Below are 139,684 nucleotides of genomic sequence, written 5' to 3' on the forward strand. Positions count from 1 at the left end.
CCCTGGCAGCTTTCGCTGAGTGAATGGTGCTGCTAGAATGTTTAAAACCCATCATTTGGGTGGAAAATATAGAAAACACATGTGTTTCCAGGCGAGCTCTGCTCAGCTCCCAGCCTGGTTTGTGGAAACGCAGTCGGTGCAGTGCTTTGGCATGGGGTGACCTGGGTGTGGGGTGGGCACAATGGGGCAGGGGCATGGAGGGGGCTGATGGCCGCATACAGCATCACCTGTGACTCCCACTCTGCCCATGGGTGGGATCTCTATAAGATGCTACACCTGGTTCTGCCTCCTTGATAGATCCTGACCTCTCTGCAGCTTTTCTCCAGGCTCTTTGTCCCACCATGGAGCTTGGTAGAAGCCCTTCAAGTAAGCTATGCTACATCCTGAGGCTTCAAGATTTACCTGGTAGGTCCTGGGGAAAGAGGTTTCTATGAGGACTCCAGGATTTCTCATGCTTCTTGTTTTCTTGTTTTATTATTATTATTTTTAGGGAGACTTATTATCCATACTCTGCTTATCCCATCCCTGCAGGTTTTCAAGGAAAAGATAAATGTGGCACTTGCCCACATGGTGGGCATAATGGGAGTGGGTTGGTGTTTGGGCTGCACAATCCTACTCATCTTTTCCAACCTTAATGATTCTATGACTTTTCAGGTTCTTGAAGGCATTGATTTAGAAAATACCCTTCCAAGTTAAAAAAAAAAACAAAAAACAAAAAAATGTAGTTCACTACTTACTTCTCCAAAACAAATACATATAATGATGAAGCTTCATAACTTAGTGAAGTCACTTTTAGGATTACTTTTATCAGAAGAAAATAAGAGATTTCCTGCCCTAAAGATGCCAGTAAGGTTTATAGGGAAACATATTGCGTGTCGTTGAAGTGTGAAGGATGATTCTGTGCTCTGCTTTTAGGCACAGGAAGGGATGAGCACATCCCCTGGGATGGGAGGAATTACAGGACCTGCACCAGCCCCAGGGATGGATGGATGGAGCTCCAGCCTGCCTGGTGCAACCAACTAGTCTTTAGCTCTCAAGGATAAAACGAGGACAAATAGCCAACGATAAACAAGGTCTTCTTTGCACGGACCCCACACTGGTGCCTTTTGCCAAACCCTTTAGCACAGGAGTTAGTGGAGCAATTGTCCACTCTGTGGGGTTGAGAGCTCTGTTCCAGCACAGGAGGGAGCAGTGAGCTGGCAGGGCCCCAGCAGGGACACAGCCCTGCCATGCATCGCCCCACAAAGACGGATGGCTGCCAGCCTCCCTAATCCAGCCACTTCGGAGAGATTGTTTGTTCTCATCCTGTTTGAAATGGCTTCAAAGTGGCTCCAGTCTAGACTGTGCCAAGATAAATTACAAACCCGAAGCGCTGATATAAACCATAGGGGAAGGAGTCATTTGCTCTAATGTAATTAAAACAAGATATCATAATGTATGTAAGTATGTATATGTGCAGGCATGCTCCCTCCTGGCAGGATGCAGCAGGACACTGCTCCAGTTCCTCTGTAGTGGGGGGGCTCCTGCCCACATTTAAGAGGTGCTGAGCAGAGAGGCCGTGCCTCCAACCTATCAGGTTGTGGTAGGAGTGGTGACATCAGCAGTGTGGGTATAAAAGGGGGGAGGCCACTGTCCCTGGGGGTGTTCCAGAACAGTGCTCCTGAACAGTGGAGATGTGGCACTGAGGGATGTGGGCATGGTGGGTTGGATTTGGGGATCTCAGTGGTGATCTTTTCTGACCTTATTTTTGATTCAATGATTCTAAGTGCTCTTGCACCTTATTTACTAGACAAACAAACAAACACAAAACTGAAAATGAGGATGGAGAAATGGAACAGACTTCTAATTCAATTAAATTCCCTCCCACCAAATCTAAATTAAAAATTCTAGTTTGGAGTAATCTCATTAACAAATGGAAGCAAGAGCCTCTGATGAACAGTGCTTATATATATTTACTTTTAAAGTTTAATGAAAAAGAAGCTCATGACCATTCATTTTTCAACATGTCCTGACATCCAAACACAGCTCAACAATGTGAAGTTCCATGAAGAGATGGAGGCAATTATCAGCTCAGGTGTGTGTGTGTGTTTGGTTTCAGTAGTGTTATGCTCAATAATTAGGTGTGTAAACAACTGACAGTTATGGTGCATAAACTGAGGCAATTATTCCTCCTGTTACTCCTGAAATGCTTTGTCATGGCTGATGCAGGCAGGGTGATGCTAATATGGGCCTTCAGAGGTGGATGGAGCACAGTTGTGTATGGGCTCTTATTTTCAGAGAAGTTGGGAGAGATCCTTAAAAGGCATCTGGTCCAACTTCTGTGCAATGAACAGGGACACCCACAGCTCCATCAGGTGATCAGAGCCCCTCCATCCGGATATCCATCCTCTCTTCAGGGATGGTGCATCCGCCACCTCACTGGGCAACCTGTGCCAGTATTTCACTACCTTTATTCTAAACTTTTTTCCCTTTTATCCAGTTTAAATATCTCCTCTTTTATTTATAAACTATTTCCCTTTGTTCTATCACAACATTCTTTTCTGTCCCATTCTTTTCTATAGCCACCCTTTAGATACTGAACAGTTGCTCTCAGGTCTTCGCTGAGCCAGCCCTCCTCCAGGCTGCACAGCCCCAGCTCTCAGCCTGTCCTCATATGGGAAGTGTTCTGTCCCTTGCATTTTTCTTGGGACCACCTGGTAGCTCATGAACAGGTTGCCAAAGCTCCTTGATGGGATGGTTGATTGCGGAAAGTAAATTGCTTTAATCATTGCTGGCAAAGTCATTTAGAAGAAACTTTCATGGGCAGTTTGTTAGCCTGAAGAGGTAGGCAGTCTGAGATGCTCTCATGCACAGCCACGGCATTTTTTTGTGCCTGGAGCAGGGCTGGTGCTTTTATTGGGTTGTGCCCACCACAGGGCAATGCGTTCAGTTCCTTGCCAACATAACAATTACACCCGCAGAGCTAATTGGAGCCATGCACACAAACTGCAGCATCGCATTCTGCCTGTGTCCTCCCCTGGGGCTGCCCCAATCTCCTGGTACCTGCCTGGGCTCAGCGGACACATAAATCCCAGCATGATACTTTGAAGCCCCTGTGAAGAGCAGTTGTTGTTTGTGTTGTGGCTTATCTCTCCACTCTTGCACCACGTGGCCCTGCTGCCAGGGACCGGCAGGGCTGATAAGGGTGATGGATGGAGATGATGCTGGCTCCACTGTGGCCCCACTGCTTCCTGGGAGCTGGGGTAGCCCAGTGCTCTTCAAGGAATGTGGGACTGAGGAACAGGGAGCTCCCAGTGCTGGGGAGAGTTTAAGTGGCTCCGTGCCCAGCTGAGCACCTTGATCATGGATCACTGCTCAAGAGTTGGCCTGTTCTATACCCCTGTGTGCACAGCGTAGGGGGGTGGTGCAGACCCAAACCTGCAGCCTGGTTGGTGGGTGGAGGTAATCCCCCAGCCTGCGTCAGTGGAGATCAGCAGCATCCTCTGGTCCCCACTGTAGGCTGAACAGATTGCTCTGAAAGGTAGTGGGTGCCCCATCCCTGAAGGCACCCAAGGTTGGGCTGGATGAGCACCTGACTGAGCTGTAGCTGTCCCTGTTCATTGTTTGGAAGTTGAACCAGATAGCCTGCAGGAGTCCTTTCCAACTCAAATGATTCTGATCCTATGAGGAAAGGGGCAATGGGGAGAACACCACAACAAACAGGTGGTGTGGAGAACGTGTTTGGTCCTCTCTGGGCACACCAGTACAGTGCTTTGGTTTAAGTGATGTTTCCTGGGGCTGCAGCAGGGCTCTGAACACCCAGCTCCATTCCATGTGCCATGGTGGCTCCAGCACTGAGATATCCCTGGGTTTAAGGCATCCTAGCAGGGAAATGAGGCTGCATCCCATCACTTTGTACCTGGCCTTCAGAGAAGCTCTTTGCAGCAATTTTCAGAGCTGAGCAGCTCTGAACTCTCTCCATGGGTCACCTTTGTGTTCCTGGTTCAGTGCAAGCCAAGAGAAACATTTTTGTGCAGCTACCGCAAGGATCGCAGAACAGTTTCTCAGTGGTGCCATTCTGGCTTTTCTCCCCCACTCTGATATATATATTTTTTTCCTTCCCTCCACTTGACCCAGCCCTCCCATCCTCCTGTATTTTCATCCCCATCTCCTCTCGCCCAGACTGTGCCATGGAGGACTCAGTGTCTCTGCTCTGACCACTCAAAGCAGCCATCCCCAACCCCTTCCCATGGCAGGTTTCTGGGCTTGGTCCCATCTAATGGGCAGGTTTGTGAGCTGCAGTGAGCCCATTTCCCATTGCATCACTCTTAGATTCATGCAAAAAATGAATGTGGGACAAAGCTCACTAATTGCAGCACCTCAGGCAGTCAATGGAAAAGTGGGGTGTCTCTCCACACCGGCCTCGTTACAAGGGCTTCTTAAATGAAGGCTGTGCTTGTAATTAAATAGCTGTACTTTGGCTTCCAAACACAGGAGGAAAAGGCAGTTTGGGAATGTATTAAAACGGGTTTTGGCAGGTCTCCTGGATTTAGAATAATGTGTGGATTTGGGTTGTTCCATTTCAAATATGTCAGGTTGCTTTTAATGGAATTAAATAAAGATGTGCGTGATGAGGATGGCAGCCCTTCCCTGGGATGCCTTTCCCTCTCTGGGTAACTCCAGGCTCTCAGCACATGTTTGGTAGCACTGTGTTTGCTGTGCTGCAATCTGTGGCTGACTCTGCTGATAAGTCCCATTAATGTCAAATTTCCCAAAGTTTTCCAGTCCAGCTCCTGGTTTTACACGCACCTCCTTCATTCCCCATTGTGCACGTGTTCCAGCTGTGCCTGCTTGGAATGGACACACAGCTCCTCTCCAGCTGCCTTTTCTGCACTGATGCCATGTTATAAATGGTCTAAAGGTTTTTCTTCCTTAAAAGCATAGAAAGGTTTCCCCGGGTGCTGTGTTGTCACTCCCACCCTCCTGCCTGGCATGCAACATGGGGGGTTGTATGACAGCTGTATTACTCATGTCCACATTTGAGGAAGATGGGGAAATCCGACGCTACTTTTACTCCATGAAAACAAACAAACAACAAAACTTAATTGCTTTGCAGACAGCAGCTCTCGTGCTGGGGATGTTTATCTCAGCAATAGCAATCAAGGCTCCTGCTTGGACGTGGGCAGCTGTTGGGGGGCAGCCAGCAGTGCTCCAAAATGTCTCCTGGTGTCAGTGGGCAGCTAAGAGTGGGCAGGAGATGTGCAAGCAGAAGGATTACAGGGGGTAGGGAGAAAGCAGCAGGGAATGCGGCCCAACTCCTGGGCTTGACATAAGCATTTAAGCCTTTGGTTGGGATCTGGTGATAGCAGGCGGCTGGAAAGCGCACTGCTTTTGTGGTTAAAGGTCCTTTTGTCGGTCCATAAATCCCGAGTGAGCTCTGTTTATTCTGTTTACTGCAGTTACCTAACCTGTGAGCTGCTGTGTAAATCATGGCACGCAGTGATTTAGAGTGGAGCTGCTCTGCCTGTGGCGTGCGCAGCGCGTCCCTGGCCAGACCCCCACGCAGGCATCCCACTCCTCCAGAAGCCAGCAGATAAGGGCAATAAAAGCCACAGCTCTCTTGCAGCACCACTACTGCTTAATTATTTTTGGCAGGATTGAGAGTTGCTACTAAGGGATGGAAAGAGGAACCTGAGCCTTACATATTTTATTTATTCATTTTTAAGGAAGCAGCTGTCATATCCCCAGGCTCCTCGTTGCAATGTCTCATTTCCATTCCATCACCCCCTGGGGATCTCAGGGTGCTGCTATCTGTTGGGGTTCTTCCACACTCCCCATGGGGCAGCAGCTGGATGAACCTCCTCACCTGAGAGCTGCTCCTGTTTTGATGCAGGGAGCAGGATAAGGGGGAGAGGTGCAGATCACAGCACCGGCTGCTCCCTGCCAGCCCCTGGGGATAGCAGCTGTCAGGGGGAAATGGGGAGGAAGAGGATTTGGGCAATTGACTGCAGGGGGTAAATCAGCTTTGATAGCACAATGCTGGCACTACAGGCTTGGATCTGTAGATTTGGTGATGAAGGAGGGAGGACCCTGAGCTGCCAACCCATGGGGGTGGGAAGCAGGGACCCCCATGTGCCAAGTCCCTTCAGCCTTCTCTCTTCCCACTGTGCTGAGGCAGCTTCAGGATCCCCTTGGCCTTCCCCGTTCTGGTGTTACTGCCAGGTTTGATGCAAACCATTGCACTTCCCTGAGCCCTCCCTTCAGGAGCTCCAGCCATCTGCCTGCGTGAGGCTCCGCTCCCCAGGGAGCAGGACAGGGGGCTTGGCCTGGGTCCTTGCTGTTTAGTCTACCCATCAGATTGGTGACGAGGAGTCTAGCAGCTGGCAGATAGTGCTTTTCTAAATGCCACGGTGGCGGCTTCGAGCTGTTCACCCAGTGGCTCTTTAAATCATAAAGAAGGAGGGAGAGTGATAGGCATGAGTTTGGGTGAACAAAATCACATCTCTGGTGCTGAAGTTTCAGCAGCTGGAGACAGTTCTCTTCTGACCTCAGAGGGATCTGGGGCACTGGGGAAAATAAAGTCAAGGTGCAGATGGGCAAGGGACAGCATCTTCTGGGTAAGGCAGGTTGCCTTGAGATTCAGTGTCCAAAAATCTGGATGTGCGGTGATGCCTCTGGGCATGCAGATGTGCATGTATCTGCTGGCTTTGGGAGTGGCTGTGGTCAAGCACAAAGGAGCTGGTGAGGAGCATTTGCTATAGGGTGAGGGTCCACATCCAAGGACCGTGCCATCCATTCAGCCACGGCCAAGGAAAAGCTAAACAGAGATGAGGCAGAGGTGCTCAGATGGATCCAAATTATCCCAAATGTATAAGCAAACCAAGAAATGTTCTTCAGGGTGTTGGGTTTCCTTCTTTTAATAGTGGCATCAACTCCACTGCAGGATCCCACAGTTCTCAGGGCTTGGAGGAGCCAGCAGGGGCTGATAAAGTGAATGACTTGATCTCACCAAAGGGATAGGTTTTATCTTCTCTAGCAGCGGAGGGGGAACATGATAAGAGCCTTCCCAAACCTTGGAGATGACAGTGATCAATTGCTCCCTGGGTCTGCTGGAGCGAAGCCAAGTTGTAATCAACTTAATTTGCAAAGAGAAAGCTCAAAGGTTAGATATTAAGACAGATGTTCAGTGTGCTGTGGGAGGATGGTGAAGCCTGGCCCTGGTTATGTGAAGGTTATTCCAAGCAAGCTGGGCAAAGCAACGTGGGGAGCAGTCAGGTGTGCTTGTGAGGTTTGGAAGGACTTGGGACACTGAGCAACATGATTTAGTGGACATTCTGGTGATGGGCTGATGCTTGGACTAGATGACCCTGGTGGTCTTTTCCAACTTTAGTGATTTTGTGATTCTGTGATTCTATCCTTGTCCTGTATCCCTATTCCCATAGCTCAGTCTCTCTCTGTATTGGCCATCCAGATTGACCCAAGCTGTCTATCTCGCTGCGAACCCCTGTTATGGTAAAGCCTGGATCCTACAGTGCAGCTTTTGCCCCATGGTGGGAAAGGAACCTACAGGACATCCCTCACCTCAGTGCACTGCTCTGAAGGTGGCAGTTCTGAGCCTGGAAGAGGGAAGCTGGGAGGTTTCAGAGACTTACAAGCTGTTTTATAGGAATTGTCAAAGCCTTGTTTTGGGCTGGTGCCTTTTGGCTTTTGAAGGAGAAAAATTACAAGGAGGCTGAGGTTTAGTAAAACCTCAAACCTGACCACTCCTGCAAAAACAAGCCTTCTTGTTCCAGGCTGGGTTTTATGGCTGTTGTCTGTATGTGGTAAAAACTTCTTGGGCAGCATTAGAGCAGTGAGGCTATTGCATATCCCAAACTGTATGTTCACGGGTGTGTTACTGATTTGCTGAAGCTCTGAATTTGGAAAGTTTTCACTCAAACAAAGGGGGGGGGGGTTCTCGTTTGATATTTTCACGGCTCTTTCCAAGTGAAGTTGGACCTCCAGTTAATCGGTAAAATGAACGAAGACAATCAAAAGAAAAGCACTTTTCACAGAATCACAGAATTGTAGGGGTTGGAAGGGACCTCCAGAGATCATTGAGTCCAACCCCTCTGCCAAAGCAGGTTCCCTACACCAGGTCGCACAGGTCGGCATCCAGGCAGCCTTGAACATCTCCAGAGAAGGAGGCTCCTTCTTTTCCTCCCTTTTTGGAGCTCCCACGAACAAACCGGTGGCTCCGATGTGCTGCGGTGGCCCAGCAGAACCCGGTGGGGTTTGCAATACGGCAGCTCGGGCCGGCTGTGCCCCCTCAACCCCGCTGCCCCGACCCGGGATCAGGTGCGGGGAGCGAGGGGATGCGGCGGGGCTGTAGCACCATCTGTTGGCAGCAAGGGAAGCAGCCGGCAGCAGCGGAGGTGGTCATTCAGTGCAACGCAATTTAATGCCTTGCAAATCACTGCGATTCGCTGCATGGTGCGCAATACGATGAGATGCATTTCACTGCGATACGCTGCACTGGAATATAGTTCAGTGGAAATTCAGTGCAATGCAGGCTCTTGTGGATTCAGAGGTCTTCCCGGGGTTTGACAGCTTTTAGGAGCCAGCTGGAGCAGAAGGCATGCTGGTGAGGAGCAAGGTGGGATGGCTGGGCTTGTCACAGGTGGTGTCAGGGCACTGCAAGGCTCAGGGCAGGAGGGATCTGGGGAAGATCTGGCACACACTCCTTGGATCCCAGGTGGGGGGTGAGAGATGATGTTATAATTCCTTCCCCTGTGACTGGGGTGGTTTGTGAGGCCGCCTCAGGACCTGCCCTCCAGCCTCTTCTGCCTCACTTAGTGACTCGGTACGTGGCTTCCCCTCCATATGGTTTCCATCCTGTTGGCTAGCACTTATCACTGCTGATCCTTTTGAAGTTTTTCCCAGCCACTAGGTTTTCTCATTTCTCTCAAGCTGTGATTTATGCCCTGTATCTATCCTCCTGTCCCAGGGCAGTGAGTAGAGCAGAAGATCTGCCAGCAGTGTTGGGTATTGTTGTTCATGCTGACTTCCCCATCATTGCGCTGGGGTGGACGGATCACTGCTGGGCACAGCCTGGCAGTGTCCTGCTCAGAGACACAGAGGATGAGCTGCAGGCTGATGGCATATTGCTGGTAACAGCCCTTTCCTGGTCAAGGGAGTTATAATGAGGAAAAGTCCTGTCTTTAGGACTATGTTTCTTAATAAGAGGAGGTTTCCATTTCTGCCCTATCCTGAGCCATTCTGGGAAGCAGATGGACATGGGTGCTCTGAACTGAGGTGAGAGCCCCCAAACTCAACCGCTGGACATGAGAGCTCCCTGGGCATGGACAGGACATCATCTCCTGGCACCAAAGTAAGCAGCAGAAGTGAAGGCAGAGATGAGGGCTGTGAGGAGAGGGAATGGCTGCAGGAGTGAGGCCCCATCCCTGAGGCCCACTGCCCTACACAGCGTGGTTTGGTGCCAGCTGGGGAGTGAGGAGCTGAGATTTGGGGAAACGGGGGGAAGGAATCAGTGTTCATCTGCTCTGAGAGGAGTGGATATGGAAATAAACCAACAAAAAAAAAAAAAGCAACCACTTCGTGGAAACCCACTGAAAATGGGATTTATACATATTTCTGGGCCGACAGGCTGGAATCTCTCTACAAGTCGTTGCTTCTCAAGAGAACCCTCAGTTCCCGCAGGTGAAACATTGGCATTTTAGAAAGGGAAGCGCCTTCTGTTAGGCGCTGTAGCTTAAGGGAACGATCCCAGCTGAGCAGATCTGCGCTCCGGGTGTCCGGGACGGGCGGCAGATGGCAGCAGAGCCGGGCTCAAGCTATGCCTGCCTTGCTCCAGGCTCCCAAATTCCCTCCTCGCTCGGCCAGGAGCCAACGGCGGCATTGCTGTCCCGCCAGAGCGTCCTTGCAGGGAGAGAGACCTTCACCGGCTTCTGCCCGCCCCAGCTGCTTTATCTGCAGCAACCCAGCGCTGGGCACTTAAACCTGCTTGGGGCTGCTCCCCGACCCACATCCTGAGTGATCCCAAATGCAGTGAGGCACAACCCGAGAACCCCCTTCCCTTCCCTATCCCTGGGTCTCTTCACTCTGTCGGAAGGATTAAACCATTCCCATCACACTCCTGGCACTTTTGCTGGTGGTATTTGGTCCTTCTCCATAGAGAGCCCTGGAGACCTGTTCCCTCAATCTGCTCTGTGGGGTATAAAGAAGAGTAAAGCACCAGGCCATGGTGATGTAAATGGGCTTAAAGTGCATTTTTTTTTCTGGGGTATCTGCCCCCAGCCAGAGCCACAAATCCTTCACATGGTACCCAGGGATGGGGCAATGGCAGGAGGGATGGGGGAATTGAAGAATTGCCCTTGGAGCTGCCTTTTTGTCGGGAAGGGAAATTTGTTGAGTCACGGTTTGTGGCTGGCAAAACTCCAGCACTTCACAACCAGCTGGGAGGAAGCCTGGGGTCGTGCCACCCTGAAGGAAAAAGCAGGAGAGCAAGCTGCAGCCCTGGAAGGAAGCTGGGAGCATCTTTGCCTGGCTCCTGCAGCCCCCTGCCAGATTAAAACAAAATGGGGAGGGGGCAAAGCCTCCTGTGTGAGCTGCCAGGAGGGTGAGCATGGGGCAGGATCAGACTGCCCAGAGACACGGGTGGCTGCAGAGCAGGGGACAGGCCCTGGCCATAGGAACACACAAAGGCCGTATCTGAGGCATCCTTTGCCTGCACCAGCATCTGCTTCTGTGGGAAATTCCCCTTGGTTAAATGCACTCCCCCTTTCTTGCTAGCTCTGCCTCCTGGGGCACAAGTTATCTCTGGTGCTTGGGTCCTGGGTGCCGGCATCACCCCACCCAGCCTGGCTGGCCCCAGATGCTGCTGAGAGCTGGGGCTGCCCTCTCCTGATTACAGCCACATGAAGCTGCTTTTATCATGGGCAAAACGCTCCTGGCTCATTCATTCCCTCCAGTTGTCCCTCTGCTGCCTGGAGCCCTGTGCTCAGACCTTACTGCATTATCTCCCCTCTTCATGTGAGCTGCTCTATTTGCAGCCTGCCTATCTGCAAAGCAACACTGAGCAGGACAGGGGCCCTGGCCTCTGCCCAAAGGAAGGTGACATTTGCCACTGTCTGGGAAAATGGCTCTTACAGGCAAGGACAGATTCTGATTGCTCCCGTGCTCCTGGGGTGGGAACCCCATGCCCCATCCAACCCCAGGGATTTAGATTAGATGTTAGAATGGAATTCATTATTCAGAGGGCATTGAGGCCCTGTGACTGCTGCCTGGAGCTATGGTGCCCCATCCCTGGAGGTGCCACAGATGGGACCATGGGCAGCCTGAGCTGGTGGGTGGCACCCAGCCCGTGGCAGGGGGTTGGAACTGGATGGGCTGGAAGGTCTCTTCCAATCCGACCATTATAATTCTATGAAATTTGAACATCTGACCTTACTTCAATTTCCAAAAGTTGGAAGCTCTGAGTGGGAGTGTTCATGTGGATGTGTCTTCAGATCAGTCAGAAGCTGTGCCCAGGTGCCCTGGGGTCAGCAGGAACAGCAGCAGCTCAATGTCCGGCCCCCACTAACATTATCGGCACTCACAGCACGTTGTCACCACGCACTGAAGCGCAGGAAGCACCTTAATGAGCCTCTCTAAAGTAAATTATTAAATGAGCCGATAAGGCAGTGCAGCTGCAGCAGTGGCACATGAGCTGCAGAACTGCATGGAGTTCAGTGCTCAGCATTGCTGGACTGGAGGACCAGGAGGACCCTACGACCTGCTCATCCTCACCAACCTCAGCTGCTCTCAGACTGCAACCCCAGTGCAGTTCTTGATGCAAATGTTGGCTTTGTTTTGTGTTGCACCAGCTGCAAGCAGCCCCTGCTGCTGCTGAGCTCTGGCTGCCATCCCACGCCAGGCTCAGATAAAACGCGGGGATGTTTTGGTTTGGCACAGGCACTGGGTTTGCATCCTTAGGGAAGGAATTACAAAATAAGGAGATAAGCCTGGCGATTGGGAACAAGCTCCAGAAAAGCTGTCTCGAGCGTAAAGAAGCCTGCACTGCCCTGCAGACGGCTGCGGTGATCCTGGTTTGGGGCCAGAAATTCCTACAGAGGGTTTCGGAAATTCTGGAGAGCACCCAGCATTGTCCCACAGAGGGACTGCTGAGCCCAGACTGGTTCTGCTGAAGCAGAGAGATGAATCTGCTGTGGAAACATGGAATCATAGCGTCAGAAAGGTTGGGAAAGACCTCTAAGGTCACCAAATCCAAACCCAGCCCACTCCCACTGTGCCCACTGACGACGTCCCTCAGTGCCATATCTATCCTTTCCTTGAACACCCTCAGAGATGGTAACCCCACCACCTCCCTGGGCAGCCTGTGCCAATGTGTCACTACTCTTTCTGAGAAATTTTTCTTAATATCCAACTTGAAAGCTGCAGCTTGCAGAGGTAGAGAGGGGAACTGTGGGCTTTCCCCCTGTGTTTCGTTTTGTTTGTTGGTTTTTGGTTTATTTTGGAGGAAGAAGAACAGAACAGTGTCCCCATGTGAAAGGGACATGTGCAGAAGCACTGCTCGCTGTGCCTCCACTCTGAAGTTCTGGTTGTGTGCTGGCAGGTGAAATGTGCAGGAGCCAAAGGGGTTAGCTGAGAAGAATGCAAATCAAACAAACCGACACAGAACAAGAACTCTTGGCTCAAGCTGCACGCAGCTTCACGTTGCATTCATTTTGCTCATGATTTAACATCAAAGCCTAACAAACACCCTGGCAGGAGGTAGGACTCTTAAGAGTCAGCACCTCTACTCATGCCAGATGGTGAAAAGCTTCGGATCACCACAAAACCTGGCAGCTAATGGATAACAAAACCCACCTGCCAATTCTGCTTTTCTGGACCTAAAAAGCAGGCAAAAATCTTGTGCTGGTGCAAGGCAGCAAGGTGGTACCCAAAGCTTCCATCACATGGAAGAGGAGAGATCATGGAGCCATAGAATCATTAAGGTTAGAAAAGACCTCCGAAATCATCCTAATAAACTAATATATCCTAATTCACAGCACCTTGTTCAGAGGCATTCCTCCAGCTGCATTTCAGAGCTTACACAGAGGTCAGCTGGATGGACCCACTTTACAGAACAGGAAAGTGAGGACAGCACCCATTCCATGCTGAACGTCAGCTCCCCAGTGCTATCTCTGGTCTCAGGGATGGAACATTGCTGCCAGGAACTTCCTAGGGAAGCACTGTGTTAGCAGAGGTGAGGGCAAGAGAGAAGTCATAAAGTGCAGCCTGGATTTCAACCAACCTGGATTTACAGTGCCTTCCCTGTGCCTATGCTGGCTTTCTGTGGGCAGTAGATTCAGAATCCTCCTGGATGACTTGCAGGAGCACATCCATGAACATGCAGTAGTCTTTCTGCCCCCTGGAGCTGTAAAGGAGCCATGCTCTTTTCTGAGGTTAATCAGAACTACTTCAGTTCACACCTTTGCAGCCATTGATCTTGACAAGCCAACAGCTTGGGGCTGACAGCAGTGACGTTCCTAAACCACTGAACAACTTCCTTTTCCCATCCTCAGGACCTGCTCTTCAGTCTTCCCAGGTTCTCCATGTGGCCAGGGGTTCCCTACCACTTCCCAGGCTGCAGCCCAATCCTACACCCGCACCACACACCCCATCACTGCCTCCCCAGCCCAGCCAACCCCAGGGCTGACACAGTGCTCATTCCCATCCCTGCTGACCTCCCTGGGGACAGAGAGCAAGCCCTGGTAGCCAACCTGTTTGTATACATTGGTCTGCTATGGACACAGATCCTTTAATCCCCCTCTCTGTCCCACGGACTATACTGGTACAATGGGAGCCAAGGCTGGGTGCTGGCACTGCACTTTGCTGAAGCCCTTTTCCTCCTGACTGGCTGATCAGCTGCTGACAGGGTGCTACCAGGGGGCTCAGCATCCTGGCAAAGGGGATTGTCCCCAGCTCAACTCAGTGGCACCAGCAGGAGCAGGCAGAGAAGGACCTTTCAAGTGTCACTGAATATCTGGAGCCCAAATTCTGAACACAGTGCACAAAATAACGGGGGAATTTTGACTTTGCACCTCAGCCCAGCAGCAGTGTCATTACATAGTGCTTCAGGGGAGATCTGAATGGCAAGGCCCAGGGCTTTGCTTTGACTGCAGAGGGGTAAAACAATATTTAAACAACTGCCAGGCTCTGCCAGCAGCAGGGCTCCCATGGGAAAAGAGAGACGTTGCGGACATGAACTGCTGATAGTTTTGTCATGAACATCCAACAAGGAAAAGGAGAGAACAAAGCTGCTGGGAACTGCCTCTGATTTTGTGTTTGCTAACACCGGTGGTTGACTCTGAGCTGTTAATTATCCTTAGATGCTTAGGGAAAAACAACCCAGAAATCCCATTCGCTAATCTTATTGATCCTCACCTTGAGACTCTGGGAGCTTTTAGGCACCCACACGAGCTGCCAACACTTGAATGAATTGAACTCCATGGATCAGCTGCTGGCTGGAACCTCCCTGCACAAAGGGCAGTGAGATGTGTATACCCCACCAGCTCCAGCACACAGAGCTGATGGCAGAGAAATGCAGAGCCCTGGGACTCACAGCCCATCTTCACCATGCTTCATTTCTCAATGGGAATGGCACACCCTGGGAGGGAGCAGAATGTCTCATCTGAAGCACAGACCTGAAAGCATTCTGGAAAGTGATGCATTTCTTCCTCATCTCCGGTTGGAAAAGTGTCTGAAATATTTTGGCTAACATTTCTGAATGCACAGTTGGCAAAGGGGAGGAGGAAACCATTTCTATGGGAGCTGAATATCCATCACAGGGAATAGCCTCAGTGGTTGACTTACACTATGTTTCCAAAAGTACATGGAAATAAAAACTAGGGGATGAGTTAGACAACCTCGGGTTGATGTATACACAGCAAAATATACAAGGTGAGAAACTTCTGTCCAGATGAGGTGTTGTTTTCTACAGCCAATGTCACCCATAACTGGGATGTGGGATTTATCTTAAGTAAATGAGGTTACTGATCACCTTGGGAAAACCCTGCAAGAGCTCCAACTTTTAGAAGAAACAGCTGTGATGATAAAAGTGGTTACAAGCCATCAGATGTAGCCATTCTTAAAACTTCCTATCAATTCTTAAAACTTTAAATTTTGGCCTATTGACTTATTTACACCTCACTCTGTAACACCAAGAAGAAACAAAGTGTTCTCAACTCAAGCACATTTGCTGCACACTTTTCAGTGCAGAGATGTGCATGAGCAGTGATGGAAGAGGGGCTCAGTGGAGCCCACACAGCCCAGCAGTGGGGTGCGTGGCCAGGCAGCACCATGCAGTGAGGCTGGGCTGCTGGGGCTCTGGGCTGTGTGGTCCTGCTAAGCATTTTCTAATGAGAATGTAATGGAACTCGTTAGTGTCTGCCATTTTATTATGTGGGTTGAAAATTACTTCTTAGTGCGGATGTGCTCAGTCTTCATGCTGATCGTTCATATGTTTTGCTGGAAGGATATTGAGCACATTTATCTCACAGCCAGGGAGTGCCTTCTACCTCTCTGAAGGCAAGGACTCGGTGTGCTCCGATTCCCTTGTCCTGGCAGCAGGATGGAGAGATTGCTGTCTCACTTCCTTGCGTGCTGTGTCTGCATGAGAGAGCTGAACTCCTGCTAACCTGCCCAGCGGGACTGCGCAGCGCAGCAGGAGGCTGCAGCCCCATCCCTTTGCCACACGCTGGCTCCTGCTCTCCTCGTGCCACCAGCACGGCTCTGTCTCCACAGTTTCTGAGCATCCTTAGGGCAGGTTCATTGGTTTTCAATGGGGAACCATCAGGTTTGCTGAAATAGAAAATTCCTAGCTGGATCTCAGCACCGCCACTGGTGGCACAGAGACTTGGGGATGGTCTCTGCACCGATGTGCCACAATGTCAGGTTTCTCTTTTACAGATAAGACCCGAGTGTCCTTTGAAAGATTTTCTTCTGTGGATGTCAGAGATAGTCCTGCGATTCAAGCAATTGTGCTGAATTTGCAAGTCACTGGGAAGCAGAGCAGATATGGCAAATATGTGGAACAACTGAATCAGCCCAAAAGCAGCAGTGGAAAGGAGTGCTGCAGAATTTGCATAACCTTGAGCGTGCTGTCCTGCACAGCGTCCCCACCCAGCAGAATTCACAGACCAGTAACAACAAGGTAAATAATTCAAAGCTTATGATTCAGGATGGGAAGTTTGGGTTTTTCTTGGCAAAATCCCCTTTCTCTTTTTGAAAGCATTACAGGTGCCTGATCCCTAACATTCTGCTGTTCATACTTAAAGCACAGGTTTGCATCTGACCTCCTCAGCAGACAGAGCAATCACTACTGATAGCAATCAAGTGGTGTGAAGGTGTCCAGGAATGACAATTTGGACCCAAAATGGTCCAAGCAAGCTGCAAGGCTGGCACACCTTTGGGATGTGAGACAAAATGATGTGATCCAGAGCATGCCCAGCACACTGCAGCTGCTTGTGGCAATGGAGATCAAGCTACAGCTAAAGAAAAACTCCACAAAACGCAAGTAATGTTGATCTTCCTTCTCCAGCACTGTCAAGCACTGTTACTTGCTGATGTAGCAGCAGTTGTTTCACACCCTGTGTTGTCTAGCAGGGCTCAGAGCTGTTTTTCTTTTTTTTTAATATTAGTACTTTACAAACACACTCCTGGTTTGGCCACAAGTAGCTCAGAGGTATTGATATCACCTTAAATCTCAGTCAGTCCAGAAACTGTTATCATAAAGGTATTTGTTGAAAGTACGTTAGCTAAAACGTTCAATGCATCAGTAGCTCGGTTTAAAACACTAGGCACCCTGTTGTCTTGTTAGCATCCTGCTCTGGGTTTTATGAGGGTTGGAGGAAAAATGCATGAGGTTGGAGAGGAGCAGCACTGAATTAAAGCTGTTCCCAAAGTGAAGGTCACTCCCCCAGGAGAGGCTGTCGACCTGGAAAGCATCTTTAAACCTACAGGCCAGAGTCAAAGCAGCCAGGCAGCAGCAATAAATATGCAAGCCATGCTTCATTCAGGGAGAAAGAAGTGAGTTGTTGTATGCAGGGTGAGGGAGGTTGGGAGCTCCTGTCCAAAGCCGGCTCCGCAGCTGCTGATGCCAGCAGAGGAATTTCCCCAGAGACTGCATGCTCAGAGGCTGCACCGCGGCTGGCGAAAAGCACAGGGATGGGAGAAAGCTGGAAGTCATGGGGACACAGCTGGGGTGAAGGGCCAACCTTAGAGGCAGGCTTGGGGAGATGGTGAGGTGCTTTTATTGCATTTGGGGAAAGCAGAGCTGGATTTGTTCCCAGTAAATTGTGCCGCAGAAACACTGCGATTTCTTGGCTGCTTCTCAGCATGTCCCCAGAGCTCGGGAACAGAATATTCCAGCTACCAACACAGCATGTGCTGCCTGCTGGGCAGACTGGGGGAGATGGGCTGGCAGAGGTGAGGACACCAGGAACACTGTGGTGCGTGGAGGCTGCCAGACACTGCCCATGTGCTTACACTCGAACCTGCATGCACCAAGCACAGCTCACCTGCAGAGTTTCCCTCCACAGAGAGCATCCATATTTGCGTGGTAGCCAGGCAATTTGTCCTCTTGGCTGACGCATAAAGGCCATGCATAAGCTCGACTGCTTGCGCGAACAATTCTCTTTCTTCCTCCTTGGCCATTAATTTATTTTTTTTAGCATTTAAAACTATGACACGGTTCAGTCTGGCTGCCCACAGAGTGAGCATGGAGCGAGAGCCTCACCCAGCTCGCTCCGCCCTGCAGCCACTTTGGCTCTCACCCATCGTGGGCTCTTCCTGCTCACGTGGCAGAGCTGGGCAGCCCAGGCTGGCGTCTGCCACCCAGCTGAGGCTGGCACTGCGTATCCCAGAGCCTCACAGAGCCCTGCTGGAGGGAAATCAACATGGGATGTGTAATCCCCAAAGTGTGCTTATGAGCGCATAGAGACCCCCTTGGAAATATGGGACTGGGCTGACAGTACAGGATACTGTTTTGTTGTTGCAACTCAGATAGGAGAGCATCTGCTCTGGATATTCAGCCAGGCAGCAAGGCCAGTGCTATCTCTTCTAGTGTCATAACCAAATCATACACATTTCCTTTCGTAATTGTACTGGGCAGATTCTTAAAAGTTTCTGGGACACATGGCACACTCTGCTGATCCCCGGGCTGTGGCACACAGTGACACTGCGTCACATGAATGTGCTCACTGCTTTGGGGGTAGCCAAGAGGATCCTGAGGGAGAAAAACATTTTCTAAAGCCTGGATAGGAATGGAAGTTCCTTTGGGCTTCATTCTGCTTTCAAGGCTGGAAACATGAACTCCACTGGCTGTAGTAAGAACTAGGCAATAAGTACACATATCTTGGGCTGGGTATCAAGGGACATATGGGGCCAAAATAGCCTCAGTGGAGAATCCCTGATAACCTAAGTCTCTGTCTAGGGGCCAGTCAGACCTCCGACTCTGTTAACCTTCTGAACAAGATGCTAAACTATGTCTGCCTCTCCTTCCCTTCTAACTGTTTAGCTGTGCAATCAGCTTTCCATTCTTCTCCATGCATTATCTGGGAGCTATGTTTTCAGTGCCTTGTCACTTTGTTAGTGTTTCTGCAGGGTCTGCATAGGTCTCTCCATATTAAACACTGGGTTTTTTAGGTGAACATTTCTGGGTACAAATGAGGCAATGTGCTCACTGAAGGGAAAAGGCCGGTGTGAAGCTTGTTATCAATGTTGGTTTAATTTATAAAGAGACACTGTGAATCAGAAAAGTCTTGTTAAACGATAACAATAGTGCAGGTTTAGCATTATGCATTGCTTTTCATATATGTATAAGTTGTGCATAACTACACACAGGATTTGGACTCTGGCTGGCCTGCTGCTTTAGGGGACAAGGACTGAGGGCATTAGAGACAGTCATGACCAAGCGACATTCCATTAGCTAGGGGTTAATCAAGTATTTTAACCTCCTCAAATGAAAGTGTGCAGGTTTTGCCGGGCTACAAAAGCTATTCCTTTAATCTCTTTCCATGAAACACACTGCATTCTCCAATCATCTTTGTAGTCCTTACACCATTTCATCATCCTTGAATGTGGATAACCACAATTACACACACTGCTCTGCAGGAAGGCTCATCAGTGCCTTCACTAATGGGATAAAGAGCTTCTGATGCATTTGAGGTTCACACTTGCCTTTTTCATGTTTTTTTGACGTCGTGGTGTAGTCACCCTGTGACAGCCACCAAGCCACCTCTCCTGGTTGCGGTCACTAATCAGCCTTCTGATGGCTCCTTATTTGCCCTTCTGGGCCGTGAGCCATCCTCCCAGCCCTCCTGCCTTTAACCTTCACCAAAGTCACTGAGCATCCCGAGTTGGAAGGGACCCACAGGAATCACTGAGTCCAACTCCGAGCTCCACACAGCACCATCCAATTCAGATCCCTACATCTGAGAGCCAAGGCTCCTTGAGCTCCGGCAGCTCAGAGCTGTGCCAGCTGCCCTGGGCAGCCCGTTCCATGCCCACCACCTTCTGCTGCAGAGCTTTTCCCTTACCGTCCCCCTTACCCTCACTAACACAGCTCCGTGCTGTGCCATAGACACAGTCTGTGATCATCAGCCACCTGATTTTGTGTCCCCCTGATGGAGAAGAGAATCTGCTATGGAACCACGGGTGTCCCTTGTCTCAGTTCAGTTAGAATCAGGAACACCCTGAGCTGGAAGGGACTCTGGATCACTGGGTACCATACAGAACCACCCAAAAATCAGACCGTATGACTGAGAGCGTTGTCCAGATGCTTCCTGAACTCTGGCAACCTCGGTTCCACAGCCACTGCCCTACAGACACCATTCTAACGCCCGGCCACCCGATGGCGAAGAACTGCGAAGCCTCCTGCCATCACAGCCCCCAGGATCAGTTCAGCAGCGACGCTCCTACAGCCGGGCAACGACCAGCGCCCCACAACACCCCTCCCGTTGCACTCCCACCCCTACACGCTGCCCAACCTTCCTCTGGAGCTTCCCTTCCTGCACTACCAGCCACCCGGCCGGGGGCTGCGAGGAGCAGATCGCAGCGGTCCCACCCCCCATCCCCTCCACGCGCCGCCTCAGCAGCCCCCGCGGCCCCTTTAAGCGCCCCCACTCGCGGCCGGGCGTTGCATCAGGCACGTGCGCGCCGCCGGCCGGCCGGGGGCGCGCCCCGCCCCTCCTTTCCCCTCTTCCCCTCCCCTTAGGCCGGGTGTGTGTGCGCGCGCGCGCGGCCGGGGCGGCGCTGCGCGGCGCGCGCCCCCGCGGCTAGTCGCGTGGTCCCCGCGCGTCTCCATATTGCTGCGGCGGCGGCCGCTGCGCGTGTGGGGGGGGGGCGGGGGGGAAACGCCGCGTGCGCGTGTGAGTGCGCTGAGGGGGCGCTTCCCCCCGTGCGGGGCGGGGGCGCGCAGATGGCGACGCAGGTGGAGGCGCTGCTGCCCGGCGCCCCGCTGCTGCCCGCCGAGGAGCGCGCCCTGGTGCTGAAACCGCCGCAGGACGGCGGCCGGGAGAAGGGCGAAGCGCCCATGGGCCCCGACGGCGGCCCCGCGGCTCAGCGGCCGCCCAGCGCCAAGCAGCAGAAAGAGGAGAGCAACAACCAGGAGAAGGAGAGCCTGCTGCGGGCGGGCGGCGAGGCGGAGGAGGGCGGCGAGGCGGGCGGCGGCGGCGGAGCGGGGAGAAGGGAGTTCATCGAGGCTCCGCCGCCCAAGGTGAACCCCTGGACGAAGAACGCGGCCGCGCTGGCGGTCAACGGGCAGTCGCCTCCAGGTGAGTGCGGGGGGCGAGGAGGGACACGGGGGTGCGGCGGCGGCGACCGCGCCCCGACCGGCAGCGCCATGCGGCACGGCGTGCGGCCTGAGGGAGCGCGGCGGGGGGGAGGGGGGAAACCGGCCGGGCCGCGAGCGGGGAGAGGGGGAGGGGAGCGGCCGGGCCGGGGCCATGCGGCTGGGGGAGGCCCGAGGCGGGCGGAGGGCGCGGTGCGGGCCGCGCTCGTTGGGCCGGGCGGGCGGGAGGAGGCCTCCCCTTCCCAGCATTCCGCCGCCGCCGCGCAGGCAACGTGGTGGCTTCCCCCGGCCCGGCATGTGATTTCCCACGCAGCTCGGCCTCCTCCTCCGCCGGCCCACGTGCGCGGCTCCGAGTTCGGCCCGATGGGGGAGGAAGGGAGGCCCTGGGGTGCCGTGCGGAGGCCTCGTGCGCGCTGTGCGGGCCCTGCGGGTTCCCGGGGCCGTGCGTGCTCTGCCGGAGGCCCCGGCGCCCGTCGTAAGGCTGAGCCGAAATGGCTGAGCGCCGCTTCTTCGCCTCTTCGCGTTTCTTTCTTTTTGTCGTTTTGCTTCTTTATTTGGTAGGAGGTGCGGTGGTATTAGGATCAGCTTCTTCTCAGGAAGAGCGGTGAGGCTCTGCAATGGGCTGCCCGGGGAGGTGTTGGAATCCCCGGCCCTGGAGGTGCTCGAGAAATGTGGATGTGATGCTGAGGGATGGGCTTAGCGGGGAGCATTGGTGGTACGAGTACAGATGGACTAGATGACCTCGGAGGCCTTTTCCAGCCTCTATGATTCTGTGCTTGGGAGCTGCTCAGCTGAAGTTTAATTCCTAATATTTTTATCTCTGCAAGCTCCGCAGTCACGCTGCCAGGTATGACATCAGGTTTCTTGTTACTGTGCTATGTTTTGCAAGAAATGTTGCAGGCTAGGTGGGATGATTCACCGGAGGTATTATTGATCTTTGAAAGATGGACACCTCTGCAGTTTCCACCTGGAAAGCTGTTGTCTTAGTGGTAGTGTAGAGGAGAAGGTTAGTGTGCCAGGTAGAAGTCTGTGCCCAGATGGTTTGGTGGTTTGTCATTGTGTGTGCAATGCACAACGAAATCCAGGACTGTGCTGCTGTCTGCGTTTTCCTCTTGCATGCAGCGTGACATCCAGCTGCTCACAGTGCTCCTTTGTGTGAGAGCTGGGCTCTGTTATGCTGCCTCCTTAGGCAACACTCCCTAGGAATCAAGCAAAAGGTGCAAAAATAGGAGATGTTTCCCCAGGGTTCCAGTTAGTGGCCTTGCAGCACATCTAAAACACACTAAAGTGGGGGCTCAGGAGCCTGAGCAGGCACCATGTGGCAGAGGAGGGGACTCTGCAATGCCTGATATGATTTTGAGGGAATAGCATAACAGTGGGCAATAAACATGCAACACCCAGCACGTTGTTGGGCCTGGCCCAGCTCTCCCAGTATTCCTGGAGGAGTTGAAATAATGGAATTGGTTTCGCAGTGCCCCAGACGCTGCCACTTGGCTCCCTTGCACTTGGGGCATTGTTTCTTTTGCTGCCTGGTTCGTTAGCAGAAGAGAAAACGTGTAAAACAAGCACGGCTGGCGAACTCCCACGAGAGGCAGGCTGGTGGCTGGCCTTGCATAGCGGCCCTTTGCCTGAGTGCCTTCTCGTAGACTTCACAGGCTCCTGCCAGATCTGTGCTGATTTGGAAGGAGTATTTCTTCCAGCAGATGTTTCTGAAAAGACATCTGGAGTGTGAGAATGTGCAAAAGTTGTGCTGTAGTGCAGAAGATGAGCTGTGGTGTTGCAGTGACCTCCAGGAGACCATAAAAAAAAAAAAGTGGCTTCTCTGTACACTTGAAACACATAGAGCACACGTAAACTCTGGAAAGGCATTACCGAATGTTTTTAGGTTTTTAGCATAGGAACTGTGGTTGGCAATTGAGCTGTGCTCCCAGCGTGGTGTTTGTGTGCTGATTTACTGAACGTTTCCCGCACTGATCCTGCTATTGAGAAGGTAGCGAGGAAGGCTAGGAGCTATTGAACATCAGGACAGCTCTCTAAAGATACGGGCATCCCTCTATGACTTGTTTTACAGGCTTTCAAAGCCCTAATTTTTTGTAATGATTGTATTAATTATAGGCCTGAAGAGCAGATTTAATGGACAAGACATGCTCCTTAAGGAGTTCACCCGTTCTGTAATGATCTGTGCTGGAATTAGTGCTTACTAAAGTAAAGGAATTGAGCTCAAGCTCAGAGAAAAACAGAGCTGTACTCAAGATCTCTGTGAGTTTTCACCGTCTGTGTCTGACTACGGATGTGGAAGAGCTTGGCAAATCCCTCTCTGCTCATTTTGAGCTTTACTTCCTGCAGCTAAACATCACCTGGGAAGGATGAATGCGTGGAGGCCTGATGCAGATTCGAAATAACAGGGTCTGGTTTGGGGGGAATTAGGATTTGTTTTCAGAAGCAGATGTTTTTGGGGCACTCTGAAGGTCGGGAGTGAGGTCAGTATTGGGAAATTTGAGTAAATGTTGCTGCTTTTCCAAGAAGGCACGCTGAAGTAAAGCGTCTCCTTGGTGCTTAACCCCTCCTCCAAAAGCATAACTGCGTGGCATTAAGGGTAGAAACCATTAGGTCAAGTTAGACAACAGCAGTGCTGCTGGTGCTGTAAGCAGAGCACCAGGCACTGGTGGAGAGATGCACCCAGCAATCTGTCGTGGTGCTTGTCACAACGTGCGCTGTATTTCTGTTTGTGTGCATTTCAAAGTTGGGGTGCAAGTGGGGAGGAAGGGGAGGTCCTTTAACCTGTGAAAAGACACGTAAGCATGTCAAATGTGGCAAGGGTTGTGTTAGTACTTACTGCTCATGAGGGACGCTGACAAGGCTGGTAATGACACCTCATTTTTGCTCTCTCATCAAATAGCAAAGTCTGTGTGACAGTCCCTCGTTACATGCAACTTGCTGTATGGTCTCTTCTTATCATGTAAATAAATGCAGCCAGCAGCCTGACTTGCAAAGACACAATTGCAGGGAATGTATGTGCAGAAGAGAAGGAAACATTTTCTGACAAAAACGGCTTTGCACTTCTGGCTGTAAACCAAATTTGAAATATTTTCTCCTAATTCTTCAATAAAGAAATGTGGCTTCGGTTGAGACAACTCGACCTTCTGGAACATTTTGTACTCCTCTGTTGTGCCCTGCACCAGTGCTAGCAGTGATGCAAGCGTTGGTGCGGACAGGTGTTAACAGCACCCCGTTTTGAAAACCTGCTGGATTTATTTCAAGAAATGTTGCATCAAGGCACTTGGCACTTCTTAATTTTTAAAGCCATTTACATCTTGGAAATAAGAACATGCAAATTTTAATGACTGGCAGTGCCATTGCTAAGCACTAACTTTTATGCCATCTCTCCTGGTTGCAAACTCAGTATGTCTTAGTGGAGATGCAGGAGGTGCTTTAGTTTCTCAGCAGAGTTTCTTGCTTGCCATTTGGCAGATGCACTGGGAGGATAAGCAGCACTTTCCAGAAGGCACACCTTAGTTCCTAGCAGCAAGCACTGGAGGTTGGCTGCCTATTGTTCAGACATGGCAGCACACAGGCTGGGCTGGCTGCTGGTGCTGAGGAGAAGGCAGGGAAGGATGGATTCATGAGCTTCTCACCCTTCAATGACTAACTCCCCAAAGGGCTTTCCTTGAAGCCAGCATCCAGTACAGGAGATAAGCTGTATGGAAAGCTCATTTTACCTTTGGCATTGCTTTGTATTTAGAATAGATGCACACATCTGCCTGCTGGGGTATCTAGCGTGGTAGAACTGAACTGCACACACCTATTTCCAAAGCGTTGGGCAATTCTTGCTTTGTCTTGGCATGTAATTGTGGAGCTCTTTTGGCTGTTGGTTGCAACAGAGCTGCTATCGCAGCACAGTCCTCTCCCCACCACCCCAAGTTTCCTCTCTGAAATGCTGTTCCGATCCCACAACTCATGTTTGAGTAACGCTTCCTATTTTACTGGCGAGCGTGAGGATAACTGGAACTGTTGCTCCCCAAACGTGCAGGGTGGTGTTATTCCTCCCCCACATACCTTTGCCCTTCAGCTTTGTGCTGGACCTTTGCCCTGCCGTGTGCTGTTTGTTTCGGGAAGGCGGGGGAGCGCAGCTCCATGGAGCTGACTCATGGGCCCCAGCTGCTGAGATTCGGTGCCTTCTTCCACCTCAACCTCCAGTTCCAGGCTGCCAGCCACGAGGTATTGCTGGATGAACTTCACCAACAGTCTCTTTCACTTCTGTAACTCTTCTAAGCATTTTATTGCCTGTAGTACCATGGGGAGGATTGCTCTGGGATCATGGGACGGAGGGAGGGCTTTGTTCTGCTGGTATTGCAAAATAGAGTGCAAAAACAGCTGGGAATTGAGGTGCTGGGTGCAGTGCTGTATGCTTGCTTTAAGTTATGACGCCTGATCCTTTTACTGTGCTCAAATAGTATGAAATTATTCACGGGGAATGCAAAATGCCAACCTGGATAGCATGAGGTTTCTCCTTGCACTCTTGAAGCTACTTTGTAAGGCATCTCAGATACCACCTCAGTGGTAGCACTTGTCTGGCTAAATAGGGAACGTGCGTTTTAGTAGAAAGCTGTGCTGCTGGACCAAGGTGAGTATTTTAATCCTTACAGTTACTAGCTAGAAACAGCAAGGGTTAAAAATGTCATCACCTTAATGAAAACTTAAATAAACTTGCATACTGCCAGAGTACTGCAAAGTCCTTTGTGACCACGCAGCTCTTGGAAGAGTTCTGCTCCTATCGCAGTAAATGGGCAGAACAAGGTGCAGTGCCTCACTATGGATCTCACAGGTAGCTGAGCTGGGCATGGTTTTTTCTTTCCTTTTACCAGGAGTCTGATGAGAGTGGTGAGCTTTGTTCCTTCCTGACTATGATGTGCATCTACGTTTTGGCCTTTAAAAGTGTTACCTACTGGTCATTTTGGCACTGGATCCTTTGCTAATATACTAACAGGGGCTGAAGACTGTGCGATGCATGGTTTCTGATGTGGCCAGCTCTGCTTTGCAGCTGTCTCAAGGCCATGCTTCAGTTCCAGACTCATTGTTGTAGGTCTAGGGTCTATTTAGTGATCTGTGAGTGGAGCTGGGAGACTTTACTCCTTGATCTGAAGTAACTGGCTAATCTGAAAATCTGTCAGCAAGCGGTACAAAATCTGTCAGCAAAATGTATGTGACTACAGCAGGTAGGAGGAGAAAGTAAAGAAGAACTTCTAAGAAATTAATACAGAGTTATAAGAACTTAAGGCAACTGTTTGTGTATTTAGGGAACAATAATTGGTAATCAGAACAAATAGGAACTGAATTTGGCCTCGAATAAATAAATTCTTAGAGTTCTCCATGGGAGGAGTCCCAGGTCAAGTTCAGGCTGGATTGCCTGGGAGGAGAAGTGGGTGCACATGAGGGTGCTGCCGCAGAGGAGTGAGAACTGGCACAAGGCACTGGAAAGATTAGGTGTGATGGTAGTTCTAAGGCTGCACAAGATGTACATTTTTGGAGGGGGGGAAAGGGTTGTAGAAACTGTGGTCAAATACAGTGTCAACATGTTTCCAAACATAGACACATCCTGTAATTGCAGGTTCCCAGAAAATTCTCCTAACTGAACTTTTCTCTACCAGAACATATATTTGTACAACAGCCTGGGGGCTCTGGGGCAGGGAGTATTGCCTTTTCTGGGCAGATCAGTGCGTGGCACGTGGCAGCTCTGACAGTTACAGGACAACAGCAGACTGCTGATGGGAATCGAACTGCAGAAGCCATCCTTAGCAAGTCAGCTGGCCCCACTTAGGTGTGTGAAGCTCACAGTGGATTTTGCTAGAGTCAACCATTAATGCCACATGTGGTTGAGGATATTGTGCTGTGACGTGCAAGGAGAAAGAGGAACTGTGACTGGGCTAATACCTGCATTATCAGTGGTTTACCTTCAATGTCCTTCTGGAGCAAAGCTGACTTACTAGCAGCAGCTTGCCTCAACATTTTCTTTTGTTGCAATGCTGTATGGGAACGCATGGCAGGCAGTACTCGGTGGTGGTTGTGATTTTTTGAGGGCTTGGAGTCATCTTATTTCTTTCCATGGTCACAAGTCAGAAGGGCCGATGGAGATCTGTGCTGCAGATAGCCCAGGACTGGAGTGTGTGGGAGATGACCAGGGCAGCCCTGCCTGGGAGCGAGAGCTTTGTGTCAGACAGAAGCCGGTGTTTATTTCAGAAATGGATAAGACCTAACGGAGCTGCCTGGGGCTGAGGTTTATCATTATGGCTCAGTCTGGTATTGGTGGTACTTGGAGGTGACACAGGCACCCTTTGTTCACATAATGGACAAAATGGCACTCTGGTTCCCTCTGAGCGTGCCCTGATGTGTGTTCCTGAGGAAGTGTGCTCGCTTCCTGCCCGACACCCCTGGAGGTGGCTGGATGCAGGCTGTAACCTGCTGCTTTTAGTAGGGCTGGCCTGGGACCAGCAGGCCTGCAGCTGCCTTTCTGCAATCCTGACTCGCTCCCCAAAGTGGCCCTGGCTTCTGAGAAGGCGCAGGGGTGGCATCGCTGCCCCAGGAGAATGGGCATGAAGGGAAAGCATCTCTGGTGCCTTTCATTGTTGGCTTTTTGGCTTCCGCCCCATAGCCTGGGAGGGCAGTGAGCACGTGCTCCATGCTGGCCCCACATCTCCTGCCCCAGTTTGTCCTCCAGTGTGGGACTGCGGCCCCAGGGGTCGAGGGGAAGGAAGGAAGCAGCGTTTGTCCCCGACGCACCACAGAGCGTCTCCAGCTGAGCAGCAGCATGCAGTGTGCCTGCAGTGACTCTGCAGTCTGCGAGGCATGGCCGTGCGCCGGGGGGGTCGGCCCATCTGCTGAGTGGGAGGGCACAGGGGGTGGCTCGCCCCTTCTCCTCCCTTCCCAACAGTCCTCTGAGTTTTCCGAGTCACATGTTGGATGATACGTGGAGAGAACAGGGCGGTTTCAGGGCTAGATTCGTTAGATACTGAGTCTGAAACGCTGAGAGAAGAGGTGAGTTTTTCCTGACTAAATATGTGGGGAAACAAGAATCTGATTGTAAAAGCCACAGAAAAAGGAAAGGATAGAGTTTTATTGGTGAGAAAGGTGTGTGGGGAGGAGTTTGGGTGGGGGTGTCATACCTGCTCGGTAACTCAGAGATGCTGCCGGATGGTGGGTGCGTTGTTAAATAGCTAGCACTGCCTCTAACCAGATAATTTGCAACACCTTTTCATCTTTCACACTGAATTCACCCTGCTTCCTCTCCCCCATCATAGCAGTGCTTTTGGAAGCATCTGGTCAGTGCTGCAAATGAGTAATTATTACTTTACCAAATGTGAGTTGCCAGGCTATCCGATTTGCACACTTACAGATGAAAGAAGCTAGTGAACAAGTGAAATAGAAATTGTAATTAAGTAAGATTTAAATCTTTGATAGGCCACCATTCACTTCAAACTGCAGGAAATTAGTTTCTTCAGATTCTTCAAGGTCAAATTGCCTTTTTTTTTTTTTCAATGTGTGTGGAATGTTGCAGAAGGAACACTGAATTTTTTCCTGCAAGACACTTAGGATTCTTGTTACGAAGCTTTTATACATTTACTATTGCCCTTCCAGATACTTACGTAGCTCGGGAACAATGTCTGTTCGTGCCAACCCCCCTGAACCCACAAAACAGGCCTCCTGAAAATAAGGACCATACTATCGAGTTTCCACATGCCTGTAGATAGCGATACTCTTCGTCCAGCACGAAAGAATGTAATGGAGTGACAGAAGCACTTTACCCTGTCTGTGTTCAGCCCACATTGGCAAGTCTGCTACAAAGCTGTGCAGGGATGGAGATAAAGGGTAAACAGAGCAAAGAATAAAGTGTAAAGAATGATACCAGCTCACATTAATGAAGAGGAATGTTGTCACTGAAGCAGCAGGTACTGAAATGTGGAGAAATGGGACTCAAAAATGTCATTAGGAGATTTCAGTCTGACTGGAAAAGAAGCAATGGGATATTTGTGCTTGAGATCCCACCCGACGAGACAGGAAGCAAATCACAGAGATGTCCCTGCCATGTGCTCAGATGACAAAGCATGAGATGTTCCTGACTGTAATCATATTAAATTTCTGTTTCCAACTCCCAGCTGAACCTTGAAAGCTCGGGGGAATACCTAACACCATCTAATGCATCTTCTGAGCATGCAGAAATCCACTGCACAGAGGGTGTTGTAGTGGACTGAGCAAAAAGGGGACTGGTTTCTTTTGGTTTCTCAGTCTTGGGAGTGAACTACTGTATCTCCCTTTTTTTTTTCTTTTTTCTTTTTTTTAACTTAAAACAGAGAATGCTGTATATGACATTTGCACTCTGTACAGGGAGGAATTTGATACAAGTGACCCTCATCTTTAAAACATAAAATGAAACCTGTAAGTACGGCCTTGAAGAAGATTTGGAGGAGACGTGCTAGATTACAGGCAGGCAGCTCTCTTGACTTGGGGTTGACGTCTGAGTTGATCTCATTAACAGTGGAGAAGTGGAACCACGCAAGGACAAAATTTGGAGGGTGATTGGACAAGCTGTGTGTTTGATTAAAGTCTGGTCCAGAGTGGGAAATGTCTCACACAGGCTGCGAGTCTGAGGATTTGTAATTCAGTTAAGAGATTTAATTATCTTGTATTCACTGTGCTGCCCCCTGTATCCTATAGACTCCCTGCTTGGCCCTTTATCCTCAGCACTAAGATGGAGAGAGCCTTGAATTTCAGACTGGGGGTTTTCACGGGGATTTGTGACATCCCTTCCTGGTGTGGCAAGCACATATGTGCCAATGTGCATGTAGCACGGCAGTGTGCAATAAGCCTGTCATAGGGAAACCCCCTCCTGCATCAGTTTCTGTAGGATGGGATCCAGTTGGCTTCCAGGCTGCTCCAGAATTGTTCCTGCGTTTCAACAGGATTCTCTTCAAGCACATCAATTTTGCCTGATGATGCCTGAAACTTTATTGCCTGTTCAATGCCCACTAGTTTCAAGAACAGTTTGAAGATGGTGGATGAGGTTGTGCTGGGCTCAGGCTGTTGTAGGGTCTGTCTGTGCTCACCTCTTGAAGGCTGGAGGCTTATTTGTGATTAAGAAGTATGAGACACCTGGGTCAGCTGCCATGCTTTGTGGCATCAGACATCAGACTTTTCTCTTGCTCCTTCCTTTAAGGTGCTGCGTGCTATCTCTGGCTTTTTGTTTGGTGTTATGGCTTGTGGTTTGAGAACAGCATTTTGGGGTGAGAGAAGGGGTTAATGTGAGAGAACATCCATTGTTTGTTCTCTCCAATACAAGCACTGATAAGTGGATGGGAGGAAAAACAGCCATGACCTTACAGTTATGCTTCATGTGTCTGTGCATATATGAGTGCAGGATTCATGGGATTGTTTGTTTGGAGCACTCTCTTTTTCTCTGGTCAAGCTGACCAGCTGCATTCCTCAGAACATCTCTGATGCCTGGAGAACAGACTTCTTCCAGCACCGTGCTGATCTCATTGGTGCCTGTGCACTCAGTTACATGCCATTCACAGCCTCGCTCAGGAAGCTCCTCTCCCTTGCATGAAGAGACTTGGTATCAGCATTAAGGTACTAATTCAGTGTAGTGCCTAGTGTGAGCTTAAAGCTAGGGAGCTCTTCCATCCAGGTAATAATGTTCTTTTGCAGTTGGTAATTTTTTTCAGGATGTGTTTCCCTTGCAGCTTGCTGAGGCCAGAGATCTTCATCCCTTTTCAAGTGCATGAAGTTAGCTGGGGCACAGATTTTTCTACAGCAGAAACTCATTGCAAGAATTGTTTCCACATGGTTTTGAAAAATCTATGCCAGAGCTCATGCTGGCTGCTGTTCTTTAGTCTCTTAGCACAGGTGAATGGGATGTCCCCGGATAATGGCTGCCTGTGTGGGAAGGAGCTGATCCTCTGCTCTGATGGACATCAGAAAACCACTTACAAAGATCTAATGGTCTGCTCCGACACTTCTGGGGAAACGGATCTGAAAGCTGATCAGTGCTTCTGCAGTTGTTTTCTTTAACCTTTTTCTTGAATGGTTTTTGTGGTGTCTTAATGCCTAAGCCAACATTGGTGACCAAGGTCGACTTATCTGGATTGGATCTTTCACCCATCTCAAGCCTCAGCTTCCCTTTGTGGGGGTGAGGAGACTTAGTACAGCAGCCAGGGCTGTCTGGAGCTGGTGGCTGAGGAGGGCTGGGAAGATCTGGGTGGCTGAGGGCTGGACCCTCCCTGAGCCTGCTTGGCAGGAAAGGAAGGAAGGGAGCAGGAAGCAAGCAAGATCCTCGGGAGGGACCTAATTGTCCATGCTAATCTCTGGGGTTTGGGTTTCTTGCTTTGCTACTTCTTTCTAGCAGACCTCGCCCCCTTCTCTGCTAAGTGCTGCTTTGAAGAGGCTACTGTCTGAGGAACCTGCGCAGGCACTATCTGGGCCTCTCTGGGGAAGGCAGGTTACAGATTTGAGCTGAGAAGTTGCCTGGGGATGGAGAAGAGATTCAGGTAACACTGGTCTCTTTGCAGCAGAAGATGGACTCTGTAAATGGGGACCTTTTCCCTACCTGTGCTGTTTGCATTGTGAGCACTGTTCCCATAGCTGGGAAGCAATGAATGTGGTGTGATCAGCTGTTCCTGTTGAGGCAGCAGGAGCGTGGGTAGGTTCAGACTTCCTGTGAAGGTGCTTGGATTTGGTACTGGGGAGATGTGGGCTCTTAAATTGAGGAGCCTGGTTGGTGCTGTCCCAGATATCTGATACATAGCAGTGGTGGGCAAATAGCTCCTGCAGAGGGGATTTTGTGTGTAGACGCAGCAGCTTTTCTTTGTAAATGCCCCAGTTAAACATACGGTCTCCTCTTCTGTTTAAAAATATCATCAAGCAAAAATTGTGATTCCATATCCCACTCCCCCATCCCCCTCTCACTCACACCTAAAATAGGAAGAACTGTCCTCAATTTAGCTGTTTCCTGGGCTGTTAGCACTACAGCTCTGGGTATTGGTGCTCACAGCCAGCACCCCTGTAACACATGCACGCTGTCATGTGACAGTCTTAAAAGGGATGCTTGGTGCCTCCCAAACATCCTGCTGCTACAGTGTGCATCCTTGACCTCTTCCTGCTCTCTCCTTTCCTCCACCCCTTGCACTGATAACAGGGAGATGGATGGAACTTGGTTCCCACTGAGCTGTGGGCTTCGTGGATAATGCACAGAGCTGAATAGATTGTTAACGTGCTTGAGAAATGCCTCCCTCTGCAGAGATTGCACTGCATGTTGTCATTGTGATCCTTCTGTTCAGATATCGGCTCTAAAGTTTCCTGGCGTTTGGGCCGGTGAAAAACAGAAGATCCCACGCGTGAGAAGGGGAAGGAAATGTGAGACCACAGGGCCCAAATTTCTTGGGGCTCTCTTGCTCACACTGGAACATTGGCACTATCTTGCCTTTTCCTTTTAGTTGCCCGAGGATGATGATGTGTCCAGCCAGCACTGCGTGGCTGGGTGTAGCAGGGAGATGTGGAGCAGACAGGGGTGAAGCTGCTGCTCTGCATGGGGAGCATAGCCAGCTGGTGCAGAGCTGCTCCGGATCATCGTCCCCTGCTGCATCTGGCCCATGTTAGGGTACCTGGCTTTGGGTGCCTGGAAGTGAGGCAGGTGGGAAACTGTTTGTGTGTGTCGTGGGATAAATCCTTGGGGCTGGTTTGCTTTCAATATTGAGGCTTTGTGTAAGCAAGATCTTAGCGTTATCTCTATGATTGGGACTTCAGTGTTTGATTTTGAACCTTAAGAGTATTGAGGACTGAAACATGTTAAATGGGCCCATTGGAGCGCAGCCCTAACACTTCTTTGCTGGCCATGCATGTTTCTACCTCCTTCTCCCTGTGACTTTCCTGAGAGAAGAGCTGTGCAATTTAGGCTGCTTTTGGGCACACAAAGTACTGTCCTTAATTGGCAAGCTGATATCTAATCTAGTCACTCTTGCTTGTAGAGTAGGAGGTATCCAGGAGGGGCATCGTGCCTCAGTCCCTCACTAGCCCTGTTTCATGCGCATCTTCTGTGTTTCAGAAGAGCATGTCCTGCAAGCTGCTTGCACTGTGCTCTTTCTCTGCATTGGAAGAAGTTGCCTGCTCACCCAACTCTCTGCATCTCTGTTTAAATTCTATTATGCTATGGTTATAGGTATGAGGAGTTGGACAGGCTGAGCCTCCCTAGGCAAGAGGGCTGAGGCTTAGAGGATGGACAGATGCCATTCCTCACTGGTAGTCAGGGTGGCAGCAGACTTCCTGGGTGTGAATGTGAGTTGTGTCTGCCTCTGGCCAGCACCACTGAGGAGTTTCCACTGCTTTTCTACAGCACATTTAGCAGCACATCTGCTCTAAAATTACAATGGCTCATCTCAAGAGAAGCCAAGTGAGCCTTGCAGTACGTCTCTGAGGCTCAGCAGGGCTCTGGGGGATTTGGCTGTGAGCTGAGCATAGAGGCCTCGAGGGAATGCCAGCTTTGCACTGCAGCAGCGGTGTGACCAGGAGGAAGCATCCCTGAGGGATCATCTGCAGCTTCTGCCTGACGTGGTGGTGGTTGTGGCTGCTGGAAGGGGCTGCCCTGGGCCTCTGTGGGTGGCTGGCCAGGTTGGGGCATTACATGGAGAGTTGGTTGGACAGGCTGGAGCAAGGAGAATTGTTGCCAAGGCCTGCAGGCCTTGGCTGGCACAGAGAAATTTCCCTTCTCAGCCATTGTTTTTTACTTTTTTTTTTTTTTTTTTTTTTCATCTGTTAATTTTGGTTTTGGTGGTACTTAGTACAGCTAGCTGATCCAAAAAAAATGGGGTATGCATTAACTTGTGCTTCCACCGTGTTCCTCTGCAAAGATGTTGGCTGGAAGTTGCCCAAGCAGGGAAATAAATGAACTGCCTCTTATTTGGGACCTGTTAGATCAAGTACAGTGTGTTCCTGTTCATTGTTGTCGGGAGCCTGACCTCATCAGTAGCCATCGCAGAAATGCAAGGTGTTCAGATGTGTCTGGTGATGTGCTGGTAGAGGACTGCAGTAGAACACAAAGTTTGCAAAGAATTGAGACTGGTGCTTGGAGGCTTTTCTGGGCATGCTGGCTTTTCCCTGAGATCATGCCTTGAGTGTGGCTCAAACCATGAGCACACATAATAGCAGAGGGAGTTCTGAGTGTTTTCTCACTGTGTCAGCTGCTTCCCTTCCTGAGGATGCCTTGTACACAGTGTGCTGTCAAAGGCAGAGAAATAGCAGCTTTTTAGTAGAGGCGTGTTTTTGCTGTTTCTGCATTGGTTGAGTGCTGTCTGAAAAGCATTGCCTTGGCCAAGGGTAGTTCGTGCTGCAACTTCTGTGACTCCAACTGAATGTGTGCTTTGGGCAGCCGATAAGGTGGTGCCAAGGGCCTGCCCCTGTCCTAGAAGGACCTTGGCTTGCTGGTAGCCTCCCTTCCCCCTATTCTTCCAAGTTCCTCGAAGAAAATGTAGCATATTACTCTCTAAAATACACTGTTTCCATAGCATCTTAGGAAGCATTTATCAACAGGGTTTTTCCATTCATAGTCTGCTATATATCCCATTCTCCAAAGAATGGAACCATCAGAAAAAGCTCATTTATTATTATTATTATTATTATTATTATTATTTTGGCTTGGCTTCCCCTGCTTTCCCCTGGCTGGACACTGCGTTAGATGCTCTGCACAGGTCTTCGTTTGGTGACCCTGCTCAGGGGGAGCGTGGAGTTGTTGACACAGCTAGCTTGGGCATGGGGACTTTGTACATTTTGCAGTCGTTTTGTTCTTCACTGCTGTCTGTCAGAAGCCTGTGTAGAAGGTTATTAATGAGAGCAATGCATTCAAGTATTTAAGCACTAACTCCTTCAAAATCTTTCTTGCAACAAGTGGTTGAATTGGGGTGGGTTCCCAGCTAGATTGATATTTAACTTGGGATACTAGGAAAATACTTGCTCTGTTTAGCTAAAGCAAACAAATCAAGAGGGGAGGAACTTTTTAAATATAATTTGCCCTCCAGCTGCAACTAATACTAATTTTTTTCTTTCTTCTTTTGCAGATATATTTCCAGCTGATGGCCAGTCTGGTATGTATTAATTAAAAATGGAGTTCTTCACACCTCACTCCTCCATGTCTTTCCTGCACTTCTCTTTTTGCAGAGTCAGCACTAACCAAATTTAGAAGATTGGTGCAGACATTAAAAAAAAAAAAATCCTATAATATTTTGTTGTTGTTCCCCTATGACAGTCAGTCCTGTGTAACAGGCACATTTGTGCTTTGGTGTGATGGTAGTTGCAACTGGTGGAAGGTTGCTTTCATCCCAAAACACTGTAGCATGGAGGATTTGGTTTTCCATAGTTGAAGAGTCTTGGAACTTACAGGGTTTAATTCTGTGTAACTGATGTCTCAAGATGCAAACCTAGCTTAGAATTTTGCTGTTAGTGTTTATGGTTGTTATCAAACATCTTGATGTGCCCACACACCTGAAAGTGTATACTTGAATTTGCAATACTTTAAAAAATCCAAACTTCCCCTTGGGTATTTAGTATGTGTGTTGTTACTGTGTATCTCTATTAAGGACTGTGGTGCCCTTTGCACCTGTTTGCTGTCAATGCAAGACCAGGGTTAACTTGAACCCCAGACTGCATAGAGCCTCGTAAAGATGGACCCTGCATAAAAGGCTTGGGCTCATCAGCTGAAAAGGGAGGCTGTGCTCAGCTGGGGGCCTGACTCTAGTAGCTTTTTAAAGCAGGCATCAGTCACCTTAATTCTTGCTTTTCCCAGACTGCCACGGGCTCTTCATCCAGGTTGACACTGTTGGAGAGCTCGTGTTGAAGGAGGGGCTTATGTTTCACTCAGGGATACCAAGAGTGCTCAGGAATATCCTGTTATCCCAGTTATATAGAGTGCCTTTTGGACACCTGTAGCGAAGGCACTGGCAGTATGGGGCTGTACTTGATGTGGCCTTGGGCAGCCTCGGTCACGTTGCTGTGTCCACCTCCTGTCTGCATTTTTTGGCTTTGCAATAGGATTGCATTTCCCCAGTTTGCAACAATGGTGTGAGGGTAAATTGCTGCTGATTGTGAAGCGTTGCATGATTGAGATTTGGAAGCATGAAAATCAGCTCAATTATCTTAAAGCTGGTTTCAGTAAAAAGTAAGTCACTATTTTTTAAGAGGTATGGTGTGACATTGGAGACAGTAATTTGGCTTCATGAATTGAGCAGGCAGTTGGAAGTTGTGTGTGTATATTTGTTTCTGAAGCTCTAGCCAGCTAACATGATATACAGCCAGATATTCCCCTAGTGTTGCAGAAGTTGCTTCTCTAGGTTTTACAAAAGTAACCCAACCATTTGTAAGCCTTTCACATTTTTTTTATTGCATTCATAACATGCATGAAAGTGTAGTATTAAAGCTGGTTTTGGAGGAGCAGAGGTGTATTCATGTGTAGTGAGTACAGCCTGCCTGAAGCCAGGATGGAGTAATGACTGCACAGAAAAAATTCTGTGACTTTGAGGGATTTTCTTCTTCCTTTTTCTTGTAAGAAGCTCCTCTGCCCCACTGAATGTCTGCCTTCATTGGATGGTGTGTTTTGTCTGCCTGTGCTGCAGATGCAGAGACGTCCTCTGGTTGGCACCACTCCATCCTCTGTGCTCCAGCTGGTTGTGGACCTTCACAGCTGGCTCTGGGGTGGGGCATAAGAGTGCATCTGCAACAGATGATAGCGTGTGCTTCAGTAAGAGCGTGTTACATGTCAGGGGTGTTGCAGAAAACATTTCCCACAGGGTTGGGGGATTTTTTGCAGTTCTGTATTTTTAAGTATGAAAGCTTAAACATGGTTCCTTTTAATGATAGCAGCCTCTTGACACTGCACTTCGTGTTTTCTCATGCCTTCTCCAAGAAAAGCCTTCAAATTGTGCTTTTTCTTCCTTATACACCAAAGCTCACTCAGAAGGCTTGATACCCCCTGCGCACAGCACAGTGTGGATGTGGCAGGCAAGGGCAGAGAAGCACTGCCAGCAGGATGCTTCTAGCATCAAGCAGCTCTGCACTTCTGAAGCTGTTGGTTTTGACTTCCTCACCTCCTTCCCTTTGCTAATGAGTCAATTTGCTACACTCTATTGTTGCAAATCACCCAGACTCCAATAATCTATGTCAGTGCCTATTCTATAAGGTTAATCTTACCAGGCCAGATGGGTCTTTATAGCCAGTTTCCCTTCTTGATGAAAAGTCAGTTGTCCTTTTGCCCAAGGAAGTGTTTGGCACAGTGATTGAGAATGCTGAGTTGTGGCAACAGAGCTGGGACTTGGTCAGGTGAGGAGCCTGAGCCAAAGCACCAGCCATTTTGTAGGCACAGCTGCTGTGGCATGCCCCAGAGCATGCACCTGCTTGTTGGTATGGGGTGCTGGAGGCGTTCTGCCCTCAGCGGGGTGTCATGTGCTGGTGCCAGGAAGGTGGAAGGGAAGCAGTGCTTGCATCCTGCTTGGTTAACAGTCTTTGGAAATAAAACTGCTCTATCCAGGAGACTTCTGATTTACCCATGTCTGGTACGATGGGTCTCAGTCCTCTCCTTGCTCACTTTGGGCGACTGTACTTCAGATGTAGGCTGCTTTTCAGAAGCCACTTCAAACCTTGTGATCTGGAGTTCAGGAGAAAACCTGAGAGACCTCAACATCCTTCGAAAATGCGTGCTGGGCTCATTTGTATGTTGGTGGAGCAGAAGGAAAGGCTTTTTCCTTCTCCCCACCCCTGCTGTTGGATGAGGACAGCAGGGATGTCACCACTGCGACCTCTGTGGATGTCAGCTGTGAATCCTCTGCAAGACTGCTCATGCTGTCTGCCTCTGAGGACTTACTGCCACAGGGCTTGCTGAAGTTTGTTGTCTGCTGCTTGAAGTACTTTGCTTGCTTTCAGTGAATCTCCTACCAGTTTCATGCAGCACTCCTGATTTCAGTGTGTCAGGCAGTGCCATCTCGATATCATGCACCACTGTCAGCCCATCTCTCTTAGTAGTGGAGGACCCCAGCCTTTTTGGTCAGACCTCTGAGAGGGCTGCCCCTGGTCCATCTGACTGATATTTCTCCATATGTCTCTAACTGCTGTGTTCTTGTTGGGATGCAGAGACCAGACCTGACTGCAGGGCTCAGTTGTGGATGCACTGGTTTTTCATACAGCAGCAAACGATGCTCTGTATCGTCAAAACGATGTATTGGTCATGCTGTTCCTGATTTTTTTTTTTTTTTTTTTCTTGTATTCTTCATCCTGAGCTGATCATTGGAAAACTGTCAGCAGTGACTGAGATACCTTTTTTGAGTTACAAATTGCTGCTTTGAATTGTATGCTTGAAGCTCTTTCACAAAGAGATGTGGGTAATGCTCACACTGTACAGAAGCAGTTTCCAATTTTTAGTCTTTTATAAAGAGAAGGGGAGGAGGTGTGTCTTTAAATTAGGAGAGATGATGCTGTTCTGCATTTCCTTCTGTCTGTGGCTTCTTTTGGGAAGGCTCACTCTGATTAGGGTCTTTTTAATGCTTCTGTGTTGTGTATTGAGAAAGGGGAAGCAACCACCTGCCTGGCTGGGTAAGCATGCTTGGTATAGCAGGATCTGCATGTTTGTGTGCTCTGGAAGGAAGTTGGCAGTATGTGTTATTTCACAGTTAAGAAAAATCTTGAATTTCGCTGCCACAAGCTTGAGATTTGGGCTTGTGAAGATGTTTTTTTCCTGTGCTAGGAGAATATACCCTGACATCAGGAATCATCAGGGAAGAATTGGCTATGTTATTTGAATTCCCTCACAATTCCTTTCTAGAAATTGAGTCTCTGGTTCTCCTCTTTGAGATGACAGCTTCTCCAGAGGTGTGCGTGCTTGTGTTGAGTTTACACCTTTTCCTTGTGTGACCTCTCACTCCCTGTGCTGGTGCCTGCTGTGGGAAGTGTGCATTGCCCTCCTGGCAAGTGGGAGGCACGGAGCTGAAGGGGCTCATGGCAGTGCTTGGCTCTCGATTCCTGTCTGTTCATTGTTAAATATTTACAGTGAGAAGTACCAGATGCTTCTGTAGAAGGGTTTTTGTCAGCTTCCAAGTCCCCAGTTGCAGCTGCAGAAGAGGCTGACGGCCATTAAAGGGATTGCATCTGTGCACAGCCTTGGGCTTGGCTGCGACACAGTGACCTCTCCCTACTGTGCTGCAGGCTCCGCTGGTTGTGCTGTCTCATCGGCTGCAGCAGGATGCAGGCAGAGAAAACCCCTCTGCCAGTGACAAGAGATTAATGATGTCTGGTCCTCAGGCTGTTTCTTTTGAAGCTCTTCCACTGAGGTGGGAGGGGGGAGCAGATGATGCTCGTGCAGAACTGGGCTTTTGTCGCCACACACCTTTTTTCCGGGGCCCTCTCAGTGGTGACAACACATACATGACCTCTGCACAGCTGCTTCTGCTCCCTTTCTGTTCTCAGTACAATCACGTCTACTTCCTTGGCTGAGCTACACTATAGGAAGAGGAGCAGGGCTGATCCCAGCCCTGGGCCTGCCATCACCAGGTCTGAGCATCACCTCCCTCCTGTTATCCAGGGTTGAATTTGGCAATGGAGCCCCACTCTCTACTGCCAGCCCTGGGTGAGACACCAGCAACTGGTGCCTTTCTGCCGAGTACCACCCCTGCACTAGTCACACCAGTGAAGTTCCCAGCATACCTCCTGCTTCCACGATAAAGTCCAGGGCCTTGGGCTGGGTCCTGTTTGTGGCTCTTGGTGCTTATCAGCTTTTGTTGCTGGCAAGGTGACCTGCAACACCAAGGATGAGGGAAGGAAGGTCTCCCCAGCCTGTGCTGTGCTGCAGGACATCCCATGGGATGACCAGTGTATGTGCACACACACGTGTGTGCGTGCACACCATGCATCACTTGTGTGCTGAGTGTCCTGGTCTCAACCCTGTAGCTTGGCTCAATGCTGAGCTTCCTGTGCACATCAGAGATCTGCTCCTCAAAGGGGCTGGGCACAGGAAGGGGCAGTCCCACTAGGTCATCGTTTTTCGAACTAAATATAGTTGCCTGTGCTTTCATAAGGCTGGGATTTTTGCATCACGTGACTGTCTTATCCCTCCTGGACGACAGTCAGTCAGTGTAGGGGATAGTGTGTCTCAATGGGTAATAATTAACTGTTAACTGGCTTTTCATTAGAGCCAGGCAGAACAGGCAGAGCGGTCTGCAGAGGTAAGCAAGAGTGAAGGAAACTGCTGTAGGTCTGTCCTGGAGGGTGGAGGCCAGTCCTGCTAGGAGTGTAGGACACCTCCTTTAATTTGCAAATCAGTAGCCCCCAAAGGTGAGTGAGTTGGTTTTTCTTCTGCATTTCTATGAGGAGCTGTGAGTCCTGTTTTGTCCTGTGTGTCTGTCCTTGCCGTCCTGTACTTCCTGATCGTGTTGCTCCTCCCTTTGCCTTGCTGCTGATTTTCAGGTCATGAACTATCAGCTGGTCTTGGATCCAGCTTGGAGGAGAGCCTGACCCTCAGACTCCATGACTTGGCTCATCTGCCTACTGGAATTCTCTCCAGGCCCTTGCAGTTTTGCTTTAGTACTGAGCATGGACTGCCCAGGCTGCAAGCAGAAGTATTTTCCCCTGGTGTCCTCTCTCTGGCATGGAGGTGTCCTTGCTTTGCCTCGTTGCCCTGAGCAGCAGCTGAAGCAACTTGCACCTTTTCTCAGGGCTCAGTATCTGCAACCACAGCTTGTTCCTGATCGACATCCACAGGTTTGGGACCGCCGTGCCTTCTTGATGCCTGAGAGCTGTGAGCATGCTAGCTTTTCTAGCCCCCTCTGTTAACTCTTTAATCTGCCAAGGAGTGTTTGCAGATGTTTTTGGTGGCATTAGAGTGGTTGGCATTGCTCTCCTGAGTGATGACAGGGGAATTGCTGGCTCAGTCTGGCTATGCTGGCCAGAGATTTGTGTGCACCGTGAAAGCTGGGTTAAGGCTGAAGTGATGCTGCAGTGTGGGCACAGCTGTCCTTCCCTGGTGACTGTGAGGTGGCCTGGGACTGCTGGGGACAGAGCCAGCCCAGCTTCCTGGCTGTGACAGTGCTCTGGTCTTCTCAACTGTGCACGCTTAACCTCATCCCCACTGAGGTGGCTCCTGTGGTCTAGGAGCCATCAACAGTCCCAGCAAAAACTTTTGCTTTAGACTCTATGGGAGAAGTTGGTTTTCCTTCCAGAACGGGGGGAGTTCTTGTCATCCCCTTCTGTGTGAGCCTGATGTCCCACACACTGTGTGTGTGTGTGTGTGTGTATATATATCATCTGTGTTGAAAGTTTTCTAGAAATTCTCTTCAGGAGAGGATGTTCTTGAAAAGTAGGAGGAAAGATGTCACTTGCCCTTAAGATAGTTCATTTGCTACCTCTAATTGTCATCTATGCCAGGAAGTCTCTGTGGTGCCCTCACTGGTGCTGTTAATGCTAGAAATGCTTGTTGGTGTTTCTTTACCTGCTTTTTCCTCGTGGTAGCTTGGCTGCAAGTTGAAGGATTTTGTCTCGAGCTGGAAGGCTGCTGAGCTGGGGACACAACCCAGGTGTTTGCGCTGCCTGCTCAAGGCTCCGGCTCCATCACACTGCCTGCAGCTGCCTGTACCCTCAGTGTCTTGCCTTTTCCCAGGGCAAATTCCTGTTCTCCCATCCCAGATCTTGCTTTAGGACACCCAGGCGGGAGGAGTGTTTCCATGCTCTTTGCAGAGCTGTCAGATGCCCTTTTTGAAGTTATTTTTAGCAAGTGATCTTTGCAGGCATCGCAGAGCTTAGATTGCATAGAAGTGTAGGCAGCTCCTTGCTTTGCTGTTAGAGTAGGGCTTGTAAGGTGGAGCTGTCTGCTGAGGAGTTGCAGAAAATTCCTTGGAAGGCTTTGAGCCATGGAGCCTGTAGTTTGTCTTGCATGCTGAATGAACTGCCCACATGCTGTGTCGGATCCTGCTCTGCTCTGCAGCTGAAGATCTTTTGCTTGCTCCTCTGGTTGCCCATTCTACAACAGTTTTTCTCACACCTGCAAGAAAATTCTAGCATTGCAGAGGTGTCAAAAGTATCCCTTTTACCTCTGTGGTCAGGGCCAGGTGCCATGCTGCCTGCTGGAATTTGGGAGACTGTGTGCTCCAGGCAGCAGGGCCTGGGCAGCTGGTTCAGGTTGTTCCTGCAGTCCCAGGAGCTGGAGATGTCAGCTGGTTCGTGCCACAAGTGTATTCTGGTGTCACCTCTTCCAAAACGCTGAAGAATCCTTAGGTAGGCACATATCTCCAGCTCACCCAAATCACTGCCTTGCCCCTACCACTGGGTGGATCAGCCTGCCTTGGAAAAAGGGCTTGCTTGAGACCTAGTTGGAGTCTTTTTTGAGTTCATGCCTTATGTTTCCATGCTGTCGTGGTGGGAACACACTGTAGTAAGCCTGTCTACAGCTGTTTCTGTTTGGCTTCCCAGCTCTTCTCTGGAATCATAAGCTAGTTCTTGTGATCACAGCTGTGGTGGAGCCTATACAGATTGGCCCTGGTTTGTTGCCCTGTTGAAACTGCTCTGCAGGTCAGTGCTGTGCTCATAGGTCTGTCCTGTGTGTCCTATGTATTGCACCCCAGAGGGATTCTCCCCGTGCTCTGAAAACTAAAGGAGGAAACTACCTCTGGGGGAAGCTGCTGGTACTCCTGCTGACTTTCTGTGTCTTGAAAATGAGTCTTTATACAAAAATAGTGTGATCAAGTAGTCGTCTCTTGGTTTCTTAGGAGGATAAAGCAATGTCTTCTCCTCCTAGTGTTAGCAGTCTAGGAGTTTCTTCTCTCCTTTGCAAGCTGCTCAGACACATTTAGTGCTCAGCTCCCCTTGCTCAAACTGCTCTCTTCAGCTGCTCACCTGAAGACCTCTGAGCAGCACTGCCAGAGCTGCTGTCTCATAAGGAAAGGGATGGGCTGCAGTACCTGGCTGGTATGCACAGCAGCATCCTGCATAACGTGGGGAGGAGGGAGTACAGACTGGAGACTCATCCCTGCAAAATAGTTACGTGGATCCTGTTAGACCATGAGGCATGTGGGCTGATCTTCCTGTGCTCTGGGGAATCTGTGGCTTCCAGCTTGTCTCCTGCCCCAGCAGGATTTGCAGCACAGAGCCTCTGTCTCTCCAGCACAAAGTCCAAGCCCTTGGCTGAAAAACCACCTTCATCAGCAATTTTGCCTAGATGCCAGGCTGTGGACTAGCAGGGCTCAGGAGCAGAACTGCTTACTTCTGTTGACTTGGATCCCGGGCAAAGGAGGGATGTGTGCTGTTTTAGGGCTGGAGCACATGCAGAGCCCTGAAGGACTCCAAATTCCTGCTGGGAGTTGCAAGCGTTGGCTGTCCTTCCAGAGGCTGTCCCAACTGTAGTGTCCATGCTGCACCTGAGTGGTGTGCCAGCAGCAGGCACTGCAGCTTTCTTGCTAGAGGAGCAGATATTTCTTCTGCATAATCCCTTGTCCCAGCCCAGCCCTGCAGATTTTTTTCAGCCTCTCATCTGTGTTCTCTAAAAATCCATTACAATCAGCAGGGAGCTGATTTTGCTGGTGTAGGGTTTGATTTCCCCAGGTAAGGCAGTAAATATGTCTCTGGCCATGCACAACAATCCCTCACTGGGGAGCACATGTGGCTGCAGAGCTGCTGTTGTGCTGCTCCCTGTGCAGTGGCTGTTGTGCTTCCAGATACGAGGTCTTTGCTCAACTGATTGCCCCCTTCTTGACCTACTGCCTGCAGAAAGGGCTGCTTACTGTAGCAGCTGTGGTCTGAAAGGAAAAGACAAGCGTTCTCACAGCCCTACCAGTTACGGTGTTCATCAGGTGCTACAGACAGTGTTATAGTACAGAAAACTCTTTGGCCTTTGGAGGGCTTCGGCAGCAATACCATTAAGACCCCAGTGCTCCTGTTGAAGTCATACTGCTGGGATGAGAATGAGCGGGAAGAAGGCAGAAGGCTGCAGATAGCGTTTGGGATCAAAACTTTCAGTTCCTGGCAGTGTTAGCATCTGCTCTCTGACCTCAGGCAAACCACTCTTCCTTCACTGGCCTCTGTCCCCTTGCCAGTCTTGCACAGCTCACAGACTGGCTGCCCCTGCTGCTGTCCTGGGCATTCCATAGCACAAGGGAGCTGGTTTGGGTTTTCAAGCAATACTGATGCAACTGAATGTTTTTTACTGCAACCAAATAAGTGCAAAATGAGATTTGTGAAACAGAACAATCTCTTGGTAGTATTTACATCAAAAAGCTAAAGCCTGCAGGCTCTGCATGGCCTGTGGAGTGGTGAGGGAGGATGGTTTGCTTTGGTCCCTTGGGTGCTCAGTTAGTTTTCAGCAAAGCCAGTGTTTATACTCAGTCCCCCTGCTCTGCCCAGCTCAGCAAGAAGCTGCTGTGCTGCCACCTCCACGGGACTGGGGTGCCCCCAGCCTGGCCTTCAGGGCAGTCTGTTGGTGCCTGCAGGACACATGGCAGGGCTGCTACATTGCTCCTCATTCTCCCTCAGTATCTTTGCTACCCTGCCACCTGTGCTCCTTGGCACCATTGCTGTGCTGCATGGGGACAGAGCACGGCCCTGCAGGGATGCTCCACTCACACTTTACATGTCCCCAAGAACCAAAATGGAAAGGCCTTTTGGAAAAAAACAAAAACAAAAAACAAAACACCAACAACAAGAACAACAAGAAAAGTTACCGTAGTTTTCTTATTCTGTTTTTTTTTTTTTTCTTCCTCTTTGATAACACCCAGAGAGTGTTGTGACTTCTGTGATAGATAGCTGTCAGCAGCTCTTTGTTGCTCAGCGATCCAGCAGGGCAATAGCTAGTATCCCTCATTAGCACTCCTTGTCCTAGGTGCCTGCACATGGGTGAGTGGCACCCCGCTGCTCCCCATTCATCAAACTGATACTGTAGTGGAGAGCAGCAGAGTTTTGTCTCAGTGTAGTTTGACAGGGGGCCTTTTCTGCTGAGTGCTGCAAGCTGTGGTGTTGTCCTTGTGTGAAGGTTTCCATGGGAAACCTGACCACAAGGGTTAGCTTCAATGTGCTCTGGGTGCATTGGATTTTTTGTTTGCTAGAGTCTCTGCAAGGGAACATGGAGAGCAATTTTTAATGTGAGGTAAAGGAGCGTCACTGTAGCAAATGTGTTGGATTGGAGGCGAGGTCCAGGGTTAGGTTGACTCACCCTGGAGGAGGCCGAGCACATGCAGCCTCTGGCTCTGCAGATGGTGTGTCTGTCTGCTTGCATGCTCCCACCCCCTTGTTCTCCTGCCTTCATTTGGGCAGCCCTCATCTCCATCAAAGCTCTCGATGGGTCGCAGCTCTTCACACTGGCAGGAGCAGCCGCAGCCTTTGCTGTGTGCTGGGCTGGCTGTGTGCCCAGGATCGATCTCCCGCCAGGCTGCAGTGCCCATGCTGCTGCAGTGCTCTACCGGGTGTGTTTTGTCTTCCCTTGCGCTCTGCAAATGCTAATTAGTCTTCTCAGCACCTTGGCTAGATAAGGCATCCCTGTTCCTATCTTGCCAATAAGGAAACTAGCAGAACTTGTTTTAAATCATCTACTCCTTCATCCGTAAAGATGACAGAGGCTGCAGCACCCACTCCTCTGCTGGCACCCCTGCACTGCCCTCCTGTTTCCTGGGGAGGTGCAGAGAGCCTCCCTTTATTTATCCTCTCCCAGAAGTGCACAAAATCCTCTGATGCTCTTGAGAGCAGCTGTAGAAAACAGCAGGATGCCATCATCGTCACCTCTGGGCTGCAGCAAGGTGGGAGGAGGCAAACGGCTGGGGCCTGTGCGCTGGGACCAGGAGCCCTGCTCTGCTCCAGCCAAGTGATCTGTGCACAGCCAGGCTGCCAAGTGAGCTCAGTTATGATTTTTTTTCAGTAGTGCCAGGTGTGTTGGTGCTGTCAGAGCAGGCTGGTGCTCCCTACCTGTGAAAACCGGGCTGGCGGCAGGCTTATGCTGTAGCACTTTGTACATTTGGAAGCTATATTTAGTTGGTGACACCTGTGGGTGTTGAGTGGAAGATTTTTAGGGACTGTTTTGAAAGCGTTCTTTCTTCCTACGCTGTTTTAAGGAAGGGAAGTTTAAAAGCCTTGTGGCAAGCTTTGTGCTGTGGAGCCAGGATTCTCAATGAGATGCACGTGGAATGAATGAGACACATGTGGGATTGCCACTGTTTGGTGGTTGAAGCAGTGCAGGCAGGCTGAGAAACTCCTGGTAGAAAAGGGGAAAGGTTTGGGGGCATGGCTGAGAGCTTGGGCTGTCCCTGGGGTGAAATCCCCCTGTGGGAGCCTTACGAAAGGGAGCTGGGGTGGGGGAGTGCAGATGGCTCCATTCTGCCATGTCTGGCTCTGCTTTATTGACACTTCAAAGTCTCCAGCTCAGAGCAAGGCTGGGCCAGCAGGATGAATCATAAGTTTTGAGGCAAGGAAGGATACCGGTTTTGATCATCTAGGCAAAGTTGACCTGTCTTCTGCAGCAGATCAAAGCCAACTTTGAATGGAGTTAAGTAGGCTATTCATGGTGTTTCCCGGGGTGTCCCCAGATAGGCCCTGCAATTCCTTGGGCCTCTTCACTTTCCTCCCTACCCCAGTGAGGAAGGTTTTGTTTCCAACAAATTTAGTGGAGTTGATGCTGGAGGGGCTGCCTCAGTGGTGAGCCCAGTGTGGCTGTTCGGTAGTGCACAGCAGTGGGCTCTGCTGTAGTGCAGAGCCTACAGCAGCCAGCATGCCCTGCAAGACAGGTGTTGAAGACCTGCACCAAAGTCCTGCAAGGCTGCAGAGGTTGAAACTTGTTCCAACTTCCTTGGGACTGGTGCAGCAGCTTGACCCCACGTTGCTGTTCTGGCAGGGTCAGTTTTGACAGCTCTTTTTCCAGGCAGGGCTCAGGGTATTGAACCTTAAATTACCCCAGAGGCACTCAGTTATTTAAATACTCTTGGCTGCAGTGGGGCTTAAGCCCTTCCTAGATCTGACTCCTTCTCTGTGTGTTCCTTCTTGTGAACTTGCTGCCCCGTGCTGGGATGCACCAGAGATCAAAGCAAGGCACGACATGAGCGGTGTCCATGTGCTGTGGGCTGGGCCACGTGGGTACACGTCCACAGCCTTCTGTTGTGTGGAGCCAGCTGTGTCGGCATGGAGAGCTGCCTCGCCTCTTCAAGGGCATGTTTGTTTTGCTGTGAGTAACAGCAGATTGAGTTCTGTATGGTGCCTCATGGAACAAGCTGAACTCTTCACCACCCTTCCTCCTTGACTGGCAAGACCAAGAGGGGAGGGCTGAGCTAGGTGCGGGAGTGCCTTCGTGCAGAGGGGCAGAGTTCAGGACCCATCTTCTCGGAGCATCAGTCACCTGTATTAATCTGGAGTGGCAGGTTTAACTATGTGGCTTCACCCTATATCTGCACACAGTGCTGCAGTAGAGCTCTGTGTTCAGTGCACATCCACGTAATCTTGGTGGGCCTCTGTGAAACTCTGGTCCAAAGCTGGCTCTCTTCTGTTCAGCTTTCCCTTGTAGCCTTGCTGTGCTGAATAGGGAGGTGGCTTGCTTTCTGCTTCCATGACTGTCAGCTGTGTTTAAGAGTTTTATTCTCCTCCTTTTACAGAAAACACAACTCCTGCTAAAGTGGTGAGGGCTGCCAACCCGAGACAGCGCAAGGGAAGCAAGGTAAGTCCGTGCCTGCTGTGCCCCTCACTGGCTTCTAGCTTCTGATTCAGATGTCAGTGCTGTGTGAGTGCCTTGAGGGTCTGGTGAGGAGACAGCTTCCTTTGCAAGTGTGATGGTGGAGGCATTGATGTACTGAACTGGCTGTCAGCACAGAGCGTGCAGGAGAATGTCCTCATTTTTCTTTTAAGCATTTTGACATTTTCATGCTCTGGGGACTGGTTCCTGCCCAGTTGGGCTGGGGGAGACCTGATTCACCTCCCTGCCTGAAGGGATCGTTCACAGCATAGTGCTGGATGTCGAAAGCTTGTATCTGCAGGTTTTTTTCTTCCCTCTCCAGCCTGTTCTTTACTGGTACACAGAGAGCAAGGGTAATTGACTTCAAACAAAGCAACTTCTCGGGAAGAACCAGGGCAATCTGTTCCAGGGAATCAACCTGTGATGGAGAGACAGTTATTTCTGAGGATGTTGGATGCAGCTGAAGCACGGCTAGGGATGTGGTTGTTGGTATTGTCCCAGCAGCCACTGAATATGCATTTGAAACTTGATATGACTTCCTTGTCTGTTCTGTCTCAAGGAAGCAGGGCTTTGGTTGTGAAAGGTGCTTCTGTCTGTGAAACAGGCATGGCTGTACACTGCAAGTGGCTTTCCCAGGAAACTTGCCTCCTAGGGAGAGAAACATGGCACCTGAACCCAGAGTCCTGATCTTATGGGCAACTTGGCTACAAATTAACATAGGAATAATAGTTCCCTCAAGGACAAGGAGGAGTTTCTGTGCCCAGATCATTGTAAATTCAATGATGAGCCATGATTCATTGTATGCCAAGGCAGCTGATTTTTGGGTTCTTTCCTTGCATGTCTTCTCTGAAAGCTGGAGGAGGTGATAATGATTATATTGGCCAGGTCACTTCTTGAGTGGAAGAGACTGGTGATCCTCCCATGTGACAGTGGGATTTCTGAAATAGAGCTAGTATCACCACCAGATAACTGCTTATTATACTTTTTTTTTCCTCTTCACCAATTCCACTACATGGTCTCTTTGCTTTGTGGTTTTCAACACTGGCAGTTGGTCCCATAAATGAAACTAAACCTGGATGTAATGTACCAGTAGGTCAAGGCAGCTTCTTTGACAGTATGTGATTGCTTTAGGTGAATTAAGTGTGCAGGAAGTTGAATTCTTTACCTGTCCAAGGGATGAGGACGATGTGAGTTACCTCAGGCAGCTTTGTGCCATACACTCTGCTAAGTGGGAGCTGGGAGCTTACAGGGCTGTGGCAGTGACACTGTAGCTGGGAGGGCTTCTGACTGCTGCTCTAGAAAATGGCATTTGTAGTTAGCGCACTAATGGGACTTTTCTCTTTTGTATACAAGGTTGGTGACTTCGGTGATGCTACAAATTGGCCAACACCTGGAGAAATAGCTCACAAGAGTGTCCAGGTGAGAAGACAGAATCCTCAGACACTGCATCTGGCTGAGCTGCAGTAATTTGCTTCCATTGTAGTGTGCCCAGAGAGGCTGTGTGTTTGGCAGACAATTGCATTCTTTGTTTCTCCCGGGTAACAGCTTCAGGGGCTAGTTTGGATGAGCAGACCCTTGCAGACCTCCCTGTTCCTCTGTGTCACTGGAAGCTCTGGCTGAGCCAGGCCATTTGGGGGTGCTGAGTGCCAGCGTGAGGGCAGCCAAGAATAGCGTGCTGGGTGCAGGGGTTTGCCTTTTAGGGCTGCCCTGCATGTTGGGCTTCCTCCCTGCATGCTATTCTGGGAGCCTGGAGGCTAGTCTAAAGCCCTGGGCTTGGTGGAGCAGGTATAGCAGCTCCCAGATCTGCTGTCTTCAGGGCTGCTCAGTGCATTAAAAGGGACCTGAGCAACTGCCAAGACGTTTTCTAGGGAAGCTGAAAACATGTGCAAGAAAAGACACAGGGGAATGGCCTTTTTGTTCTGCTCCAGACATGGGTGGTGTTGAAACCTTTCTGTTCTGGGATGCTGTCACGGAGTTGACCAGATCAATCTATGTCCGTGACAGGGGCGACAGGCCTCCGCCCTCCCCCCCACTTCAGTCCCACAAAAATGGGAAGGAAGGAAGGGAGGAAAAGAGCAGCGGCAACAATCTATGGAGGAAAACTTATTTTACTATAATATTGGAATACAAAATAACACAATATATACAATTTAATTGAAATTGAGATCAATAAATCAGACAAGATAAGAGATAGAGAGTTCCCGGGACTGATTCAAACCTGAAAAGCTTGGAACGGCCAGGAAAGCACCTCCAGCACCCACTGCCAGGCAGCAAGAGAGCGCCCCCCCCACCCGAAAGGGCCAGATCCCGTGACTGCTGTAATGTACAGGGATAGGTACCTGGGATTGGGGCAGTGACACTTTAATGCCCCGTACACTACATGATGTTTTGATGTGGAATACTGAAACCCAAAAACAAAAAACAAAAACAAAAACATAGAACCATGACAGATGCTGCTTCGCCAACTCCTGGCTAACTGTCAGGTCACTAGGGTTACTCTCCCTCTTGCTCCTGTGGCAGTTGGTCCCTTATAGAACCCTGCCACACACATACCTATCTAGGAGCATCAGGACTCTTGGCAGTCCCTCTCATCTTGTAATGTCTGTGCCTGGGACTTGTGTCTTAGCTGGAGCACTTCCCAGCATCTGTGGAGCTCCTTACCCTGGTCAAACACAAGTCTGTCCCCAGGAACCAGACAGCTCTGGGCAGCGTGCAGCAGGGATGCCTCCAGCATAGGGCCAGGTCCTCTTTTTCCTAAGATTGCTGGGCTCTGCCTCCAACTCTTTAGTTTCTCATGACCCTCACATCTTTCCTGCACTAACGTGTCTCCAGCAGCCACACAAAGCACCATCCCTCCGGAAACTGCCTATCAAGAAAGACATGAAAGAACAGGAGAAAGGGGATGGAAGTGATGGCAAAGAGAGCCTGAAAACCAAATCAGATGAGTCTGGTGAGGAGAAGAACGGTGATGATGACAACCAGAAGTCAGCCCAGAAGAAGAAAGGTAAGGCAGGACATGGCAAACTCCTGGCACGGACAGTCCCCCAGGCTCAGCCTGTCTTCCTTTCTGTGACCCAAAGCTGGGTGGAAGTGTCCAAAACTGTGGGACCAGCTGCAGTCTCAGCATGCTGACAGCTGCAGCAAAAAGGTATTTGCAAGCTTCAACAGAGCAAAGTCTCATTTTGGTAACTGGAGAGGCTCAGGCATATGCTGAGCACTTGGATAGCCACTTGGGGCATTTGTAAGGGCCTGGTCTGGAGTGGCCTTGCTGTGTTCAGCAGCATCTTGCAATATGTAGGAAAGCATGTGAAGCAGGGCCTAGGTGTGGGCACCTGTGTGTCTGTCCAGGGAATCTGGCAGTGATCTGCCTCCTTAAGCATACTCCGTGGTGACACAGAAGAGCTCCTGGCTGTGGATTGCATCAGCTATGGTTGCTGCGTGGGCTTGCTTTTGCCTGAGCCTTAGTGGGTGGAAAGGGGGGAAAGGAAGGACAAGTGCATGAAGCCATAGTGGAGTTTTGTATTATGCTTCTCCGTGCCCAAGAGTCTCAGTTGGAGTCTGTCAGCATTCTCGTTATGCCCCTTCCAGAGTTTCGGTGACAGCAAGGCCCCGGGGGATAACTGAGGAGAGGTCAGCCCTACTGCTTCCCCCACAGTTGGGTGGGATGTGTGGAGGGAAGAGGCTGTGGGATGGAAGCATCTGTTCTCTGAACCTGTGTCACACTCAAATCCTGTCCTTTTGCAGGCAACAAACACAAGTGGGTCCCTTTGCAGATAGACATGAAGTCAGAGGTGCCTCGGGACAAAACAGCCTCTCGGAACAACCGGCAAAATGAGCAGCACAGGCACCTCTCCAACAACCGTGGCGAGCTGAAAGGTGGGGGCTCAGAATGGGACCCTACTCTCCTTCCTTGACCAGAAGGCAGCAGGGGCACGTGGTGGGAATGCTTTGTGTAGTCGAAGGGCTTCAAGGGCAGTGGGCTTGCTCTGGGGAAGTACCTGCATCCTTTAATGCTCCTTCTGCCTCTCTTTGCTGCAGGCTGGCACCCGGACAACAAGCATGAGCGCCCCTGGCAGGACCATGATGAGACCTCCAGTGTGAAGAGCGAGGGAGGAGCTGTACGAGGAGCCTTCCGGGGCCGAGGCAGGGGCCGTGGCAGGGGCCGTGGCCGGGGCAGAGGAGGTACTTGCTGTTTGTATCGTCTTGTGGCAGAAAGAGAGAACAGGGCACATGCCAGAGTGCAGGGATATGTATGTGTGACCTGGAGTTCTGAAGCAGACTGGGCAGGGCAGAGTGCTGTAGAGAGACAATGAAGTGTGGCAGGTCATCCCAGCTGGGGAGTGTGAGCTGCCAAAGAGGACTCTTGATTTGAAATCCTCTGTGAGGAGCTATGTACTGCTTTGGAGGTGGCATCCAGCTGAGCTGATTTTAATAACAGCAAATTATTTTTGTTAGTATTTTAATAAGGGTGAATGTCTTTGTTATTCAGACTAAGCTCTTCCACCTGTTTTCTGCCTCTTGCAACACTCCTGTGCAGCAGTTGCAGCATGCTGATATTCTGCCTTGGCTTTATGTCGCACTGAAAGCCAAACAGGAATCTTTGCTTTTTTAGGAAGAGCTTCTACTAGCATTCAGCACAGCTGTGTCTGTGTGACCCTTGACATAACTTCAGTGCAGAACCTTGGTGTGTTACCTAGGCTATCTAATTGCCCCTTGAGGAGAGTTAGTGATCTCTCTTTGCCTTGGTGTGTCAAGGTTTCACTGGGATCCCTGCTGCAGCAAAGTCTGAGATAAATGGGTGGAGGAATGAGTTGGCAATGCCCTGTTTTGTGCTGTCATGGGGGGGGCCCCCCCAAGGGCGGTGCTGAGAGAGCTGTTATTGCTGGTGCCCAGCCCCACATGGCAGCACAGGCTGTCTGGTAGATTTTGAGGCTCTGTGTTAACCAAGACATTCCCCTGTTGGTATCTTGCAGGGCACTTTGATTACCAGTATGGATACCGGAAATTTGAGGGCTCAGATGGCTCCCGCACCCAGAAGTATGCTAGCAACATCACTTACTACTTTGACAACATTAGCAGCACCGAGCTCTATAGCGTGGACCAGGAACTGCTCAAGGACTACATCAAGCGGCAGATGTAAGCTGTTCAGCCTCACAAGAGCAGAAGCAGGGGGATTATTTCCATTTGGGGGGGTGGTGTCCTGAGGAAGGTGGCTGATCTGTCTCTCACTGATGTGTTGCCCACACAGAGAATATTACTTCAGTGTGGACAACCTGGAGCGAGACTTCTTCCTGCGTCGCAAGATGGACTCAGATGGATTCCTTCCCATCACCCTGATTGCCAGTTTCCACCGGGTACAGGCACTGACTACTGACATCAGTCTCATCATTAAGGTGAGGGCCAGGAAGGCTGAACCTTCTCTCTTGTCTGGCTTCTTGTTTTCTTGTCCTTGACTTGCTCCCTCCTCCTCTTGAATCACATAGGGAGGAAGGACTGAAGCTGAGTCCCTCAGTATGCCAAAGCAGGGCCTTGAGCTGACCTGATTTTGCTTGATTCTAGGCTTTAAAGGACAGCAAGGTGGTGGAAATTGTGGACCAGAAGATCAGAAGAAAAGAGCAGCCAGAAAAGTGGGCTCTGCCTGGCCCTCCTATGGCAGACTACACACAGACTGACTTCTCACAGTTCATCAACTGCCCTGAGTTTGTGCCCCGGCAAAGCTTCCAGAAGGAGACAGGTTAGTGTCTGGGGATTGTGGAGGGAGGGAATTGTGAGACCCAGCTTGGTGCCGCAGCAGGTCTGAGCCCCTGAGTGTCATGAGTGTTCCCCAGGACAGGGTTCTGCCTTTTGGTTTGTAGGCCTGAATTTGAGTAGCCAAGTAGAGAATCTGATTGGTGCTGTTGTAAGAGTTTATGCAGAAGAACATCTCTTCTCACTCGTACCAGGCTGTCATGGGAAAGTTTCTCCCAGAGCAACAAAATCACCACTTGCTTTAGGGCTCTCTACATATCTGGGAAACCCACACCTGCAAAGCTCTGTGGTCACCACCAGCATCACAGCCTTAACCAGAGATTTTTTTCAGCACTCTGGGGCAATATGCTGGTGAGCAGGAATGTTCCTGCCTTAGTCATTGCCTGCTCATGTGTCCCACAAGCTCTGCTGCCAAAATAACTTCCTCTAAATCAAGTGCTTTATGTATGCTACCACTCAAGCCTCCCACTAAAGCATTTGTGGCTCTTGTTGGCTTTAGAGTCTGCTCCTGGCTCCCCACGTCCCACCAGTCCAGTCCCCACAAAAACAGAGGAAGTCAGTAACCTGAAGACAATGCCCAAGGGCCTGTCCACAAGCCTGCCTGACCTGGATTCAGAGACATGGATTGAAGTGAAGAAGAGGCCTCGGCCCTCTCCAGCCAGGCCCAAGGTATGTAGCAATGTAGACTATTGGGGTGGAGGCCTACTGGTTGTTTTTTTCAGGGGCTGTAACCCTAAGTGAGCAGCAGGATTCAGACCACGTAAGGTCTGTTCGTCATGAGCGATGCCCCCATCTACTTTGGGGCTGCTCCTCAGTGACAGAGATATAAATAAGGTTTCTCCCCAGACAGACAACTTCTGGCTGTCATAAAGAAACACGGGGCAAGAGCTGGGTCTCCCAGCAGTAGGCCTGTGCTCTGTGTGCTCTTTGTGCTGCATCACCATTGCTCCTTCTACCCTTAGAAACCAGAGGAGTCAAAGACCCCACAGCAGCAGAAGCAAAAGGACCAAGATGAACCCGAGGAGTTGGACTTCCTTTTTGATGAGGAGATGGAGCAGATGGATGGCCGCAAGAACACGTTCACCGACTGGTCAGACGAGGATTCAGATTACGAAATTGATGATCGGGATGTGAACAAGATCCTCATCGTGACTCAGACGCCTCCATACCTACGTCGGCATCCTGGCGGAGACCGGACTGGCAACCACACATCCAGGGCTAAAATGAGTTCAGAGTTGGCCAAGGTGATCAATGACGGGCTGTACTACTATGAGCAAGACCTGTGGACAGAGCAGTTTGAGCCAGAGTACTCACAGATCAAGGTGAGAGAGGCTGATCTGAGGAGGAGAATTCACAAGGGGCACATGGCTCCTCCCAGGGAGGTATGGTGGGTTGGCCATGGTGATGGTTTGGGTTTGGTACAACAGTTCCTGGCCCGGGACTGGGACAGAGCTCAGCAGGGACTGATCTTGCTGCAGAGCTCAGGATTCCTGGTTTCCAGTGTCATGCTGTGCTATGTTTGGGATAAATATAGCTCTGTAACGTGCTGTAAGGCTGCAGCCAGTAGACTGAGGTTCTGGTAACCAGGTGACCTGGAAAATGTGGTCCACTGATCTGCTGTCTGCCAGGGTCTTGGCTGTTCAAGACTGCAGTAGTGTATAGGCAGTGGCAGATGACTTGAGGGAACTAGCTGTCTGCACTGCCTCTAGTGCCTAGTGCTTAATGGCACCGTCTCTTGAGACCTCAGTTACTGTTCATTGATGACTGGGACACTTTTGGCCTGTACTGTTCTCCATTTTTCTGCCGGTTTGCATAGGCTGGTGCTTTTTTTTATAGGAAACTCACCTGCCTCTCTGAGTTTGAGTCCCAGGTTGGTGACTCTTGCAGTCAGGAACTTGCCCCAGGCTCTTGCAGTGACTGAAGTTGTATCTTGTGCTCAGCATTGTGGCTGTTGCACAAGCAGAGTGGTGGTCATAGCAAGCTGTTGAGATGAGGGGACAACAGAGTGTTTGGTTGCTTCATCATCTTCTTCTTCCAATGCAGCAAGAGGTGGAGAACTTCAAGAAGGTGAATATGATCAGCAGGGAGCAGTTTGATACTCTGACCCCAGAGCCCCCCGTGGATCCAAACCAGGAGGTCCCTCCTGGCCCCCCCAGGTTCCAGCAAGGTAAGACAACGTGGACAGGAATGGGTAGGACTGAATTTGTCCCCTTTCCTCTTGGTGAGTGGTCCTCAGAGGTTCAGAAATAGCTAGAGGGAAGCAAGTAGAGCCATAGCTGTTTATCTTTCCCAGTGGGGTGTTGTTCTCCCAGCTAAACAATTTGGAGTTCCAAAAGAGGAGGCCCAAAAGTAGGAGTGTCTCCACAGAGTGAGGAAATCTGGGCAGACTTCCATGAGGCTTTCCTCTTGGACCCTTCCATCTCAGTGTCCCTTGCTGAGTATTTTAAAGGCAGTTATCCGCTGGGCCCTGCTTGCCTGTTGGTGGAATCTGATGCCCAGGCAGAGCACTAGTGAGATCTTCCCCTAGAAAGCAGATACTTTGCACGGTCCCTGAAAGTGTCTGCTTTCCTGCTGCCAGGCTTTGATTTCTCTGGTTGCAGACTGGCTTTGCAGTTGTTTGTCTCGGGAGGACTAGGATGTGTCCTAGAGATCCTAATCCAGTGGGTGCCCTTTGGCTGTAGTGATGCTCTTGTACTCAGAGATCAATTTGACCCAGCTTCGGGGGGTTTGTCTCTGCAGTACCTACAGATGCTTTGGCTAACAAGTTGTTTGGAGTACCTGAACCTTCAACCATCGCCCGATCTTTGCCTACAACTGTACCAGAATCACCCAACTACCGCAATGCCAGGACCCCCAGGACCCCTCGCACACCTCAGCTGAAGGACCCTACACAGACACCCCGGTTCTACCCAGTGGTGAAGGAGGGCAGGACGATAGATGCCAAGGTAGGACCAGGGCTGGGGTGTGGGGTGGGAGGCCGGGATTTCCCAGGTGGGATGTGGAGAGGAAGCAAACATGTCCCTGATGTACTGTGTCTCACAGACCCCACGGAAGAGGAAGACAAGGCACAGTTCAAACCCCCCAATGGAGTGCCACGTGGGCTGGGTGATGGACTCCCGGGAGCACAGACCCCGAACTGCCTCCATCAGGTACTGGAGATGGAAGAATGGGATCATGGAGGGACCCAAAAAGGAAAGAGAGCAAGTGAGGGAAGGGCAGTGTTTGACTTCATAGGGCAGGTCGCCTCTTAAGTGACTGCAGAAGGAGCTGGGACCTGTCTCATCCTAGAGGGAGCTGTGAAATTTTGCAGTTTTGAAATAACGAGATACAATTTATCTGGGAGTGTTGGTTTCCTTTCTAGTAGGATGCTCTGTAGCTCAGGTCCCAAACTTGGAGTGGATGCGCTCACAGGTGGGACAAACAAATGAGTGTTGCAGAGTGGAGCGTGACTGCACTGTGTTGTTTGTTGTCTGGTTACAAAGGAAGGGGGTTGATGAGGCTCTCTTGTGTGCAGCTCCAGCCCCTCTGAGGGAACTCCGGCCGTTGGAAGCTATGGCTGCACCCCGCAGTCCCTGCCCAAGTTTCAGCATCCTTCCCATGAGCTGCTCAAGGAGAACGGCTTCACGCAACACGTCTACCACAAGTACCGTCGGCGCTGCCTTAACGGTAGGCATGTGGGGAGGGCTTCCTCCCTCTGGGTGTGGGGCAGGGTGCTTGTGATCTGTTGTATAGGGGCATGGGGCATGGCAGCAGAGTCCACGCACAGTGGTAAATGGGGTCCTGGAGGACAAGCTTGCTGGTGGCAGATAATTCCTCATGGTCCAGAAAGTTAATGGTGTCCGATAATATATATAAAATAAGACCTTCCTCAGTGAGATCCCCTGTGTCTGGCTGGTTCCCTGGGAGAAAGCATCTGTCTTGTAACCAGCCATTCTTCCCAAACAGAGCGAAAGCGGCTGGGCATTGGTCAGTCCCAGGAGATGAACACGCTCTTCCGATTCTGGTCCTTCTTCCTACGAGATCACTTCAATAAGAAAATGTATGAGGAGTTTAAGCAACTGGCTGTGGAGGATGGGAAAGAGGGATACAGGTAAGAGAGGAAGAGCTGAATGGCCTTTTTTGAGATGGGATTGTGGGAAGGGTGTTTAGTCTTTGAAGGCTTGAAGATAAGACCGGGTCCACCCTGGATCACATCCTTTTTCTGAGATGCAGCAGGATTCTTGCCTAGGTGTTGCGTGCACCAGTGTCTGAGCACCACATACTCTTCTGTTTCCAGGTATGGTCTGGAGTGCCTTTTCCGATACTACAGCTATGGGCTGGAGAAGAAATTCCGGCCAGACATATTTAAAGACTTTCAAGAAGAGACCATCAAGGATTATGAAGCTGGTAAGTGTCTCCTTTGCCTTCACCTGAGTTTAGAAGTGATGTTGCCTGGATGAACGTGTGCTCTTGTGCCTCCTTTTGTGACCTGGGGAAGGCCATGTAATTCTGTGTCTGACAGTGACAGGCTGTGACATCCTTGAGCCCTGCTGTCCTGCAGGTAAGAAATGCTCCTGCACAGAGCAGAGCTGCTTGCTTTGCAGGAGAGGGTGGAATGAATATGGAGCTATGGGAATATGGAGCTAGATTGTGGAAAGTCACAGCTTTCCCACCACTCATTGTGGTCACCAATCCAGTCACAGAGCCTGGAGCCATTTCCCATCAAGGGTGCTGCCCTATGCTGATGTAGATTGCTTTCCTCCAGGTTCCTTGTATTTTGTCAGTGCTAACCAGTAGGACAGGTGGGCCCATGGGACAGGCAGTGAGGAAGCCCTGAGGAAAGACTTCTGACTCCTGGTTTGATTTTCTTCCCCCTCTAGGCCAGCTCTATGGGCTGGAAAAGTTCTGGGCCTTCTTAAAATATTCCAAAGCCAAAAATCTGGACATCAACAGCAAACTGCAAGAATACCTCAGCAAGTTCAAGCGCCTCGAGGACTTCCGAGTGGATGTGAGTAGAAACAGTGCCCCACCACAGTGAAGGACCCCCACAGCTGCTCCAAGGCCTTTCCAAGGGCAGAGGGTTTCAAGACAGGGTTGCTGAGCACTGTGGCCATGGGAGTCAGTGACACCTAGTGTCATAGTGCATCATTGCAGCTGGGCCAAGAACAAGCAGCCTCAGCACTTCAAAGTCTTGTGTCATCCTGAAGGATCCTGCATCGCTGAGACAGCAAAAGCTCGAAAGCCAGTCAGAGCTGAAATTTATTAAGAAGCCCTGTGTGCTTTCCTTTCCCTGGAAAGTGCAGGCCATTCTCTGTACCTTAGCTGGGCAGTGAGTGAGGCTGGATATTGCAGCATTGTGCTGGTGTTGCTGCCAGCTCAGGTACTCAGAGATCAGTTCAGGTACTGAACAGGAGCTGAGGAGCTAAGGCTTACACACCATCCTTGGAGCACAAGGATATGAGCAGAGATGAGTGAAGGTTTGGAGATGTGGCTCAGATGGATGTGATGAATGCAGATAAACCATTGAGTAGGTAGAGGAGGATATCTGTTTGAATGGAGCAGCAGAGCTGCATGCACTGCCCATGCAGACACATGCTAGGTCTTTTCTTACTTCTTGGGTCTTTCATATAATGTCTGAATCATCAATCAGACTTCCAGTTACTACTGCCTTGATATCTCTAAAGCAAAGCAATTGCTGCAGGGTTTGAATGCTGTACATCAGCTTCAGGGCGGCTCTCTGGGGAAATAGATGACTGCCTCTTCCCCTGGTGATTTGGTGGGAGAGGAGAAAAATAGGAGGAAAGGGAGCCTTAATGGCTTGAGTGGAGCTGGCCTTGTGTAGCTTTGTCTCCCAGACTCCTGGACACTGTTCCTTTCGGGAGGAAGGAGGTGCCTTAAGCACAGGGTGACAGCTTGATCTTTCTTGGAAGACTGTCAGCAATTCTGGCAGTGGTGGATTTGGAGAGGAGAGCAGCTGTCCCAGTACTGTGTGACTTGGGTAAGTATGTGTGTTCCCCGTGGGTTAGAGGGGCTGCAGTCAGGAGCCTGCAGCAGGGATGCTTTCTGATCCAGGGGAGAGAATGTGCATTTGATAGAGACTGTGCTGATACTGGGGTGCTTCTGTTGCAGCCACCCATGGGAGAGGAAGGTGGACACAAGAGATACCCAACGACGTCAGGGGGAGATGGCAGGAAGCGCTACCCATCCCAGTCTTCCAGCAAAACGGTCAGCCAGTGCCCATCCAGCCAAGCCCACGCCTCGCCCGGTCAGCCTGCACAAGAGGATGCCAAAAACCTGAGCCAGCAAGTCCCTGCTGCAGAGTCGCAGACAGTGGGGAAGTAGAGAGGATGCAGCTTCTGCTTCCCACCAGGAGACAGGATGGGTTGTGGGGGACTGGCTCAGAGAAGAGGATGAGGGGTGTGATGGGAAGGGAGTTGGACTGTGGGTGCCCAGGAATAGCCTGCTGGGAGAAACTTCAACGCACATGATTTTTTTTCTCTTGTGGCTGGAAAGCAAAGACGATTCGCATCTAAAACACCGTTTTGCTATTACAAACCTGACCAGAGCCAGACCCACCAGATCCACCCTTTGCTTTTCCTTCTCATCCCTCCCCTCCTGTGCACACGCTCGTGTCTTAGTGTATCTTCAAAAAATATTCTGGCTGGGTTGGAAAGGGGAGATTTTTTTATTATTATTATATATATATATCAAGTTTTAAATTATTGCTAGAGGTTTGTCCAGATTTACCAAAACAAGTCCGCTCTGTGCAGCCCTGGTGACTCCTTTTGTGTCCCCACCCCTTGGATCGCTGGGCAGCCCGGCCAGGAAGCTCGGAGGAGTGAGGTTCCCTCACAGGGGCCGAAGCCACAGCATTGCAGTGCTGCGGAGCCTCTGATCTCCATGACCTGGCTGACATTTCCCATCCCATGTCTGGCAGTGCTTTGACACCAACCGTCGCTAAAGGCACCCAGCCCTGTTGGTCTTCCCAGTCCGTCCTCCCCAGCGTCTTCATCTCCAACCTTCTCGCAGGTCTGGCTCTCCCTCTGCCCACTTCTTCTCCCTTCCATCACGGACAATTTGGAAATCAACCAAAGGACCTTTGCCAAGGATAGGTTTGTTGTGACTCCTTCCTGCAAGAATGGCAACTGGGAGGCTGGCAGGCACCTGGACTTGAAATCTGCGTGGATGCCGCAGCCGCCTGCCCAGGGCCCACTGCATGCAAAGACAGGACTTTGCTGAAGGAGCCTTCCTCTTCTTTTCCCTTGGAAAAATGAAACAAACAACAACGAAAAAACACAATACCCCTGAAACAACAACAACAACAAAAACTCTAGAAAGACATCTTCCTTTGCTTTCTTCCTTGGATATATTAATTGAAGAAGAAAAAAAAAAAAAAAAAAACCACAAAAATACAAAAAAAAAAAAAAAAAAAAAAAAAAAAAGTTGCCTTATGGTGGAGCTGGAATGGGGAGGCTCACTGGCCTCTGGTGCCCCAGGGCGTGCTGGGCGTTTGGCCCACACCCACAGACTCCTCCCGGCACTGCTGCCGAGCCCACCTGCCCTGCAGCCTCCTCCAACCCACAGCTCCCTGGGACGCTCCTGCAGGGAAGGCACCGATGGCAGTCATACTCCAGACTTGTGCTCACCAAGTAGTTGAAGTCCTATGTTGTGTACATACTACTGTAGCATCCTCCCTGCAACGGTGACTGTGAGCTTGTGACATCGCTCGGCCTTTTCTGGGCAGCCTGGGTTGTGCCTGGGAGGCGGGCAGCGTCTGTCGAGGCAGCTGGAGGGACTTTGGTGCTGGGAGGGCAGGCAAGGCCTCATGCAACCCGATGCTGTTGTCTGATACACAACTCCTGCTGCCGGCCAGTGAATCTTGCTCTATGTCCCAATAGGCAGTTGCCCATTGGAGGAGGGCTGTTGCCTGGGTAGCTGCACTGGGGGCTGTGACAATGTCCTGGGGGCTGTGCTGTGCAGCACCGGCTGGGCTGTGGCCAGCAAATCCTCCCCAGGTCCATATTGGTTGCATCCCTCACAAACACTTGGCTGTGTGGGGGGGCATGGTCCAGGAGTGAGATTTGTGCCCCCGGCTCAGAGCACCTCTTCAGTGAGAGCTGCTTGCCCTGCTGCTCTGCTCTGTGCCCTGGGTCAGGACCTGTGCTTTGCAGCTGGCTTGGTTGAAACTCTGGCACGCTGTCCTCATGTGCTGTGAGCATGCTGTGTTTGCATGGTGCGGAGCGGGCGCTTGGTGGGCTGTGGAAAGATGCAGCTGATTGCATTGTCCTCTGCAAAATCAAAAGCTGGTAACGAACATTTCCCTAAAGTATTTCGAAGTCAGTACAGCACTGTCTTGTAGCTGCAGGAGGGAGCCGTGTCCTTAGGCTGTGTCTGTTTGGCTGTGAGGCTTGCAGGTGGGAGTAACCAGGTGCTGAGCAGAACTCAAGGTGCTGAGATGGGCAAGGGGCTGGAGGTTGGAGTGGCTGCAGCTGCTTACTGAATCCTGGCTGATGTTGCCTTCCTGAACTGACACTGCATCAAAGTCTTGCTTTATAGGTGAGGGAGAGGTACTGGTCTACAGGGCAGCTTTGTGAACTTGGGATTGAGAGCATAGCTGAGGGTTGAGTGAAATTGGGCAGGTGCTGCTTCACTGTTTCCTCATGGTGTGATCTTGTTCTGGTCTGTCTGCTGCTATCACAACGTTCTGCAGCTTGGTACCGCTTGGAGGCTGGGTTTGGGATGTTATGTCCAGGTCCTCAACTTGCTCTGGGTTTCCCAGCATACGCAGGCTGGGCTGGCAATTAGCTTTGGTGTAACTGCAGCCTCAGCTGTTATGTCTGCATTTCTCTTCTCCTGTGAGCTGAGTCGGATCTCCTGATACAGTGCATGTGACAGGGCTTGGCCCTGCTTTGGGAAGGAAAAGCCTTGGAGCCTGGACTTGGGGTTGACCAAGGCTGTTAGAGAAGTTTTGATGGTTGCGTGCAAGTGGCAGCAGGTTTGAACGTGCTGCAAGTGGTCCTTGCTGCGTTCCCTGTGTTCCTCTCATTGGTGCGTGTTCTTTGGATGCCAATGAGCTGCTTTTGAGCAACAAACAAAACAGGAAACTAGGAGAAACAAACTCCTGCTGTGGAGATGTTCCTTGTGGAACAGACTGTGGAATTGTTTGGGTGATAGAAGAGGCAAAGAATGTCCCATAGAATTTTCCAGAACTTGAACTGATCTGAAATTATCCCTCTAATTTCTGAGGCTGAGGCTCTGTCTGGTCTTGGCACGGAAGAGTTTTCCCCTCTGAGTCAGTGCTTGGTTGCATTGGTGTGGCTGAGGGTGGCTTTTGCAGGAGGTCAGAGGAGAGATCCCAGCTGTTGCTGTGTGCTGCTGTGTGCCCTGTAGCATCTCCATGGGACAGCAGCATCTCCAGAGAGTGAAGGGAAGGTGGAAACAAACAGCCTGCTCAGCTGGTGCCTGCTGCTGGGGCAGGAGGCAGCTGCTCTGTGCTGCAGGGCAGGTGATGACATCCGCAGGTACAGCGGAACTGCTCGAGGGCTGAGCTCTGCATGGCTGTCTCGTGTCCTACAGCAGGCATGGAGACGGGGCTGCAGTGCTCCCCCTCTTGCGTGCACACCCTGCTGGTGCTGTGCAGCCATGTGCATCAGGCACTGTGCATCAGGCACTGTGCGTCAGGCGTCGCTCGTGGCTCGCTCCGCCCCAGGGAAATAGGACAGCTGTCCAGAGTGTGGTTTTGCTTGGGTTCCTCTTGTCCTCCTGCTGAGGAAGGAGTTTGGCCTTGCTTTTAGTTTGGATGCTTCATCACGATCATATACAATGATTTTTTTAAATTGTTATAACCATCTGAGCAATCAGGTGCTCTTATTCCTGTGACTGCAATGCCACTTGCTGACCCCTGCATGGCTGCAGGCACTCGCAGCAGCTCCAGACCTCTGGCAGGGGTCAGCAGTAGAGCTGGACAGTGTGTTTCAGAGGAGACTTTGTTGCTTAATATGTTCATTTGGGGGGGAGGGGGGGGAAAGGAAAAAAAGATGATGATAATAATAATAATAATAGTACTGCTGCTCCATTTGCCTGTCTGTCCCTCTCCCTGCTGCACCCCCCCATCAGCAGCTTTTTGCTGTAGCCCATGGGTTCCCTCGAGGTTTGGCAACTGCTCACATTGCTTCAGACTGGTGACTGTACTGTAACGATGATTTGTGAACCTCAGCATGCTGCCACGTGTCCACACATTCAGCGTGGTGGTGCAGAGGGGGCCTTTAGCTGTTAATGCCTTTCCAGTTATTTTATCAAAAGGAAAAGGAAAAAAAAAAGAAAAAAGAGAAAAAAAAAAAAAGAAAAAAAGAAAACTGTAAATGTAGCAAGCTGTGTTTGCAATGCTTATTTTCTCCTGTTTCCTCTGAGACTGGTTATGTCACTGTCACTGTTTAGAAATGGATGCTTGGCTCTTTTAGAGAGGGTTGCTACACTTGATGTTAAATGCCTCACTGACTCTTTTCTTTTTTTTTTTTTTTTTTTTAAAGTTTCCAATACAGGTAGAATGACTTTTTTAAACAGCAAATTTTCATCTCAGTGGCACAGAGTGGGTGCCTGGAGGGCAGCATTTCAATGAGTAGTTTACAGCTTCACTTTCTGCAGACACTTGAACATAGGACCGACGTATCTGTGACAAGCACATCCCCTCAGTGGGGAGCTCCAGAAGAGCATGGACAGACCCAGGTACCACCGCCCCTTTGCAGCACTCTGGGTCACCCAAGGCCTTTGCTGCCCTCCTGTCCCCATCTCCCAGTGGCAGTCCTGTGGGTGGGCTGGGGACGGTGACAGCTGTCATGGGAAGGGTGCTTGCAGCACTTGGTCCCCGAGCCTCCCTGGTGCAGATGTATGCCCGTAGGGAAGGCAGCCCGCCCTGCTCCCCCCTTCCTCTCCCAGCCTGATCCGCTCCTGCTGGGGTTGGAAATCCTTGGATCTCACAAACCATCGCTGAGTTGTACCCAGGGGAGGCTCTGCCTGCCTGCTCCGACTCGCTCAGGTCACGTGGGTAAGACCTCAGCCTCGGTGGCTGGGACAACAGGGCGATGGTTCGATGTGCTGGCCCTTCTCAGACTGGCTATATCCCAACCTCAGCCTTCTGTTCCCCAGACTAGAAAGTGTGTGCAACCTTCTTCAGCCGCATTTATCGTAGAGACAAACTTAAAATGACTCATCACAGACCATTTATCAGTTGGGAGGAAAATCTTGTTAATATGGCCCGCTGTACATGATCCATCTTCTGTCGATAGTACATAATCTTTGACCCATGTGCTAGGATCATCATCGCATATAAAAGGAAAAGAGACAAATGTAAAATACTTGAATGAGAGCTTGTATTATAACATTAATATTATTCAGAGTATCTGCTTTCTAGGCTGATGTGATTCATTATTCTAGTAATGCTTTAGTCCTTTGTAATTTGTGGTAATTATGCTTTTTCCTTTTTAATACAAAAAAAAAATGTATAAAAATAAAAACTTCAAAAGACAGTGCGGTTTGGGTTTTCTGTTGTGCTAACCATTGTGTTTTCCACAGAGGGCTGTAGGCTCTGCGGATGGGCTGGCTGGCGCAGGGTGGTTGGAGGATCTGGAGGACAGTGCAGGAAGAGCTGCTGCCATGAGCTGACACACGAGGCTTGCAAGTAGGAACTGATGTAGCAGGACTTGTCAGTTGGATTTCAGGCTGAAGGGACCTCCTTTCTTGTGGGGACAGTGACTGAGAGGCTTCTTGTTTCCCCCCATATAATCTTAGCTCCAAATGTCTTTACCTTTCCTGTGGGAGAAACTCTACATTTGCAGAGGTTGGTTTGTGGAGTGTTGATGAGGATGAACAGTCCTGAAATCAGACCTGCATCTTACAGAGTGGAAAAACTGCTGAAGGAAAAGCGGGCCTGTCACGTGCATGAAGGGGATGTCTGAAGCCATGTGGGCTCGATTCCTGTGTATGTAGTTACAGTGACCTTACTGGTATTGTTAGAGAATGCTGCTGGAAGAGGCCATGACATGGTCTATGAGAAGCTATAACCTTAACAGTGAAAATTCAGCAGGTCTTGAAACCACATAGCCTAGAATTCATCTTACATGCAGGCAGCTGGAACCAAGAAGTAGTGCAGTGGTTTAGAAATACCTTTCTAGAGTTGTTTTTTCATGCTTTAGGTGGAGAATAACAGGCAGTACATGAAGTCATCTCAAGTATTGTGTTTAAGTTCAGTTTTGAGATTCATTACATGTGAATAATAGCTTGTTTCACAAGTAAAATATTAGTGTAAATCATTGTCTCTTCCTCTCCTTATCCTTGGGCTCTGCAGGAGCTGCAGCCTGGAGGGTTCACCCTGCTCTCTTGGGTATATCAGGGATGCTTTTGGAGAGCGGGGTGAGGCTGAGGAGGACCCTGTGTCTCTCGTAGGCTTTGCTTTGTCTGAACACATCATCTGTTCCATGCAGATAATCCAACACTCCCAGGACTCCATAACACTGGTTGAACCTGGAAGTCAAACGGAGAATAAACATCACTGGAAGTTACTGAAGTTACCTCACCCTCCCTGTTCCCATCTCCTTTCAGAGCTCTGATAAGCCATTCACCTGATTGCTGCTGCTGTACCTGTCTGCCTCACAGCTCTGATGAACCCCTCGATCCATTGTTATCCAGGAATGGTGGCACTGAACAACTGCCTGAACCACTGCCCAGCAGCTCAGAGCTGTGGAAGCAGCTGGGCACCCACCTTGCCGTGTTCTTGAGACCAGGCTGCCCAGAGACGTGGAGCTGCTGTGCTCCCAGCACTGCAGATGCTGGCACAGCCGTTCTGCCCAGACAGCATCTGAGCCGAGCTGCAGATGAAATGGCTGTTAACGAGAACTGGGCCCACGTTTCGGGTGTTGCTTTGCACTTAGGTTGCATCAGAACTACCACATCTTCTGTTTCTGCAGAAGCAAACTGCTTGAGGAAGTGTTTGTATGAATTTAATGCGCAGCAGGGAGATGGAAACTGTTTTTCTTCTGTTTTGGTAAGTATCCCTGAACGCTGTACTGAAAGTTTGCTCTCTCTGGTGTAAAAGGGAGCTGGGAACCTTTGCCAAGGAGTGTTAACTGAGGCTGTTTGGCCAAGGCATTACCTGATCAACATCACTAACCTCAGCATATGGGAAAGATTCAGGGAGACTCCTGCTGCAGATTTATTGTGCCCTGTGATTCGCCACTGCTCTGGTTTGACTCTAGACCATACACAGTATCTTCTGAACTTCCAGGAATAGCCTTGCATGGAACTGTCTGTGTTTGTGCTGGGGAATGTCCAGGTAATAGCTGCTACTTCAGACACTCCGTGCTTTCCTCCCGTGTCATCTTAGGACGCTTGAAACACTTGGACTCGGCTGCTGTGTTTGTGCTTTAGATAAGCTCTCCAAGTCAGCTGATGGAGGGTAGATGTCAGTGAGGTGGATGGCAGTTGTGCGGGAAGGCAGCTTGGTTTGGAAACCAAAACTCTGTTTAACTGCTCTAAGACCTGACAGCATTCTGATCTGCTGTTATGTGAACTGGATAGGTTTCTCTGCTTGTATGTGAATGATGAAAATCACTTGGCTCTCAGAAAGGACCTTTGTCTGCAAGCAGTGACAGGGCACAGGAAGGAGGAGAAAGGGAAGCTGGGACGTACTTGAGGTGATGGAAGTCGTGGAATTCTGGTGATGGTAGGAAGGGCAGGTGGTAACCGCAGTGCGAAATGCTCGTTGTTACAAGAGCAAGGGAGAACCACGCTGTGATTGAAACCATGTGAGACCCCATGAGCATTGGGCCAGTCATGACAGGCAGCGTGTTGGAGAGCTGGAAAAGAGAAGTAGAACCACCTCGTTAATGGGACCACAACGAGCAGGCTGTCCTTTAGGGGCTGAACTGTTTCACCTGGGTCTATTGGTTTTGTACAAGCAGCATAAAGGGCAGACCTGAAAATACCAAAACTACATAATCATCAAAGATACAATTGTACTCTGAGCCAACTCAGGTTTACTCGCTGTGGAATACAGTCAGTGACCCAGATCCCCAAACTTGCAATAAAAGATTCTTGGGAAAGCAAGCTGTAAAAAGGTTCTAAGTCCACGTGATGTGTGGACACGTGCAGCAATGTGATGATTGCGTCCTCCCAGTGGCACGAATAGCTGTCAGTGCCCAGATCACAAGCTTACTGCACCAAAAAGTCATTCTTATAGCCAAAGTCTGTCAGAGGGAGACTCAGAGTTGCTGGAGCAGTTTGGGCCTCTTATTAACAGGAGATGGTATTTAGAAGTGGAAGCTCTGTGCTCAAGAAAACACCATTCAGACTTTTCCTTACCTACCTGAGGCCCTTGGATTTGTGCTCTCAAAGCTGGTGAGGTGCAGTGCAAACAGGCACTGCAGCACTTCTACAGCTAGGCTTCCTGGTAATGCAGCTTAGCTTCTTCTAAGAAAGAAGATTCCAAGGAAGCATTTGCTCTGCTTCCCTTACCGCTGCTCCTCATCCCATGGAAACTGCACTCCATGCAGGGAAGTGGAAGGTGAGCATGGGAGAATCCACTTACTGTGTGTTCTAATGGGTGAGCATAAATGGAGACCACGCCAATGGGGGCTGTCCATTCGTGGTGCTTCTTGTGGATGTGCTTGTACAGGAGTGGGAGATGAACGAGCCTAAGTAGAGAAAAAGAAGAAATGTAGTTTTGCACCCCATAAGAAAGGAATGCAGAGTAACATCTGCCAGAGACTTGCTTGTGTCCATCTAAAACAGATCTTAGAGCTGGGAGTGGCAGTGTAGGATCTGTGGTTTCCTCTCGTTAGCATCAGCCCTCATCCAGTGGTTTCACTGTCTGCTGGTTGATGTTAAACTTAAGTTCTGATACATCCCATAAAACCAAGTCTATGAAAGACTGATTTGCTCAGACTTGGGAGCACATTTTAGTGAAAGACTCACTTCATATTCTCCATATTCTGACTTTTCCGACTGGCAGCAATTAGAGACAGGATTTTAAGTTTCCTGGGCCCTTAGTAAGAAATGGCCTCCTGTGTTTTCTTTTACCATTGCCCAAAAGGGAAATCTCTGTATTTCTGAGAATGCTGTGCTTGCTTCTGCATGGTCTTGCAGACTTTTTCCTTCCTTGCTTCAATTTTATCTTCTACTACTGGAGTAAATGGTCAGAATGCCTGTAGTGTTGGGAGCTAGGCTATGTTTTGTAGATGCTGTTCAGGTGAAGAAGACATCAGTCTCTGAATTCTTAAGCTTTTTTTCTTTCAGGATGCTCCCGTTCTCCTCTTTTCAAATAAAATAGCTCTTTTTTTCTTCCTAAGCTGCCATTTCTGTAGTTTTTACCCATTTTTGCTCCCTGTAGTTCCTAGCAGCATTGCAGCAGCTAAGCCTCAAGCAATAAGGATGGGTTAAATACAAGACTGATGGAAGAGGGTGAACCAGGACCACTCCTGTTTCAAGAGATGGGTATAAGACTAACAGCATGGGCACAAACCAGAGTCCTGATCTGTGCTCAGCTCACCTGTGTGAATAATAGAAGAGGATTTCCTCTATTAAGGTAAAGATGCTCAGCTCCACAAGAAACCATTGGAAAGTGGGTAATTCCTTGCTGAAGGTGTTGCCCCACCATTTCATTACATAGAACATGGGCACGAGCATGGGAAGGGAGACAAAGAACTGATTAAACAGCGCGGTGTAGATGGCTTGTCGCAATTTCTGCGTGTCCACCTGCAAAAAAGAAGTCAGGATTCCGGGCTGTATCAGAAGCACAGTGGCTTTAAGCTGGAAGACAAAGAGCTTTGAGATTTGTTGGCTGCTTTCATTAGGTAGCTGTAGGATCAACTTGTTAGCAAGCAGGCTATCGAGACCTGATCAGCAGCCTAATTACAAGAACTGCCTTCCTCTGCAATAGATATACAATACTTAGCACATGAGCCTGTCTTTAGAATCAGTCTTCAAAGCTGAAAAGGGAGCTATCTGCTTGGAAGAGAAAAGCATAAGGGCTTCTTCTCCCCTTTCCTGACCTAACAGACTGCAAGAAGTATTTAGCCAGCAGAAGCAGCACACAGAAATACTTACAGGATCATTCTTGCCCAGCTGAATGCGATACCGAGTAATGAAAGTTGGCTTTCCTGTTACATCAGCCACCATAAGGATTCCATTGAAGCACCAAAAAGCAAGGCTAGGAACCAATGCAGCCCCTGTGACGTGAGGAAGAAACAGATACTTAAATACCTTGGGAGCTGTGGACAGATTAAAAAAAAGAAAAAGTAATTGTATCCAGAGGACTTCACTAGGAGCTACGTGTGCTGGGTCCCCTGCACTGTGATGCTTTAAAATAGAATGAGCAGGTTCTGAAACCCAGTTTAGATCTAGGGAATGGTGAGGAAATTAAACTGCATAAATGCCCCATAGGCTAAAATTTGCCAAAACTGTGGGCTTTTCTGGGAGAATGGGGAACTACCTCATGGTTGATGTTTAAATACATGTTGGATAAGTTTGAGTTGATCCTTGGGACCTTGCAACATCCCTGCTAAGCCTGTTCACCAGCAGTTAATCACAGATGGAGAAGGGTTGTGTACGCACTACAGCAAGCGTGAAATTCACTAATTTTACTTCAACTTTCAGAAATTAGTTCTACCGAGTCATTCATTTCTCACAGGAGCAAAGAGCATGTCTACGTAAGGAAGCCATTTCTATGCTTTCAGCAGCAGCAAAAAGATCAAATTCTTAACCTGTGTAATGGGTCTAATGAGGAACCACTCCAAAGCAGCACGGATGTGCCGTCAGCTGTAGCTGGCATGGAAGGCTACGTGTGTTCTCAGTGAGTTGAGGATGGCACACCCATGTTCCAGTTTAGATGCACTGCATGGATGGTTCTTAGCACAGCAAAGGGTTGTAAACCTGAGGAACTCACCAAAGAGGAAAAGTGACCATTCCCTTCCCTCAAACAGGTAGTAAAGCTTCAGCCATGTTGTCTGCCAAAAGTAGCCTGAAGTATCCCAGATCTTTTGCACGCACCTGTGGGAACAAATGTTCTTAGTCACTCGTCTGTTCACAGCCCGTTTATCCCCTCTACACAAAAACACTTCTCCTCAAGCCTCTTTTGTCTGAGCAATCTTACCAAGAAACAGAGTTCATTAAGGCAGTGAATATGAGCAGGGCTGAGCCAAGGACAAGGGCAGACATCTTCACAGCAGCCCAGAGCTTCTCTTCCTGTGCACAAGCAATGAGAGTTAAGTTCACGCTGCTGTGCTATACTAGAGCTTTTGTCTTTGAAACGTATGTGGTACAGGTTGTCTTATGTCAGCCTGCATTGTTTTACACTCTGAAGAACACGATAACAAAGCTGTTAAGGACCACGGAATTTTCTCTCCCTATTTTGATTGGATAGATTTATCAGTACCTGAACTGTGCTACAAAGGGCTTCTGGACAACTCAGAACACTAGGAATGGAAGAAGAGGGGTAAGGAATGCTGCTGCATCACAGCACCTCTGCCAACCCACCAGTCTGTTCTTCCTGCCAGCATGCAATGGGCTTTCCCCCTGCAGTCACGACGAACTGCTGTGCTCAGGTGATCTGGAGCTACTGTCTCAGCTCCCTTTTCAGCTTTGAAGACTGGTTCTAAAGACAGACTCGTGCTCAGAAGCTTATCCTTTCCCCCATAACAGAGGTCTAACACAGGACATTTCGTTGCCTTGTGCTGTGCCTTTCGCCCATCACAGATAGAACTCAGTTCTAGTACTGGGAGTACAGCTGGTCTGGAAGGCACCATGTGCCATCTATACAGAACAACTGCACAACAACAAGGAGTTAAAACACGCAGCTTCTTAAAAGTACAGCATTCTCTAAATCCTTGCTCTCAGTCACAGAAGTGTTATCTGCTGGTGGAATCTCCCTGCGTGCAGTGGGAGAGCACTGCGATGTTAACGTGATCCTTTAGCACAGTAAGGACTTGAACTTCACAAAGCAACAATGAGGAAATTTTCAGAGTCCTTTTGATTTTAGGAATAGGAATATTCAGAAAGCAGTATTCAATATAGTTGAACAAATATATTGAAATAGATTGAGTAAATATTTTAAAATATTTATCAAATATACGACAAATACATAATTAACGATTTGTCTTCTAGCATAGCCCCAGTTGGAATTGACTCTGGAGTTCAGAAATCTTAGTTTGAGTTTTCTCAGGTGAGTATGCATTATATTTATTGGCAGGATGACTAAAAAACAAATGCAATTCAAAACTATATATAGTGTAATAACCAGGTAGTGCCTTGTGTGTAACTCTGTCCTTCCTGTTTTTATTGGTATGTTGTGCTGTAAAAACAGACCAGAGTAAAAATAGCATGATTCATAGCTGTTGTCCTGGTCCTCTCCCAGCAGAGAGGACAAACAAGAGAGGCAGCTCAGGAGTAGCTGTTGAATGCAGGTGTGTTTTGGGTATTGCAATACGGAGGAACCCTCTCAACACAGCTCTCAGCATTAGGAGCTCTTTTGGGTTCTGTATCAGCTACAGAATATTAAACATTGCCCAGAACTTGTCAGCAATGTTTATCTGTCCCAGGACAGAACTTTGCTCGTTAGCAATGAAACTTTCCTCACTGAAACAAACATTTGTTCCTATCATCTCAGTTTTTGTCAAGCTGGCAACTGAGGAGAAAGTCATTTCCTGGACTCCTGCCCTACAGCTTCGTGGCAGTGAGCCCTACAGGCCTACTCTAAAAGCAATACAATCATTTGCCAGCATTATCAGTGGGTGACTCCACCAGGAATGCAAGGCTGGCAAAAGCCACCTGTCCCAGCTCCACACAGTACGTGCTGGGTTCGGGGCTGGACATTTGCTCTCACAGGTCACACGCTTCCAGTTGTATCCATGCTGTCCATGTTACAGTAATGTATGCTGATAGTGGATAAGGATTTCTGAATCTTTAAAGCCTGAAGCACCATCTGGGTATTCTTCAGGGGAAAAAAAAAGTATAAAAAGCCATAAAATACTTTGAGTCTTTTAACAGAACTCTATCCTACAAATCCTTCTTTCTCCTGCGATGACAGACACACCAAAGAAAAGCTCCCAAGTCTTAGAGGGTTGGAATTCTTAGTTAGACCAAATGACATTTGATTCTTGAGTGTCCTCCAGCTGAAGATCTCAAAGATTCACAAAAATGAATGACTCCTGATCCACCTGCTTTGAGGCAGGACGGGGAGCAGCCAAAGTTCAGCACTTCAGCTATTTTCAAAGCTTTCTGATAGAAACTGTTTTGTTTGGAGGCTGTGCTTTTACCACACGCAAGGAAGTGATTACATGAATGAATCCCATGCCCTATAATTACATGAGCTGCGGGGACAGAGAAGTTCACATTAAAAAAAAATCTTGTTCATCAAGTCCAAGTGCTAACACCCTGTTTCTCTTCATGCAAGCAACACCTCCAGAGAGGTTTCCAAACTCTGACCCACTGATCAAAGGCCTTGTACAATTTGCTAAATAGCTGGAGTGCCAATTGGAGTTCCTACCTGCAAGGTAAAGAGACTGGGGCACACCAGCTGGGAACCAGGCTGTTCAGCAGCACCACTTTTGGCACTGGGCACAGTCAGGTGGCACAGTTTCTGGCTATGTGGAATATTATGGTATCTTGCCATGCAAGCAACAATAAGAGGCTTTTCACCACTCAGCGCTACAGCTGTGGTTCACTGGGAGGAAAAAATGCTGGGAAAATGATGAGTGATGACCTCCTAATTGTGCTGAAGTGGTCAGAGTTGATGAGTGTGTTGCTGCTCTCAGAAGGTTATTCAGCTCATCCAGCTTTCCAAGGCACCTGCTCAACACTTCCTTTAAAAGATGGACTTTGAGTCTTTACCTGCTCCTGATGTGCAGCCATGGTGGAATACCCAGAGTCTCTCTTCATCTGAAATAAGAAGTGAGCTGAGTGAGCTTTGTACAGCTGCAGGGTGGAAGAATGCACCACTAACAACAGCAAATCACTTCATCTGCAAGTTTAGTTGCAAAACTGAGGTATTTACTCTCTGTGCCCTGTCCATCCTTCATTATTGTACAAGAAAAAAAACTTCTACAGAAAGCCTTACAAAAGTTCCCTTATTTCCTGAGGTGAGTTAAGTGTTTTACCATAATGCTGATGGGGATGTAAGGGTAGCAAACTAAAATGGAAGAACAGCCCAAACCAAAGCTGGTGTGCTGCAGTACAGCTCTCTCCCTCGATCTGTCCCAGAAACACACTGCATTCTGTAGGAACTGCCCTGCAAAGGCTGACAAGCAAACGATGACACGAGACGACTGCTCTACTATAAGGCAGGAATGCTGCTAAACTGACATCGATGAAAACCAAAAAACCTGACTACTACAATGTGAGCTTGTGCCATGAAGTATTAATGCAGCAGAACACCGTGCAGCCCTCACCCACGTGGCAGAGGAACTGGAAGATACAGCCCCAGAGCATGGTGAGAAAATCATCACTGCTTTAAGTCCAGCCGTGGTTGATAATGACCGAAATAGCTGTCAGTTTCAGGATTAAAACCTGAAGGGCAGGTGGCTGCCTCACGATAGACCTCCTTGCGTTTGGCTCCGACTGGACTGTTGATTGTCACCTCTGAATTTAGCAGAGAAAAAAAGGAAAGCATCGAGCACAAGGTTGAAGGAGCTGCTGGGTCTGAACTGCTCTCCTTGGCCACAGAAAGGTCAGTTTCAGGAGGTGTGCTGTGCCTGCCATAGGGATTATTGCGTAGCTGTTTTCATATTGCTGCACTCTTATCATAAACTGTAATTAGCGAAAGCTAAGAGAACATTCCATAAGGTTTTCTTGGTTTCACACAGACATTAAGAAAAAAGCACGTGAATTCTAATAACAGGAATTACAGATTTACTGAGCATGGCACAATTCGAGCTGTTTTGCTCTTCATACTTGGAACAATAATGAAGCACAGACAAACTATGTTACCTAAGGTAACAAAGGAGTGTACAAAGAAGACTCCAAGGCACCTGTATAAGGTACAAACAGTTAGAAAATGGCTAATTAGAGAGATGATGTTTCGTTACCTTTGTGATGATAGCAAGCGTCTTGGGAGTATTCTTCTTGCCGTGTTTCAGAAAGGAGGAATTCACTGCCAAAAAGAAACCATCATGTTATCCAGGAGACTGGACTTTCTGAGTACAGCCTCACAAATGTGACTCTGTCTATTCAAGTGTTTCCAGCTCTGTTTCCCTACAAGAGATTAGTCTGCAGATCAATGGGCAGCAGAGAGAAAAACTGGACTCCTTCCTCCTACTTGTATCCCTGCTCGCTCAAGGACAGAAAAAGATGAGGCCAGTCCACCAAACTACTGAAGTGAAACAGTTCTGGGAAGAAAAAAGAAAAAAGACAAAAAGACAAGAAGACAAGAAGAGATCTGACATGGAAGCACAAGCCCTAACTCCCAACCCTGTATTTCAACACTGGAGTTGTAAATATTCCAGTGGGAAGATGAGAAGAAAGCTCCTCACTATGAGATTTTGTGAGCTAACAGAACTACTCTATGAGAACTTCTGATTTTTTTCCCCCTCTGCGTCAAATTTGCCAACCAGAACTTCACTGGTAAAATATAATGGGACTACAATACACCTGATGGAGAGCACTATATCCTAGGAGTTACAATAACAAATAACATGCTGGTCTGGAGAGAACATCATAAATAACTTGCCATGGGACAAACTGATCTTATCTTCATTGCAAAGACATCCTGATCTTGATGAAGGAGTTTATGTTATGCAATACACAGTGTGCTCTCATCTTGTCACACAGGTCCTCTGCAGGAGTGCTGATTATCTCTATGAAAACACCTCTAAGGTTGAAACACATCAAATGAATAAATGAATAACCCATTCATTCATGGTGCTTTGAGCCATTCCAGTCCCTGTTCCAACACTTTCCTTACTCTTTAAGGATGTTTTACTTCACTACATAAAATAACAACCCAATTTCACTTGGAAGAGACTTTGTCCAACATCTTGCTCAGTACAAAACCAACTACAAAGTTAGATCAGGTTGCTGAGAGCCTTGGGCTGAGCTCTGAGCATCCACACGGAGGGAGACTCCACAGCTTCTGTGTGAAATCTGTTCTGGTGTTGGACTACCTCTCCTGTATTTTTTTCCTAATATCTAGTCAGAATGCCCCTTGTAACTCATGTCCCTTGTCCTTTTGTTGTATGCCTTGCTAACTTCTCTACAACCACCCAGCAGAGACAGAAAACAGCACAATGAAATCATTCTGCTGTGACAGGACAGTAAATAGTGCTGGCCATAGTGACTGTGGTAAGAGATTACTGCACTCCGAGACGATCTTGTAACAGACAGCACTGGATATGAGAGGTGCAGATGTCTCAGTTACCATCAGCAGCTCCGTATTGCACGCAAAAGGCACAGTGGAGAATGCACCTCTGCTTGGAGTTGCTGGGAAGAGAAAGCCATTGCTTGGCTGAGCCCCACTTTCTGTGGGTCTGTAAATAAGTTTCTATTCCTCCTATTTTTTTAAATAATCACGGGATTATTTTATCCCAGGAGCCATTCTTGAGCAAAACCTTCCGTTTTGAAACAGCACTGGCATTTCTGCTTACCCTCCCTCTCCCCAAAATCTCAATATTCTACCTTTATTGACAGAAACACTTCATGCTATTTCCACTAAAACAAGATACATTTTGATGGATTGTGTTTTCCCCCATTGCTCTCTTTATGCCTGAAAGATATGATTATCTTTTCTGATTCAGAATGCACCAGGTACTTAACAGCAGCATTCATGTAACCATGGCTATTTGAGCAAACAAAAGGTCCTTCCAACTGCTTAGCACTGATCTCTTTTGGCATGTTATACAGCCCTGAAGCAATCAGTGAAGACCTCAGCTGTCTGCAGCTATTTGCAAGCATTAGACAGAACCGGTGCTGTTTAAAATAGAAGTTCCTTTGAGGTTATCTCTGACTCGTTAACACAAAGTTTGATCCAAACGAAACTGTAAATCAATGCTTTTCTGGCTTTAGGCAGTAAAGAATTCCAACACAAACTATTTCTTTTATTTCCACGTACTTCATCATTTCTCCAACAACTAAGTATGAGCTCTGCTTCATCTTTTACATTTCAGCTATCAGAAAGCACTAGCTTGTCCAGGCCATGTTCTAAAATGCTTAACATCAACAGAAAAGAAAAACAACCAAACAAACTGTTCGAAAACTTTGATAAAAAAGACATTTTTTTGTATTAAAAATTTACATTATTATTATTATTATTTATGCCCCCTTACATTTCTTGTTGCCCAGACAGTCCCATGCTGAGAATGCACCAGTGCCCACTTCCCCTTGTACTGCACCCAGTACTGTGCTCCTGCTGCTGGCAGGAATAACTGGAGATGTCTGCAGTGATGGACTGGCTGCCAGTCCAGCTGCTTGGGACTCCTTTTTCCCTCTTGCTTGAATCTTCTATTTTATTACTTCGCTGGAATCAACCTTTACAGTGCACGGCCAGTGTGGCAACCACCTTGTCTTCCACTTCTCTGCAAAAGTACAAAACCTATAAAAGAAAATGTAAGGACAACCTACCTGCTCTCCACAAAAGCTGCACATCAGCCACACTGTACAGTCAGATACGGGACTAGATGTTGTGTCTGGTGGGTCTCCTATCGTGCCAAGCTCTGCATAGCTCAGAAGGCAATTACAGTTCCTAGAAAAGCTTACAATTGTATTTTAAACACACACATGGCAGTGCCTTTTAGTTATTTCTTCAGTTTCAATCAGGTATTTTCAAGCCACAGTACCTTTGAGCTCAGTCTCTTTGCTCACCTCCCGCTGGCTGTAGCCTAGGAGAGGTCCTTTGTTTCTGCTCAGAGCACAACTCCTCACCTTTCACTACTGCTGCGGAAACTTTATGAGGGTTTAGGCACCGGGGTGTTTCCAGGCAGGAGTTGGCTGTCCCCTCCCAGACGAGTCATGTGAAGTCAGCACCGTGTCACTGTTAGTGCTGGCACTGCTCCCTGTGTGTGTGCGCATGCTGTCGCTCAGTCCAGCGCTCAGAATACAGCTCTGCAGGTAAGAGTTTTTCATCAAGAGTGTATTGAGAATAAAAAAGACAGCTCTACCTTAAAGATAAGTCGTTTCTACTAGGCATGAACTCATGTTTTCAGCACAAAGTAGCTGATGCCAATGCAACTGAATGGGTCAAAGGTGTAGTTGTTAAACACATGTAAGTTACAGGGGTGTTTGGCAAAGCCCAGCAGTCCCTCTTTCATCATCTCTCACTAAATCTATAAACTGCAACAGCTGTCGCTACATCAAACAGTTACGGGTATTGATTCTATCTGTGAGGATGAAATGCAAATAGGTTAGAATGTGGTTGGGCTCAGTTGTATTTAAATATGCTTACCAACCATGAAGTCTGTAATTACAGTATTGCAAGATGTAAGGTGCTGGAGTGTTGTCTTTATTATGCAGATGTGGCCCCGATCTGTACTACTTGCCCAATATACAGTGTCCTATTGTAAACTAAGCTCAGAGAAATGAGGGTGTTACTTCACATAACTTACCGTGTTTATTTTTTCCATGCGAGGAAAATTGAGGACCACTTCCTCTCACAGTTAGCACCATTCAGCCCCTCATGAGTGAAGCTGTTTTGTAAGCAGAATTTCAAGCTAGCAGTAGTGAGAATTGCAGTGATCTGCAAGCACGAGTAATGGTGGTGCCTTGTTGTCCCTGTCTGATTTTTTTGTACCTACCATTATATTTTTATCAAGCAACCTTTTCTGGAAGGAATATTCCTAACTCCCCTCCCAGCCTCGTGCCATTTCATCTCTGTTCCTGTTGCTTCATTTCCATATTTGAGACTGCTACTGTTTCCACTGACACTTTCTCTTGACTAACGCGAAGTATTTCCTACTGAGGAAAGAGTTTTTAATTCTCAGCTGTTGCTGCTAATTGTTATTTATCATGGACTTAATATGGAGCAACGTGATTCCTCCGAGCTATTTGGGTACGTGCAAAGGAGGAAGTGGAAACTGGCATTTCAAGAGAATAAAGGTTGTCCAGCATGTTATTTGGACTTGGTCTCACTCTGGTAGCACTGTTAATCTAATATGCTAAAGTAGGTGATAAGAGTGAACTGCACGGATGTCAGTGTTTCTTTTTAACCTCTGTCCAATCGAGATATGGGTTCTATCTGAAGGATTTACAGCCTCTAAGATTAGTTTAAAGGATGTCTTCGTTTGCTTTCTACCACAGTTCGGGTCACGGGACAGCACTGAACACACAGCTGTTCGCTGGCCAGGCTGTGCCCTGAGCTGCACGTTCACCAAAACCACTCCAGTGTGAGACAAAGGCTCAGCTCTGAGCAACGCAAGAATGGGATTTGCTCTTTGCTAGAGGTGACAGAGACCTTTCTGCAAATGCAGCACGTGGCATAAATTACAGCAGCAACCACAGACCCGAGCTGAGCATGCAAAACGCCAACTATCGACCGTGGAGATAAACGGCGAATCAAAATAAACTTCAGAATGCTGACAGCTCCAAGGTTAATCGATAAGAGAGGAGCCTTTAGCAAAGCAGCACTGTCAGAGCTTTTTCTGCTGAGGTATGAGGACTAAAGCTGAGGTGCTGAACAGTGCCTGATGTGTAAGAGCTGCCAAGGTGTTTTCCTGGGTACTTTTATGGAACTGGTGAGCAGGCAGCTGAGGGCACGTGGGGAAATGAACCCAAAGGTGCACAGACAACCGCTCCGAAGCAGCAGCAGAAATGCGGAATAACAGCCGTGAGCAGACAGACAGCGGCTCCTGAGCACGAACAATCAGCACATCCCGGACACCCGAGCGTGCAGCACGCCGCAATAACAGCAGTAACAGCACGCTGCATTACAGCAATAGCAGAACGCTGCAATAACAGCAGTAACAGCACGCTGTATTAACAGCATGCTGCATTACAGCAATAGCAGCACGCTGCAATAACAGCAGTAACAGCACGCTGTATTAACAGCACGCTGCCTTACAGCAATAGCAGCACGCTGCAATAACAGCACGCCACGTAACAGCACGCGCCGCCACGTCACGCACCTCGCGCCGCGAGCCCACAGCCGGGCGGGGCGCGCGACAAGGACACGGCTTTGCGCATGCGCGCCGCGGGCAGAACCCCGCGTGGCGCTCCGCCTTCCCCGCCCCCTCCGTTTCCGTCCCCTCCTCGGGAGCGCGCGCCAGGCGCGAGCCGCAACGTACCGCACCGCGCGCCGCTGCGGCTTTGCCATAACTCTCGCGAGAGCCGGGCACAAACCCGGAAATCCCGCCTCAGCCGGAGGCGTCATCGCGCCTGCGCGGAGGCGAGAGGCCCGGCCCCAGCTTCCGGGCAGGTAGCGCTTGGGGGAGGGGAAAGCGATGGGGAGCGGCGGAGCGGACGAGCGGTGGGGGACGGGCGGGGCTCGGGAGGCCCGCGGGAGGCGGCGCGGCTGGGCTCGGCGGGCTCTAGCAGGTGCGGGGCCCCTCGCGGCGCAGGGCGGCGGTGGCTGGTGGGCCTCAGCCCTGAGGCAGCGCGGCTCGTGGGGGCGCGCGCGGCGCGCGGGCTGCGGGGCCAGGCGCGCTCCCGCCGGGGCCGGCGCGGCTCCGGGGCGCTGTTCGTTGCCGGCTGCCTCGGGGCGGCCGTTGGCGGAGGCCGCCGAGCCCCGCGGAAGTGGGGCTGCGGTGATGCCGCGGAGGCGCGCCGTACCGTGCTGGCTCGTTCCTTTTTGTAGCTCTTTCTTCACGCCCTTCCGTCTGTTCGCTGCAGCACGCTGATTAGATCGCGCGGCTTGCGGCTGTACGCTGCCATCTGAAGGCGAGGGGAGCTGGCTGTGCCCTGGGCCCGGCAGGATGCCAGCAGCCCTGGCGGAGAACAGCCAGGTGATCTGTGAGGTGTGGGCCAACAACCTGGAGGAAGAGATGAGGAAAATCCGAGAGATTGTGCTGAGTTACAGCTACATCGCAATGGTAAATGCTTCATGCTTGACCTGTTTGTCTTATTCGGGAAATAGGGGCACATGATAGTTGGACCAAGAGATCTTTTCCAATGTCGATGATTCTGTGGTGCTTCTTGAGTGAAAAGTGATTTCCCTCATCTGTTACCAAACAAAAATAGCAGTTAATTGGCGAAATATTAGGAAACTCATCACTAGAGAGACATACCAGAACATAGTGTGTCTTGTCTTCATTCTGGTTTGATGGAAAGCCGGAGAAGAGAGAGAGACCACCTTAGAAAAGGGAATTAATTGAATATCAGCATGTAGTAGTTTGTACAGTAGAAGGTGGGGCATTCAGGTGTACAAATCTTTAGGTTCTGTAAATTTCTTGCCCGTTTTGGAAAATTGGCAGGAAACTGAAGGAGAAGAAACCTCCAAGTGACAACTTGTTAGCAGCAGTGGCTCCTTCTTAGCGTGCTCACGTGTTGGTTGTTCCAGAAGAATATTCTGGCTGTCAATATGACAGCGCATTTCAGGAAGTTTTATTTCAGAGCAGCAGAATATCCTCCAGATGGGAAGAATCCCTTTCTGCTCTTAAAGTCTGTATCTGCTTGGCAGGAGCCAGGCACTCACACAGCCAACTGAGTTATGGTACTCTTCAGTTACGACAGCTTTGACTGAGGATGCTAAACTCAAAGATAGGAGAGAATTCTGTAATAAAAGCATGACATAAAAATACACGTGCCTTCAGAGTGCATAGAATTCAGTGCAGAACAAAGTTGTGAAGTAAACAGTAAACATATATGTATATATTCAATTGTATGTTGATTGGAAATGAATGCCTTGCTTCAATATGCTTTGTGTTTCATCTCTTTCTGGCCTGTTTGCCTGTTGTAATTGCTGTGCTGTAAGAGTGGGTACAGGAAGACGTGCAAGGGAGAAATTCTCTTATGTACTGGATCCTCTGAAAGTTTTTGTGTGCTGTAGTCTATCTATTGGAGTATTGCTGTAGTCTATCTATCTGTTGATGCTATTTGACTTGAGAGTAGAAATTAGTATGGTCGCTTTGTTGTTGAAGTCTGTCTTGATTTGCAGCAATTTCTATCAGTGTAGTATCGGCTATTTTTTTTTTTAGTAACTACAAAGTTTACCATGATCTATACTGGTGAGAGTGCTGGATTTCACTTACATTTGGAACTTGAAAGAATGCTATATGTGTATTTTTAAATAAATCATTTTTCATTAGGTATGGGGAAAATAAGAGGGGTAGGCCCTGGGGAGTAAGAGATGCTCAAGTGATGCAGTAACTCATGCTGGGTGATTTTGTGACGTGTTTGTTTTGAAACGAAGCCACAGGAAAGGTTACCTGTGAGAGTGAATGAGTGCAGTTGGCTGACACATGATGTAGGTTTTCTTTTAGTTCTGACTTGTAGCGGTTTGAAGTCCATACTAGAATATGAAATGGGATGAAAAATAAGTGTTTTTAATAGAAGGACTCACAGATTGCAGTATTGAGACCTGCAGGTGTGGAACTGAATACAGTCCTGCCAGAATGTGGGATAAGATTTCCTCTTCTTTTCCAGGACACGGAGTTTCCTGGGGTTGTTGTAAGGCCCATTGGTGAATTCCGCAGCTCCATTGACTATCAGTATCAGCTTCTTCGGTGTAACGTTGATCTTCTGAAAATTATCCAGCTGGGCCTGACTTTCACAAATGAGAAGGGAGAATATCCTTCTGGGATCAACACCTGGCAGTTCAACTTCAAATTCAACCTTACGTGAGTCTTCTGTGCCAGGGAGCAATGGCTGCTTCCAGTGCTGCCGTGTGCTTGTCTTTGGAAAATGCAGAAATCCATTTGTGCCTCATCACTGGTTGGTTCTGAGCATTGAAAATTGAGATTCCAGAGCAGATCATGTGAGGCTCCGTTTTGGCATGACAGGAATTGTAGTATTTGTGGAATAATGTTATGATCTGAAACTATGTGGTTTTTATATATTTCCATATATTTCATGTAATCGATTCAGTGCAAATCTGTGTCTTTCTGCTAAATAAAAGTGGACGTGCAATTTTCAGCAAAAAGGAAAAAGCCCCTTTACAGAGCTTTGCTAAAGTATCTAAAGGAAAAAGCATAGGCGGAATTATCACACGTGTTTGGGAGAATCAGCCTTGTTAAAGTGAGTGTGGCAGTTCTTGACTCTTCCACACTATCGTTTCCTGGGCTGCAGTTGAAACAAGTTTATTTATCTCTTCCTGTGTGATTATAAAGAGGATTTATGTGTCACAAAAGCTGCCTGGAAATAGAGAAAGTTTCTCTGGCAAAAGTGCATTTCTTTGGCAATCAGTATTACTGTGAAACAGAACATTACCAAAAAGCTGTTCATATAAGCTGATCATACTGCTCTTGAAAACAGAAGTTGCAGTGTTTACTTGCACAACTCTCTCAGCCTCTTAAAAGCATTTAAGTCATAACAGAGAGGTTTTGATGCTGTGAACCCTATTTGACTCTAAATTATCATGTTTGGTATGAGTTTTGCTCTGTGTTGTCATGTCCCCCACCTCCAGATGGAGCTTAGGAGTATAAAACTCGGGTGTCTGCTCAGCTCTTCTCCAGGCTTATCAGCACTCATCTCTGTAGTCAAGCGTTACGCAATTTTGTTTAGTCTCTAAGATAGCATTGCAGATAATAATAAGGTAATATAGTGCTGTCATGTGACAAATAAGACACAGGCAGCAGTGGTGCTTGCTGCTTTAGAGGTCTGTGTCTTCCTCTTTGGGATGATTCCCCTTTTCTCTCCCATCATCTGGCACTTCCATTACCTCAGAGATATCTTTCACAGCATAGTTCTGTGGAGGTGCATTCTTCAGATTTGGCAGTAGCAGCAGAATTGATATTCGGTTGAGGTTGCAGAATATCTTGTTAAATGTGTAAGAGTAATGAAGGGTATTAAAAGTGATTTGAGTTTTGTAGAGACACCCAATGGAGCTCAGAGGTGGGCAGCCTGCAGGTCGCTCCGATTTTCCAAATGCGACGTGTGGGAAACCTTTCTGAAATGAGCCTTGACTACAGAGCTCTGCTTTTCTCCTTCAGGGAGGATATGTACTCTCAGGATTCCATAGACCTCCTTGCAAGCTCTGGGCTGCAGTTCCAGAAGCATGAGGAAGAAGGGATCGATACCCTGCATTTTGCTGAGCTGCTCATGACTTCAGGGGTCGTCCTTAGTGACAGTGTGAAGTGGCTGTCGTTTCACAGGTAGGTCTGATGATCGCTGGTGCTACTGAGCAAGATGCCTCTTTTTGGCTTAAATCCTGCTGCTTTGGACCATGGAGTCTGACACAGATTTTAATGAGATGAATTTTAGCAGCTGTGCAGTTCTTAATGTAAGTTTGAAATTGTAAAGGCCAACTTTAAGCACGCTGGTACTTCATTTTATATCGGCACCTATTTTGATCTGCATTTTGTGCGTGTGCTGCTTGCAAGTTCTTTTGCTTCCTTTATGGAAAAGAAGGCTATAAGTACAGAAAAACACCCTCTTGCAACTCATGTAACACTAATACCAGCTGAATATAGGTGTCTGTCAGGTTCTTTATGTTTGTTTTCAGTGGTTATGACTTCGGCTACATGGTGAAGCTGTTGACAGATTCCAGGTTACCTGAAGAGGAACATGAATTTTTCCATATCTTGAACCTTTTCTTCCCATCTATCTATGATGTAAAATACTTAATGAAGAGCTGCAAAAACCTCAAGGTAATTTTGTCTTCAGTGCAAACAAGGGGTGGATGGACAGCAGCCCTGCACATCTGCAGGACACCAAATGACAGAACCGTTCTCTCTCTAAACTGAAGTATCAAATCCAGTAGTCACAGAGACACATAAGACTAAGTTTGTATCTAACAGGTACTGCCTCCCCTGTTATAAGCTTGTCAATATATTTATTATATAAGGAATATTCACATAACCATGTGTATCTTTTTTTTTTCCCCCTGCACAAAGTGGAGCATTTTTGTCTTATGTGAACTATTCCATGACTTGATTAATTGCTAGGCACTCAGAGGGTTGAAGATTATTTATGTACTGAATCACAGCCTTGGTTCAGGAAAGGGTGGGAAAGGTGCAGCATTTGTAACCTGTGACTGTACCCACAGTCATCTGTGTGTCTGCAACAGGAAAGCAAGGTACCTAAATTTGACTAGAGTGTTTCTGCATTCTTGGACAATGTTTATCGTTGTATTTCACTCACAGCTGGGGTGTGTATGTTGCTGGAATCTGCACACAGTATTTAACAGTTGTGTTCTGGAGAAGTGTGGCACTTATGGTAAGACACAGATGTTTAGAAAATAAACTCATCTGTTTTCATTGCAGGGTGGCCTTCAAGAAGTGGCAGATCAACTGGATTTGCAGCGAATTGGAAGACAGCACCAGGCAGGATCAGACTCTCTTCTCACAGGAATGGCATTCTTCAGAATGAAAGAGGTAGTGCAGTGTTCTTTTTGGTTCTTTCTCCAGTCTCTGTCCATCAGCATCAATACAAACCATGCTTTTGGTGGTGTTTTTCTTTTTGAGCCTTGTGAGTATCACACTTCAAAATGGTCGGTAATAGAGATCGTTTCTATTGGCATTGAATCTTCCCCTTTATTCTTCCTTCCAGTCTTTGTCTTACTGCCCATGCTGAATCCTAGGAGTGGCTGATTTCAGATGATGTCTTTAATTAAGGTTAGGTGCTTTCCAGTTTAGAGGAACAATTAATTTCTCTTCCTCTTTTTTTGTTCCCCTCTGCAGTTGTTCTTTGAGGATACGATTGATGATGCAAAGTATTGCGGGCGGCTGTATGGTCTTGGCACAGGAGTGGCTCAGAAACAAAATGAAGATGTGGACTCAGCCCAGGAGAAAATGAGCATTTTGGCTATTATCAACAACATGCAGCCATGATAGGTGGTAGCCCTCAGCAGAACGTGGTTACTACATTGGCAGCTGCTGTCCTCACCCATTTTCCCTAATGGTGTCTCAAAAGGCACAGTACACAATCTCTGGAAGGCCTGCAGTTTTGCTGAAGAGCTGCATCTTCTTTTGAAACCCTGGACAGAGTTGACTAAATTCCTAATGCCAGCATTTGTGATTTGCCATCTTTTTAATACGAAGGGCAAAAGACAGAAACTACTGTGTATACCTCTGTTTTTTTCCTCTTTATACTGTACAGAATCTGCAAGGAGGACTTAACAGTGGAATAATTTTCCTTTAAGACAAGGACCTGGAAATCCAGTGAAGTCAGACACAGACGTGCACACAAACTTGCAAACTGTGCTTTAGAAAGCTTATTTTAAAACTTCTGCATGTTGTGAGGGTGACAGCTTCACCTCATTTGTTGCTTATTTTATCTTTGCCTAGGCTGTGGAAAATATGCTCCCTTTGATCACTGCAGAGGTTTGGGAAAGGATAACATTAAAAACGATCCTTGCAGCTAAAACTATTTGGAGGTTTGCTTTACAACGATGGGAATGGATATTACTTGAGTCTGGAGTTGATTTGGTCAGCTTCATAGTTTTTGCTTCTGTATGGTGCAGGGTTGATCCATACTGAGCCTTGGCTTAGTTCTTACAGGCGTTAAACTGTTCTAGGTAGAGATTAAGAGGGTCTAGAAATTAATTTTTGCTTGAGAACCTCTTGCCAGGACCAATATTCTGACTTCAGTCGTCTTCAACTTGACCTACAAATGTTAGTCTCATTTTGACAGAGTTAATTCAGAAAATGGATAAACTTGATGCTCTTCTCCCTCCTTTTTATGCTTAACAACCTGCAAAACAGCTCTCCTTCTTGTCATTAAAAACATCTGAAACAGAGCTAGAGAATGGATGAACAGTGCGGGATTCTGCCTTTTAAAAATCAAGCCATACTTTTTTTCCTTCCTCAGCAGCTCTGTAATGACATGATTTAGGAAAAAAAAAAAGTTTTGGATGGGGCAAACTTAAAATTTTGACTTGGTCATGAATTTTAAACAAGCTTATTCAATTCATTACTAGGAACGGAGGTTTAGAGCTGGTTTTTGAAATGCTTGTAAATAGTACTTGTTTTTAAATTTTGTAAAATAAATTTTTTTAAACAAGGCTTTGTTTGGGAATTTCAGTACTTGATGGAACTCTGGAATCTGAACTCAAGAGGTGCCTGCATGCAAGGAAGGGAAGATGCTGAAGTTTTTTTCTCTTACTACTTAGGATATACGACTGGGATAGTTCTTAAAATTTGCTTTTATCAGCTGTTCTTCAGTGAATTTGAGCTTAAACTCTCTTTGGTGGACTTAGATTCTCTTTCTGACCTTCTGCTAGCTCAGCAAGCAGCTCAGCCACTTGAAATGACAAATCTATTTTGCTGATGTGTCCTGCCTGAAATTTTCCTGCTTCAGCTCCACCGTAAGGATTCTTGCCTAAATGATAGGAGAGCTGTTTGGTTAAGCAGTAGCTCCCCCTCCTGGTTCAAGCAATTCCAAGTTAGTGGGAACAACTCCACCAGGTTAATATTAATTAATCTTTAATTAATCTAAAATTAATTAATCTTTTGATCCAACTCCCTCCTTTTACCTGCTGCTATTTGAATCGTTTTGCTTCTAGAATTTACTGAGGCTCTTTACAGCTTTGTTCTTTCAGGAAGAAGTTCTTATGTTAAGATGGAAAAAGCTCTAGTAAACTGTAAGAATGGCCAAAACAGTGCATGTTCAGGACTGCAGGATCCAGGATCACTTTTGACACTTGGAGAACTTGTTACTGCCTCCAATTTACCCTCGCTATACTTAAAAACTAACAAACAAAACACAAAGCTAATTTACGACATGCAACAAACACCTGCTTTGTCCAGCATGTTCAATTTCTATTGTTCCAGCAACAACACAAATAACTACTTCTAATGATATCTCATTAAATGCCTGTTCCTGCTTGTAGAAGACTTTATTTAAAGACGGGAAAATAAAGTCACACTTTATAAAGTCACACAACACTGGTTCAAAGGTCAGACTACTTGAAGGAATCATTATTTTCTTCAGAGGGCAGCTAGTGCTCTTCTGCTGGAAGACAGCTGCTCAAAACTACTTTGCATGTAAATTCCAAGAGATTTCCTTAGCATCACTTCCTGTGCCATAAAACTCCTGTAAAGTTTCAAGGCTGCAATCTACTACTTTTCAATTTCCTAACGCAATCCCATTAAGTAGTAGTTGATAACCATGGATGTATGTATATAAACCCAATTGTTTTGTAGTTTTATCCAAAACAGCAGTCATCAGTAACTGTATCTGTAGAAACAAGCCTTCACTTTGAAGAAAGAACAGTCTTGGTGTTAATTGGTGCTAAGTAACTGTGAGCAGCTCAAAGGAGATGTCTGGTCTCAAAAGGTCACGTCAAGAACTTCCTGGCAGCCTTTCCATAAACATCAGCACTACCATGTTTCCTAAGGAGATCCACTGCCTGTTCACGTAATTCAGGAGGACACTGGGCTCCAATGTGAAGGAGGACAAGGCAGCATTCCAGCACATCAGGGAACGGAAAGACCTGCACACGAAAAAAGAACGAAAAGTGAGTCCACTCTTTCAGTTGGAGTTGTTCTACTACCACATGTTCAAGCAGCTGCATCTAGAAACACTGCTTTACAGTATCTTATCTGGGAGAGACAGTCAGGAGTCAGATGGATTTTTTCCTCTTCTTCCAGGACACCAGCACACATTTAACTTGGTTAAGTTTGCTCCCCTGTGCACAATCACTGTAAATACTTACATGACAGACCAGAGAGGGGTGGTTCTCAGTCTCACAATGTGTCATTTGAACAGTTTCTAATTAATAATAGGCCATGTTATGCTTGACATGCATGACTTCACTATCAAAACTACTTCTGTACGTGGAATTACTGTACATAGCATAGAATTGCTCTTAGAATACATGGGAAAGATGCATACAGGATATCCCACTGAGTTGTCTCATGCAGAAACTTCATCTATGTGCTTCAACTGCATGGAGAAAGTAATGCTTGAAGCGAGAATCAAACACTGATGTATTAATTCTCTCAAAATTGCTGTGGGATTCATTCATGGAAAAGGAGGGCGATTCTGCCCACCTATATCAGCCAGCTTATATTTACATTACACCTTTATCCTACACTTCTAGAGTGCAGCTGTGGCACAAAGTCACTGCTCCTTCTGTATAAACAAACTAGCAGAAATGCTGAGTCACAGCCTGAAGCAGTGATTGGGCACCTGGTGGAAGGCAGGGCCAGCAAAGGGGAGCTCAGGTGCATGCAGTGCTCCTGAGAGACAGAAGGGGTGGAGCCAGGATTCATCCCTTCCCAGGCCTCCTTTAAGGGTTGGCAGTGGAGGCTAGAGGATCTTGCTGGAGAAACCTGCATGCCTGAAGCCTTCTAAACGTAAGTGCTTTTTTTCCCTTTGTTTCTGTATCCATAGCTCTGTGTTTGTGCTTCTCATTTGCTGCAGCTAGGGCTCTGCCACCCCACTATTACTGCTGTACTTTCCATCATGTTATAGCATTACAACGACTTACAAAAAGGCTGTCCTCTTTCAGAATTATACTGCCTCTACTGAAAACTTACCTTTAAACTGTCTGGAAATTCTGCTAATTTCTGCTTTGCTTCTAAGAGTCGCTTTGTTAGTTCAGGGAGGGTAACTGTTTCTTTTTCTTCATCTTTACTGTTAAGAAAAGAGCAGGTGTTATGAGTAATTGGTTTGTTTGAATGACTGTGTAGCCTCCCTGCTATAATAAACCCACCTATCAAAAAGTCATTCAGCTGTAGTAAGTTCACACACGTGTGAATGCCTTAGGGAAATGCAAGACTTCTTAGGCATACATTCATTGAGCAGCATGAGATTAGCAGTAATCTGAGCAAGTAAGAAATCCACTGCACAAGCACCAACTGAAAGGCTACCCTTTTCAATCCATCTCATGTTTGAAAGCTTACCGCTTAACCTGACTGCTGTCAGAGCATGGTTCATCCCATTCGTTCTCTGAACTCTGCTGCACGTTGTTCTCATGGACACTTCCATTTGTGCTTCCCTGGGGGTTATTCCTCTGCTGCTGATGCTGGTGGATCATGTCTGCCAAAATTTTCTGGACCTCAGCTATATCTCTCTGTGTGCTCTGTAAAGCAGCAATCGCTTCTGAAAGGAGCACTTTGCAGCCTTTCAGTTTTGACTGTCTGTCTGCCAAACTGACTGAGTTACTTTCTGAGTCGCTGCACCTATTAAATTCAGTTGTACTGCTGAGGTTTTCATCCATCTCAACTGCAGTTTGATCAGGAGTTTCTTCAGGAGAGGAGTGATCAGGAATGCAACTCTGCTCAAGAGCTGTCTGCTCAGTGGGACACAACACAGGATCCAAACCAGCCTTTTGCATGGCAGAAGAACTTTTGGGTGGGTTCCACCACAGGTCATACAGCAGTCCATAAGCCACAAAGCCCTCTAAACTTCTGCAAGCATCTACACTTTGAGAATTTGTGCTGTCCAGTTTGTCTCTCAGGTTCTCACAGCCTAATAATAAAAAAAGTTACAAATCTATTATAAGGATTTCCAAATAAAAAAGACCAGATCTAATAACTGAATGGCTGTACAGGAGACCCCTAACACAGATTTACTCAGATGCAGCAGTGTGACGCTGAAAGCAGAAAAGCAAAAGCAGACATCTTTGCCATCCTTTTAAATACAGTACTCTCTTCTAACTAGCATGAGACTGCATCTTCTTATCATCCATACTCAACTCCCTTGTGTCCTAAATCACTAATTAGGATATTCACGTGATCAACAGCTACAGCTGAATGCACTGCATAGTCTGGAGAATAAAGGGAAGAGCAACAAAGGATGTAATGGACACATAACTCTGCTTACGAGGAAGATTCTTATATTTGTCATTGCTAGGAGATGTACAAGAAGAGACGTACCTTCAGGAAGGAAAATACTGCAAATTTCTTGCATCAGAGTAAAATTGCCAGCATCGTAACCACGGGCCACGGCACCAAGAATACTTTTCACTGCATCATCCCAGGCAGCAGCCTGATAGCTCAGTGCTGCGAGGGTCAGGTCATGGGAGATATAGAAAAGCACCTAGAGGAAGCAGCAGAGAGCACAGTTCAGAGTTATACTGCTAAATAGGAATGACTTGCTAGTTAAAACTATTACAGAAAAGTCCAGAAGCACATAACCACCAAGAGAAATTTTAACAGTGATGTAACTTACATGGTTTCCTTTATGTAGGAAATCAGAGCATCTTTACATGACCTGTCACTATAATTATCAGCAACTGTGCTTGCCTCTGTCCTCTTAAGTGGCTGAGAAGTTCCCCAATGGTCAGTGACTCAGTGAGGGCAGAGAGAAGAGCTGCAAGAGCATCAGTCTATGACCATACCTGGACTCTACCATATCTGTAACAGCAAGCATCCTGGCCTCCCCTGACAGTTCTAAACAAAATCTTGTTGGGGGAAGCTGCCCCAGTTGTCTCATCATTAACTCTCCCAAACTGTAACCTCGTCCTGTAGCAGAAAGCAATCTCCTGGAAACAGCTCACAGGACACCACAAAGTGGCTGCACGTGCCATAGGGAGGCTTGTTGTGTACAGACTTAAGTCCAGTTACCTGCTTTGGGTGAGTGTTGCTGGTACAAGGAAGATGCTCAACACTGCGCAGTTGCTCCCATGCACACGTGGCTTTTTCAGTGGTGTCCATGCCTAGGACCTTCTGCCATACCTCTATCACCATGTCGAAAAAGGAGGCATCTCTGTTCAGCTCCCAGCTGTGGTAACAGGGAGGCACAGGGCTCCTTCGATTACAGGGATTTCTTTCGCTAAGGCACTTACAAAGCAGTTCGTTGAGGCAGAAAACGAGTCTTTGCCCCTTTAACAAGAGAAGAAAACAAGAGCATTGAGCTGAAAAATAATCTCTTACTGCCTACACCAAGTGGCTAAATTAAAAACACAGCTAGTAGCAGGCTGCTGCTGATAGCATGCTTCACCACTACAGCTCTAAAGGAAAAGTACTGACAGAGGCTCTAAGGTCAGAAGGAAACATCAAAACAGGCTAAGGCAACATTCTGCTTCTCAGTCTGTGCTATAAGAAATTCTTGGATTAAGCCTCAGATGGAGATACTCATTCATTTAATGTAAACAGTGAACACTCTTTTACCTTTCTTATTATGATCACTACTATGTACTAAAAAAGAAATCTGCACTATATAACTAACAAAAAAAAACACCACAACAAAGCAAAGCAAAAACAAGCAGAAAAACCTTCTGAACTACCTCTTATGGATGGAACGTGTGTTGAGCCTACGTGCCTCCCTATCATAGGCCATTTTTCTCTGCCAAGATGCATGGTTTTTTTGAAGTGTCATTGCAATAAACTTCTAGAAAAAAAAATTTTGAGGCAAAACAAGCTCAGGGCTACCAGTGGATTGTTAATACACAGGAAGAGGTGTAAAGTTAATCAAGTTAATCTGGAGAGAGACAGTGCTAAAATAAAGCAGAAAGGAAAGAACAAGGCTCACAAATAAAGTTTTCTGTTGCTGAAGGACTTCCTGTGCTCCAACCCAGTTCCTGGATAACAGCATTTCTTGGGCACATCTGAGAGACAAACTTGCTGACAATTCCTCCTCTCCAGATATCAGAGCAAGCTCAGCAGCAGTTTTAAGGGATGCTGCATCCCCCTTCTTTGCCAGCACTTTAACTGCATCGTAGGGTGAGGAAGCACCCAGATAACTGAAAAGAGAAAAAAGCAAATTGACTCTAGGTCACAAAGCCTAATAGTCCGGAATAAAACTGCTGGTGGTATGTACACCATGCATGGCTTACAAGAGTAATACAAATAAATAGATTCAAGAGACAAAAATTAGTGTCTGGATTTCAGCTGAATCCTTCTCAGAAGTCTGAAAACTCCAAAAATGCCGGAGCCAAAAACAACATCAAGCAAAGCCAGTGTGCAATCCCAGACCAAAATATTCCAAATATTATTAGTAACTGGTAATCACAAATGTGAAGCCCTCAATTCTGTCTTCTTACTAGTAACACTTACCATTTGGCAGCCATGGAATAATGACCATCTTTTTCTAATACAGCTGCCCAACTGGTGTAGAGATCCTTCAGAATTGGATCTTCTGGACGCAACCGAGCCTTAGCAATTACAATTGCTTCCCTAATGCACGTAAGAGAAACCAGACAGAAGATTGATTGTATTAAAAATGCATAAATACCTTCTCCTTTTATAAAGGAATCATCTCTTACGTTTAAAAAGAAACTACCTCAAGTATTTCATGGGGAAAAAAAAAAAACAAACAACAAAAACAAAATAGAAGAAAAAAATCTAAAACACAAACATGCAACAACCTGTAAAAATTATTCACTTTCAGGAGCTCGACAGCTTCATACACCTTATGAATGGACAGGAGATGGGAGGCAGCCTTCACGTATTGCTCCTGGAAACACAGCTGCTTTGCAAAGGCTTCTACTGTCCAAACCCAAGCCTGATATCCAACTGCACAAGAGAAAGCAATACAATTACAGGCAAAAAAACTAAAACAGAAAAAATTCCTGTTCTCTTCAAGAATTCATTGGTTTCTTCAGCATGCACTTTCTTTGCCCCCACTTAGGTACTTTTTCATCTTTCTAATGCAAGCTACTTGAGGCAACAAAACAGGACAAAGCTTGGACTTGAAAACAACTGTAGGATTTCATTAGCAGTAAAATAACTTAAAAATACATTTAAACCAACAGCGAGCCAGGACTGCTACCTATCACAAAGCAGCATCTTTGCCCTTGGAGGTACAGCCTGCTTCTCTGGAAAGTCCCAAAGGAAATCTCTTTATTTTCTGCTGCGCTACTCTAAGGGTGCTTGTGGGAACATCCAGGCTTTGTCATAAATAGAATTTGTTTTGTATTTGATTTTTGTCATCATACTGTTAAAGAAGAAACTGCTATCCAATCCAGAAGAGTAATGAGTTTCCAATCTAAAACAACGAGGTGAAGTTTGGCAACTAATTCCATCTGCTTATGTGTCACATGAGCAAACGTACCCATGGGTGAGATGGCTACCAGCTGGTCTGTCAGTTCTCCCCTCTCAGCAGCTGCCTGGAGTACACCCTTCATGTCTCCTTTCCACAACATGAGCTGTTGAAAGAGCTCTGGATGTCCATTCTCCAAGTGGTATTTTCCTGTTTGAAGTAAACAAGCTTCCTCGTTATCTTTCAGAATGAGTGCACCAGCATTATTTGACACAGTAAAATATCTTGACAGAAATGAGCTTGTTCAGGCTTAAAGCATTTTAGGTTTGTGTTTGAAAGCTGTAAAAACTGTTTGGGAAAAGTAAGCCTTTTGTTCTTTTTGAGCAGACTTGCATTGTTAATCCTGCACTTAAATATGCAGTAGGAGTTTTGTTCTTGAATATCGCAGTGACAATGGACATACTGCCAAACTGGGCTCGTTCCACCTACCTTCCACATCAATCATGTTGTGCAGAGAAGCTCTGTCTGTGAACAGCCCCAAGTGGATGCGATTCTGGAGGTCAGGGGACACATCTTCATTATGATCTAACACAGATAAAGAGAATGAACGTTTAGGATTTGGTACAACAGGGGAAACGAGGACGTGCCAAGTCAGTATACTGCTCTACCACACTCAGCTATTGCAAATATTTCTGTCTTCCATTTTCTTTACAGCAGATTTAAGAAGCTTGTGCATTTGCAGATTGTCACTCAGAGCTTACATCTAAGTTTGAACAGAAGAATTGTGTGTGTGCAGGACACTTACTCCAAATCAAACATAGGAAATTCCCTTGGAATGATCTCAATCTAGGGAAAAATACTGCAATGATAAAAAGTCTTCCTGGTGACTTCTTTTCCCTTTCACCTTCTGAAGGAGAAAAAAAAAAAACCCCAAGCTATACAATCTTACCCTATCTCTATAAAGCAGGATCCTAAAAAAAAACCTGTCTGGAGTGTCTACAGAGTGCCACAACACTACAACAGACAGTAGATCACCATTTCCAAAACTTAATGCCAAGTTGTCCAGAGACCTTGGATTCACGACATGCTTCTCAATACTTTAGAGCACCTTCCCTCTAAGTATTTTACCCAGCTGATCAGAGAGGGGAAGCTACAGTTTAAGACTGATACCTTTGGTTTTCAGACACGTTGCCAGCCTCAAGCAATCCTGATGCAATTCATCTTTTGATCTGTGATCCATAGATGTGCTGAAGGGTAAAAGAGAGCGAGGTTTCCTCTTCTTCAGAGAGGCATCAGGAGCTGAAAAACCAATACATTTAGTCACTGTTGCATGGAGAAAGCACAACTCTGACATATGCAGAAAAGCAAACAGAAACCAGCCTACCTGTTCTTCACAGAAGAAAATAAAAAACATACTCAACTGGTACCTGCATCCCTGTTATTACAGTGATAACTTTCAAATACTGATTGCTTTGCTTTTTTTTCTGCCAGCCTGCCAAGACTAAAACTTGCAACTGTAAGGCACCATCTCTGCCCATATTAAACAATATTCAATTGACCTGGCAAGCAGGGCAAATAAGAGACTTGAAATCTTTAAGACATTTTACAAGCACGCTCTTCTCTTTCTCCACCACTTGTTAAGAAGGAAAGATGCAGCCAAGCCTAAACCAAGAACCAAGAACTCTTTTGATATAGGACAGGTGCAAGTATCTGAAATGTACCAACCTGGTTTCTCTTTGGGTGGATCCTTTTTCACAGGAGTGGCTTTCTGGGTTACAAAAGGCTTTGATGAGCTGAATGAAGAGTAATCATATGCAGATAAAGATGTATCCTTGGGCACTGCAGTTAAGAAGTGGTTAAGAAAGGATAAACAATACATGCAAAATAATGGACATTAATATTGTGCAACAATAATATCAAAATATATAGAAAGCAAGCTTTGCTTTGTCATATAACTTAATAGCCTTTCAGGGAAAGGAAATAATAAGAAAACATCACAGAACTGTCAAAAACTAAGATGACAGAAGATATTAATGACAGTCTATCAGTATTAAGATTTATCACCACAAATCAACAGTGATAAAAAAATAACACTGTTTCAAGGCAAACAGTTAACTTTGTTAGTCCAGAATTTCTTGTTTGGAAATGGTTGTCTTTCAATTAGTTTATAAAGTTATGAAAGGTGTTATGGAATCATACTTCCCTCAGGTGGACTGTTTCAGTAAAATTGTGTTAGAAGAAAATCCTGCATAAAGATGTTAGGCTTGCTGATGCTCTGAAGGCTAAGCAATCTGGAAGCCACTAAACTAAGAAATTAATTTATTACCAGCCACACAATCTTTATTGGACAACTCTGTCTCCTGAGCTTCTTTTTCTCCTTCATGGTCAGACACTCCATTTTCCTCTAGCAATGTATCCTTCATGCTCTCATCTCCATTCATGGCATCACTTAGATCCTGCTTGGTTGGACTCTTTCCTACAGGCTTTTTCTTCTTCTTGGCTTTTACTTTCGGTTGGATACTTCTTTTTTTCTCCAATTCTATACTTTTTTTGCCTATGAAAGGTCACAAAGAAGTTACTCTGATATTACTGTAGACGTTTTTGGGGTATAAGGTGTTTGCCTCTCAAGATCAACATTGAGTTTGCAAATAAGAATACAATTGAATTTAAACCTAGACAGTATTTATCCCTAAAGGGGAAGCAGGCAGTATTGAATCAGCATAAAAGCTTTACTGCCATTTCAACATGGCAACTCTCTACTTCTCGGCTCCCAAATCACCTTCAGGGAAGGATCTTTGAATATACTTACCCTGAGGGGGCCGTGTATGCTCCTGCTTTGAGATGAGCCACTTGTGAACAGAGAAATCATCAGCTCCTGTATAAATGGAATCTGAGTCCACCGGTGACCACTGGACACACAGCAGCCGGCCCTGGTGCCCCCGGTAGTTGCAGAGCGGCTCTTCCTTCATAACATCCCACACCTTATGACCAAGAAACAAACCTAATTACTCAGCCTCTTCCACCCATGAAACTCTGTGCTTCCAATTTAGCAATGTACATTTGTAGGAGCTCGCCTTCTCCTGAGTTTGCAGAGGCATTTCAGTCACCAGCAAGCAAATAGAGAAAACTCAGAGAGCTTTCTTTTTTTGTACCAATGTACTTGCTTAATGTCTTTCTTAAGAATCCAGAAATGCTACTGGATTTACAAATCAAATTGCAAGGCACAAAGCCATACCTACTGCTCAGCTTCCCTTTGTTAATTCCCAGAGGTTTGGACTAAAAGCCTTCTTTGCAATATTCTCATTTGTGCAGCGTGTCAGAAAAGCGGGAATAAGCAAAAGGAAAAAAGTATACCTTTGTATCAGGTATCCAAAGCAGGTATCCAAAATGAGATTGTTGCCAAGGGTAAATTAAGCAACTGAACTCAGAAAAGCTTTGCTGTTCAATCAGCTTGGTTCTAAAATACTGCAGAAAGGATGATTTGAAAGTAAAAGAAATACAATTCTGAGTGGCTGCAGAGAAGTACCTGTGCAGTGCCATCATAGCAAGCTGATACCAATCTTCCCTCGTGGTGGGGGCTCCAAGAAAGACTTGTGACTTTTGCTGTGTGTCCCACCAGAGTTCTAAAAGGCTCTGTTATAGTCAAAGGACTTTCTGAAGTGCTCTCTGAAAGAAATAAAAAGCTACAGTTAGCAATTCAAAGCAAGAAGAAAACAAAATAAGATGCCAAGACACGGGATAGAACCTGCAAACCATTACCTATGACACTCTTCAGATTATGCACATAGATAATGGCATTGACTGAGCCTGAAGCTATCAAGTAACTCAACTCTGGATCGCTCCCATGCTCATGATGCCACCGAATGGCGTTAATCAATTTGTGATGCTGCTGGATAGTGCAGAGCAACTTCAAGCTTGGAGCTTGAAATATTTCAATTGACCTGAAATGCAAGAATAACAACGTGAGAAATCCTTCAGTCAGTGAAAATGCAATTTTGTTTTGTTTGTCCTGAATGACAGTCTGTGAAACTAAATGAGATTTTCTGTTCTGGATCCAAGTCACACTCCAATTTACATCAAGAAAATGAGTTTCAGTCATGAGGAGATCCTTGAAAAATGATGTAACATGATGTTGTAGATCCTCCATGCCGAGAGCAACTAAATGAAATCCCAGCAAAGAATGCTGTATTTTCACAATTCAGATACATTGGCAATGGAAGAAAAGAGCCAAACCAGGACAACAAAAGTACTTTTGCTTCGTAACAGTGACTCCTGTAGGTTAAGGTTGTGCATGCGCCAACCCTGACGAGAGAAACCTACCCATCTTCATTGCCAAGGGCCAAGAGTTTGCCATCTGGTTTCCAGCTGATCTCTGTACGCGCAGGCAGTTTGTGCTGTAGAGAGAAGGCACAGCTATGACCAGCCATCACAAAAGCTCTTTGGTCTCTCTCACATACATCAACAGAACACAACTGGCAACTAGACAGAATTACAATTAGTCTGCAAAATAGAAGCCACACAAGTGTCTGCTGCATTTTGTAGCAGTGACGTAAGTTTGGGCAATTGAAGACTGAATGAACTGCAAGATGTTGCAAGAACAGTGGCTGTTTTTAGCAGTGCAGGGGGATGTGTCCAATGAAATCTGTCTGGATTCCAAAAGGACCTTGATGCTCCACCTCCCTGTGCTCCTTAGAAAGCTCTACATGTTCCAAGAAAATTCAAAAGCCTACAACTACAGGGCAACAGCAACTATAGTCACAGATCCATAGAAAAAGGCAAAAATCATACTCACTTTGATTGAATTAGTGTCCCTGATGGTTTTGTTGATGTCATTTGCCTCTCCGCTAAGTTTCCAAGGGTTGTGTTGAAAAACAATACCTTCTCCAGCACAACTATACAAAGTTACAGAGGGATGCTCACCTTCTTCTCCTATTCAACAGAGAAAAAAATGTAAATATACTATGCTCTTCATCAGTCTTAGCAAAAGCAGTCATTCTCACTACAGATCAAAACTATTTTAAAATGCTGTATGTATGCTTTGATTCTCTGTGATCTGGCAAGAAGAAATTCTCAAAATACAATCCTCTAAAAGGACCTCTCGTTCATTCTCCACAGCACAATTGCTGCTGTGTTAAAACTCCCTTTAAATTCTGGTCAATAAACTTGGGGGGAAGTTGCAGAAGATGACCAATGGAGCCATTCTGTTTAGGTCTAATGATAGAAACACACTTATGGAGCTAAAGAATCTGTACTAGATCCTAACCAATTATTGTGGAGAGCCTGTACAAGTATCTCAGTGCATTGCAAACGTGTGGCTATGTGGTGTTGTACTCTACTCCCACCTACTTCCTGAAGCTACTAGAATTCAAAACATAGAACAGGTTATTTTACTCCCTTGCTATTAACAATTCCTCAGGCAGAACACATCCTTAGTGGACAGAAAGGACAGCTACCAAGCAAATGGAGCTCGCATCCTTAAGGAAGGGAAGCACACCAACTTTGTGGCATGACTGGGCTCTCTATGGATTTCTACTTTGTAACAGGATGTTGTAACACTCACCGGCAGATAGAGGAAGAGTTGGAGGCCCCCAGGCTAATGTGTATACAGTCCTCTTGTGGTAAGTACTGGAGATCTGAGGTGGCTTATTCTTAGCACTGTGCGAGAAGGTAAGGAAGCAGGAGTACTCAGATTTCAGCAAAGGGAAATACAGAACAAAATGCAGAACAAAACAAAAACCAAAACTAAACCAAATCCAAAACAAGCAAAACCCCCCCAAAATTGAAGTAATGTATTTCTAGTGAAAACAGACAACAGATGCTTCAATATACTAAAGCAATGGCTCAGCCATTGATGCTTCCTGCAGAACACTACTAAAATCAGAACAGAACACTTAATGAATTGCACCTGCATGTCGCTCATTTTATGCAACTGTTTCTGACCAAAGTCTTCCCTGACTGATGACTTGCAACAGGGGAATGTTACACAGTCTGAGTAATGTTACTTCAGCAGCTACCAGTCAGGATGAACAGATGAAAAGACACACCTAAAATCCATCTTACTATTTTTAATTTAACTATTAACAAATAGCAAATGTAGGCCTCAGGAAAGACCACATCATCTATGCATGCTGTCATGCCAGCAAGATCTGATACTAATGAATTTGAAAACTACTTTCTTACCTGCTGGATAATGTGTCAAATATGCCAACTTTTCCATCATCTGTTCCAAAAGCCAAGCAACCTTCTTTAGTTGGATGCCAAGCCAGCTGCAAGAAAAATAGAAAGAGCCCCATAATGACAAAAGGAATGGACAATTAATTTTAAAATGATGAACAAAAAGTTAAGCATTGAAACCAAAGAGCAAGCACTGTCCTTATCTTCACCCTGCCAATAACAGCAACTCAATTTAAACACTTTGTGATGTGAATCAAAGACTTTTCCCTTGCCAGTTATTGGGACAAGATGAAAGGAACTAAAATCATTGAAATACTACCTGACATCTACATTACAACATAGAAACAGAGAATATTTCAGAACTGTGAGAAAGCTTTTGGCATGACCAACTAATGTGTTCTAATGCTGCCACCTTCTACTAGATGTTAGCTTTAGTCAACTGCTGGTAAAACCTAAACTGAAGACACCCGTGCCAGTTTTTGCACATTAAACTTCCTAGCAGAGCAAAGGAAACCGTGGATGACAAAAGGAATAATCACAGAGGCGTACAAAGCCAACAAAGTGAGACAGTAACCACCTGAAATTCAGCTCATTTTCAGTCTGTGCAATGTAAATGCCCAGTGATCTAAAAACATCTGAAACGTTGTGCAATTCTAAAATTTTATCATGCAAATTGAGAGTAGAAGTGACAACTTGGCATGATGGTATTTAGTTGGGGAAAAACCTTCTTCAGAGCGAGAGAAAAACATTCCTCCAAGCGAAAAATGGAGGAAGAAAAGAGACGAGAAAAAAAAGGGAATCAAAAGCACACTTACTGCTGTAACCTTGGATTTGATGCTTTGCCAGTAGGTTTTAACATCATAGATGTTGCTCATAGACAAAGTGTTCCATACACGGATCATGCTGTCTCCAACACCAACAGCGAGGCAGCCTGGGTCCACAGGGGAGAAAGCGAGACTATAGACGAATCCCCCAAGGGAAGGCATTGACCAGCTGCAATCCAGAGTTGATAGGTCCCAGCACTTTACCTAAAAAATATTTAAGGAACAACGAATGATAAATTTAAAGCCAGTGGTATGATAGGGGAAAAAACAAAGCACAAGTGAGAGGAAGACTCAAAGTACGCAATCTCCACTCAAAGCAGCACACGTCAAAGACAGGGCTGTAATAACTGCAGGACTGTGGTGGAAAAGACAAAAGGACTACGGTTTAATTATGTAGAATTATGTAGTCCTTGTGAATTCAAAATAGGCTCTCTGCTGGTAAAAGGCAAAAAAAACCAACAAAACGCACAAAAAAAACCCAAATCAAACAACAACCCTTCCCTCCTTAGCCGCCTTGCCCCCCCCTCATCCCCCCCCCCCACCAAAAAAAAAAGGCAGAAATCGTGAGTTCCAGCTGTTGAACATTTAATTTTCAAGCCCATACGGCATAACCATTCTGTCCACTACGATAAAAGCTTGAGCTTACAAGCTAACAAAGAAATGCACAACTTGTGCTGAGAAGAAATGTCGAGCCATGATGTTATAAAAGCCAGGGATAAGCCTGCTTTAGGAGAAAATAAGTGGTCATCAAAGCGTTAGTTTCACTCAGTCAGGCTGAACTGCCGCCGCTATTTTGATGTTAATTTTTAAAATGGTTCTTACATCTCTGTCCATTGAAATGGAAAGAAGCAGCTCTTTGTCTTGATGCTTCAGGGAACACAGATTGAAAACAATACGGGAGTGATTTTGTCCTTCTGAAGATCCCAGAAGCGTCCACTTGCGTTTTCCAGGTTGGGTCAAATCCCAGTGTAGCAGTTCTCCTCTGCAAAATTCAAAGTATGTGTATTTCATCCTTCACTTCAAAAAATAATACAGACTATCAGTGCTAATGCACATCTATCCACTACCTCACTATACCAAGAAGGAAGGAAGATAGGGGTCAGTGTTTCCTGCCAGCTGTTCTTGAAATATCAATGAATTAATTTACAATTGCTGTCTGCACTTAACGTGCTTTGTCTCCTACTTACCCAAAAGAGCTGGATACAATTTCTGTGGGACGACCACAAGGCCAGTGAACAGTGAGCCAAATTCGCTCTTTAACAGCAGGATCAACAGCTCCACCTCTCCTCTTTGTGGGTGGCAACTTCAGAGTCATTACACCTTTGGAAAAGAAAGGGATCATCTCGACTTCGTACATCTGAATTCTCAGAAAAAAAGACCCGTGAATCTGAAGCTTTAAGCAGGCTCTCCACTCTTTAAACTATTGGGTTAGCAAATGAAACCTACAGTCAGATAGGAGCACTTCACCCATACTGTTGTCACTTAAATTAAGAATCTTACTTACTTCTGCCTCTAGTACAGCTCCATATTCGTATCGTCTGATCTTTGCTTCCTGAAGCCAAGTAACAACTTTTCTTCATGGCTGTATCTTGTTTAAGCTCCCCATTTGGAACGTCACCTTCTTCTGAAGGAAACACCATTGAAGGAAACACCATTAGAATTCAAAGCTCTGAACATAAGCTGAAAACCTATTGCTCTGGATCAGAACATTTTAACTGAACTCATCAGTTCCATCCGATTAGCTACCTGCTGACTTCACAGGGATAAGGAATTCAGTTCTCCAAAGGGAATTTTCCTGAGCTAAAAAAATCACTTCACAAACTATGTATCACTTGTACATACCTTGGAGCTCATCTTGCCAAGCAGGCAACCTTCCTTCACCAGGTACAGGACACCAGGCCAGGCAATGAATTTCATCGTCGTGACCTCTGAGCCGATGAAGAACTTCTCTTTTCCTGCTGATATCAATTATAACCACCATGCCATCCTTGTAGCTAAAAACAGAGATTTCAGTTAATGATAGATTGTTAGATCCTTGTGGAAGAACATCTAATCTGATTTTCAGGCTATTACCCAGGATCAGTAAGAGAAGCCCAATCACAGGTGGCAACGAGACCAGTCAGCTGGAGCTCAAGTGTCGCACTAGCATAAACACAGCTGCCTTCTGTTTGAGAAGTGACACCAGAAGTATATTTGGCTCCAAGAATAACACCAATTTATTCACAATACAGTTGTCAGAGTCTTAAAAAGTAACAGTGGCTTTTATAAGAGAAAAACTTTTCCTTTTTCCACAGATAACTTTCATTCTCTCCATCTCTCCCATCTGAAAGGCTTTCACATTCCTGCTTCATTCAATACAGTCTTGGGCGTCCAAAGGACTGGAATGGCAACTGTAAACAAAAAGCTAATAAATCTATGAAACTTTTTAGATGAGGTAACCTGTAATGTGATGAACATTAATGAAATCTAATTTAAAAATAAGTAATGTCTTAAGTATCTTCAGAGTTTAAACCAAATTCATTTCTATAAATGGTTACAGAATTGTACAACTTGCACAACTACCAGAATATTATTTCTAAATTGCTGTATACAATTTGGAATACTATGAAAAAATAGCCACTGAAACTTCTTAAAAGTAACCTCACAACTGTGCAATAAAAAATCCAAACAAGACACTTTCAGATGAAGAATGGAAAGCAAAACCTAACACTTACCCAATAGCCACCAGGTTTTCATGATGAGGAGAACAAGCAAGGCAAAAAATAGTCCGAGGCTCTGGGAAGAATTGCTGGCTGTCACTTCTGCTATGCCAGTAACAAACAATCACCCCTTTTTCATCGCCGGATACAATCAGATCTTTCACAAGGGGTGACCAGTGTAACGCTGTGATTGCATTCTGAAGAAAGACAATTGAATACATGTAAAGCCATTGAGCATGCTTGGCCAACTAAATTCATTTTGTAGGTTCTTTTAAAGAACTAAAGCACAACAAAACTGGTGAGGGGTCTGGAGCACAAGTCTTATGAGGAATGGCTGAGGGAGCTGGGATTGTTTAGTCTGGAGAAGAGGAGGCTCAGGGGAGACCTCACTGCACTCTACAACTTCCTGAAGGCAAGCTGTGGCGAGGAGGGGTTTCGCCTCTTCTCCCAGGCAACAAACAGGACCTGAGGAAATGGCCACAAGTTGTACCATAGGAGGTTTAGATTAGACATAAGGAAAACTTTTTCTCTCAGAGAGTGATCTTGTAGGTCCTTTCCAACCTTGTGATCCTATGAATATAAAGTGAAGTGCATTTAGCAGGAGGCTCTTCTGGGAAAGAAAACAGAACATTGCTCTAAGAGCCTGCCTTCATTGGCTGCCTAGTGATCATCCTCAGAGGGAGATGAGGTGCTGCTGCTGCATAGGAGCTGGGGGTTCCCCATTGCTGAAGGTGCTCAAGACCCTGGATGATGGCTGATCTGGACAAAGGTGTTCCTGCCCAGGGCAGCGGTTTGGGCTTTGAGTTCTCTTCCAACTCAACCATTCTGTAACTGTACAGCCCAGGATAGCAAGCAGAAACTAACCTGCAAGCACTCCCTGTCCTAAACTGTTTGGGCTGCCACTTACCTGCCAGTCTCCCGAGCAGCAGTAACTGCCCACAAGCCCTGAGACGGCAAAGCGAGCTGGGTGCGGCAGCAAGGAGCTGCCGACAGTGACCAACAGCCCGTTACAATGCTGTACCGGCAGCGTACACCTAAAACTAAGGGAACGAGCCGCCCGGCAGCTCAAGATCCGCCCGCGGCACATCGCCCCGAACCAAACCCCGCGGCCCGGCTCCCACCTGGTGCAGGCCGTACTCTGCCCGCAGCGCCAGCCCCGCCGCGTCCCACAGCCGCACGCTGCCGTCGTCCGAGCCGCTGGCGCACAGAGAGCCGTGCTCGCGGTGCGGGCAGAAGGCGAAGGCGGCGACGCGCTCCGTGTGCCCGATCAGCTCCCCTGTACCGAGAGAAGCGCTGTGAGAACGCGGTTTCCCCGCACCCGACCGGATCTCGGCCGCTCCTATAAATACGGCGCGCACAGGGAGAAGGGATCGCGGCCGTACCGTGAAACGTCGGCGTAGCGGTGCTGACATCCAGCACGCTAATGCGGTGCCTGGCGGCGAAGCCGAAGAGCCGCCCATCTCCGCTGGTGTCGCTGCAGCGGCTGCAGTACCAGTTGGGCGAGGCGGGCAGCACCCGCACGGCCGCCGCCATGGTCCCGCGCCGCGCCGCCGCCACACGCTCACCTCGGGAGCTCCCGCCGAGCAAAGCGTCGCAAACTGTCGCAAAACCGCCCTCCCGCCCGCCGCGCTACGCATGCGCAGGGAGCGGCCGCCGTAAAGCGAAGCGGGGAAGATGGCGGCGCGCTGCGCGGGAGGTTCGGGTGAGCGTGAGGGGACGGGCGCGGTGCTCCGCGGGTATCGCTCGCTCCTTTCTGGGCTCACCTCGTGTCTTCGTTGCAGGTAGCGCCTGGGTGCGGGGGCTCCTCGGCTGGGTGCGGCCGGAGAGGTGAGTGCGGGGCTCCGCCGTCCTGCAGCAGGCCGGGTTGGGCTGTGTGCATTGGGCCGCTCCTCGTCCCTGTGCCCATCTTCCTGCGCGCTCTGTAGCACGGTGAGAGGCTCTTGTTTGGCCCCGTGTATCCGTCACGCAGCTTTTTCTCTGGTTGCGTGGTTCAGAGCGCATCTCCTGCACCTGTCTGTGCTCTCCCCAGTCACTGCCCTCCTGCCTGGCCTCTCCTTTGTTCTGGAGGAGCAGCATAGGCATGCTGGGGAGTGCTGATCGCTGCCCACTGCATCCCCAGTTCCAGAAGAAAACCTGAGGGTGTGGTGCTCAAACTGCAGAGCTTTGGTCTCTGCCAGAGCCTGTGGAGGTCAATCACAAAGGTGGTCACTGAAGAAAATGAAATGTTCTTGTGTTACTGTCCTTCAGCTCAGCTGAATTGCTTTCCCTGATCAGTTTTTCAATTCTGTGTGTCTCCCACCTTTTGCTTGTGAATGCTTCTTCCTGTTAAGTTGCACAGTATGTAACTTATTTAAACAAGCCTCTTGGTTGTAAAGTATAAAAACTTCTCTTTCTTGTCACTTTCTTTTCCTTGCAATGTGTTTGTGTCCTTTTTCCTCTCTTAGAACTATGGTAAATAGAGTTGTTCTCTGGATTGCCTTAAGATACAGAATGTAAGGTTCCTCAGTCTGTCAGGGCTCATGTGTTGTGCTGATGTCTGGAGAGTAATGCTTAGTTCGCTGTTAGGCTGTGAAACTGCAAAGTGATACTTGTGAAAAGTAATATTGTCTGTATTGGTTGATGTTATGTCGTGATGGTAAACTGTTGTTTTGGTAAATAACTAGGGAAAAAATGTGCCTAAAACATTTATTTATCATCCTGCCCCGTACTGATATTGTGAACACTTTCTAAGGTGTGCAATGCTTTCCTGAAGCTGTTCAGTGCGTTTTGTTTGCCAGACATTTTAAAATGTTTTGCATAACTTGGCAACCCACACAGAGCGGTTAGAGCCTCGTTAAAGCTCCAAGTGTTTCATTTTGAACTCGTCGATTTCTTGCCGTTGTGAGCACTGCCTCGTAGTGCTCTGCCTGGTCAGCAGGGGGCAACATGCAGCTCAGTCTTTGTGACTGAGTGAGCAAACTGGCTGGAAGCTGTGGAAAGTTTTATATTTGCTGTCATCTATCTTGCATTGGTTTCCTTGCACTTTAGAAGTGGAGGTTATTTTCCCTTTCAAATTTCAGACATGATAAATGCTTACATGCTTTTGATGCTTTTTTTTTTCTTCACTCTCAGTTTCTTAGAAAGCTACAAATTATTGCTGTTAGAAGATTTGCTGTTAAAAGTTAGATGAGTATTAGTTAGTCTTGGGAAAATTACAAGACATGAATTCCTTATGCAAGTAATGAACCAAATCCAAGCAAAGAGAGGTAATGGTGTCTGTGTGATGATCAGGGGACGTGTGGAATCTGATGCTATACGAATGTAACTTAAGCTACTTGGCATGCCTTAGGAAGCCTTAAGCTTTTTATTAAATTAAAAAGCCCTTCAATGTAAACTGTAAAGGACTTTAACAGCGTGACTTTGAAAGTAGTCAAATATGTCAGTTCTCTTTATGAAGGCAAGCAAGTTCACAGCTGTTTCAGATAGTCTGGACAGTGGCAAAGAACTTTTATGTTCAACAGCAGTGACTGTGGTGTTGTCTTGCAGGTGGTTTGCAGCTGGTAGCGCTTTCCCGCTGTCATGCATCCACACAAGTGCATCCCTGCAGAAACTTGGGAAGTGGGAGAAAAAGAACAGGATTGTTTACCCTCCTCAGCTGCCCGGGGAACCTCGCAGACCAGCTGTAAGCACACACCTGCACCTTTCTTTACACGTTTGTGTTTAGCAGTTTCGAAGCAGATTGTCTCTGGAGGACTCCACAAGGCACGAGTCTGGTTGCTTTTTGTTGATTGTTTAAGGTTTTATTCTGTTTCGCATATTGAAATTGTAGGAGTTCACATTGCTTTGATTCTTTTCCATTTCTAACTTAATTGGAACTTGAAGCTGCTGTGCAGCTGATCATCTACTCAGTGTATTGCAAACTGCAGAGATGCCATCCTCTGCTTGTAGAATTCTCTGAACAATGAAGAGATGAAAGTCACCAATAATGTTGTTCTACACTCGTGCTGTTCATCCAGCAGTAGGTATCTAGGGAAGAAGACAGCTGCTATAACTATAAATGTGACTTTCCCTTAGCAGTGGAACTAATGGTACCTGTTTAAATAGAGTGCATGCTTTTTTAATTTGAGTTTTCTGCTTTATAGGATTCTTTTAGATGTGATATTCTGTTGCCTCTTGCTGTGGCCCCCCTCTTAACGGGGCTGTTCATAGGTTGTCTTATCTCATAATGGTTGCTTCATTTGTTTGACATGTGTGAGGGATTGTAGAGTTGTGTGGGGACAGACATGGGAGTCAGGTAAAGAATGTGATGGCAGAAGTCTCATCTCCTTAAGAAATCATTTTGTAAACACTGTGCAGTGGAATTGTTCTTCAGTCTGTTGCACAATAACTTGTGTTTACTAAACCACAAATAGAAGCAAAGAGGCTAAAACCAATGAAGGCCTGGTAGCCATTCAAGACAACTTTGGCAGAGGTCAGTTTAAGTAACATGATTGTTTTTAAAACGTGGTCATAACAAATGCTGTCATCAAAAACTAATAGCAAGATCATGCATGCTTCTCTCTGTCCCCACTTCTTGATCATTTCATAGCTGGGAATTGCAGATAAGTGTGAATAGAAGCAAGTCTTTTAATTTGAGTCGTTCGTGGAAACTTAATTGGTTGTCTTTGGTCACTGAAGGGAGTAATCAATGCTGGTTTCTCTACACCTTAACCTGAGAGAATTTTAGGTGAATTTTTCAGTATTTCCTCATTCTTGAAAACTGATGTCTTGTGTCTTCATTTTTTTTTTAATTGTACTTGGGAAGTGATGTCTTGTGTCCTCTGTTAGAGGTGCTGCTCAGCAAAATAAATTATTTGCATCTCACAAGAATCATTTTTTCCTGACGTGCTTTTGTGAGCCATTAGCATTTATCACTTCTATCAATATTGTGGCCTAGAATTAGAAATACAGTGCTGACTAGTGCAATATATACATGAAAATAGAGTTACCAACCAGCTCACTTAAATCAGTTATTTTGCTGTCTGTAAAAGATTCTATGTCCTTCAAATATGTATCAGTGTTAAATTTTACTGGCTGCTTTTGCTCTCTTGGTGCAGTAATAATGTTAAATGGCCCTTTGGAGACACCTCGTCATGTCAGTCAAACTCAAAACCCTCCTCACTTCTGAAGAGCTGATTAAATTCATTGGTGTTGAGTTACTGTCCCAGCAAGATGGTGTGACAGCACAGTAATACTTTTAAGATTGGGCGCGTGAGTCGTTAGCCTGCTTCAAAAGGTGGGGAGGAAAGAAAAGATGTGGGGAAAAATAAAAAAAGAATATGGTTTTCAGGATCTCTGTTTATAAACTAATTTAATTCTTATAGGGTTGTATTGAGTTTTACTGTTATTATACAGTATTAAAGTTTACAGTTTAAAATGGCAGCAGCATGCCTGACTTGGTGTGTTCAAGGTATGAGTAGCAGGGAAGAGCTGTTCTTCTATTCCTCAAAAGAATGTGCACTGCAGGGCAGGTGTGTATGCTTCATTTTGTTCTCAAGTGAAATTACTTGTTCTTTCTCTTATGCACCCAGGAAATATATCATTGTCGGAGGGAAATAAAATACAGCAAAGATAAGATGTGGTATCTGGCAAAACTGGTAAGCAAAAGTGCTTATTTGTTCTGAATTTTAGAACAAAATTTAATTGTTGCATTTGCTTTAACAGTCTAGTTCAATCAGAGTGTAATCAGTATCTTTATGATAGAGTACTGAGGATGCAGTTGTGCAGCAGGCAGTTGTTTGTAGTTTGATTTAGCCACTTTATCTTAATCTTAGTATGCTCTCAAATGTGTACCCAGGGATCTTTGGAGCAGAGTAATTGCTGGTTTTTCGCTCTGAGAGAAGACAGTTAAAAAAAAAGTTGAGTAATTTATCATTCAGCATTTAGCTGAGTAGAATTGTATGTCTGATATTGCACTGAAGAAATGTGTGTTAAAGAAGCTTGGTCTTCTGATTTGTTCTTTGTAACAGCAAAATAATTTAAAGACTGTCTTCTGAATAAAAGAAATATTTGTAATTACACAAGTTAACTTTAACACTTAAATTGCAGGTTAAAGGAATGTCCATTGATCAAGCTCTTGCTCAGTTGGAATTTAATGATAAAAAGGGAGCAAAGGTGATCAAAGAGGTATGCAGCTGTATTCTCTAACAAACCCAGTTGCAAGAAAACTTCCCAAATATTTGATGATGTTGGTTTAAAATGTTTCTGTAAGCCTGTGAGAACCCATTCAGACCACGTTCTTGTAGCAGTCATGTAATGTTGTGACTTAAGAATACGCAGAAGTAGCTTGTGCTGAATGTTCTAAACTTTTGATGATAACAAACAACATGTGGGTACCTTCACTATAATAGTCTTTGGATTTAAGATCTGTTATAAATAGCTGCTCTGTAAGTGTGCTTCATTTCTTCAAAGTCATAAATGATGAGGAGTGTCATTGAGGAAGGGTTTGAGCTCTGTTAAAGCACAGACATTTTTCATACGCAGTAGTTGTTGGGAGCATCAAATTGGTTGCTTGGCCAAAGCATTGGTTTCTGGCATAATTATGATTGAGTAGTATTAAGTTTTAGCTCAAAAATACTGAATGGCATAACTTGATTTCTACCCATGTCTGTTTCTAATCTTATATAAACCAATTGGAGGTCCATTCACTGACAGCTGCTGGTGGGAGCCATCTAACCCAAAAATATAATAAGGTTGATGTGAAGCTTTCCAGTTTGTGTGCAGAGAATGTAATTATGTAAAATATAAGTCTGTTTTTAACAATTTTGATCTCTCTGAAATACTTTTCTGTAATTGACTTTGAACTCGCAAATTTCTTCATCTTATCCACAGATAGAAATAACATTGCTTCAATTCCTGCTCAGTACTTCTATCTCTTTTTGTTACAGGTTCTCTTAGAGGCTCAGGAAATGGCAGTAAGAAATCACAATGTGGAATTCAAATCAAACTTATATATAGGTAATGTATTTTTATTTTAGCACAGAAGAATGTCATACTACTCCATGAAAAGTTTATCCTTAGTAAGACTTTGTTGTCTCAAATTGGCAGAGATGGCTGAAATACAATTCCTAGTAAATATTTTCAGCAAAAACTCAAAGATAAGCTTTGTACTTGCATCACAACTGACATTATCTTCATTTGTATACTTTCTAAATTCACCTTTTTGGTGCTTCTGAAGTGTTAGTTCAACTCCAGGATTTCCTCTGTAGCACCAATCTGCTGAATGTTACAGAAGATGGAGAAGGGAATCATTAATTGAATTAACTTTTCAGTTGCAGTCACGGAATAATCCACTGGTAAGACAGTGTTCCAGTTGCAGGTTTATAGCAGTTTATTCTGAGATTGACTGGTCTTCTCTCCTCCCCACCTCTTTTCCTTCAGCTGAGTCACTGGCAGGCAAAGGCCACTATACAAAACGGATCCGTTACCATGGGAAGGGGATGTTTGGCATCATGAAAATCGTCAAGTGCCACTATTTTGTGAAGTTGGTGGAAGGGCCTCCTCCTCCTCCAGAGCCACGAGAGACTGCTTTTGACCAAGCAAAAGAATATGTGCAACAGCTGCGCAGTAGAACCCTTGTTCACACACTGTGATGGACTTTTGTGACTGCCTAGGTACTTCTTGTTTGACAAAGTAGTTATGTAAAATAAACCTAAAACATGTTTTTATTATGTTTTGTTGCTGGTGGAGCTGAATGATGCAAGAATGATCATAGATCTCTTATTTGTCAAGCCTAAGATGTGCAAAAATGTTGGAAGGGCAGCAACAGATTCAACAGATGTTACTTTTTGAGTTACTTGGACTACAGCTTTCAACTTCTGTGCTATCGAATCCAGGGGAAACAATGCGCTTAAAACTTGTTGGGAATTCTTTCACGCAGTTCATGCAACTCTGTTATGTACATTCAGGGTCTTTATTGTAGCAGTGTACAATTGGCAGACAGGTTGCACGAGTTGGAGTAAATGTACCAGAATTGGACATCGGAAAGTAGCCTCAACAGTTCAACAGAAGTGACATCAGTCTTGGATTTCAGGCATCAATTAATGATTCCTTTATCTGGGCTGTAATGCCACCTCCTTACTGTCTCTGTTGTGCATTGTAGGCACTGTGGAGAGTGAAAAATTCCAAGTTCAAATTTTGGCAGTGTCAGTAGGTGGCGATGTTTAGTTTGTCAGGGAGGGACGTGGTAGTGAAAACTTGCAGCACACTGAAACCGTTCTGAATTCTGACCGTGGCATTAATAGTCTGATGTGTGTGTGGAGTTCATGCTGTTCTCTGTGGAAACTCAATATGAGTAGTGGAGAGTGAACTAATTATACTGTTTGGGAGCAAATTGCTTTTGTAATGTTGAGGGAAGTAAAATGCTGTATGGATTTAATGTGGAATGGCTTGTTGCATGCATGAACCAGACCTCCAGTTCTCTGGAGGGAAAAAAACCAACCAACCAAACAAAAAAAACCCCAATATCCTATTTTTTTTCCATTACTGTAATTAAGAGAAAAAGTGGTGAAAACATCTTCACGCTGTCATGTTTTCAGCCAGGTGAAAATCAGATCATGGACATTGGCATAAAAAGAATTATAGTTGCTTGTTTATGAAAATATCTGATATTTAGACCTTTTCATTCTGAGAGCATTAGTGGAAGATTGATTGCTTACCTCATTTGGGTCTTTTTACCACACTGACTGAAAATTTCATCAGTGCTTGAGTGGTGGTAAAGGGACAGTTTGTAAGGAAACAAATTCTTAGCTGTCTTATAACAAACAAAACAAATTCCTAGCTGTCCTAATGGAAGTGGCCTACAGCTGTTTCTTTTGGCTCCTGAAGAAACAATTTACAGTACAGGAGTGTTAGGGGATTGTGAAGTTATGCAGATACTTACTTGGCTCCTACTACTAATGGTGCTTATTTGCCCTCTGTTCTTGCATGGTGTGCTTGCAGACGCAGTACTTGTTCTCATGGAGGGTTGTCAGTGATCTGGGAGAAGATTAAAGAATTGGAAGATAATCCATACTTAACAGCACTCATGATTTAAGCATGTAAAACCTGACTTCTAGATAACCTCTTTCAGGAGAAAGCTGTAGATTTCCCTTCAAATCCCCTTGGACTCCAGACAAGATTGTATAATTGCTCTCATTTTCTCAGAAAACTGGAAAAGAAGTGAGAACGTGGCTGATGTCTTTTCCACCTTCATGATGCAGCTGCTGGCCCTGACACTTCCTAAAATGGCCTTCAGTCAAAAGGCAAGATGCAACCACAGAAGTGGTTGTTGCTTGTCATTTCTGTCATCTTTCTCAACAAAAAATAGCAAGACTTTTTCGGCCGTGCTTTACAGGCCCCATCTTATCTGCTTTTTCCTTCTGAACGATGTATAACAGTGGATCCTTATGGTATTGGCCAAGGAAGATCCACATCCTTGGCTGTAACAGTACGTTGGGAGGTCTGGTGAGATACAGAGCTTGAACTGACTTGATTCTTCCCCTTTGCTTATAGGAGGGTAGAAGTGTCTAAAGTGATTTATGGAGCCTGCCTGGGTCTTGATTTCAGTACAATCCAGTGATAAAGCTTTATACTGTCAAGTTCTAAATATAAAATTGTTTCTCATTTATTCTGCTGTGCTTTCTTACTAATTAGTAAATCTATGCTTGTGAGATGGATTCAGAAGGAAAGCACTGTTAATTGCAACAAGTCTTTTGCAGAAGATGATTGTTTATTCCTGTGACCTCCAATAAAAGAACAGCCTTAAATGAGCTGTCATCAGACAGGATGGGAGAGGCACCTAGGCCTCTACTTGATGCTAATTTTATTAATAGCATCTGGGGCACTGTAAACTCACCACTTGTGTACCTGTGTGCTGATGTTACAGAAACTGCAGCAGGAGCAAGTATGCGTGAAGGTGTAGTAAGGCTTCAGGGAAATCTGAGGAGAGCAGAACTGTGAGCTGTGCTCAGCAATGTGAGATTTAATTGATGAAAGCTTGAAAACCTGCTGTTGGGCTTGTTCATAAACATTTTGAAGTACTCGCTGAGAAAGTCAAAGTACTTTCGCCAATTTGATGTCTTGCTGGATGTGCTATGAATTTTTGTTTGTTTTACCTTTTTAGAACTCTATGGCAATTACTGAGGAGATTATTAATGAATCTTTCCTAAATCTACCTTCGGATGTAGTGTTCATGAGCTTTCTGAAAAACACAGAAGATAAATCTAAGTGTGATTAAACAATGGCCTGTTGTGACTGGAATGGCACACGGCACAGATCTGCCCAGTGCTTCAGCTGTGCTGCAGTACCTGGAATAAACTTGACTGGACCAAGGTCATACAGCATAAAGCTTCTGATTAACTCCGCTTGCACAAATATGGGAGCTGGGTAAGAGTGCTGCCTCCTCAGCATCTAGATGCTTGGGAAGTCCTTTGTTCAACAGGAGCAAATGCCCAGTAGGTATTACTCTTTGCTTTCTGTCCGTCCCCATGAAAACCCACCGGTGGGATGCTGGAAGGTCATTTGCAAACAGTTCTTTTCTAAATAGGAGTAAGGTTACTCCTAATGTCTTCGATGAACCATGTGAACAAAGTGTGACATTCTTCACTATGATCTATAGTTCTCTTGAAAATGCCCCTATTCCTAGCTTTTTAAAGAACAAGTCTTTATAGCTGAATGACAGCTACCCAGCTCCACTTCAGCCATGTAATTTAAAATAATTACTAATTAAACAAAATACAAGACTGTAACAGTGCTAATAGTCATGTGAGTTACTGTTTGCTGGAGCCTTACCTGGGGAAAATAACTTGAGGGGAAAGTTGCAGGAACTGTTGTCAGGAACTGACTTTTGAGTACTTAGACTGGAGTAAGGAACAAGATATCTCTTGGGAGTAGACAGCAAATGCAGAGCTAATTTTATATTTGCTCTATCAACTCTCATTTCAAGGAAGTTATGTGCTAGTACAGAGGGCAGCCTGCCATTGAGCAGAACAAGCCAAGGAGAGAGTAACTTTACATCAGACAAATTATGCATCCATCTCAGATTATTAACTGAGGAAATGAATCTGAAAGTATGTAATACGCTTGAAGAGCTGAGTGTTCTTGCACCTAAAGACAAAATGTGGGTCAGAGCATTTGCTTTACTATCTCATGTGGTATTTCTGTGTGTTGCTTAATTATACAACCATCGAGTTTTGTACGGCAGAGTTAAGTTACCTAAATTCACTTCATTTTTTTTCTTTTACCAAAAATAATGAATTGTAGTCTTAAACAACATCTTCTTGTGATGTATTTATTTTAAATTAATTTGGAGTGGGAACATTTTTGACATTGCATTGGATCACTAATGTGACTAATAATCATTTGAAACCTGCAAAGGCTTCTCTGGGTGCCTGTACTGATACTGAGCTGCTCTCTGTGCAAACTTCTTGCAACGCTCAGCCTCAAATCATACTCTGTTGATGTAATCCTTTGTTCCATGGTGTGGTGTTATGGAGAAATGGTTGATTATCACATTGTAGATGTTGCTGTCAGATCACCCTGTGGAGCTTCTTTTTGGCAGGATGAACAAGCCCAACTTCAGCCTTTCTTCATAAATCCAGTTCTCCAGGCCTGGTGCTGTACGCTTTCTAGTTTTTTCCCCTCTCTGTTGCTCCGGGAAGCCTGAAACCAAATTTGATGTTCCAGGTACACCTCTGCCAGCACTGACTGGAGGGGGATATCTCCCTTCTGTCTGCTGGCCATGCTTCCTATAGAGCCAGATATGCAGGTTGTATCTCTGAGAGAGTGTTGTTGGCTCGCATTCAGCCTGGTGCTCATACAACTCTTAGGTCCTTTTGAGATTGCTTGTCAAAATTGCAGCAGGTACCTTTGACACTTGTGTTCCAGCTCTCATTGCTTTTCTATATACACTAGTGCAGACTGCTTCACTGCCAGAAAATGATTCTGCTGTGTGGGTGATGATCTTTCTTTTTCTCAACAGGAGAGCTGCAGAACTATGTTCTGGCTTCAGTTATTAATCAAACTCTTAGGCAAACTAAGAGTGGAATAAAAGCATTTATACACGTTGTTGTGGTTAAACTCCATCAATGTATGCAGCTCGGAGGCAATGAAATGTGTCTTCATCTCTCCTGTCAATTATCTTCAGAGGAAGACAAACATAGGACCTTACTGTATGCTGGCCATGTAAATTAAAGCTTTAATTAAAAGAAAACAGAGTGGACTATGAGGTGTGCTGCACTGAGCCATTAAAAGACTGCTGTGCAGGACTAGCTCTTCTAAATGTCCCCAGCACCTTGCCTTAGTTTTCCCTGCTTAAAATTCCCAATAGTGCATTAAGATGAACTCAGTAGTTAGTAAATTTTCCCTTGTGTGGTTTACAAGCTCAAGGTTATGGGCTAGAACAAGCAGTGTCATGCTATAAATCAGGTGTAATGGAACAGCTTGAGAGCATGCACAGAAGTCCTGTTTCCCCTTGTGCAGTGTGTCCTAAAATTCTGAAGGTTGGCACAAACCCAGAAACCCCCCAAATGGCTAATTGTATTATTAATAACGAGCCTCATCCTGCTACCTTCTCTCGTCTGAACTGAAGAGTACTGGAAAGCACTTCCAGGGCTGCAAATCAGAAAAGAAGCTTTCAGGAAAAGGAGGAGGCAGCTGAACTCCACTGTGGTGCAGCATGGATGATGGGACCTCCTTCCAGCAAGTAAATGTTTTTTGTCAACTTTGTCATAACTTACATGGCTTTAGTTGTCAGCTCTTCCTTATGGTTCCTGTTATTAAAACATATCTTTTATATTTTTTTTCTTTCAGGCCTGCAGTGTGTCTCTAGTTCAGCACATCTAAGTGATTATCTGTCTTTAAATAAGAACCTGCCTGCACTGCTGGGAAAGCAGCCTTGAGCTAGGCAGCAGGACCGGGCTCAGGGCTTGACTCGGGTCAGTGTTGTGTCTGAAGGTGTTCTGGATGGGTTCTTATTCTGTTGGCTCAGAGCATGAGCAGTAGCAACCTGTGACCCTCTGTGCCATGGCAGAGGCACACTGAACCTATAGCACAGTTATTGCAAGAAAAAGACAAACTGCAAATACTGAACCTTGAGCTGGAAAGGTTTAGTCACCAGAGGTGATCTCAACGTGCTTAGATAACAGCAGCAGCAGAACTCTTGTAATGGTAGACCTGTACCTATGCTCTATCTATGTTCTCTCTGCCCTGTGCACTGGGGAAGCATCCCAAGATCTTGGTTTGCAGTAACCTTTTTAAAATAATACTTGCTAAGTTTTTATCCTGCCCATGGCCATTGGTGTTAGATGGTGTAGAACTGTGGATGAAGGGAGATGGCCCTTTTTGACTGAGAGACTGCGTGTGAAACAACTGGAACTGGAGTGTGGTGCAGTTATGTCTCTTGCTTATAAAACTATATAGAAACTTCTATTGGAGATCATAGCAATACCATGTAAACTATTGGCTAAATAGATACAAACATCTGCATTTGTCCCTAGTGTGCCACGTTTGAAAGCAGAGAATCTCATTTGTTCTCATCAAGCAGTTGATTTTTCAAGGATGCTCTTAATTTTTATTTTCCTTTTATTACCTGTCTCTTTTGCTATGCTCACTACTTTTGTGGGGATAGGTGCTTGGAAAGCAACTACTATTCATTCTTCCACTTGTTCTCATTCTGGCAATGTCTGTTGTTTTAAAGATGTCTGTTTTCAGAGTCTGTGCTGGGAATGCGTTTCTTTTCCTTGTATTTTGAGAGATTTGTATTTTTAATGGGTATTTATTTTAGCCATCACTTGGTAGATTTATTAATTTGATAATCTTAATCTGTCAGTAATGCAGGCAGTCGTTTCCGGTCCTGATCTAGCATGCAGGGATTTCACTCATTTAACAGTTTGGCTTTTGGATCAGATAGCCATTGGAGGTAAATCCTGCAGTGTGCTGAGTGCTCTGAACACCACTGCAACTGGGAGCATTGGTAACTTGCAGGGAGCCTGCAGTGTCCTTAAGGACTGTGCTCTTAGCAGCTTTCTTTACACTTGGAGCATATGAATAAGTTACTGTGCAGTGCACGTCTTTCCTTGCTAGACCATATCCTTTAATATGATTTCTTTCTGATAAGTGAGACTTCTTGATGAAATTTTTGCAATGACTGCTTATGCTTGTTTAACCCTTTTTGGGTTTCTTGCTAGTTCTTCTCTGTGCTCATCTCCTTTTACATGAAACAAAAGCATTCTTCCTTTTCCAAGGACTGCTGCATTGAACTTGGTTGGAAAATAGGGTGTGCATAATAAATGCTTTCATAAAGTGACACTTCCTAAAAGTAGGTTAGAGATGTTATGTTTGGGGCCAAAATTCTAGGTTTCAGATGGCTGATAATACATTTTCCCAGTGTGTTGCCTGGCATAGCAGGGGAATAGGGATGCTGATCCAAGGGTGCATCATACACCAACAAGGTGAACTGCAGCAGCAGCCCCAGCAGTATGTAGTTCTTTGGCACAGCTGTGGCTTTGGCAGGCCAGCACTCATGGCATCGACACTTTGTGGCAACTGTGCAAAGCAGGCCACTGATTATCTTACTAATAATTGCTTCTCAGCGCTCTCCTCCTTCATCTGCCCTAGAGAGGAAAACTTTCCCCCTGTATCCTATCCTGTTGGATAACGGCATAAATGGAATTGTGGGAGTAACACCACAGTATGGGCTGTGTGTGCCTACATTTCTTCTCTAAGTTCCCCCCTTCTCTAGACTTTAATTGTAGACCCAGTCTGTGATCTTCAAATATACTCCTTCCCCATCAGTTTTAAAAGGAAGAAGGCTAATTGAAGGCTATCCTTTAACTTACCACTGTTGTCAGCTGTGGAATCCAATACAGCGCTTTCATCTACTGACAGTGATGTAGTGGTTATTAAATGCAATAGAAATCATTCAGACCCCTTTTCATTAAAACTTCACTCATATCTGGTTTTCTGTGTTCTTGGGAAGGAGCTGGGTGGAAATACAGAGCTAGAGAATTGTAACCCTATATTGTTTTTTGAGGGAGAGGGCATTCAAGAACAGAATAGGCATTTGCATTTGAAGTGAAGGATCGATGTGTTGCCTTATTCCTGAGACACTGGGGAGCTGCTCCTCCCCATCTTGGCATAGGGCTAAGGAGCAATGATTCTAATGGATTAAACTATGTAGAAGTGTCATCTTCTGGGTCCCCATCATGGAATAAAGCACCAAACATTTGAGAGATAACCATTGCTTCTGATTTAAGATGTGCCAGAAAAAGTATGGAAAAAATGTCAGAGCCCTTCTACTAGCCAGCTTGTTTGAATACAAACATAAAATATTAATTTAAATCAGCTAAAAGGCATTCAAAACTTGATGTTCTCTCTTTGCCCCAGAAGTAGTCTGCTGATAAGAAACAAATTAAAAATGCAGAGTTTTCGAATAGTAAAAACGCTGTGTATTTCAAATGAAGTTGGTGTTTTTATGTGTAACATTTTGGACTAAAAAAAATAATATTAAGTGCACATAAAAATGATTACTGTAAATGGTGAAGACATCAAAGTTTGGCATCAAAGTTAAATGAAAGCGCTTGGAAGTCTGTTTGTTTGATCTGTACATTAAAAAACTTAAAAAGAAGCCAGTGCTCTTTTTTTTTTTAGCTGGAACTGGGTAGCCAGTTCAGATTCTGCTGCATCCTAGGGATTCCCAAACTAGGTTAGATCCAAGCTCATTATTTTTGTTGGTGATTTCTTTTTCTTTTTTTCCTTCTGCATTTTCCTGGTGCAGTTTTATGCTGGTATGTCAGGGAAAGTGAGTTGGAAGAAGCAATGTGCCGCAGGCAGGAGCAGACACGCCGTGCCACTGAAAGAAGTCTATTTCCTCTTCTAGACCTTGAAGAAGGTCTACCAGAATCAAAGGAAATTGAGTTCTTAGTAACAAACACTTTCAAGAAGGTTAACTGTAGTAATCTTGACACTGTTTTACCACCAAAGATACGCTCCTGTCTTGGCAAGAAGGTATGAATTGAGGGAATGAGTCAGAGGCATGTTAATTTATGCCAGCTAAGGATCTGCTAAAGAACTGAGACCTATTAATGCTCAATTAATTTCTGTTCTCTTTTAGGGAAGAAAATAACAACATCAAAAGCTTGGAAAGTGGAATCTAGGAAGAAATGGTGACTGTGCTTCTTTAGGGCCTTTCACCACAGACCTCTCCATGCAATACCAGTGATTAACACTTAAAGGAAAACTGCATAGCACAGAGGAATTACTCTAGACACTAGGAGTCTTTTGGTACAGTGCAAATGTGAGGCCTTCATCTACAGAGAGCCAAACTTCAGCTTATTTAGTTTGGGACCTGAAAGTTGTAAGCAACAGGAAATAAAACTTGGAATAAGACACCTTGGCCTCTGAGACTTCTGTTTAGTGGCCCAACAGACTTTTGGGATCAACAGACTTTGAAGGCTTAAGGATGTGTGATAGTTAGTAGATGTGTTTATTGTGGATGCCACTTAACATTGTCTGGGTTTATTTTAGTTTTGCACAGTCTACTGGTATTCTCCATTGTTTCCACTTGGCAAGGAATTGGGTCTTAAAGCATCCCAACAGAAGGCTAAAGAAATAGGCTCCTCTACAAGCGCAATAGAACTGTTTTCATATGAATCCAAGAGAGCTCTTGAAATAATCTGATTTCAGTCCCTCCTGTTACTTTCCGTGAATTCTAGGATGAGCTGGTTGCTGTGTGTAGCTTTTTTTACATACAGATTTTGGTTTGAACCCAATTAAAAGCAGAATCTTTGCTAAAACAAAGGCGAGGGGAGCAGCAGGGAAGGCTTTGATGCACATGAACCAAAGAACAAAACCAGGAAGGTTGAATGTTTGTTGTTCATACATATTCTTAGAGACAATTATTGTTATTTCATTCCTAAAAACTGCCCATTCTAAGAGGAAATGATTGTATTCTAATAAGTACTTGTTTATTAAAGTTGTGGGAACTGAAGTTGAATATGAATTATTAAAATGTCTTTGAGGTGCAGAGTTGTTTTTCTTTTGGCAGGTGTCTGTGGAAAAACAGAAACAACATGCAGCAAAGGAGGAGAAGCAAAGGGTGAGGAAAGAACTGGCCCTGGATCAAAGCCCCAATCCTGCTGGCTGTGGGACCTGTGTAACACGTAGGGTGGCCCTTGACCTGGTGTCTGAGGAAGGATTTGGACTGCCCAGAGAACCAGGCTGACTTTTTTTATCAACTGGTGGAGGCTGTGACATAACTTTCCCTTAAGAAAGAAAGGGACATTTAGGAGGGATAGATGATGCCGGGGGGGCAAAAGCAATGGCAAGTACATGGTCTACTCTGTGACTTGAAAGTACTGAAGGGATCTCTGCAGGGAAGGAAGAGCTGAGCAAGAGAGGTCTGGAGAACATGATAGATTCAGTGCTGCTAAAGGTTAATGGTGTGTCCCTTAAAATGTTACATAAAATGCGAGGATGTTCAGGTGATGGCTTTCTGGCAGAAAGTGCAAGTGAAGATGTTCCCTCCATTTGCTGTAAGCTTTTGAGTTTACTGTGTCACTGTGGGAAATTCGCTGTAAAGAAACAGAAAAGGAAAGAGAGGGTGTGAAGTTCTGTTGCAAACTGCTTTTGTTTGTTTAGCATGGTTTACTACAGAAAGGAAGCTTATCCCACCTGCATTGTTTGCAGATATCTGCCAGAGTCTCTGGTGCTGTCAGAACCTGCTGACCAAGTTTGACAGTTGATGACAAGTCTGAAAGGTAGTGAAATTTCTAGAGAGTCAGTGATAAGGAGAGCAGAGAACCTATAAGCCCCTGAAAAAGTTGTGGTGATGTCCAGAAAAGAGTCTTATGGACCTATCCAGGAAAACTTTCTGCTGGAATTTGACTTTTGCTACAGCATGATCTCCATCAGTCACTCCACACAAACCAAAAGGAAATCACGCTACATTTTTTCTTCTTGTGCTGATGTAGGTGATTTCTGGACAACTATAAGACCTAGACACCCTGAATGGGTAATCCAGCTGATTTCAGTGGGACATGCTGTGCTATGAAGAAGTTCACCTCATTTGAACAGCACCCATGCAACTGCATTCCTTATTTCCCCCTGATTCCTGGGAGTTAGTACAGTTTTATCCAAGAGAACTGTAAGTCAAACAACATTTCTTTAAACACAACCAGCTGCTAGGTATAGCCACATATATATTTTTCATTGCTGGATATTTGTGTAAGTTGGTGTATGCAACTGTGCCATTTTAACTGAGTTCCCTGCTGCGCAGTCTTGCTTTTGTTCATCTCCCCATCGAGAAATGTGTTTTGCCCGAGTGATGTCTGCACATTACTGTTTTCTTCATTGCACTCATATTCTTAACATTCATAATTTAAACATCTTCAAAAAGAATTGACAGTTGCCTTCTCCAAAGTAAAGGACAAAATGACTTGTGTTAATTATTCTTTCTCACTTACTCGCTTACCAGGGCATATATTATTCCGAGGCTTTTAGTGCCTTGAGCCAAAAAGGGTCATTACAGCAAGCAGCATAATGACCTGACCAAAGAATGTAAGAGGGAGAGAGTGAGTCCTTCTCTGTTGAACTCTCTGAAGTCATTAATGGATGCCTGGGGAATTCTATGGAGCAACAGCTCAGAAAATAAACAGAATTGTTCAGTGTTGGATATCACTCTCGTGGCATCTATGCTATTACAAAGATTTACAGCTGGAATAATTCAATCTAGGTTTTCCTCTTTCCCCCATTGACTCACATTTTGGAAGGCAGTCAGACCCTGAGAGTTGAGTTTTGCATAATTGAAGCACCAGAACATATTAAATGGAACGACTAATGGGGATGAAGTTTTCCCCTTCCTTCCAGTCTGGGTTATCAATTATGAATTAGCGGCAATCTGAGATCAAAGGGGTTCCATTTTTGCAGCTGAATTTGAAGATTTTGGAACTGAACAGATGAAATGAAGTTAATGACTCGTTCCAGAAATGCAGAAGCAGGAGTTAACTGACAAGGGTGGAGTTAAGCGTTTGCTCTAATGCATTTCTGAATGTGGACATGTTCTCATATGTAAAATGGGACACTGACCAAGTTCCTCGTGTAACAGGGTGCTGTTAGGACCTTGTGCCCTGTGTGGGGCATAACAGATGCTAATCTGATCTGTGATGTTCATCCTACTGCTGTATGTGACCTAGATATTGAGATGTACTGTGGAAGTGCATTAGGGTTACCATTGTATTACTTGCACAGCTTTTTTGCCTTAACACGAGTTCATTGCTGCAGACAAAATGCATCTCTCCAGCAAGAACAATTTGTCACATGCTTAACATGAAAGATGCAGAGGGTTTTAACTTGCAAACTGCTGTGGCTTCATGGAGGGAAATTCAAAATAACAGTCCAAGGCAGGACGTAGCCACGTGCTCCCTGTATGGGAATGCTGAGTCACGGCCTGATCCACTGATTGAGCAGCTGGGAAAGGACCTGATCAGCCCTGGGAGCACAGGTGAATGCAATTTAGTGCCACCAGAAGGGGTGGAGCCTGGCTGCCCCTCTCTTAGACCTCATTGAAGGGCTGACTGCTATTGGAGAAAGATCTCTTTCTGGAGATCCCTCCTTGGAGAAGCTTTTCTTTGTGAACCCGGAATCTTCTGATACAGGTGAGCAATCTTCTTCCCTTCTTTTACAGCACCTTTCTATTGCACTGGTCCTTCTGTCATCACACCTTTGTTGTAACACCTTTCCCGCTGTATTGAGTTGTCCAATTGCTGCACTTCCCCAGGCAGCAAACAATAAAGCACTTTATGATTTAGGGTGGTAGATCGTGCCACAAAGATCTCAGAAGCCTGAGGGAGCAAATAACAACCTTAGACCTGCTGTGCTTTCTGCAAGTGCGCGAATACTCACCAAAGCAGACACGTGCTGGTTGTTTAAAGGCTTTTTTCATTGAAATACTGTTATATAATGGGTAGCCATGTTGAACCCACCCAGGTGCTTGTGATTACGGGCTGAGGAGTTGGGTTAGCTCAGCAGAGTGGGGGCAGTGGGGGGAAGGGGTGAAGCACAGGTGGTGCTTGTGATCACATGGGGAGAATGCAGGTGTGTGGGGCTCACAGAGAGAATAGAGAAGGCATGGGGGCTCTTTTGCAGTTAGAGAGAAGGCATTTCTTCACCCCAAGGCTTGAAGGCATCGGGAGTTCTGGCTGCAGAGATGACGGTGAGTGGCTGGTGTGATAACACCCTGAGGAGAGTATTTAGGGGTCAGAGACAGGCTGAATGGGAAGGGTGGGCTGGGACCAGCCTTGGAGGACTGCAAGAGGCCGGGGGGGGGGTGCTGGATTCGTTGCCTGCCATCTACCTGGCCTCTCTGATCTGGCACTGTGGCTCACTAGCTGCTTCTGCTGGAGAAGCACAGCAGAAAAATTCTTTTTTTCTTGTACGTCTAATAATTTTTTTTCTTTTGGCCTCAAAGTCATCATTTTTAATAGGATTTTAGATAAATTTCATGGTATTTATTACTTATTTTGCTTGTGTAATGGTTTGTAAGTAGGATTTTAGATTAATTTAATTCTAATTGTTTCTTATTTTGTTTGGATAATGCCTTGTAGTAAGACTTTTGAAATTAATGTGAACCTATTACTAAATTATAATGCAGTAATTATGAAAATAATGAATTTATTATCACAATTGTGAGAATAAGTGAGAGGGAGATTCTAATGACCTGAGTCTCCCTTGCCTTTGCTGATGTATCAAAAGAAAACGTGGCCTGGAGTATTACATCTTATATTCAAACACTTTAACATTTGGGGTAAGTTTTCAGAAGCTCACTCTCACCTGGAATGTCAGGAATATTTCTGTTATGGAGCAAAACCACTGTTGTAATCAGGCTGAGTGCAGGGGCCAGACTAACACAACCAGCTTCAGCTTTTATTTGGGAATTGTTGTTGGTTTTCTTTTGTCTTGGTGACTTCAAACACTTTCTCGAGGCTTCATAATGAAGTATGCTTTCTTAAATATTGCTTTCATTTGATCAGGTTCTGATTTTTGGGGGATGTGGGAATGCGTGTCCCGTTGCTCTGGGTTGTACAAAGTTTTACTTATTTTTTTTCAAGCTGTTCTTGTAATGATAAACACCTGGGGTTGAGACTGTCTACCTCTACAAAACAGCAAGGAATCTTCTTTAAGATACTGTTTCAAAGTGGTTTGTTTGTTTTTGCTTGGGTTGGTCTGGGTTTGTTCATAAATTGTTGCTGGTGTTTCTCCAAGAGGTTCTCTAATTCCTAATGGTAGGAATTATTTGAGTGAACCTGAAAATGTTTGAGAGATGCATGAGAAGGTGTCATAGCATTATAGCATGGTTGTGTTGCAGGGACCTAAGAGTCCATCCAGTCCCAACCCCTGCCGTGGGCAGGAACACCTCCCACCAGCTCAGGCTGCACAGGACCCATCCACGGCCTGGGCACTTCCAGGGATGGGGCATCCACAGCTCTGGGCAGCAGTGCCAGCATCTCACCACCCTCTGAGTAAAGAATTTCCTCTTGACATTGCACCTAAATCTCCTCTCTTCCAGTTTAAAGCTGTTCCCCCTTGTCCTGTTACAGCACTCTTTGATGGAGGCCCTCCCCAGTTTTCTTGTAGGTTTGCTTTATGTACTGGAAGGGTAGGAGCCTAAGTTGACCTTGATATGATCTGTCAGGAAATAAATACCTAGTATAGGGAAAGTACATGGATGAAAGACTGCTCTTGTTTAAAATGCTGGGATAAACTTGTCCTGAAGACCACCTTCAAACCGTAGCATGAGGTTCCTTTCTCTAAAGGTTTTTCTTGTGAATGCAGAGCTATTCCTGAGGTTTCAATATTCTGCCTGGAAAGGGATGCTAACTGTTCTCTGAACATGACAATGATATCTCTTGTGTTGATGTGCTTTTTGTTATCTGATGGTTTGCCTGCTCCAGAAGTGGGTAGCTCTGACCTCTTGGCTCGTGTGGAAGCAGTTCAGCTCTTTTTGACTTTAACCAGCCTGAGGAGTTGTGCATCCTGCGGGCACGGATGTTGGGAGTAGTGCAGGAAAGTGCTTGCAAAGCACTGAGCTGGGCTGTCATGTTTGCTGGGTGGGGGAGCTAAAGCCCATTCTGTCTCTCTGCCATCTTGAAGGCTCTGTGCCCCCTGGGCTCTCCCCTCATGTTGTCAGACCATGTGGTAATGCAGTTTCCTGAAGCATGCCAGCAATGTAAGCAGGTCCCGTCCTCTGTGCTTGCTGTTTATTTGGTGTGTTGCTAACCTTTACTTGCTGCACTTATTTACTTTGGGTTTTAAAGTGTGGTAAGGTCACAACAAATTCAGTGGGAGGCATTTTAAGCACTTACGGTAATAAATCATAGTGTACATCACCCTTATGCATTTTATCCAGAACCAAAGAAATCCAATTTGGTCCATAATATGAAGGCCAAATAAAGCTAGGTATCACAGCGAGAAAGCTTTGACGTATTGCTCTGAAAGAAGCTATACACTTCTCCTCTATAAATTAGTGGATATTTTGCGAAGCTGACAAGTGGCTGATATTCTTGGAGCTGGTCCTATTTTGTGACTTTTTTTCTCCTCTTCTCCTTCCTTTCCAGCCTTCTGAAAATCCAAAGGGGAGGGGTGGGGGAAAACAGACTCTTTTCAAATGTGGATTTTAAAGCACTGGAGATGTGGGCAGATCTTACAAGTACAATGAACTTGCTGGTAGTGCATAAAACCCTGAAACCTTGGGGACCCGTCTCTGCAGGAGTAAGTTCTTATCTCTGCCTTTATACACAAAACGCTTTTTCTTAGACAAGACAATCTTTGCAGGTGTAGGATCAAACCAGCCCGCATGTCACCTGAAGAGCTGCAAAATCCCAGTGACCAGAATGAATGGCTCCGAGCTCCACTCAGGACCTGTAGATAAAGCACAAGGGAATGTGTCATGGGCCACTAAACTGCGCTGGGCAGGAAATGGGCTCGATAACCTGGCATATATATCCTGCTTTAATTCTGGTTGGTTTATGGCCCCTGCAGTATCCCAGGAGCCTTGTCGGCTGCCTGACCTTACCCCTGCCTTTAGTCCAGCAAAATTGAGAGGGTGTTTGAGAGGGGAGCAAAGGGGAGGTAGAATGCATTACTGCAAGCAGTGCTGTCGGACTCTTGAGCTCTTTAAGTGACCCAAAAGAAGACAGATTTTGCTGATGTGTAAAGCCTAGCAATCAGCTGGGTTCTGCCAGGTAGGGCCGTGCTGTGCTGTGTTGGATGCTCCCTGAAAGAGGCTTCTCCAGGGAGAGAGTGAGAAGCAGCAAGAGCTCATCGGAATCACGATACATCTTTTTTTAAGGTAAATAACAATGTTTCCGTGGTAGAATAGAGGGACTGCATGAATTCGTGTGGGATGTGGGCAAAGCAGACTTTGCTTTCACCATCGTAGGGGTTTTGGCTCTTCAACTTTCTGATGTGTGTAGCTCCTAGAAACATGTGTTTGCTTTATAAAGGTTTGGGCTTCCTTTCTTCATCTGTGTAGCTGGATTGGGAGCATGTCAGTGTCAGCCTGAGGGGAAACCCACACTTTTATCATGACTTATCCCAGGACTTAAATATAAGTAGTGCAGCTTTGGATTACTGGGACTGAGGCTGCCCAAGAGATGCACAACTGATGCACAGGCCCTGTGCAGGCAGAGGGAGGACCTGATGGCAGAACCTATGGCAGCAGTCAGTCCCTGCTGTGACCCCTGGGAAACAAGTGGTGGAGGTGTGAACAGACTGGATGTGCAATGGCTGCAGGTGGGAAATCCAAAGCTACAGAGTCCCTGGGAAAAGGAGCACTTGACTCTAAGCAGTGCCTCCACCTGAAGCCTTGCAGCCACCCTTATGTGTAACTGACAGAAGGTGGCAGCTCCAGAGCACACTGCATGCAGAACAGTCTCAGTCACTCTTCACTGCCCAACTATTCTGATCATCCTCTTTGGTTTTCTTGCTAACTGCATCCATAACTCTTGCTCTAGTAAAAACCTGCTAATTAATGCACAGCCATGTTGTAAAGTGGAGCTGCAGTTCCAACATGCCTAATCCTAAAAGAGGCATTTTGTTCAAAAATGTCCTTTTCCCTGGGAAATGTGCTTTGATTTGCGAAACAGAAAATGTATTCATTTAACTGAGCTATTCATGTGGCAGGTCGCTATTTCACTCTTTTTGTGTAGTAAAAATTTATTTTTTTAATAGGTTTACTGCTTTTTGGTTATTCACCTCTAAAGGACTGACTTGAGTGCTGCAGCTCTGATCTGGAGTGTAGAAAATTAATTCTTTTTATGGTAGTCTATTCCTTTCACAAGTCCTCATTTTAAGTGCAGCTCAACTGTATTGCAAATAACAGTATGTGGTCCTGGAGGGAGTAGCAAGACTCTAATTTAATCGTGTACTGGAGGCCTTATAATGTCAGCACAGCAGAGTGCAGCTCTTCTCTTTGAGCCTTCTGTGCCTCAGTGGGAGTTGAGGGGATGGCAGTGAGGTACCAGGAATAAGGGAACCAGTGTTCTCCCAAGTGGTGGCCCACTGTTGGCTCTCCCCTTGATAGAAGGCCTTCCCTTTCAAGGTGACTTTAATAATTGGAGCCATTATTATCTCTTACATCATGGGGAAAGTGAAAAGTTATTGGCAACTTTGTGGCCCTGGTTACACGAGAAACAGGCAGCCACCATCTGTGAAATTAAGTACATTCCCTCAAAAAATTAATTTAATTAGCCCTGATTCCATAAGTAATACAACGAGAGCTCCCCGGTGCCTCCCAGGAGAAGCCCGTTCTAAGTCAAGTGTACCGGGAGACCGCATTTGGAAGTGAGTCAATTATTAGTTTAATTCAGTCATTAATTTAATTTTAGAGAAGCAGAAATGCCAAACGGTGAGCAGGTGGCCGTGGTGTGCAGCGTGCAGCCTGCGTGGGCTCTGGCTGCAGTGGCACGAGGACACGCAGACCGTACCGGCTATGGCTGAACCACCCTAAGCTGAAAGTCACCCCTTGCTCTGTTCTCCTCGTGCTTTTCCAGTTGTGTTTGGTTTTATTCTGCCCTCAGCACAAGAGCATCCAAGGGCCACAACATCTTCCTGTGCTACAGCTATGCTGTAGCCTGAGCTCGGAGTGCATGGAGAGATTGGGGCCAGGCATTGGCCAGGGCTCCTAGACTGCAGCTTGCTAATCAACTGCGAAAGAGAAGCAGTCGTGACGCTTGAATTAGAGTCTGATAGTAGATAGTTTGACTACAGCCCTAAGCACTGCCATGAAATGCATTAAGTGACCTGTCACATGTGGTTTGCTGTTTTGCTCATCCTCTGCCCTGCAGAGATCTGTGCGCACAGTGACTTCCTTGCAGCGATGGGAATTCTTAAAACAACCACACACCCATCTCTGCTGGAGCAGGCAAACAGATGTAGAGATGGATGCTTTGTACACCACGGATACTTCATTGGCACTAGTTGGTTAGGCACATCTCTGCAGTACAGCAATAGCCTGGCATGTGAAAAATGCAGCTAGATGTTTGATACCAATATGAATATTTTAACCCATGAAGAGGAGGCCTTACGCCATGAAACTGTCAAATGCTTGTGCTGAGATGTTCTCCCCCGTGTTTGGTGTCCCTTTGTTTACTAGTGATTTTCAGAGAAAGCCTGTACTGTTCTGCTTGGAGACCTTTTTGGTAGGTACAGAAACTTTGAAGTGGGTTACCTCTCTGGGCCAGCGCCTCAGTGCAGGCTTGAAATGTAATAAAACAGGAGCACACAGAGGTGAATGTTCAGTGCTATGTGTGGGGAGTTCAGCCTTCCTTGATCGCTGCTAATGCTAATGACAGTCATGAGTGTACATCCTCATACATCAGGTTGAAAAATCAGCCCCTTGATGCCACTGGAGAGTCTCTTAAGGCTCCCTCTTCCCTTCCTGCCATCAGCCAGAGCAGCTGCCTCTCCTCCAGAGCCCACCATGTGATCTGCTCTGCCACTCTCACGTAGCAGGTCTCATTATCCAGGGTATTCCATTAGGATTTACCTTAGTAAGGATCTAAATAACTCTGCCAAGACACAGTAATATAAAACTAGAGCAATTCAAAACAAATAAAAAAACACCCTAGCTTTTGAGACAATTCTTATTTCTCTGGTACCCAGCACAGAGTGAGGCCCTGCTGAATTTGTTCACAACATCTGCGTGGGTCCTAAAAGATCACTTCTGCAACTGCAGGATTAAGTTCCTACTGATTATTTGGTTAACTACGTGTGGTTTGGTCACTTCAACAGCAGGAACTGCTGGGCATTGACAGGTTAATCCAGCACCTGCTTAATTAGTGATGTCCATCATATGGTCTGATACAGCCAGGGCTGCCTGGGGCATCTCCAGCATCATCCAAACTTTCCCCTCTTGTGGCTGGTTGGTTTGGTTGAGGTACTCTCCATTTTTCTCCAGGTCCCATTGTCACCTTTGTATGAAGAGATCAGCAGGGGAGTTCCTGGGCCATCCAGAGTGGGGGTGGCCAAGTGCATGCAGCTGTGACCCAGGTGCTGAGTTAAGCAGCAGTTGCTGCTTGCTGAAATCATAGTCCTTTAATTCCAAAGAACTTCCACAAACCCTGCATTATGTTCTGGTTTTTAAGCTTGTTAGGGAAGTGCAAAGAGCTCGTGGTTTGTCTTCTGGAGGGATTCCAGAATTGGGCACTGCCAGCCTTGAAAAGGGCTGTATGAAATGAGTTACATGCCGCTTCTGCATGATGTAAGGCTCAGCATGGTCTCTTTTCTCACCTGTGTTGAGCTTCATCATCTGAATCTGGATGGCTTCAGGTTTCTGCAAAGTATCTGTTATAATTCATAGCTCGTTGATGCTATTACTCACTCTGTTGTTGGGATGTCCAGGCCAGCTTCACAGCAATGGGGCTAAATCCTCTCAGGTGTGATCTCAGCTCATTGGTGATGCACCAAGAAGGGATCCGACCTGGCTGCAGTTTTCTTGCCCACTTAAGCATGTTTACTTCTCTTTGCCAAAAAGATGGTGTGTGAAAATTGCTTTTATTATCAGAAAAAGAAGTTTGCAATGCAACCTGTCTCCTTGGGTGCGTTAATTCTATTTTACAAAGAAAGAACATATTGTTTTAATTAATCATATGAAAGCAAAATTAACGTGATTATGTGAAAGGTGCTGTAAATCATCCTGATTCACATCATTGAACAAAGAGCGCTTCGTTATTCCAGAGTTGTTAAAGATTTTATCTACCCAAGTGAAAATTCAATTAGCACAACCCAGCCTCATATAAAAGTAAGGATTCTGACTGCGGGAAAAACTTTGTGTGTGAATGTTGCCTTGTGCCACTTTGATAAATTACTGTAATTAACTGTATCCCACGCAAGCTAAACAAAACTTACAGCAATGCTGTTGTGCAGAAGGAAGATCTCCTCTCTCGCTCTTAGGTAGGAATTCAAATAGTCTCAAATTGTTTTGAGCATCCCATTCTACGTCAAGGTAGGAAAAAAATTGTCCACGAATGGAGACAGTTCTGAAGCTCACTTCTCCCCTTCCTGCTGCGTTAGAAACAGGCACTGCACTTCACATGTTTCAATTAAGCAACTTGAATTCAATTAGTTACCTCAAGACATTAATAGTGATAGGCAAAGTAAGAAATGAGATTGCTGGGGAAGGGCTCTGTTTGTTCTCCTGGGGGAGAAACCTGCAGAGTTGTTTAAAAAAACACCCAGTCTTGGACTGGGAAAGCTTTGTGTGCAGGGCACCTTGCCAGGGTTATGGGGTCTCCTGCTTTTTGGAGTGGAAAAACTGAATGTAAGTTAGATTTGAGTTAGAAAATGGACCAGATGTGTCCCTGGAATTTTTACCATCATGAGACTTCATGGCAGCTCTTGGCATGTATGTTAACTGGAAGAGTATGCTTGCTGGAAAAGATTAATTTGCTCCATTGTATTGATTGAGAGAGAATAAAACTTAGGAAAGGCAGAACTGCTGGCTTTGCTTTCTATAGCATCTGAAAGCATCTTGGAAGTCTCCCAGGCATGTAGTGTCCTGGTCTGATCCTATTTCTGTTACAGATCAAGCACTGGAAGCCGTGAGGTGAGATCCTCATCTGGAATAAACGAACAGTGCTCTGATTCAGGTCTGAGATCTCTGCTGGTTAGCATCAGCTAGGGATCTGGCTTTCAGAATGTTTTTTATAAAGGAAGATGTGGGCAAATGTATCTGGTAAGAAATGAGATGCAAATGGCTGTGGATTTAGGCAAAGGAAAGTGAGTGTGGCAGGGGGAGAAGGTGGCGGTGAGCATCAGGAGCAGCTGTCACTGCAGTTTGGATGAAGTGCAAACAGCTGGCTGTGTGGTTTGTCACACTGCAACATGTTCCCTGGGAAGTGAATGTCAGAGGATTGGATCAAACACCCAAACCCCAGTTGATGAGGGGATGACTGGGATCTGCTGCTGCACCCCCACACAATTCCCCTGACCTGCAGCAGCTCCACGCATCCCCCCCCCCCTCTTCCCCCCCCCCATGCAAACTGCTGCTTCTCAGCAGCTCACTTTCCCTGCCAGCTTAATTTCAAGTCTGTTGGATTTCAGGATTTCTCCTTTTAATCCTCCACTTATTTCTTTCAACAGAAACGGTCAACAGTTTTGGGTCAAGGTGGATTAGTGCAGGCGGTGCGTGTGTTAGCAGCAAGCACTCTGGGCGTGGGGAAGCCCACACCATGTTCCCTCTCAGTGCCAGATTAACTCCGCCGTTCCCTGCTGTGCAAGGAAATGGGTCATTGCTGATGCTTAATTTTGTTTCTCTGAGGTGCACTGTGCTGCTGTGTAGTTGTCAGTGCAGGTGGTTTGCTGCTCTTGAACCCCTTGTGCCTTTCTGTGATGTCGTGATGGGGCCGGTGCTCACACAGAGCTGCAGTGGGGTCATGGTGGGACCTTCTGGTTTTAGCCTTTCTCAGATGTCATTCTGCATTCCTCATGGAGACGAAGTTCATTTCATCCAAATCAGATTTGCTGGGTGGTACAGCTAATCTGTTATCCCTGTGCTTCCTAAAGCCTGCAGCAGTACCTCGTGAAACAGGAGCTGTGCAACTGCCTGCCTTAAACACCGCTCAGGGCAAGGCTCAGAGCTGTCTCTTAGTGATTTCCTTTCCCTTTGCTGAGGGGATATTTTCTCTGATGAGAAGAGATGGGGCTGGAAGTTTGGTTTGGGGCAAGCGAGGTTCCTGCTGTATCTCTTTGATTTCAAAATATTCCAAAAAAGCAACCAGTCTGAGTTCATATTATTTATATATATATATATATATATATATATATATATTTGCTTTAACTTAAGTACGCGCTATGACTTCCTGAAGGGAGGTTATGATGAGGAGGGAGTCAGCCTCTTCCCTCAGGCAACAGGCAGGATCAGAGGAAATGGCCACAAGTTGCACCAGGGGAGATTCAGGTTAGATATAAGGAAAAACTTTTTCTCCCAGAGAGTGGTCAGGCAGTGGAATGGCCTGCCCAGGGAGGTGGTGTAGTCATGATCCCTGGTGGTGTTCAAAAGGCATCTGGATGAGGTGCTATGAGGTATGGTTTAGTAGCTTAGTGGGTAGTAATGGTGATAGGAGGATGGAAGGACTAGATGATCTTGTAGGTCCTTTCCAACCTTGTGATTCTATGATTCTACACTTTGCAAATAGGTTACTGCCAGTATAATTCTAGGAAATCTGTGCTGTATGTGTGTCCCTGCATGCTTACACCTGTGGGTGGCTGCGGGTGCCAGAGATGTGACCAACCTTTGCTTCTGGCACAGCTGACCTCTGGTTTGCCTCAGGACAGGATGCTGCTGGTGAGACCAACTGATTCCTGTGCTGCAGGTGGCTGAGATCTGGGGTTCAATGTATTGTGCAAAGGTGATTGTCTTCCTTTCCCATTGCAGAGATGTAGCAGCTGCTAAGGCTGCCCTCCCTGTCTCTTGAGCTGATTTAAAAGCCAGTTGTTGGCTGAATATTAATCCTTCACCCCTTGCTCCTCCTTGCTCTTTAGTGGTCTGTTTTCTAAACAAACATTAACTCATATAATTTTACTGGCTGTCAAGCTGTGGTGGAGTTTATTTGGCTAGTCACTTTTTGTTTTGCAAAATTAATTTGCTAAGTTTGGATTTAAGTGACTGTGGAAGTCATTAATGAAACCTTACGTTCTCATTAGCTGGAATGATACAGTTGCTCTGTTGTAATCCACAGAATCTCTGCAGAGCAAATGAGATGGATGCTGGTGACCTTTCTCTGCAGCTTGTTGGGATGGTTGTTTGCCATCAATATGCTTCAGAAAGGGCATCTTTCTTGGGGAGAGCTGCGGAGCGTGGCCAGGAGGCTGCTCCTGGTGGTCAACAGCACAGTCAGCACTTTGGGAGCATCTCAGTGACAATTTCTTCTGCCCCTCCCATTGCTGAAGGGTTCCCTTCCCATCCCACCCTGTGGATTCTCTGCAGGATAAGGGTTACCTGGGGTTTGTTGAATTACAGAAGAGTGCTTGAGCTGCATGAAAAGGTACAGCAGCTGCTGCTGGTAACTGGGTGCTTGCACCTGGTGATGGAGCAGCTCTTCTCAAACATAGGAACAAGCTGGGTTTGGGGCACTGGTATGAATTTGTATAGGAAGGAAAGTTAATTTCAGAGTTGGTTGCAAGGAAGGATAGTTGGAGGCTGACACTGCAGGGGTGTGTGGGCAGCAGCCGTGCTAAGAAGGCAGAAATACCCTCTCTTTAGGGCAGGCAGAAAAGAAAGAAAAATGTGTCCCTTTGCTTTAAAATGAGGAGAAATGGAGGACAAAGGAAGAGGTAACAGAAAATACTGAATGGGTCAGGAAAAAAATCCCTGGCCTGTAGAGCACAGTGGGATTGTACTTTTGTTTGAGGGATTGTTGCAGTAATGTTTTTTTGAGCTGTTGTATTTTGTTGTCACAAATGCTACTACGCTAAAAAAATTCTTTCTGTTGGAACAAATAAAAAGCCCAACTTTGTTTTAGAGGAAAGTAGGATTTTGGTGTTGTGCTGTGCTCAGAGGTTCACCTTCACCAAATTAGAGTTCTTCCCTCTATTTGGAGACCGAATGGGAATCTCGTGTTTAGGGGGATCAAACTCTGCTACTGCAGAGAGGATGAGCTGTTGTGAATGCAGAGCTGCAGCCTGCAAGCAGCAGGTGATTGAATTCCTGGGAGACAAACAGCCTGAGCTGCGCTGACATACAGCCAGGGATGTGGTTTTGGGGTGGATGAGTCCTTCTATAAATAATTGCCAAGGAATACAGCACTGGATACAAAGGACACAAACGAATGTGAAGGACAAAAATGCACAACTAGGGAATACACAGAATAGGAAAAATCATATAGAAGAAACCAAACCAGAACAGGGGGAAGTTCTGGGGTTACAGCAAGTAATGATGCTTCTCTCCTGTAGAGTGCTTTGAATGAAAAGCACTTGGTAAAAGTGGCTTGTACACTGGATTGAATTCCTTCTGAAGCTCATGGAATTGCTTCAATTTATTTTTCTTTAATGAGTGGATTTGAGCCTTGAGAGCCACATTTTGATCCCTTGTGCTTTGTGAATGTTCTCTTACCCTTCAGGGCAAATGCATCAATTGATTTCAGTTGGAAAGTTTGAGCACTAAGGCTGCTAATTGTGAGCTGAAATTCTCCTGCTGTTGCCCAGGATTGTCAGCTGTCACGGGATCAAGAGTCTTTTTCCTTATCAGTTTTAAAAGGAACTTCTAGTACCAACACAGATCAATTCCCAGTGCAATGGTGGGTAGGGTTATGGCTGGGGAAATGTTATTTGAAGGAGAGATGGAGAGCTGAGCAGATCGAACCTACTTGCAAACCTGGGCAGAACTCAGAAAATATTTTCAACTGAGAAATCTAGGGGGAGAACTGGCTTGTTAGAACAAGGCTCCCCAACATGTTGCTTCAAAGCTGCACGAGGAATTCACCTCGGTTCATGTTGCATGGATCATGTATCTTCTTGTAGCTGCGTATCAGCTATTTTGTCAAATGTTTGTAGCTGACTTGGGTTTTTACATGATTTAGCCTCAAAACTGAGAAGACCATGTTGCCCTCATCTGGGGGAAAAGAGCCATCTCACAGTAGCAGGACTCTGAGGCAGCAGAACAGCCTTAACTGAGAACATGCAGAGGTCTGGCTTAGATCCCCATTTCCAAAATGCCGCTGAATCTTTAAATCTTGCAAGATTTCCACCCCCATCCCAAATCTTCTCCTTAAGATAATGCTGGGACACTGTCACCTGTATGACTTGGAGAATGATATTGCATACTGCAGTACTGACATCTCTGCTTAACCTCTTCAGGTTTTCCGTCTTTCCCTCTAAATTAATAACCTCATCTATCTCTTTTTGTTTTAAGGTTTACTGTGACCATGTACCACATAATTGCAGTTCAGGGTGTAAATTAGGGAAAGGGACCCAGGGCCTGACATTTATGGTCAATAAATAATCAGGCCAATCTGGGAGTTGTAGCATGATGAGGAGCATCACTGGACTAAAGGGGGCAGGACACTGAAGGTGCAATGAAGCAGGAGAGTGGAGAGAAAAATAACTAACGCTTATTGAATAAAACCATTCTGCTCTTGATCAGTGAGAATTAGATTTAAGAAGAATTAGATTTTGAAGAGAGTCGAGCAAGCTGATTTGGTGATGTGAGTTTTGGTGTAGTGCTGGGGTCTGCCTTGTTCTCAGAAGCGTGGATGTTGAGGCTGTGTCTTTGAACTGGAATAATAATGAAAGACATTCTTGGTGTCTTTGAACTACTGGGCACAAAGCACAACAAAGCGATGGTTGCAATGGAAAGATGTGATGAAACTTTTCAGCTGGGCAGAGCTTGGTACCGCACCATCCATCAGCTGCTGAAAATCACCCTGTAAAAAGTGCTAATGGTGTGCAGGATGGGCTTGTATTGGGGGAGCTGTACTGCAGATTGTAAGCCAAATCTATTGTGTTGTTTGGGGTGATGGCTGGAGAAGTGGTGGGGCAGCAGAAGAGAACGTGGGACCACTGAGTTTGGAGGGCATGGTGGTGACGGGCTGATGCTTATGGGCTAGATGATCTTAGTGGTTATTTTTCAACCTTAATGATTCTGTGACCAGAGACGTTTCCCTGCCCCGTTGGTAAGGGCTGAATTCTCCTCTCCTGTACAAGTGGCAGAACAGAGGGCTGCTGATTAGCGGGCTGGAGAGGCGAGAGACAACAGGAGGTGTCTGGGTGTTTTTCCTTCCCTATGGCCTCCTGCAACTTGCAATCCTTCCTGGCCACTTCTTTACCATTCCACGTTGCCTTCTTCCTGTCTGTGATTCCCTCCGTGTTATCTAGGAGGAGTGTTGGCAAAGAGGGCTGTGACTTCTGACGATTGACAAAATGAAGGACATTTGTCCTTTTGTCTAGCAGTGTGATAAGCAAATCCAGTGCCAGTCATTTGCATGCAGAGAGGACCGTTTCATTAAGAATTTCATTAAGATGGTAATGTTTAATGTTTCCCGGAAAAAATGAGTTTTTGGGTTGTTCAATTATATAATTAAAGTCAGAGAATTAGGGAAGATTGCAAGCTGCTTGCATAATGTGGGCAAGTTTAATGGTAAAACTTGTAAATAAGTTCAAAGGAAATGAGCTTTCTTTGTTAGTTGCCTTGAATGGAGTTTGTCTCCCGCAAGGGTGAAGGATATAGAGGAGGGCAGATGGGGTGTTAACGGGCTTTGATACAGGAGTGTTTGAGGAGCAGCTCTTGCTTGTTCTCTGAGTTTGGGCAGCAGGAGGCAGGTGATCCAGTACAGCGCAGCCAGCCTGCTGAGAGAGCCGTACCCGTGGGCTCTATGGGGATCGTTCCTTGTGGAGCTTGAGACTTAAGAATGTTTCTTTTGCTTTGTTTAGCACTGGGTTGCAATGGCATTGGCCTAATATTTTGCAAACGTGATTTATTTTTTTTTTTTTCCCCTGTGACATTATATGTCCCTGCCATGAGTAAGGCTGAAGTGCAGAGCTGTCTGCCTCCCTGGAGTGTGCACAGGGAGGATAATCCGATACAGACCCAACTGAAGGTCAAGGGTAGGTGTATGTCCAGGCTAGTTAGGTGGAATCTGGTATGTGAGATGTGTACACATGTATGTCTATCTGAAAAGAACAAATTCAGACATGGCAGTGCTAATTCTCTAGGCCAATGGAATGTGCCATGTTTGATTTGCTCTGGAATAAGTTTTCTTCAGGACAAAAACCAAGGCAGTGGGTGTGAGTTAAGAGGATTCCTTCCCCACGGGGTACAGGCTCTGATGATGACTGTGCCCACCACAACCCTGCAGCAGGTTGATGTCCTTGCGTCTCCCCAAATCCTGCTATGAAGAGGGGCTCTGCCTGTCACACTTCAACTGTTCCAGAGGATTACAGGAGCTGAACCTGGAGTCTTTTCAGCATCCAGATGGCTTATTAGACTTCCTGACAAACATCTAGCACCAGCACTGGTTATCATTCAAGTGGGGCCTGTGACAGGGAGCTGCTGTGCTCCTTTCTACCAGAGGTTACCAGATCCAAGCATTATACAAGAAGCTCTCTGAATCTTTTAATAGCATCCTTTAAATGATAGTCCTGAAAAGGAACATAAAAAGGGGGATTTATTAGGGAGAATTCCCAACAGAAGCTCAAGCAATATAACACTTTAAAAAGAAAATGGTGACCTGACAACACTGCAACAATAAGTCATGTATTATGTCCTTCTCTTTCTAGTGCTTTATGTACTTTAAGGAGATGACCGTTTTGGATGCACCATTATTCTTTATAAAGAAGATCTATATTTGAGTGATTGAAAATAACAACTATTCCCTGCTTTAGTTTCTTCCAGTGTTCCAATTCAGTTCATTGTGGGCCTTTATTTTGATTTGTGACGTTTGAAAGTTGGCCAGCACATTAATATTTCATATAGAAAAATCATTTATACAGATTTAATTTATTCAGTTCAGCTTCTGAAAGATCTGCAAAGATATCCTGAAATGTCTTAACTTTTTTTTTTTTTTTTTAAACCTGAATACTTCCTAAATATTTTTCAACTGTACCTTGGGCTGTGGGATAATTTGGAGCATTTAATTTGGAATATACAGTGATGACACGGTTTTTGAGATGTGACATCAGGCTGTGTATTGGCTAGTACTAATAGTCTGGTTTCTGTGGCTGTGTGCCATTACCCATTGGTAGTGAGCCTACGCATTGCTATCCATTGCCATTTCCTGCAGATTTTAACACTTTCAACTTTTTTTCCCCTGACCTCTGAGCACTCAGCAAATCTTTTCAGCACATTGACAGGAATGATGCATATCTTTCATTGCAGATCTTTCATTATTATTTATCTGTAATGTATTATGAGTCAATGAATCACGTATTTGCCTTCTGCCTGATAAATACTTGACTGCAGGGAGAAATATATCCAGTCATTTCTAGTAAAATAATGGTAAGTCCCGTGAGTTTACTACTGGGTCAATAAAAATGTGTCCAGGCATTACGCTGATCAAAGAGGGATTACTGGGTTATTGAATGGGAGGTAAGATGTTATAGATTAAAGAATTTGATTTTGGAATAGCTTTGAATAACAACATACCATGCGTGTTGCCACTTGCCAACCTTTTCAGTTCTCTGTGATGAAAGGAGCAATTCCATTATGTTGCCTATTAACAGTGATGTTATTCACCTGTCAAGTTTTGTAATGGGACCTGCCATAACATTTCAGGCTTGGTTTGTTGGCCTTAGTTCTTCCCCATGAAACTGCCCACATTCCAGGATTCGTGAGATCCAGTGTGGGCTGTGAAGATTTGCCCATCACCTGCTGGACCAACGGGAACCAGCCCTTGTCCTGCAGCCCCATCTGGCAACACCACAGTGATCTGAAGCAGCTCTCTGCCTCATAGCGTCCTTTCCCATTTAACATTTCTATAGTTACTGTCATCATAGTGTTGAGAAGAGTGGGAATATATTTTGCTTCCCAAATTCCCTGAAGGAGCTGGCTCCATTACTGTGAAGTAGTTGAGAATGCTGCGTGGATGGGGAAGATTGATGAGCGGTAAGTAAAATATTTAAAGATGTGTGTAAGACAAGCTTTGCATGGTAACCATTTATCATCTTGAGTGGATATCATCTTCAAGCCGAGTTCAGACTTTTAAAGGAGAAAACAAGAGCTTTTGCTCTTGGAGCAGCACTTTCATAGAACCTGAAGGAGCAGCAGCCATCACAAAATTAGTTTCTCTCTGTCTGGGTCCTTATTGAACTACTGGCAGTTACACTTTTATTGCTGCAAAGACTTGGTTGCTGATGGCAAGAGGGACACAATCAGACATTTCAACAGTGTAATTACTCTGGGATGGAGGCGAGAAAGTTGTTCCAAGGTCATGTTGTCACATCATAGCAGGCTGTTTCCTGCATCTCATTTTTATGCCCACACACAAAGAGACACTTTTCTGGCTGATATTTATAGAGAAGTCCTACAGTCATTTTAATTATGCACAATATACTGATGCCTGCTTCACTGATCATAATTGCAGCTCTGACCTGTTTTATTTTGTGATTTAGATGCCTTCTCTTTTAAGCATTTCTCTGGGGTATGATTTACAGTGGCAGGTGCTGGAGGTGAGAAGATGGGTATTGATATGAGCTTCAGTTGGTGGAGGCTGAAAGGTGTTGGTGGACTGGTCTTTTCCAACCTGAGCAGTTCTATGATTCTATGACTGCCGTAAAGCCTCCTGCATGATCTTGAGGAATGTGTTGCCTTGTTTCAAACAGTCAGGAA

General features: G+C 46.5%; 5 protein-coding genes and 1 long non-coding RNA gene across 18 annotated transcripts; 4 read left to right on the plus strand and 2 right to left on the minus strand.

Moving 5' to 3' along the window:
* Window positions 1-20,423: 20,423 nt before the first annotated feature.
* LARP1 (La ribonucleoprotein 1, translational regulator) lies at window positions 20,424-60,656 on the plus strand. 4 transcript variants are annotated; one of them, XM_052684639.1, is made up of 20 exons: window positions 20,424-20,795; window positions 34,909-34,935; window positions 47,443-47,504; window positions 48,873-48,938; window positions 50,355-50,523; window positions 51,264-51,395; window positions 51,558-51,701; window positions 52,493-52,655; window positions 52,768-52,912; window positions 53,079-53,253; window positions 53,767-53,936; window positions 54,230-54,589; window positions 55,311-55,434; window positions 56,007-56,212; window positions 56,310-56,416; window positions 56,782-56,933; window positions 57,213-57,357; window positions 57,544-57,653; window positions 58,127-58,254; window positions 59,376-60,656. In XM_052684639.1, the coding sequence occupies exons 1-20, from the start codon at window positions 20,441-20,443 to the stop codon at window positions 59,586-59,588; spliced, it is 3,153 nt and encodes a 1,050-aa protein (XP_052540599.1). In that variant the 5' UTR covers window positions 20,424-20,440; the 3' UTR covers window positions 59,589-60,656. The 4 variants fall into 4 exon arrangements, with proteins under 4 accessions (XP_052540599.1, XP_052540598.1, XP_052540601.1 ...); XM_052684638.1 differs by having other exon boundaries at window positions 20,425-20,795; window positions 50,352-50,523; XM_052684641.1 differs by lacking the exon at window positions 20,424-20,795 and adding an exon at window positions 24,923-25,030 and having other exon boundaries at window positions 50,352-50,523.
* Window positions 60,657-65,218: 4,562 nt separating this feature from the next.
* Window positions 65,219-79,110, minus strand: FAXDC2 (fatty acid hydroxylase domain containing 2). 8 transcript variants are annotated; one of them, XM_052684667.1, is made up of 12 exons: window positions 77,145-79,110; window positions 76,845-76,965; window positions 76,336-76,432; window positions 74,318-74,382; window positions 73,125-73,172; window positions 70,390-70,481; window positions 70,183-70,286; window positions 69,345-69,466; window positions 68,788-68,993; window positions 67,828-67,933; window positions 66,930-67,096; window positions 65,219-65,765 (listed from the first exon to the last, which is right to left on the minus strand). In XM_052684667.1, coding segments are annotated over exons 3-12 (1,068 nt in total). In that variant the 5' UTR covers window positions 76,337-76,432; window positions 76,845-76,965; window positions 77,145-79,110; the 3' UTR covers window positions 65,219-65,608. The 8 variants fall into 8 exon arrangements, with proteins under 8 accessions (XP_052540627.1, XP_052540626.1, XP_052540625.1 ...); XM_052684666.1 differs by having other exon boundaries at window positions 76,845-76,974; XM_052684665.1 differs by having other exon boundaries at window positions 77,085-79,110.
* On the plus strand, window positions 68,166-74,752 carry LOC128081457 (uncharacterized). Its single transcript, XR_008207195.1, has 3 exons — window positions 68,166-68,823; window positions 71,400-71,457; window positions 72,688-74,752. It is a non-coding gene; the product is annotated as an uncharacterized LOC128081457 (long non-coding RNA).
* A 1,014-nt stretch (window positions 79,111-80,124) lies between the features above and the next one.
* On the plus strand, window positions 80,125-86,310 carry CNOT8 (CCR4-NOT transcription complex subunit 8). Its single transcript, XM_052684676.1, has 6 exons — window positions 80,125-80,242; window positions 81,795-81,988; window positions 83,300-83,461; window positions 83,812-83,956; window positions 84,572-84,682; window positions 84,989-86,310. The coding sequence occupies exons 1-6, from the start codon at window positions 80,126-80,128 to the stop codon at window positions 85,136-85,138; spliced, it is 879 nt and encodes a 292-aa protein (XP_052540636.1). The 5' UTR covers window position 80,125; the 3' UTR covers window positions 85,139-86,310.
* An 815-nt stretch (window positions 86,311-87,125) lies between these two features.
* Window positions 87,126-104,451, minus strand: GEMIN5 (gem nuclear organelle associated protein 5). 2 transcript variants are annotated; one of them, XM_052684630.1, is made up of 28 exons: window positions 104,256-104,451; window positions 103,995-104,149; window positions 102,889-103,070; window positions 102,017-102,168; window positions 101,679-101,795; window positions 101,362-101,494; window positions 100,997-101,156; window positions 100,166-100,378; window positions 99,357-99,442; window positions 98,737-98,831; window positions 97,969-98,105; window positions 97,497-97,570; window positions 96,936-97,117; window positions 96,703-96,842; window positions 95,986-96,157; window positions 95,503-95,730; window positions 94,902-95,015; window positions 94,347-94,475; window positions 93,666-93,761; window positions 93,249-93,386; window positions 92,563-92,710; window positions 92,252-92,371; window positions 91,728-91,938; window positions 90,821-91,078; window positions 90,131-90,293; window positions 89,156-89,723; window positions 88,790-88,886; window positions 87,126-87,741 (listed from the first exon to the last, which is right to left on the minus strand). In XM_052684630.1, the coding sequence occupies exons 1-28, from the start codon at window positions 104,404-104,406 to the stop codon at window positions 87,586-87,588; spliced, it is 4,575 nt and encodes a 1,524-aa protein (XP_052540590.1). In that variant the 5' UTR covers window positions 104,407-104,451; the 3' UTR covers window positions 87,126-87,585. The 2 variants fall into 2 exon arrangements, with proteins under 2 accessions (XP_052540590.1, XP_052540589.1); XM_052684629.1 differs by having other exon boundaries at window positions 101,679-101,798; window positions 104,256-104,450.
* Window positions 104,452-104,497: 46 nt separating this feature from the next.
* On the plus strand, window positions 104,498-114,933 carry MRPL22 (mitochondrial ribosomal protein L22). 2 transcript variants are annotated; one of them, XM_052684690.1, is made up of 7 exons: window positions 104,498-104,575; window positions 104,655-104,700; window positions 106,399-106,534; window positions 108,423-108,488; window positions 108,940-109,017; window positions 109,779-109,848; window positions 110,272-114,933. In XM_052684690.1, the coding sequence occupies exons 1-7, from the start codon at window positions 104,548-104,550 to the stop codon at window positions 110,481-110,483; spliced, it is 636 nt and encodes a 211-aa protein (XP_052540650.1). In that variant the 5' UTR covers window positions 104,498-104,547; the 3' UTR covers window positions 110,484-114,933. The 2 variants fall into 2 exon arrangements, with proteins under 2 accessions (XP_052540650.1, XP_052540651.1); XM_052684691.1 differs by having other exon boundaries at window positions 104,529-104,569.
* The last annotated feature ends 24,751 nt before the right edge of the window (window positions 114,934-139,684 follow it).

Source organism: Tympanuchus pallidicinctus, unplaced genomic scaffold, assembly GCF_026119805.1.
Source record: "Tympanuchus pallidicinctus isolate F22 unplaced genomic scaffold, pur_lepc_1.0 scaffold21, whole genome shotgun sequence".
NCBI classification, from domain to species: Eukaryota; Metazoa; Chordata; class Aves; order Galliformes; family Phasianidae; genus Tympanuchus; species Tympanuchus pallidicinctus.

Excerpts from the sequence above, each read along its gene's own strand:
- MRPL22 (XM_052684690.1), top strand. The coding sequence starts at position 104,548 with ATGGCGGCGCGCTGCGCGGGAGGTTCGG. Across the intron at positions 108,489-108,939 it reads TGTGGTATCTGGCAAAACTG|GTTAAAGGAATGTCCATTGA; the intron begins GTAAGCAAAAGT and ends CTTAAATTGCAG. Across the intron at positions 109,018-109,778 it reads GAGCAAAGGTGATCAAAGAG|GTTCTCTTAGAGGCTCAGGA; the intron begins GTATGCAGCTGT and ends TTTTTGTTACAG.
- LARP1 (XM_052684638.1), top strand. The coding sequence starts at position 20,441 with ATGGCGACGCAGGTGGAGGCGCTGCTGCCCGGCGCCCCGCTGCTGCCC. Across the intron at positions 51,702-52,492 it reads CCGTGGCCGGGGCAGAGGAG|GGCACTTTGATTACCAGTAT; the intron begins GTACTTGCTGTT and ends GGTATCTTGCAG. Across the intron at positions 56,213-56,309 it reads GCAGGACGATAGATGCCAAG|ACCCCACGGAAGAGGAAGAC; the intron begins GTAGGACCAGGG and ends TGTGTCTCACAG.
- FAXDC2 (XM_052684667.1), bottom strand. Across the intron at positions 70,482-73,124 it reads TGGCTGCACATCAGGAGCAG|GAAGAGAAGCTCTGGGCTGC; the intron begins GTAAAGACTCAA and ends GCTTGTGCACAG. Across the intron at positions 65,766-66,929 it reads CACGACTTCCATCACCTCAA|GTTCAACCAGTGTTATGGAG; the intron begins GTACGTCCCAGC and ends TTTGACTTCCAG.
- GEMIN5 (XM_052684629.1), bottom strand. The coding sequence starts at position 104,406 with ATGGCGGCGGCCGTGCGGGTGCTGCCCGCCTCGCCCAACTGGTACTGC. Across the intron at positions 99,443-100,165 it reads TCAAATCCAAGGTTACAGCA|CTGGCTTGGCATCCAACTAA; the intron begins GTAAGTGTGCTT and ends TTTTTCTTGCAG. Across the intron at positions 92,711-93,248 it reads GGTAGCCATCTCACCCATGG|TTGGATATCAGGCTTGGGTT; the intron begins GTACGTTTGCTC and ends TCTCTTGTGCAG.
- CNOT8 (XM_052684676.1), top strand. The coding sequence starts at position 80,126 with ATGCCAGCAGCCCTGGCGGAGAACAGCCAGGTGATCTGTGAGGTGTGG. Across the intron at positions 80,243-81,794 it reads GTTACAGCTACATCGCAATG|GACACGGAGTTTCCTGGGGT; the intron begins GTAAATGCTTCA and ends CTTCTTTTCCAG. Across the intron at positions 81,989-83,299 it reads AACTTCAAATTCAACCTTAC|GGAGGATATGTACTCTCAGG; the intron begins GTGAGTCTTCTG and ends TTTCTCCTTCAG.